The 128,711-nt window shown below is 38.6% G+C and overlaps 11 protein-coding genes and 1 pseudogene across 12 annotated transcripts; 3 read left to right on the top strand and 9 right to left on the bottom strand.

Moving 5' to 3' along the window:
- Positions 1 to 31,664: 31,664 nt before the first annotated feature.
- On the top strand, positions 31,665 to 42,682 carry LOC121799922 (CCR4-NOT transcription complex subunit 10-like). The gene is made up of 6 exons (XM_042199440.1): positions 31,665 to 32,204; positions 32,673 to 32,759; positions 33,651 to 33,815; positions 33,905 to 33,991; positions 34,072 to 34,143; positions 40,369 to 42,682. Exons 1-6 carry the CDS (start codon positions 32,010 to 32,012, stop codon positions 42,301 to 42,303), a joined length of 2,541 nt encoding a protein of 846 aa, XP_042055374.1. The 5' UTR covers positions 31,665 to 32,009; the 3' UTR covers positions 42,304 to 42,682.
- LOC121799923 lies at positions 36,098 to 37,686 on the bottom strand. Of its 2 annotated transcripts, none has more exons than XM_042199441.1 (2): positions 37,325 to 37,686; positions 36,098 to 37,224 (listed from the first exon to the last, which is right to left on the bottom strand). In XM_042199441.1, the coding sequence occupies exon 2, from the start codon at positions 36,877 to 36,879 to the stop codon at positions 36,277 to 36,279; it is 603 nt and encodes a 200-aa protein (XP_042055375.1). In that variant the 5' UTR covers positions 36,880 to 37,224; positions 37,325 to 37,686; the 3' UTR covers positions 36,098 to 36,276. The 2 variants fall into 2 exon arrangements, with proteins under 2 accessions (XP_042055375.1, XP_042055376.1); XM_042199442.1 differs by having other exon boundaries at positions 36,098 to 37,221.
- Positions 42,683 to 46,932: 4,250 nt separating the features above from the next.
- On the top strand, positions 46,933 to 50,375 carry LOC121801519 (uncharacterized protein At2g24330-like). Its single transcript, XM_042201026.1, has 6 exons — positions 46,933 to 47,112; positions 47,617 to 47,880; positions 48,083 to 48,227; positions 49,108 to 49,217; positions 49,365 to 49,782; positions 49,881 to 50,375. The coding sequence occupies exons 2-6, from the start codon at positions 47,620 to 47,622 to the stop codon at positions 50,144 to 50,146; spliced, it is 1,200 nt and encodes a 399-aa protein (XP_042056960.1). The 5' UTR covers positions 46,933 to 47,112; positions 47,617 to 47,619; the 3' UTR covers positions 50,147 to 50,375.
- Positions 50,376 to 56,328: 5,953 nt separating this feature from the next.
- Positions 56,329 to 57,257, bottom strand: LOC121799311 (36.4 kDa proline-rich protein-like). Its single transcript, XM_042198634.1, has 2 exons — positions 56,615 to 57,257; positions 56,329 to 56,524 (listed from the first exon to the last, which is right to left on the bottom strand). The coding sequence occupies exon 1, from the start codon at positions 57,199 to 57,201 to the stop codon at positions 56,626 to 56,628; it is 576 nt and encodes a 191-aa protein (XP_042054568.1). The 5' UTR covers positions 57,202 to 57,257; the 3' UTR covers positions 56,329 to 56,524; positions 56,615 to 56,625.
- Positions 57,258 to 62,523: 5,266 nt separating this feature from the next.
- Positions 62,524 to 65,701, bottom strand: LOC121801432. The gene is made up of 3 exons (XM_042200915.1): positions 65,008 to 65,701; positions 63,720 to 63,904; positions 62,524 to 63,218 (listed from the first exon to the last, which is right to left on the bottom strand). The coding sequence occupies exons 1-3, from the start codon at positions 65,462 to 65,464 to the stop codon at positions 62,667 to 62,669; spliced, it is 1,194 nt and encodes a 397-aa protein (XP_042056849.1). The 5' UTR covers positions 65,465 to 65,701; the 3' UTR covers positions 62,524 to 62,666.
- Positions 65,702 to 70,459: 4,758 nt separating this feature from the next.
- Positions 70,460 to 72,654, bottom strand: LOC121801573 (heptahelical transmembrane protein 1-like). The gene is made up of 4 exons (XM_042201093.1): positions 72,153 to 72,654; positions 71,944 to 72,036; positions 71,307 to 71,355; positions 70,460 to 71,211 (listed from the first exon to the last, which is right to left on the bottom strand). Exons 1-4 carry the CDS (start codon positions 72,440 to 72,442, stop codon positions 70,543 to 70,545), a joined length of 1,101 nt encoding a protein of 366 aa, XP_042057027.1. The 5' UTR covers positions 72,443 to 72,654; the 3' UTR covers positions 70,460 to 70,542.
- Positions 72,655 to 76,189: 3,535 nt separating this feature from the next.
- LOC121799921 (probable sucrose-phosphate synthase 1) lies at positions 76,190 to 84,281 on the bottom strand. Its single transcript, XM_042199439.1, has 13 exons — positions 83,950 to 84,281; positions 83,764 to 83,853; positions 82,693 to 82,934; positions 82,339 to 82,402; positions 81,451 to 82,146; positions 79,901 to 80,014; positions 79,632 to 79,763; positions 79,352 to 79,528; positions 78,513 to 78,566; positions 78,373 to 78,435; positions 77,343 to 78,269; positions 77,108 to 77,235; positions 76,190 to 76,763 (listed from the first exon to the last, which is right to left on the bottom strand). The coding sequence occupies exons 1-13, from the start codon at positions 84,130 to 84,132 to the stop codon at positions 76,505 to 76,507; spliced, it is 3,129 nt and encodes a 1,042-aa protein (XP_042055373.1). The 5' UTR covers positions 84,133 to 84,281; the 3' UTR covers positions 76,190 to 76,504.
- A 19,686-nt stretch (positions 84,282 to 103,967) lies between these two features.
- Positions 103,968 to 106,641, top strand: LOC121799918 (aluminum-activated malate transporter 12-like). The gene is made up of 6 exons (XM_042199436.1): positions 103,968 to 104,341; positions 104,415 to 104,555; positions 104,624 to 104,896; positions 104,988 to 105,103; positions 105,668 to 105,811; positions 105,923 to 106,641. The coding sequence occupies exons 1-6, from the start codon at positions 104,041 to 104,043 to the stop codon at positions 106,538 to 106,540; spliced, it is 1,593 nt and encodes a 530-aa protein (XP_042055370.1). The 5' UTR covers positions 103,968 to 104,040; the 3' UTR covers positions 106,541 to 106,641.
- On the bottom strand, positions 106,344 to 108,080 carry LOC121801119 (annotated as a pseudogene).
- Positions 108,081 to 109,235: 1,155 nt separating this feature from the next.
- On the bottom strand, positions 109,236 to 110,512 carry LOC121799919. Its single transcript, XM_042199437.1, has one exon. It carries the CDS (start codon positions 110,370 to 110,372, stop codon positions 109,401 to 109,403), a length of 972 nt encoding a protein of 323 aa, XP_042055371.1. The 5' UTR covers positions 110,373 to 110,512; the 3' UTR covers positions 109,236 to 109,400.
- A 1,741-nt stretch (positions 110,513 to 112,253) lies between these two features.
- On the bottom strand, positions 112,254 to 115,745 carry LOC121801613 (bifunctional purple acid phosphatase 26-like). Its single transcript, XM_042201140.1, has 10 exons — positions 115,639 to 115,745; positions 114,974 to 115,147; positions 114,626 to 114,826; positions 114,282 to 114,393; positions 113,810 to 114,036; positions 113,357 to 113,495; positions 113,046 to 113,266; positions 112,848 to 112,969; positions 112,602 to 112,763; positions 112,254 to 112,506 (listed from the first exon to the last, which is right to left on the bottom strand). Exons 2-10 carry the CDS (start codon positions 115,136 to 115,138, stop codon positions 112,452 to 112,454), a joined length of 1,404 nt encoding a protein of 467 aa, XP_042057074.1. The 5' UTR covers positions 115,139 to 115,147; positions 115,639 to 115,745; the 3' UTR covers positions 112,254 to 112,451.
- Positions 115,746 to 116,127: 382 nt separating this feature from the next.
- Positions 116,128 to 119,184, bottom strand: LOC121801630 (monogalactosyldiacylglycerol synthase 2, chloroplastic-like). Its single transcript, XM_042201164.1, has 9 exons — positions 118,942 to 119,184; positions 118,495 to 118,778; positions 117,799 to 117,971; positions 117,563 to 117,724; positions 117,340 to 117,481; positions 117,010 to 117,234; positions 116,880 to 116,942; positions 116,730 to 116,804; positions 116,128 to 116,650 (listed from the first exon to the last, which is right to left on the bottom strand). The coding sequence occupies exons 2-9, from the start codon at positions 118,750 to 118,752 to the stop codon at positions 116,387 to 116,389; spliced, it is 1,362 nt and encodes a 453-aa protein (XP_042057098.1). The 5' UTR covers positions 118,753 to 118,778; positions 118,942 to 119,184; the 3' UTR covers positions 116,128 to 116,386.
- Positions 119,185 to 128,711: the final 9,527 nt, after the last annotated feature.

The raw sequence follows: 128,711 nt of genomic DNA, 5'->3' as shown, positions 1-128,711 counted from the left end.
GGAGTCCACCGCCGCCCGCCATTCGGCCATCGTCTTGACCATCTGAGCGCGCGTTTGTTGACGCGCGAAGAATTTGAGATCCGCTGCGGATTGGGCAAGGGGGGATGCCGACCGGACCTCCTGTGAACCCCCGGCGACCCCCCTCGCCTCTTGTTGAGCCCGCCTGTGCCCAATCGGGCGAGTACGGCAAGCAAACGAACGAGGGGTCGGGACCTCCTGGGCCGTCTCAGGGAGGTCGTGGGAACCACCGCAACTGCCGCTGAAATCACCGGAATAGTTCAACCGTTGCTTCTTCGGCCAGCCAGAGTCGACACCTACTCGGAACTTCTCGGAGTCGTTCAGCACAAGATAGCAGTTCCAGTAGGTGAATTCCTTGTACACCCCCTTCAGGGGGAAGGCTTTCTCCGCTATCCTCCTGCAGTCGTCCTCCGTTTGCCCACTGCTCATCATGCGGAGGGCGTTGGTGTACAAGCCCGAAAATCGGGAGACCGCAACCCTGATTCGGTCCCACCCCTTCCGGCAATCCTCCCCATTGCGTGGCCTCCCCTCCGGGCAAAACCTCTGGTAGGCTGCTGCTATCTTGCCCCACAAGTTGACGATCCTCTGGTTGTTCGAAACGAGAGGATCGTCGCAAACACTCACCCACGCCTTGGACAGCGCGACGTTCTCCGCGTCCGTCCACCTCCTCCATACCGAGTTTTCGTCCTCACCCGGCTGCGAGGACTCGCCGACCCTTTTCCCCTTGCCTTTCTTCTTTGGGTCTCCCCGACCCCGCCCTGCGCCCCCCGTTTGAACGGGAGCATCCGGAACACCGGAAAGATCTAACCCCAAGTCATCGAAGGAGAAAGTGTCAAACTGGGCCGGAGGCGCAGCCTCCGTTGGCGTCGATGTGTGCGACGAACCAGTCGAAAAATCAAAACTGGGGCGATAGACGTCTCCCGGCGTCCCCTGCGTCGCCGGTACCCCCCCGGGCATCATCTGCATCCCGGGTGCCCACCCCGGCATCTGGACACTGGGTGCCCACCCCGACATCGCCGGAAACGCCCTCGGCGGACTCCCCCCCGCTGGTATCCCGGGCATCATCTGCTGCCACGGGTACATGTTGTAGTATGGGTGCATCTGACCCCATCCACCTCCCACGGGGATCGGGGGAATTTGAGATCCGCTACTCCCTGAAGTAGGCTCGTTGTTGAGATCCATTTACCGTTATTGATCTTGTACAGAAATTTAGATAGAGAGAGTACTCGTTAATACAAGTGGTGCGAATGAAAATGACAGGCAAGTCGCGTATATATAGTGTTTCGGGAAAAAAAAAATTAAAAATTCGCGCTAGGCGACGCGCTAGGCGATCCGGACGCTGCAATAGCGCCTAGCGGATCGCCTAGCGCCGCGGAACCGCCGAGCGCTAGGCGGTTTTTTTCGCGAAATCCGCTAGGCGGCTGCAATAGATCGCCTAGCGCACCGCCTAGCGCCGGCGCTCGGCTAGGCGGTGCGCTAGGCGCTATTGTGGATGCTCTAAATGCTGAGAACAACTTAAACATATCTGTCATGTTCATGTGTTGATTTAGGCAGTTCTTATAGTCTCTACTTTCGAACCACATGTATTTAGGATTGGCCTTTTGCCACAAGCTCAGTTAGTTTGGTTCAGGTAAGTTGGGTGCTGAAAAAGTGGCCTTCATGGTTACTTCCTCTATCCCCTTTCTTCATCCTCCCCCATATACATGCCTGTTTTGATTTTGGGCTCTTGGATGTAAAATGTTACAAACAAAATGTACATGAGTGGATGACAATATAAGTGTCCCAATTGCTAGCAGCTTTGGTTCTCTGACTTGACCTCCTTAAAAAATCAAAGAGGAACCATTCCATTTGCCAAGCCTGTTAAATTTTTTTACTTTATATACCGTTACCGAGTATTGTATACTCATACATAAAATGCAGACCACACATATTCAGCGCCATCTACTACCCAAACGTGGAGCAGTAGTACTGCCTGTCTAAACTTAAAAACAATTTTAATCGACTTATTAGAGTAAGAGCTAAGATTGAAACAACATCATACATAAGATGAACTAACTCGCTGTTTTTCAAAAACGAAGTTTGCAAGCAGAGTTGAAGATGCTGCTTTTATTCATGAATCATAACAATAGACAATTTCAACAAAAATAATTTATAATCATAAATATTTTGTCCTCCTAGGCCATCCACAACGATGTTCTTATATCGTTCCTAAACCGTTCCTTAAACTACTATTTGCGGGCCCCACTGTATTTTTTTACTCCATTCATTAACTAAGGAACGGAACCTGCAACCCTCCGATCCTTAACCGTTCCTTAAATTACTATTCATTCAATTTCATTTTTTTTATTTCCAACTCAATTCAATTAAAAAACACACTTTAATAAAAAACAAACACACTTTATTAAAAACACACAACATTAAAACAAAGTTACAACTTATACTTAAAAAAATAAAAAGCACACACTTAAAATCCTAAAAAAATAAAAGTACACAATTTTAATAATTTCATCCGCCAAAGTTTGCCCAAATGTGCTCAATTAGATCATATTGGAGTTAGGTGTGGGCGCTAGAGTCGCATGTCCTTGCACGAATAGATAACGGTTCTTGTATAGACGGATGCGCTCCAGTTCGAGGCGGACTACTTGCGCTTTGATGATGTTGAAGCGCGCTTGGAGAACCCCGAACGCCCTCTCCACATCCTTGCGAGCAGCCTCCTGCTTCTGCGCAAAAAGATCCTGCTTTGGGTTCGCAGACCCATTGCACGTCTTCACGAAGGTAGGCCACTTCGGGTAGATGCCATCGGCGAGATAGTACCCCATTTTATAAAGCCGGTTGTTGGCGACGAAGTTGATGGCCGGCGCTTTACCATCCAAAACTTCGGTCAAGAGGTCGGACTGGTGGAGCACGTTTACGTCATTGTTCGACCCGGGGACCCCAAAGGCGGTAGTCGGCAACGGCCTCGAGTATAACGGTTGGGTGGGTGCCTTTGTGGCCGCTCGTGTAGGACCCCTTCCACGCCACCGGGTAATTCTTCCATTGCCAGTGCATGCAATCGACGCTGCCGAGCATCCCGGGGAATCCGTGCACTGTTTCGTGAAGGTCGAGCAGGAACTGACAATCGGTCGTGCTAGGCCGCCGGAGAAATTCGTCGGTGAAGGCTGCCCGGACGCCTTTGCAGAATTTGAGCAAGCACATTCGCCCAGTGCTGTCTCCGATGTGGAGGTATTCGTCGAACATGTTGGCCGTTTGTCCAGTCGCAAGCTGGCGGATTGCTGCAGTACATTTCTGCAGCGTCGTGTGGCTGGGACGGCCGACCGCGTCGAACCCTTCCTGGAAGAACTCTTCCCGGGCTGCCAAAGTATTCGCGATGTGGAGAAATAACGGTTTCCCCATGCGGAAACGGCGACGGAAGTACGTATCTCCCCAAACCGGGTTATCGCAGAAGTAGTCGCGTACTAACCTTGCGGCGGATTCCTCCCGGTTACGATGGATGTACGTACGGGAGCGTCGTTGGGGCGGCGCGGCTTCTTCCGCCTCCCGTCGTCGATCTTCTTCAAGTGATTGTTCCAATATTTGACGCATTTGTTCAAAATGATCCATTAGTTTGATTAAATTTGAGAGAAGAAAAACAGAGTTGATTTGAGATGAAAATTGGGGTGGAAATAGAGAGGATTTGAGAGGAATAGATGTGTGTTTGTGAGTGAAATGAATATGAAATAGGAGTATTTATAGAGTAAATAAATTTAAAAAAAATAAAAAAAATACAAAACGGATAATAAAAAACGGTCACAATACCATTGCAAAATTTTTTATTATTATTAAATTTGAATTTTAAAAAAAATGAATTACTGTGTCACCGTGACGAAACCCACTCGCGGGGTAGCGAGTGGGCGTCACGCGTGCGCTGAGAGCCCGCGACGTCGCCTCGGCGCGTGGTGGAACGTGTCGTGCCGCGTGCCGCGACAACGACACCCGGCACGGCATAGGCACGGAATGGCGACGACACGGCAGCTGCAACGCGTGCCGCCGCGGAAACGTTCCTCCGGAACGGCATAGGCACCACAACGGCACAACGTTGCGGGTGCTCTTAAATTTGGAAGATATATATATAAGAGTGAGTGTCCGCCACCAACTTAACAGACAAAGAAACCGTAGCCCGCTTAAAACTGGGGTGGGGATCTTTCAACTTTGTGGGTCCCATCCTCACATGCCAACCCCGTCCATTTCCATCGCTCTTTTCTTCTTATTTTTTTATTTTTGTTTTCATTCCTAAAACTAAATTACAACTAATATATTTATATGAACATGTCATGAATCATGACTCTCATACTCTACTTTTATAGCTCGTGAATTTAATTATTCTAACACTAATTTCAGCACAACTGCTTTCCTGTGCTGAGTTAGGTGCATTCACATAATGGGATCAGTACTTTAAATTTATGTAAGTCTCTTTGATATACTTGATGGCACCAATCATCCATTTTCACAGTTTTTGTATTGTAGTAGCATATTTTTATGTATTTTTTGCCCTACTCGGATCTATTACCTGTAAAGTTTGCTAGGCGGTTATAAATAATTGAGTTATGTTATAAGTATCGATCTCTCTCTATCTCTCTATATATATACAAACAAGAAATTCAAAAACCTCTATATATATACAAACAAGAAATTCAAAAACCAGTGAATGTACATAATCTAGTGTGTGTACCTAGTAATAATTAATGATTAGTGAAGACACATAAAAATATGATAAGTAATTATGCTACTTACGATGGTATATATGATTTGACTCATTTGAAACTTATATGTATATTGTCAAATTTCATTTTGACTCATTTGAAACTTATATGTATATATTGTCAAGCTTCATTAAATTTGGTAATTTATCTGCATAGAAATTCTCATCTAGATAGTAATGTCAAATTACGTCAATATCCTTGAGTTATTTTCCGGATTTTAATGAGGATATTTTTGTCATATTACCATTAAACCTAAATACAAATGAATGTACCGAATAGAAAGAGAAGTTATCTGCTTTATTTGTCAACCATACCAAACACGTATTCACGTCAATTTATCCACACAATACTCAGTATCCTTGAGTCATTTTCCAGATTTTAATGAGGATACTTTAGACTTATTATAATTAAACCTAAATACAACCAAACATGTATATATCAATGTCAATCTATCCACACAAAACTCAGTATCTTTGAGCCATTTTCCGGATTTTAATAAGAGTACTTTTGCCTTATTATAATTTAATCTAAATACAAACTAATAAATAGAACAGAAAGTGAAATTAGCTATTTGATCTATTTATCTCTCATACCAAACACGTATATAGGCAATTTTATCCACACAAAACTAAATTATTTTATGTTGTTTCTTAACTAACACCTCTAATCCTAGGCTGACTACCAAGTCAGCCTTTATAGTTATGGTGATTCAAGCACTTCAAGCTATTGATTAAAGAGAAATTATCGTATCAATTAAGTTAATTTCAATTACAATTGAAAGTTAGAGTCTAGGATTCCCTACTCAATTTAAAAAATGATGTCCATGCTCCATAGTATATTTGGGCCATATATGTGTCTCTTATTTTTTTTTATTACTTTTTTTCCATATACGTGTCTCTGTCAGTACATGTGTTGTTTATAACATAAATAAATAAACAAATAAAATAGTGCTAAAATGATTAAACAGTGCATATTGCAATTGAGCAGTAACCCACAAACCTTTCCAATTAAGTTAATTAATTGCTGACTAAACATATTGATATGTTGGGATTCTTGGTCAGGGTTTTCAGTATGTGTATACCTCCCCAAAATCAAACTTTACAATTTGCACGACTAAACTTTTTAAGATCTATATATGATATGTGTTCATTATATAAAAAGACAAATATTATTATATATAGAATATAGCTGTAAAAATATCATTATATATAAGGAGCATGATTCCTACTAATATGAGGACAAAATTTCTGCGCATAGTCATCACATATATATAGCCCGAAAGAGAAGTATTATTATTATATAAAAAGCATTATTGATGTATGTATGATGAAGAACTATCATTTCTAATCATATGGGGAAAAAATTTCTACAATTTTTTTTAAAGAAATATTGGTAGAGAAACTCTAATTGAAAACAGATGCTTATATTCTTTTCATTCTATCTTATCCTTTTTTTATGCATTTAGAAAGGCTCAAAACCATAAATACTTATTTTCATTCTATTTTATTCTTTAGAGTGTTTTATATGAAGTGAAGCATGTTATTAATATCATAATTGATGGTATATTAAGAAAAAAATTATCCTAATGGTACCGAGGCGTGATAAAAACTGATTTGAATTATGTATCCCATTAATTTATTGTGTTTTCAAGCTAAATTTAACAAATGAATAAAATGGTTAAAAAATGGTCAACCTCCATCAGTAGTATTAATTCAGTAGTCTTTAAGGGCTGCAACATAATATATTTAAAGATATCTTGAATTAATTGTTGAAATAAGTTTGGTCAAACCATTGTTAAAAAATCGTATTTCAAGTATTTCATCTGAACTACCCAAGAGTCCCAGCAATACTTATTATGAAATATTGGTTGAGTAATAAATAGCCTTAAATTTCCAAATATAAAAATAAATTAAAAATAAAAATTAACTCCACGAATGGGCATTAATGTCCAATTATAGGTACCCTGTTGTACTACTACAAAATTTTCTACTACCTCACTTGACATCATAATATTAATATCATTTTCACGAATTATGATCTGTATTATCAAGTTTATAAATGAAATACTATTATACGGAGTATATATGAAGCAACGTCTCTTGATGATGCTCAATACGTTGTTCTATTAAAAAAACGAATTATCAATAAAAAAATGTTAATCCACATGGGATGATTAAAAAAATTGTTACCACTATTTATTTATTTTTTTAACAAAATGAAAATTAATGAAATTTACTTATACTATAATACTTTAATTGGAAGAAATGTTGTCAGGCTTTTTTAATGGCCCAATATTCTTCTTGGGATTGTTGGAAAAGACTTCCTCTTCTCCTATATATACTGCCCTCTCCTCTCCCTTTAAACCTACACTTTCATATCTCTCTCTCTCTCTCTCTCATGTTTATGCTTTAAATTTCTCTCTCGTTTATTTTGGAGAAACCCTATTTAGGGTTGACCACACTCTCCTCCTGAGAAATGAATGATCCTCCTCTTATTCTTCCACAGCTTTCTTGAACTGCTCAGAACCGTACGTCCTCGCACCGGAGGCTATGCGATCTTATGCGGTTCAATAAAGCTGTGGGAAGATACGGCGAGGCTCTGATTGCATGATTGATTCCTCTGCTGTTCCTTTCTCTACAATCCCTCCTTTTTCTTCCTCGATTCAATCTTTGCAATCAAAATTAAATAGATCTGCTGACACCCTTTTAGTCTCTGACGCTTCAGTTTCGTGATTGTGTCTAATTGTAGTTGATTTTTTCAATTGATGATTCTTGATTTTGTTTGAATTTAGATAAAAAAGGGTTCTTGAATTTGTTGTTTTTGGTGAACCACACAACAAGGATAAGGGAGAATAAGAAAGATCTGTGGCTGTTTTGTTTGAGATCTCTTTACCTCCAATTAATAATACCAAAAAAATGTAGTGAGGGGTTGTTTTTGGTACCTGTGATTGGTGAGGATTGACAATACTTCATTGTTAACCTTTTACTATTTTTTAATTCGATTTATAAGTTGGTGATGACGTGGAATAGCAAAAGAAAATTTCATGTATGATACTGCTACATCTATTATAATGTGTGCAAATGCAACTATGTGTGTTCAGTGACGGATCCAGAAACAATTTTGAAGGGGTGTATGACGACGGAGAATTGATGTTATTTTTACATTAATGAGTAAAATTATAATTTCACCAACCGAACTTTAAAAATGACCCCATTGTTGCGATTTAGAGCAATAGTGATGAAAATGAGAAAAAATGAATGGACCACATGAAAAAAATGATGAAATGCAGGCCAAAAAAAGAGGTATGTATGGGATGGAAATGGCAAAGCATGTTGCTGAAAATGGGGATGAATTTGTAACTGAGAGGTAGATGCAGCTTTACCAATGGTGATTTCACCTTGGTTAAGGGGTAAAAACTAGAAAGTCAAAATGTTTGCAGAAGAAAACCAAACAAGTTGGAGAAAACTAGGTTGTCACCCCAGACACACAGGGTAAAAAGACAATCTAGTACCATCAAAACATCAATCTTGTTTTGTCTGATTAGGGCCCTAATGCCTCAAGATCAGATCCTAATGTTCCTCTTTTATTTCTTGGGATAATCAAATTAATGCCCACATTAATTTTTTCTTAGTGGGATCTTATCATATTAATTCATGTGTTAACTTTATTTTCTTTACAGCTAGGAAATTATTCAATCTGTTCATTCTTTGCTTTCTTCTTTCTGCTTTAATGCTTCTCTCTCTCTCTCTCTCTCTCTCTCTCTCTCTTTGTGTTTGTTTGTGTGAGGTGAAAGATCAATGTATTTGGGGATGGATGAATAATGTATGTATTTTATTTAAAGAAATTTGTTTGTGTAGATATATAATCGGAAAGCACATCTTCTTGTTTTTGTATTCAAAGGGCAAGCATTTCTGCTTTTGATTATAAAGATAGGAGGTGAAAGGTTGATCTGCCTCAACCTCCTTGTCCATTTATGGTGGGAGAAGCCATTGAAAGTAGAAATTGAGAGACAAGAAAAAAGTTGTGATATGCCTGTCTTGTATCAATTCCAGTAACAAATCAAAACCCTTTTTTTCCATATTTAATTGCTAAATCATTCAAAATCAAATCTCATTTTGCTACCACACACTAATTAATTGGTGCTAATACAAATCTCTCTCCCTCTCTCTCTCTCTCTCATAATTGCCTTGTGAGTTGGCAAATGATTTTCCCCTTTGATCACGGATGTTGCTCCCTCCCTTCCTGATTCATGAGTTTCCTACTAAGTAAACTAGCTATACTCAATGCCCCTATTCAAACTCCATCTCCGTGCGTTCGCTCGGGATTGTTGAGTTCCGACCGATCTCATGACTTAGACGTTGCCTGTTGAGATTCCAAATATGCACTTTGGAGCGGAGCATTAATCAACTTCCTATGCAACGTATTCACAATTAAGTGTCGGTCTCGTGTTTCAATTTCTCCCGTGTCTTTTGGGATGAGTTCTCTCTGATCACACCAATTAAGACAAGTGCCTCCTTAATTCATTAAATTAAATTCACATAATATGTTGAAATTATGTATGGTTAATTAAGCATGAATTGCATATGACTTGGTGTCTTTTTTATTCAACAATGATAATTAATAGTACTTACTATAAACGCCAAATATGAGATGTAAAGATCCTTTAAGAGTTTAGACAGTTGATGCTCATATTCAAAAGCACCCATCACATTATAAGAAATACCATATGAATTTTTGTATTTTAACATTTGTATTTTTGGTGGGGAGGGCCGGAGGGATGAAAAAGAACATGCAGTGGGGAGACATGAGAGGACTTTATAGTGTCACGACATTTTATACAAATACTATGAGTTTGAGCAAAATATTTGTATAGCCCAAATATGGCAATGAGTTTTTTCACACAATAATGCTACACCTTCTCTGTATTTTCTAAAGCGGACGACATTATACACTAAAAAATTGAACAAATATATGCATATATTAACCATCATGCTACACTTTTCATTTCGAATAGGAAATAAAATCATCGATTCCATTGCTTAATTTAAAATTTCCATCTATTCTTGCACTATTTCATCTTTTAATTTTTGGAGTTGTTTCTATTTATTTTGTAGGTCTATAGGAGTACTATTTAGTTTTCCATATATATTTTTTTATTTTTTTGGGTATTTTTTAATATAGTACAATATGTATATCTTTTATTGTTTCTAATTTTTGGGATTTTTTAAACTAATAAGGTGGGTTTTATTTTTTCAATTAGAACTTAAGGGTGAATTTCAAATCATTTCCAAGTTCTATTCACATTTTATTTTTAATCTTTAATTAGGCTTTATCTCTTAATCCTTTTAGAATATTTACACATATTTTTAGTGACATAACTAGATAAATAATAAATATCGTGTCACTACTCACTAGGTCTCACATACTACTATATATCATCACATAACCAATTTTCAATATCTAACACATTTCACATCCATACATACTAGTTACTATAGATTATATTTCTTGTTTTAATTGGACAGGTTTGATTAGTATACACTTATGAACTTGTTACAGATTTTAACATAACTAATCAGTAGTTCTTGTTGTAACTGTGTAGACTTATGGTTATTCTGTGCAAATTATAGGGACAAGTGGACAACTTATGGTTACATAACATAATCTTGATTTCAGCCCAGAGAGTTATTCCCTAGATTAAATTAGGGCAAAAATACAACAAAAAATTGATTGAGTATGTACATTTGCATACCTTTTAGCAACATGGAGTATATATATATATTGGAGAAATGATATGCTACATACCTCATGTGAGCTCCTTATGTGAGCACCACTCTCGTTTAGAGCACGTTTAGCATTGTTCGTTTCGATTTATATATTTAATTTGATTCGAATATATTAAAAAAATGTTTCTGCAATTTTTAATTTTATAAAATTCAAAAAAATCAAAACTCGATTTGCTCGTTTTCTCTATAATTTCATATAAATTAATAAAATAACAAATCGAGCTTTGATTTTTATGAATTTTGTGAAATTAAAAATTGCAATAACATTTTTTAATGTATTAGAATTAAACTAAATACATAAATCGAAACGAACAACATTAAACGTGCGTTAAACGAGAATGATGCTCACGTAAGGAGCCCACATAATGTATGTAGCATATCATTCTTCTATACTACTGTATTATAACTATTAGAAATAGATAATATATCAACAGAAAATTTAAACTTACTCCATGTGATTTAATGCATATATAATTAATCAGATTTAAAAAGATGCATTTCTGAATCTGTTATCAATCAAAGAACACCTCAAATAAAAATATTCGATTAAGCTAGCTGCTTTATTTTTCTATGCATATTTGTATTGCTAGACATATTTCATTTATCAACAAATAGGTGAAATCATTGATGAAACAGGGTATGCCTCATACCAAATATTATTGGCATGATGAAGCAAACTGAGTTTAATTTATGCCTTGATTTCAAAAAATCATACTGAGTAAGCCGTGAACTATCCGTTCCACCGTGAAATGTCCGACTCCGTCACCGGCAAGAGGTGAATCTAATTACTATTAAACTGGGTCTATAAACCAATCATTTACCGAACATCCATTTATGTATGGAAACCGAGTCTATAAACCAATAATTTGGCCATAAATGTATAAAATGCCTGAATAATACTATATATAGTCAGATCTAAGTAGCTAATGTGACAGTATAATTGGATTCATCCAAATATACTTACCTACTTCACGTGCTACCATTATACTATAAAATTAATGCACCATACACACACACTACTGGTAGCTAGATATAAGATCCAATGGCGATTAATTGCTCTGAATTATGCTCAATTTTGGAGGAGAAATTGATGCATAATTTGTTAATTAGTGCCACTCATAATTGGGTAGGTGTGATGTAGTTGAGAGATGCAATATGCATTGATAGCTTTGTCACCACCATGAATGTGTGTGTGTGTGTGTGTGTTTTGCCAGCTGAGCAAGAAGTTGTTAGATGGAATCACAAAATAAGCCCAATTTTAGCAGAAGCTGACAAAGGGTTTTACCTCTTTCACCCAAATGTATGTAGTAACAATTTTGTATGTGTGTGTGTGAGAGAGAGAGAGAGAGAGAGAGAGAGTGAATAAGAGAGGAGGGAGAACAAAAAGCAAACGATGAACTGTCAATTATTGAAGATAAAGAAACGAATGGAATCTTGTCTGCAACATCTTTCAGTTTATTTTTTCACCATTCTCACTGACAAGCAGTAAAAAGTTTTTTGAAAAAGAGAGCATTTTCTTCCACCAGTGGTAACTAAATTAACCGTGATTTTCCGTTGTAAATAAATACTCCCTTCATCATTCGAAAAATAAAACCCTTAAATTACCACATTTTCTTGAAAATTCTGTCGGATGTAAGAAAGAGTACTAAGGAAGAGATGAAAATTTTACCATGGATCCGTGAAAAACCGAGCAATCTGCAGCTAGGTAGCGCAGGAGAGGGCCCTTTGTAAAAAGTCCGGAATTACCACATTTTCCCACAGTTTTCTTGAACTTATTTACCATGAATTGTTGAGGGGATCAAGATTTCAAGAGGAACCAAGTTCAAGAAAGCTGTGGAAAAGCATGGAAAGAACTTGATGATATGATTAGGTTTTGATGAACAAAGAGTGTTTCTAGTTGCTATATATATATATATATATAGAAGTAGAACCAGGGAAATTGGAGACAGTTAAAAAATGTGGAAAGAGAGAGTTACTGAGGAAGGTAATGAGTTAGGTTGTTGCCCATACATGTATACATACAAAGATGTGTGAGATGGACCACCCTAGCACATTCACTGTGTGTTGAGTGTGTGTGTGTGTTTGTGGCTTTATAGAGTTTGGAGAGGGAACAAAGTAGGGTTCAGTCAGACAAGGCCAATTTTCTCCACTAGCTTGCTTTATCATCCAAGTGATATGTGGGATTCATCATACCAAGTTAAGAAATTTTGTAAGTAGAATGTTAGTATCATTTTCCATTTTGAAAAAAGATACTCCATTAGTTTGCACTCTGATATAAATACAATTCATTTTATAGAGATATTTCATCCGTCCACAAAGAGTGTGCAATATTAAAAATGACATGAGTTTTAATGAAATGTTAGGTCGATATTTGATTGGTGGAGAAAGTTTCTTATCAAGGGCAAATAGTGAGTTAAGATAGTGGACCATGAGTAGTAATTTTCGTAAATCAAGTGCATTGTGAAGGGCATGTAGGGAGGATTTACAAAAAAGAAAATTACATACTTTTTGAAAAATAGGGTACATTTGTATAACCAATTCACTACATGATAATTTGCGCACAATATAAATGCAACTCAGTCTAATATAGATACTTCACCCGTCCACGCTGAATTGGCTAGATACATTTATATGACCAATTCACTATTTATATTTGAACTAGATATAAACACAACCACTCAAAAAACATAGTTTATCAACTGATTTTTCAGTTGGTAAACATCAAAATTCCGTCGGTAATCATGATTATCGACGGATTAATGTCAGTAATGATTCAGTGCAAATAGAAACTTCACCTATCCACAATGGGCGTGCAACATTAGAGATAGCATGAGTTTTATAAAGTGTTAGGTCGATATTTAATTAATGGAAAGAGTGTCCTGTCAAAGACAAATAATGGGTTGAGATAGTGGACCATGAGTAGTTATTTCTAGGCCTGTCGAAACGGGTAGCGGGTATCGGGTATTTCCCAACCCGACCCGATACCCGATACCCGTTACCCGTAAAAATCGGGATCAGGGTCGGGATCGGGTAGTAAAATTTTCAAAATATCGGGATATCGGGTATACCCGAATACCTGAATAAATATCCGATTAGAATTATAGAGTAGAATATATCCTATATTTATACTGCACAAGTCCTGTATCATTTATCTCACTTTCAATGTGGGACAACTTGGTTAGCCACCACCTCTAGCTACTATCTCAAATATCATTCAAATTCAAATAGTAACATATAAATTTGAATCAAATGAGCTTGATCAAACAAACATAAATTTTTATTATTAATTTCAAATATTTGAAATGAAATAACTATCAAAAGAGTTTACAAAAATAATTGGACTTAAGACTAAAAAATAATGTATCTAAAGGCGTAAACAAACATTAAAATTGTAAGATAAAGTCAAAGAACATTTATCCAAAATATTTATTAAATATAATTGTAAACTGAGTAATTAGATTAATTTTCTACATGTAACTATATAGTTTACCAACTTAGTATCTAACTTTTATTAATTACTGTATATAGAAGGTGTGTCGTTTTATTTAGTTTCTACTCCATTTCATATTTAAAATTTTGTTAAAATATTAATCATTGTTACACTTGATTCTCTTTAATTTATGTTGAGTGTCTCTTCGCATGCTGCCAATCTCAGAAAATATAAATAAAAACATGAGTTGTGTATAGATAGATATAAGATGTTAATGAGCTTATTCACAAGGTTTAAAAGCTATCCCACATCGCCTAAGTACTTAATAGTAGTCCCTTAACTAAATCTATGGCAGATGCACACTGATTAAATTAACTACGCCTGCGGGTGCGGGTACCCGCAATGCCTTGCGGGTCGGGTATCGGGTAGCATAAAATGTGTTTTTCGGGTTCGGGTACCCGCGGGTACCCGTTTCGACACCCCTAGTTATTTTGTAGATAAAGAGTAATGTGAATCAGTTAGGATTGCTCAAGAGAGGAAAATCTCTCACTCTTTGTACCTCTAACAAGACAAGTATCGAATATTGTTGATAGAAGAATGAAGTACCTATATACTTATACTATTACTCATTATTTATTGAGTTTATGAAATGCAATCTCAACATTACAAAATATGGAAGTAATAAAAGGAAGTAGATCGATGGAAAAATCATCCCATTTCCCCATCACATGGAAGCATGTGGGCATGCATAATCTTGGCACTAATTTATTTGGGCAAAAAGGGTATGGGGTGGTTTATGGCCCCCCAAATTCATGGGTGTTTTTGTGCATCATACATACTAATATATATTATCTTTGCTAAAAATAAGTGGGAGTGAGGTAGATGATGACAAAAATACTTCTTACATCTTCTTCTGAAGTTCTTTCTGTGTACAGGCATTCATCTCTTTGTTAGCTTAGTACCCAATGTTGACGTGACAACTGGTCACACTACTACGGTAAAAAAAAAATACTACTATATAAATGTAGCGTGTGTGTGTGTGTTTAATTTTATATTTTACATATGGGTTTATTTGTTTTCATGCTTTTGTAGATATGTACTAGTTGAGATTGCATCGTGAGAGAATAATTTTTGGCCCTTCCATAATGGATATGGAGGATGTATTTAGCTAGAATATTGAAATAAATTACAAGAATAACTAAATCAAAAGATCACTATGTATACCACGCAATGTAAAGTATTACTACTATTAATTAATTACTTGATTGGGACCCTAGTCTTGTTTTTGAGTTTTATTTTTTTGTTCATGTTCATCATTTTGCTTAGGTTAGATATAGCAAGATATTAACTTGAAGATAGGATTTTTGGACCCATTATCATAGATAAACATTGTACTGTCCCACAAAATTTATGGAATAGTTAAATGACTGGAATAGGGGATTTTCGGGTACAATGCAACATCTCACAAAATTTATAAAATAGTTAAATATCATTGGAATAGTGGATTTCGGGTCGGGCCTATGCGGGCTTTGTCATTTTCTCGAGCTTCTGGTTAAGACTTTCTAGAAAGCTGAACAAAAAAACATAAATAAAAAATCTTTTTCTCGAGCTTCTGGTTGAGACAAACTAAAAAGGAACGTGTGACATATATTATGGGATGGAGAGAGTAATATTTTTAATAGTTTTAGTTTACACTATATAAATGAGTTTTTACAGTAACTCATCTCTCTTCTATCAAGTGGAAATGTTGTAGACTTGTAGGTATGTGACAAATGATAATTATTTATAGTCATTTGATTTCATTTGAATATATGATCTTCTTGAATTGATATATTAGTATAAAGGATGGGCCAACGTAATTAACGCAAACGAAGTAGTATTATTTACATTCCTGTCGATGGATTGATTACTTGTTTGTTGATTAATGAGTATGTTTTCCAGCACTCGCTAGAATAATGATGATAAAAGTTGTTAGATCATTTAAGAAATTAATAAATAAGAGAGCAAATTTGTCATGAACTAATTAACAAATTGTACTTCAATTTTTCAACATCAATCCCTATAACTAAATGTATTAATTATGTGTAAAATTAAACATCCTCTTGATAGTGGCAGACCCAACATATTGACGTGTTTTGATTTTTGTTATTTCTATTCACCAACTTAGGTGCTCGTTTGATACGTTGGTTGGGTTATGCACAGATTAGATATATATGTTATTTGGCCTATTGGGCCTATTTCCCTACTCTAAAAGTTAAAGAAATAAACAAATAAACTATTACTCCTATTCCCTACTCTTCCTACACGTACACAGCCATTCCACTCCTATTTTCTCTCTCTTTGTGTCATCTTCTACAATTCACAAAACAGAAACAATCCCAACCCCCATCTCTTTTTTTTCCTAAACTTTTGTATTATCATTCTCAAACCTCTCTCTCTATGTGACAAAGACTTCCACCTCTCTCTCTCTAGTTCTCAAATTGGGAAAACAAAGCCAGGCAGCTCCATCTCTCTCATTCTGCTGTCTCCGTTCACACACCGCATTTGTCACTCTCACGCCGGGCGTCCGTTTGGAGTCCCGAGAAGAAGGTGCGGAAGAAGGAGGAGATCGGGTGGCGCGACTTGTCGGCGGCGGAGGAGGCGGAGGACGAGGAGGATGAGGTGGAGGAAGGATCGTCGTCGGAGATCACGCAGTCGACGCGGACAACGACGTTGTCGACCTGGGGAACAAGCGAGTGGAACCGCCTCGAAACGACGCAACATCGCCCCAAGTGCTTGACGTCTCCGATTATATTGAAGATCAATAGGATGAGCGAGTCCGGCAACCGATCGAAGTCGTCCACCGCTCGGGGGTGGATTTTCCGGCTCAGATCTGCTCCAATCGAACCCATGGTTATCGGAAACAATCAGAGATCCTCCGCAGCCGTAATACCCCCAAAAATTTGGCGGAAAATACACGAGAATCGGAAGGTAATGGCGATGGGGGAATTAGGGTGGGAAATTTGGCGGAAAATACATGAGGGGGGTTAGTCGGAGGAATTAGGGTGGGAGATTAAGCAGGTGGGTGGAATTTGGGGGAAGTGAGAGAAAGAGGAGGAGGAAGAAGAGAATGGCGATGGCGAGCTGTTTTGGTGTGTGTTGTGCGTGTTGGGCTTTTGAAAAAAACAAGGCCCATTATAGTTTGGGTCATTATAATAAGATTGTTCGGTTCTATGTTTTACGTTTACTATAAATAAAGACTATGTGTAATTTTATTTTTTGTTCAGTTAGTATAATTTTTTTCTAAAGTTTGGGTCATTATAATATATTTGGATCCATCTCCATAATACCAAGATTATATTATATCTCATGATCATTCATCTTAATTATCTTCATTTTTTAACTAATTTAATCTTAGGTGAATCTTATTTTAATTTAGCTTATTGTACATCTTATTATTTATCTAATGTATGCATTTGTGTTCCTATCACCATTGTAAAACTTTATCGAATGAATAAAAGTAAGTAACGGAGGCTCAACAACCAATAGTTAAGTGTATTGATGTTGTAGCACCACATATATAATTAACTATTTTGGGTATCAAAATAGAAAAATACTAACATAAGGTACAAAAATGAATTCTAAACCTATAATTGGGCCACTTATATAGTTAGGTTAGCTGACAATCTATATATTGAGAGGCTGGCCACAGTCATTAACATTGTACGTGCCCGAATTGCCGCAAAAGCATGTCTTCTCTTTTATTTTGTTGTTATTTTTTAGTTATTCTAAACTATCTATTAGATCATGAACTCAGACCTGAGAATCATTTCCATCTCTTAGGATCGAATATCCATGATTCGATTTTTAATCGCATTATAGTCACAACTTGATTTTTTAAAATTAATTGTTACATTAATAAATCACATTTTAACCATAATTATAAAAGTTTAGCCAAAATTCATTTTGTTACTATCTTATCTCCCGGACAACTTCGTGCTTCGGATGTGAGACATTCCATTGTCCTCATTCGCAGCACGATCTCACAGTAGCAGGTTCGCTTCTCACACTTCCACAAAGAGGAAACCGTACAACTGCCTTTTTTGTAGGTAGAGGGCTGTTAAGAGCCTCCTGCTCCTAACGGTGAATTCCGTCTGAATTCACAACTGTAACACCATAATTCCGGCGCCCTCGTTTAAGGGTCGGCGGACAAACGATAGAGCTGGCGCGGAGGAGTCTCTGTCGGCAGCGTTGAGAGTTTAAATCCGTTGATTAATCCGGCGCCCAAGTCTTGGGTCGGCGGTGATCTTCGGAGACAGAGCTGGGCGCAAGAATGAATCTTGTCGGCAGCGATAGATAATTTTGGATTCTTGATACTCCACAAGTGGGCAAACTATAATGATTTTATTAATTGATTGAATGAATAAAAAGGATAACAGTCTATCCTATTTATAATGCTACTGACTTAATGTACAAGAAAACAAAGATATAGAAAAAGATATGCTAAATCCCTATAATATCTAAACTAAATAATAATAATAGAGGTTCGTATCAACTCCCCCACGGTTAAAATCCATCTTGCCCTCAAGGTGGGAACCACGAATCAAGGACGAGAGTTGAAAGCAAAAGCTTTGGCTAGACTTCTCCTCCTGGATCAAACACATATCGAACAACTGGATGTCTCCCTTTATCACCTCCATAAAAAATCAACGAAGGTAGACTAATGTGGTCGTCCAAATTCAACGCTAAAATGGAAAGCTCGGCCACACATTCCTGAATGCTTAAACACGGCGTGTTATTTCGCGGAGGAATCAACCTTGCATCGGTGTCGAGCGATGTTGACCGTTGATTCATACTTGTAACATCACCAACATTCAAATCCTTATATACATAAGCAATTTCGTGGAAAACAGTGTAATCACCACCTCCTTCCTTGCCCCAACAATTTTGAACATCATGGGGTGACTCTCGAGCAACATTAAATGATACTATGACCTTCACTTCACCAATAGAACCATCCTCCTCTTTATCTTCTAGCAATGTCTCCTCCTTTTCACCAATCTTCTCATCATATACCCCAACGAGCACTTGCGGTGACTCATTGTCGTTCTTGACAATCCCTTTGTTCTTGACGAACTCTCCAGGGGACTCGTTGTTTGGAACATCAAGAGGAGCGCCATCATTGTAAACATCGGTAATGTCATTGGGAACATCATCACCGAATACTATTGTGGGAGTATTATCAGTTTTCTCTTCAGCTAAATTTTCATCTTGAATGTTCTCCTCAAACTCCTCCCCATCATCCGCATAACAGAGAATGCGTTGTTTACACACATGTCCCATCACCCATTTCTCGGGACAGTGCCAGCAGAGACCCAACCTGGACCGTTCTGACTTCTCCGCTTGGGAGACCCGTATTAGCGGCAGGCGTGGCTGCTCTGGAGTTTGACTGGTCACACGCGCGGGCTGACTGTACAGGTCACGCGTTGGCTTTTCGGTGGAGTAGCGGGGCTGGTGGGAGGTGGGCTGGACTCGCGCTCTCACCTCCTCCCGAGGGTGAGGTCGGTCCCAGCACGTCTCCGAGCATCGGGGCCGGTCAACGGTTAGGTAGCCGCGGTCCTCCTGTTGAGCCGGTGGGTCCCAGCACGTTGGGCGGTGCCGCTGCGTTGGGGTTGGCGGGTACCAATCAAACCCTAATTGGGTCTGATAATCTCCGCGATCAGATAGGTGGCCACCCCTCTCGACGTAGCCACCGCGGTGTCGGGGCCAAGCGTCTTGCGCGCGATCGCGGTACCCGATGGGCTGGTATCTCGGCCGTGGGTGACGATCAGGTGGATCCAAGTGGTGTGAGACGTAGGGTGATTCTGGATCAGGCCACGACTGCGGGCTGAGTACTTCCACCCGACTGCTCGGAGGGTCCCAACTGGTTACACGGCGAGGTTGGGCCGGATGGTAGGGACGGAATGATTGTGTGGCCTGAGGGAAGTCGTATTGACGACGACGATAGCCGGCGTAGTCGTATGACATGTTGACGGACTGAGGCGTGGCTCTGGTGGATGATGACTTCGACGCGGCATGCGGGAATCCTTCCCGTCGGGCGTTGCAGAAGTAGTGTTGTCCTGCGGCTAGAGCTCGGCGGACAGGCGGGACTCGACAACCAAAGCAGTTGCTGTGCGCGGAATGTTTTCCGTCGGGCAGCGGTGTAGCTTCGGTTCGAGATGGTGGGAGGGTCAGCTCTCAATGAAAGCACCAGTTGTTAAGAGCCTCCTGCTCCTAACGGTGAATTCCGCCCGAATTCACAACTGTAACACCATAATTCCGGCGCCCTCGTTTAAGGGTCGGCGGACAAACGATAGAGCTGGCGCGGAGGAGTCTCTGTCGGCAGCGTTGAGAGTTTAAATCCGTTGATTAATCCGGCGCCCAAGTCTTGGGTCGGCGGTGATCTTCGGAGACAGAGCTGGGCGCAAGAATGAATCTTGTCGGCATCGATAGATAATTTTGGATTCTTGATACTCCACAAGTGGGCAAACTATAATGATTTTATTAATTGATTGAATGAATAAAAAGGATAACAGTCTATTCTATTTATAATGCTACTGACTTAATGTACAAGAAAACAAAGATATAGAAAAAGATATGCTAAATCTCTATAATATCTAAACTAAATAATAATAATAGAGGTTCGTATCAAGGGCCCATACCTCTATCTTACTATTTATGATTTTTGTTCGTCGTCCCTATATTTGAAGACGCTTGTTAGGGTGGACCAGATGAGTTATCATAGTTTAGTTATCATAATTTCTGTTTTCATAATCGATTTTGTTCTATTTTTGGTTTTGATTACTTGGTTGCACCCGACTTGTGGGACTCCCTATTTCAAGTTCTTATTTTGTTGTTAGATTCACTTTTGGGATTGGCTATGTTTGGAACTATTGATTATGGTTATATTTGCAAGTTGGGGGTCAACCTAAACCCCATCCATAAAAGGTTTTGATTAAAAAAATAGTTGAAGAATTAAGTAACCACACGTCCATAAACAAAACATTTCTTGAGTGCATGTCGTCGGTCTTTCAATTTTACCTTCACTATTTGGTCCCATTAAGCGTCACCAATATCAATCTTATTATCTTTATTTATGTCTACCCCACTTCCTCAATATTTGAGAAAGCGTATAGTAGTTTTTCTTCCACGTGTAAATCTTCGATAGAATATGAGGGTTCACATTCGAATTAGTACCAATTTTTTTTTCCTCATGGACTCTTCTCCTTTAAATAAGTATTCGATGCAAAATCCTACCATTCATCCACATGCAACCAACCATTTGAGTATTAGGAGAAACCCTTCCACGTGTAAATCCATGAGTGTCATGTTCTATCCATTTTACTTTGCTTGCGGGAGTGACATGGTGCGGTTATTTCAAGAAAGCATTATGTTAGTAGTTTGCTAACGATCAAAAGATACAACATCAACATATTTTATATCAGAATATCCAAGAACGAATATCAACCGTCTCATTAGCTACTGATAGCATGTTGAGGACCGCGTATGTGCAAAGTGATGTTGTATTTTCTTAGTTGCGGAAAATGATTGGAGCACTTATAGACTTTCGATGTGACTTTGTGGTCTTAATCGGTCTAAAAAAGGCAAGTCTATATGAAGCATTAACATGACACAAACTCAAGTGACTTCGGAGGGTGACTCCATATTATAAACCCTCAAATCTTCAACCATTTTCATACAACTTGCACATATAGAAACATCACAATACAACTGTAAATCAAGACTCAATCGTTATTCAAACACACATGCATTCCAACATCAACCACAAGCCCATGTACGTAACAACAAAAAGATTACACAACAATTGATGTTCTAGTTACGTACCGATAACAAAGTCTTACCTTGGCAATGAACAATGCCCTCTTGTGGTTCACGAGACGCTTGTTGCAAGTAGATGGCAGGACAATGAGGCAAGAGCAAGTGAAATTTTGGGCAATATCTAGGTAGTGTTGATGGGAGAGGGGACACAAATAAAAAAGTTCTTATCCGAGCATTGTAGTCATACTAACCACAAAAAATGACAACTTTGTGGAGAACTTTATCACGCCTACAAATAAATGACAAAATCTTTTGTTAACAACACAAATTCGAATCTATTATATATTCCCAAATCCACTCTGCCTATTTCTCGTCCACCTTATAAAACAGACCCTTGTCAGCGACTGATTTGTTTCACTTCAAAAAATTGACTACTTGCATGTTCTTAGGCTCTGTGTTCATTTTGCTTTTGTTGATAGTGTGCGTGTAATTTCTTCTTTCTAAGAACAAAGAGAAATGGCGAGTTTTGAGATTTTTTTTAGGTTTAGTGGATCATGAACCCATTTTATTAGTCGAATGAGATGCATTGTATTGAGGACGAATGCTTAGATGACTATTTTAGCACCAGAGAAGAATATGCTGGGGTTTGGAGCCCCTTGCACAGCGGAAGACATGCATAAACAAATAAATCAGATCTACAGATATATTTGACCGATTATGGGATTAATTAACTACATGTTAAACACAGAATTGCATCCAAGAACGCACATAATTCATGTAAAAGGAATTAAACCCTAACTCATGAATTCCTACGGTTTAGAATTACCGATCTGATTCTCCAAAGAATCGTCGATTGCTTGCGCCTTCTCCACGTGATGTTCTTCGTACTCAACCACTGACATACTTGGATTTTACATGATTTTAGAGGGTGGTTTTGTATGAATGTGATCATATTTCGTCTATTATTAGGCGTGTTTATATCTACTTCTCTATTATGTTGGTATGTTGACCTTTTTGTTAAGAATGTGTAGAAAAAGGTGTAAAATAGGTGGATATGCAACAGCCTTGGTTTGAGACAATTCTTCTAGAGATTTTGAAGTCCAATCAACACCCACTGCATATCATTCTCTTCGTCTTTGAAAGAGCTTCGCGTGGGTATCTCAAACGCCCTAATCGGAGTTCGGATGAGAGAGATATGGCCGATCTACGAAAGCCGCGCACAGGTAACCCGGCCGGGTTAATTTACAGTGCAAAAATACAACCCGGCCGGGTTGAGCCAGAATCCAGCAACTGTCCTAAAATGGTGACCCGGCCGGGTTGAATTTCCAGTTCAAAAATGCAACCCGGCCGGGTCGGATTGTCTGACGCGTCTGAAAGCTGAAAACGCGATTTTTGAAGGGAAATAAGAGGAGAAGAAGCCTAGGGTTCATTCTACATTCTACCTACCGCATACCACACACACTCACACCCTCAAGAACACCTTTGAGAGAAAGATTTGAAGATTGGAGACTCTACATCGAAAGATTGAAGCTTCACTCCATAGATCGATCTTACAGGAGTACTTAGTATCTATATTTCATGTATTTGTTGAATTTCTTTGTGTTGAATATGATTTTCTTCATAAACATGAGTAGCTAAACATCTCTTGTAGAATTCTTGGTGATGATGCACTAATTTCATAGTTTTTATCCGATTGATTTTGTTCTTGCCTTGCTCTTGTAGTTATTTGATTATTCTTGGGTTTATTCCTTTCAATTGCTTGATCACCACTTGATTGTGTAGGATTAATTAGATTAATCGGGAGATGAAATAGTTAATCCGGAAAGAAGAATAATTCACACCTTAATACAATAGAACTCGGGAGAGTTGAGGTTTTGAGCGAGGTCATTAACCTAATCAAACTTTTGGGAGTTAGAGGTTTTAGGATTAGAAGGGGACTTCAATTCTAGCATCTAATCTACAGGTTTCTCTCCTCGGAAGGGGGTTTAATCTATAATCGTGGTTGACTTAGTAACTCTAGAGACACCAAAAGGTAGGGCGAGTCAATTGGATAAGAGCTTGGAATTGTGCATCGGATCCTGGAGTTCTACAATTTCTCCATATTATCTTTCATTATCACACTGTGTTTTCTTGTTCTTAATTGTTACTTGCTTATTATATGTTTTTATTAGTTATTAGAACAAACCAAACTGCACTTGATTGTCTAGATAGTAGTTGATCTTTGTTCGTGGTAGTTAAGTTGATCCAAAATTGTCTCTGTGGGATACGATACTCTTGCTTACTGATTGCTACACTAGCCCCGTACACTTGCGGGTATAACTTGTGTTAAAATAAGTTGAGTCAAGTTTTTGGCGCCGTTGTCGGGGACAATTGTGTGTCATTATAGCTTAATATCGTGATAATAATTGAGATTACTAGTCTAGATTTTACTTCCTTTATTTTTACTTTTTATTTTGAGTGCTCTAATAGATGTGTTTTCTTGTTCAGGTTGTATGCACACGCGTTCTAAAGGTCCACCTTTAGAGCCTATCGATCCCGAGATCGAAGCAACCAACAGAAGGAGGAACGCACAGAGAAGGTTAAACCAAAGGAATCGGGTTTCTTCACCCGCTCATAGGCGACTACCTTCTCCTATTCAGAGAACTCCATCACCCACTCCATCTCCACCTCCATCACCTATCCAGTACGAGCCTCATTCCCCAATTCTAATGGATAACGGGGAGGAGAACAACAATGAGGATCCTGTAATTCGTGCACTCCGTCTGCAGTTGGCTGATATGCAGAGGCAATTGGATGAGCAGAACGTGAGGCCAGTGCCCGTACAGAATCAGTTTGCCTACAGACAGGTCACTAATCCCCCTGTCAACAATGCGGGGATAGCGACCAACAGTTTCGAATTGAGGCCGGGGTTGATAGACAGGGCAGAAGCAAATGCATTTGGTGGGACAGGCTCAGAAGATGCCAACAAGCACCTCACCAAGTTTATACAGATCAGCAATACAGTGAAGGCGAACGGGGTCACAGATGAGCAAGTTCGCCTCAGATTATTCACATTCTCTTTGAAGGATGATGCAAAGGACTGGTATGACAGCATGGGTCCTAACTCTGTGCCCACATGGGATGCAATGGTGGAGCTGTTCTTGGAGAAATACTATCCACCTAGCGAGGCACTCAAACGCCAAGCTGAGGTCATTCAATACAAGATGCACCCTCAGGAGAATATCATGGAGGCGTGGAAAAGGTTCAAGCAGCTGATGAGAAGATGCCCCAATCACGGGCTAACTCCGGGACAACAGATCTTAACCTTCTACAGGGGAGGCACGCTAGAAGCAATGCGTGAACTAAACATGAGCGCCGGAGGATCTCTCTTGAAATTGGGGGAAGCAGAAGCACTTGAAGTGATTGAGAGGGTGGCTTCAAATGATGATGGATGGAGAAACGACAGAGGCAGATCTTATAGGGTGGCATCCACCTCCGATAATGATAGGATGGATGCAATATCCAAGCAGCTGGAATTCATAACTGACAAGCTTGGGTATATGGGAACGAGTCAGGTTGGGACTGAGATGCAACAAGGAGTCGAAGATGTGAACTACGTTCATCAAGGTGGCAACAACAGAAATTTCAACAATTATCGCCCCAACCAAGGAGGAGGCAATTACAACCACTATGGGAACAAGGTGCATCCCAACTTGTCCTACGGGAACCCGAATAATGCCCTGCAACCACCACCCGGATTCCAGGTATCAAATGGCCAAATCATAGAACCGAGGAAGGATGAGCTGAAAGATGTGTTAATGGCCTTTATGAAGCAAACATGAGAGTGCATGAAGGACTCCAACAAACGGCTAGTGCAGGTTGAAGCAAATGTGAATGACCTTAATATTCACATGAAGAGCATCGATAACCAGATGAGCCAGATTTCACAGGCAGTGGGTATTCAGCATCAATCGGGCCAATTTCCGTCACAAACAATTGTAAATCCTAAAGACTGTAAGGATTGCAAAGCCATTAATCTTAGGAGTGGAAAGAGCTATGATGGCCCAACTTTGCCTGCAGAGAAGGAGAAAATCTCTCAAGAAGAGGTGGTGGAAGAAGAAGAACCAGTGGAAGAGGTGCCGCCTCCCAAGGCAAGCATCGTGATACCTGCACCCCCTGCTGAGGTTAAGATCCCATTTCCACAGCGCGTGCAGAAGAAGAAACTAGATGATCATTTCTCTAGGTTTCTTGACATATTTAGAAAAGTGCACATCAACATCCCGTTGGTAGAGGCGTTACAGAAAATGCCTACATATGCAAAGTTTCTAAAAGATGTGCTCTCCAAGAAGAAGAAGTGGACTGACTATGAGACGGTGAATATATCTGAAAATTGTAGTGCCATAATTCAGAAAAAGCTACCGGCCAAGCTTAAAGATCCTGGGAGTTTCAACATCCCATGCGTTATTGGAAATGACAGACAGACAAAGGCACTTTGTGATCTGGGGGCGAGCATAAATTTGATGCCATTATCATTTTTCAGAAAGATGAAGATCGGCACTCTCAAGCCGACAACAATAACACTACAGATGGCAGATAGAACCGTCACCTATCCTAAAGGAATTGTTGAGGACGTTCTTGTGAGGGTACATGACTTCATTTTTCCCGTCGATTTTGTAGTATTGGATATGGAAGAAGACGTGAATATACCGCTTATCCTGGGACGCCCATTCCTTGCAACGGGAAAAGCATTGATAGATGTGGCAAAGGGAGAGCTCACTCTTCATATGGGTAACAAACGTCACATCCTATCTATCTACAATGCTATGAAGAGTCGTGAGGAAGAAGAACTTGTTATGAAGAAAGAGTGCAAAGCTGTGCACGTTGTAGAGGTCCAAAAGGCACAAGAAATTGAGTCCACATTTGGGGATTTTTCTTTACCGCAATGGATGTTTGGTTCATGTGGTGGATCAATTTTTAAAGAAGAGACAACATCAAATCCTAAAGTGAAGGTGAAGAAAACAAAAGCTGAAAATTCACCCAAAGTGGAAGCCAAAATTTCTGATGGAGCTCTGAAAAATACTTGGTGGAAGAAGAGATTGACTATATCATATGTTTCCAAGATTGACAGAAAATCCAACGCCACCATTTATGGCGTGACATGATGCAGCTCATGGACGACGTCGAGCCAACGACGATAACCAAAGGCACTGTAGGGGAGGTAACCCCTAGTAGGTATCTTTTAATTCTTTTGTTTCAGTTTGTTTTTGGTGTGTTTTATGTTGCTTGCATACCATGTTAGTCTCCCTTCTCCACCAACTTTTCAAACTTATTCTTTGCATAGCTTTGAATAAGTTTGGGGGGATGATATGGTGGATAGGGACACTAACGAGGTACTTATCTTTTTGCTTTAGATTGATTAGTTGTGTTTTGTTGTTTTTATTTTATTTTAGGATAGAATTGCTTTGTTTAAGAAATTCATGAAGTTTTGTGTTGTTTGGTTGTGATTGATTGCAAATTTTGGGCTTGAATTAAAAAAAAAATTGGTATAATTGGGGTGAAGACTAGTCTTCTATGATAAAAGAACCATCCATTTTGAGCTATCACTTGACCATTGACTTGAGAGTTTGAGTAATTGGGTGCATAAGTAACGAATTGCTTGTTTGCCTTGATTCATGCTATTTACCCAAGTGAGATTTTTGAGCCTTCAATTCTTTCATGTGTGTTTTATCATCAATTGTGCATGTGTTTCTAGAACTTGCTCCTGGTCTTCTTGAGTCTACAAAGTGACCTTAAATATAGGGGAAGATGTTAGGCCATCGTTGTTAGCCTCATTTTTACCTAAATACTAACCTTAGTATATAACACCCTTGTTAGCCAAGTTTGAGCCTTAAGCCTTTTCTTTTGTCAAGCTAATCAAGTGGATTGAGAATCCTAGACTCTAAATTTGTTGAGATTTGAAAAAGAAGAGTTGGGAAAGTATAATTGAAAAAGGTTGGTTGAGTTTGTACTTAGAAAAAAAGTGAATGAAAAAGAAAAAAAAGAAGAAAAAAAAAGGAAAAAGAAGAAAGAAAAAAAAAATTGTATATAGAGAATAATTTGAGGTCTTTGGAAGTTGGGAAGAAATTAGACAAAGTCTAGTTATTATCTAGAAGTGTTTTGAGAATGGTTGAAGTTAAAAGTTGATTGTTGTGATTTCTTGGGATTTTACGTTTTGGGAATTTCAGTCACTTTAGCCAAATATTTCCTCACCTTACCAAAGAGCCTACATTATAACCTAAATAAAAGACCTTTCGGACTCTTGATTTATTGTCACACGAGGTAGAGGAGAGGTCAGACATTGAGCAAGCTTATGGTAAACCCTGCATTTTTGCTTGATTTGAGTGACTACTTGATACGTTATACACTTTTTAGTGAGGTGAATATACACACATATATACATCCCGAGTGAAGTACGAATCCAAGGTGATATACGAGTTAGTAGCAAAAGTGCATTCGACAGCTTAACTTGATGGAATTTGTATTGTGATATGCTCCTTTATTCCATATTCTTTGAGACGATGATGATGTCTAAAACCCCTTTAAATCCAAGTCTTCTTTTAATTCTTTTTCTTCATTGCTCGAGGACTAGCAATTATGTAAGTTTGGGGGAGTTGACATACTTGGATTTTACATGATTTTAGAGGGTGGTTTTGTATGAATGTGATCATATTTCGTCTATTATTAGGCGTGTTTATATCTACTTCTCTATTATGTTGGTATGTTGACCTTTTTGTTAAGAATGTGTAGAAAAAGGTGTAAAATAGGTGGATATGCAGCAGCCTTGGTTTGAGACAATTCTTCTAGAGATTTTGAAGTCCAATCAACACCCACTGCATATCATTCTCTTCGTCTTCGAAAGAGCTTCGCGTGGGTATCTCAAACGCCCTAATCGGAGTTCGGATGAGAGAGATATAGCCGATCTACGAAAGCCGCGCACAGGTAACCCGACCGGGTTAATTTACAGTGCAAAAATACAACCCGGCCGGGTTGAGCCAGAATCCAGCAACTGTCCTAAAATGGTGACCCGGCCGGGTTGAATTTCCAGTTCAAAAATGCAACCCGGCCGGGTCGGATTGTCTGACGCGTCTGAAAGCTGAAAACGTGATTTTTGAAGGGAAATAAGAGGAGAAGAAGCCTAGGGTTCATTCTACATTCTACCTACCGCATACCACACACACTCACACCCTCAAGAACACCTTTGAGAGAAAGATTTGAAGATTGGAGACTCTACATCGAAAGATTGAAGCTTCACTCCATAGATCGATCTTACAGGAGTACTTAGTATCTATATTTCATGTATTTGTTGAATTTCTTTGTGTTGAATATGATTTTCTTCATAAACATGAGTAGCTAAACATCTCTTGTAGAATTCTTGGTGATGATGCACTAATTTCATAGTTTTTATCCGATTGATTTTGTTCTTGCCTTGCTCTTGTAGTTATTTGATTATTCTTGGGTTTATTCCTTTCAATTGCTTGATCACCACTTGATTGTGTAGGATTAATTAGATTAATCGGGAGATGAAATAGTTAATCCGGAAAGAAGAATAATTCACACCTTAATACAATAGAACTCGAGAGAGTTGAGGTTTTGAGCGAGGTCATTAACCTAATCAAACTTTTGGGAGTTAGAGGTTTTAGGATTAGAAGGGGACTTCAATTCTAGCATCTAATCTACAGGTTTCTCTCCTCGGGAGGGGGTTTAATCTATAATCGTGGTTGACTTAGTAACTCTAGAGACACCAAAAGGTAGGGCGAGTCAATTGGATAAGAGCTTGGAATTGTGCATCGGATCCTTGAGTTCTACAATTTCTCCATATTATCTTTCATTATCACACTGTGTTTTCTTGTTCTTAATTGTTACTTGCTTATTATATGTTTTTATTAGTTATTAGAACAAACCAAACTGCACTTGATTGTCTAGATAGTAGTTGATCTTTGTTCGTGGTAGTTAAGTTGATCCAAAATTGTCTCTGTGGGATACGATACTCTTGCTTACTGATTGCTACACTAGCCCCGTACACTTGCGGGTATAACTTGTGTTAAAATAAGTTGAGTCAACCACGAATCTTCTAATCTGTATCCCGAACTCAGAATCTAACCTTTGGGTGGGCAAAGCTTGTCAGAATCGAAAAGGGCTTGATTAGAAAGAAGACAGAATATCAGTTTTGTCAAAAACCGATTTTTCGTCCACTCCCACAGGGGAGCACGAAAATTAATGATTAAATCTCTCATTTAATCTCCTTTCTAATCTCCTTTTATAAAGAGTTATGATGGGCCAGATTAGGGATCCATGGAGGTTGGACTTGGGCCAAACCTGTTGGACTTTTACTAATTAAATTGAGCCACAATTTAATACAAGTCCAATAGAATATTATTATCATCCACTATAGTATAATAATATTGACTGCCCGTCCAATCCCAAATTACGAGTAATCCGGGCTTTACATATTTAATTTATTATTTCCCGTGTTTAAGATATAAATATCCATTAATTAATTTAAGTCTGCTATTTGACTTTAATTAATTAATATCTTTTTCCAAGAGTTGTCTAGTTCAAAATCTTTATTTATTATTCTGGAATAAATTCCAACCGGCCGGGTTTCTGAATAATAAAACCTTTTTCGAACACCTCTTGAGGATATTATCAAACTGGACTCACACAGCACACGATTCATTGCAATAACAATACTAGCACCTCTAGACATTAATCACCACTACCCAAGATATCAGGATTCTTGGATTGCGAAAAATCCGCACCATTTGATAAATCAAAGTAGTGCATAATCAATATCGTATGCTCAATGTTATATCAACAATGATTAAGAAATAACAATCACCGAGACCTCGTCTTTCAGTAAATAACAAGAAAGACTTATCTCAACTGTTAGATCCTTCAGTGCTATACCACACCAGTGTCGTTTATTTCCTAAGGTAAGGAAACATGCGGACTGACACTGCAACCTTTCACGATAGGTAGCCAAAGCCTATCTAGGTTGTGAAATTCTATTTCTCTTCTACAAAGGACCGACTGCGTCACCTTCTGTGAACGTCGTTCACGACCAGTCTACTATGCAGAAGAATTAGGCTTATTTGTTTCTTATACATTTAAATGTTTGAGATACATCTTATAAATGCACAAACAAACATCAATGCGACAAAATTACTTCTTCTCGCCTTGGGATAAAAGTGGATTGTAGAGTTTATTGTATGCAAGCAATTCTATCCGTGCAACATGCTCGAAATATGCTTTTCAGTATACCAATTCTAACAGAATAGGCTCTGGATAATGGCTGATCTATATGGCAACGTAGGCTGCTTTGACCGACACCAAGATTCACCCTCTTAAATAAAAAATTCTAGATCCCCCATTGTCTGCAAATCTGTGCCGCTTACATTTTTTTCCTTCATTGAATCACTGCCACGAGACGACCACATCGCCGCTAGATCATTATCTATTTTTCAGAAGGCTTGAATCATTTCGTTTGATTTTCTTGTCATGTCAAGTTCATAACATTATCATATTGTTGTCGTGTCGCATCAACACAAATAAGATCGTGTTGTTAACAAGTCGGGTGTAAATTTGAATGTAGAAGATTAGGGTTATCTTTGGATTGTAAATATCCTCAATTGTGAATTTAACCTTTAAGAGTTATGTCATAAATTCAATAATATTTCAATCAACATGATTTGTAAGCTATTATTTCAATAATATGACCATTAAAAGAAAATAGGATTCACTATTCTATGAGAACACAAGTAATTGTAGAATGAATTTTGCGAGTATTAATGTATTTTAATTGTAGAATGAATTTTTGCGAGTATTAATGTAGAAAATAGGATTCACTATTCTATGAGACCATTAAAGTGGCTCGATTTATCTTTTCTAGATTTTCTCACTCCATCCCCAAATTGCTCAATCCGTCCCTGCCTCCATACTCTCTCTCTCTCTCTCTCTCTCTCACACACACACTCTAAATCAACGCATCGCAAAATCGCAATCGATACATACATCCATGCGCCTCAATAAAAATACATACGACCATGTTTGTGTATGTATACCTTCCTCTCGCACCCTCCTGAAGCCCGCATTCATCGCTAGGGTTTAGTCATTTCAAGCTCAGACGCACTCCGAGTTGAATTTCGAATTCGCAACCGAATTCTGCAGTAGTGATTGAGGGTTTTTTACTCAGCTAGGGTTTGCTCATCGATCTGCGTGCCAATGGATCCCCCCTCAGCGTCAGTGGCATTGAATACTAGGGACGGATCGCCGTCCGCGGCGGTGGGTGAGGACGACGGTGCTCTGTTCGCGGAGGGTCTTGCTAAGGAGGCTGCTGTGCTTTTTCAGAGTGGAAAGTTCGCGGATTGTTTGAAAATTTTGAATCAGCTATTGCAGAAGAAGGAAAGTGATCCGAAGGTTAATTACATTCTTGTGATTTTTTTAAGTTGTCGTTTTTAGATGAAATGATTATCGCTTAACTGCTTGGGTTTGGGTTAAGCTTCTGATTGCTTAAGTTTAGTTTTAAAATTTTCTTTATTAAAGAATGGGTTCGGTGCACTTAATTGATAGGAAATTGCTGTGGCCTTTGGTTAATTTTAGTCGATTTGAGAATGGAGGAGAAACCTTTTTCTTACTGGAACTAATAATTCGTAGTGAATAGCTTGTTCTTCAAGCTGTGGGAGCTCACCAGCTATCTTATACTTTGCTGAATTTTATAAGAAATTATTGGAACACTTCTCTCTGGAGATCATATGAAAAAGAAGTCCTAAGTTTGCTTTTAACAGATTAAGAAATAAAGTCTTAACCAAAATTTCAGTTTGTTGGATGTGCATGATTTGTATTTTCTTGTGTTATTTGATTTCTAATTTTGTTATTACATTTTAGGTGTGTCATAATGTTTCCATTGTGGAGAGCTTACAAGATGGATGCTCAGATCCAAGAAGGCTTATCAAAGCACTCGAAAAGATCAAGGTTCGTGTTTAAATGGCACTTTTCACCATCGTCCTTAGTCTATCAAAGTGCATGGGATCACTTGTGCTAAGGTCTTTGTTACATGAAGCATGAGTGAAATTGACACTTAGTTAGATGAAATCGGCATTGCAAGACTATTCTCTTTGTCGATTAATTTGGTAGCCATAAGTTAAAAAAAGTAGTAAACCCACTTCGTTTTTCTGTTAAAGTGGGTTTGATTCACTCCCACCAGAATAGGTATGGTGTGGAAATTTCCCATAGTGACATGTACTGAAAATTCAGTTTGTATTGTCATACACACAAAGCACACCATGCAATATGTGGAGTATGTGGTCAGGTGCCAAGATGTGAATTATATGGCTGATTGATATGTCACTGGTCACCCTCTATATATATTTATGGATACTGGTGCATTAGTTCATGCATGCGCTATTCTGAGTGATTTTGCTGGAATAATTATGTAAACATGAAAATGCACCCAACAGGGTGTTTCACCTGTCCATGTATTATATGCTTTGCATTTGTTTATTGTCTTATTTTGCACAGAAAAGCATATCATTTCAATTTATCAGAATTTATGTATGTGTGCTAAATTTAACCAAAATCACTTGTTACAAAATTCTATATAAAGTCCTGTGCTGCAGACTTTGCATTTTGCCATACTGGAAACAGTTCTTCATCCTTTTAAACTTGTTACAGATCGTTATCTTCTTATATTGTAATAGGCGGTTTGGTCCCTCTCCCTTCTATATGGCGTTTGACTGTAGATATAGAAGTTACCTACATATTTTGAATTTTATGATTTTATCATTGTTTTTTTTACTCTTTTTTTTATCCTTGTTCAACTTACTTCTTTTATCTCCAATTGATTTTATTTTGCCCTTAATTTAGGAACAAAGTGAAGAACTTGCTTGTGCGTCTGGAGAACAAGAGGTTTCCAGCAACAATGGAAGCGAACACACTTCCAGCATTAGAGGGAATAATACTCCCCGGCATCCTATTTCGTCAGTTGTGTACAATGATGAATTAGATACCTCAGTGGCAACTTTCAACATAGTATGTCTATGTTCATATTGGCATTTTCTTGTTCCTGAAGTTCAGGTTGTCTTTAATTTCATCTATTTTATTCATGGATCTGACTGCAGGCAGTCATCTTGTACCATCTTCATGAATATGCAAGATCGTTCTCATATTTGGACGCTTTGTATCAGACCATTGAACCTATTGACGAGGTAGCACTTGTAAACTTATTGCAAATATCATATCTTGATGGCTTTTTTCTTCTGTTTAAGTTTTATGTTACCACATGCAGGGGACAGCTCTCCGTATCTGCCTTTTGCTGCTTGACGTCGCGTTACTTTCTCATAATGCATCAAGATCTTCCGTAAGTTTAATTTACATTGAATTGAACGTGAACTCTTTTTAAATGGTAAAAACGTAGTTTCAGTTTTTAAGTTAAAAGGTGAATAAGCAACAAGTTTTGTTCTATGACCGAGGGTTCTGTGATTTTGGACAAAAGGAATAAAAACAAAAGAAATAGTCAAATAAAAGTTTTTTTTTCTTAATCAATTAATGTTTCATTTTTAATTCAGAATTTTGTGCTTAATTATATACGTGAAAAATGATTAGGCATTTCATTGATCTCAATTTGAGACCTATGTTACCTAACCCTTCATGGAAAATATTTAAGGTTAAAGGAATTTAGTTCGACCCTAGATCTTGCAGTTCAACTTACTAACCGACTGTGACAAATGCTCTATATTTTATTGAACTTAATGCTTAATCATATAATGTGCTGAAATTTGTTAAATGTGGTTGAAATGCCAAATGTAGCAAGGGCTGTAAAGCTATGCTTTTAAACATTAGAATTTTCATGTTTGTATAAACTGAATGTCTCTTAAATAGGGTTGTTCCTGTTAACCGCAAAGAAACCCTAATATGTCTTGTAGCTAGCTATTAAAACAAAAGTTACTGTTGGAAGTGGTGGAGCCAGGAATTTTGCGGTGGGGGGCCCAAAAAAAGAAATTTTTTTGCTCTGCCACTGGTAATAGTTGTAGGTATCTCTCGATGATTGTGTCATCGAGATTGTAGGAAGACCATTTTATGTTTTTCCTTTTTTCATCATTTAGAATTAGAGAATCTTAAAAATAAATGCATATTAAGTAAATTTAATCTAATCGAGAATAACTGATATAAGCATTGTGTGATGACCTTAAAATGAATTTTACATACTAATAATATTAAGTTTTTCATAAGTAAAGCCAATTGTTTAATTGTACATATTAGAAAATTTTGATAAAAATATTAATTATATTACAATACTAATACAAAAAGTAGTTTAAAATACAATATTGTATGACGTACTATATTTACAAGTCATTCAACAAATAACCTCCTTTCAAACTTAGGATTGCGTAAAAATTTAAAAATAATATTTAAAAGTCATTTGGTAAATATAGATAAGAATTGATTAGTATCATTGGGCAAATATTTAAAAGTCACCGCATGGGGGGAGGGGGATTCGAACCCAGCACCTCCCCCAAAACAAAGGCTGGTAGACGAGAATGCTTGCCAACTGCACTATAATAATATTAGATTAATGTCTCTGAATATATATATATATATATATATATATATATATATATATATTCATTTCCTTTTTGTATCTTTTGTTCTTTGTTCTTTTTAATCGCAGTCCGACGATTTTGTCATCCGACGGTTAGATTGGTGCCACGTGTCATTTAATAATGCAGATTTTCAGTTGAATAATGCACACCGACTAATAATGCACCATTATAGTGTAATAATGCAGATTTATATATATATATATATATATATGTATATAGGGGAGCGTTATTCTCCTTTTCACATCTTAGATCCTTTTTCCTTCTTAATATTACGCGTTAGATCTAAGGCATCAACGGATCAGATTGATTCTATAAAACTGGTTCCGTGTTGCATTATAGAAGGTGGTTGTATGCATTACAGGGTTATTATTGACATTTGACGGAAAAGTAACTGCTACATTTTGGTATTTGCGAAAAATGCACCACATGGTCACGAGTAATGCATATAATTGACTATATAATGCACAATATGTGAACTGCAATGCATACGAATAAGATGTACCATGTTATGATGTTTGGACACACGTTTCTTGTTTCCCCTAAGGGTTTAATAAGCTTAGGGGCTAGGGTATAGTACGTAGACACGTATGTAATCTTCACATGGTAACGAGTAATGGATATCTATGCGGCACCGATACGGATACGCGTATCGGTATCCGAAGGATACGGATACGCGGATACGGCTCTTTCCCAAACAACCCGATACGCGGATACGTTTTAACTATTTTTTTTAATAAATAATAATAGTGCAAAATAAATTACAAAATAGATATTCTAATTCAACATAGAGACATTAAAGGTATATTACACTCAAAATAACATGATAGCAGCAGGTTCTAAATTAGGAAATAATTAAAAGGTAGTAGCAAACTAGCATCAAGCCATCAACATCAAGCTTCTTCCTCATTCCCCGTCTCCTCCAGCTCCACACCTTCATCCTCGGCATCACCCAATCCAAATGATACAGCCTGCAACTCAGGTTCATCAATGGAGAGGTCAGCAACTTCAAGAAGACCAACACCACTAAGGGAATCAAAAGAATCTCCCCCAACATCCCACATCCTTGTCTCTCCTTTCTTGTATGCATCAGTTCTTCTTGACAAATGTCTCAGATTTGAGTGCACAAAGACCAAATCTTCAGCCCGCTCAGGAGTTAAGGCATTTCTCTTGACACTATGGATGAAGCTATATGTGCTCCAATTTCTTTCACAGCAAGAAGAAGAGGCCGGTTGGCTGAGCAGTTTCATGGCCAAACTCATCAAAAGAGGGATAGATTGTCCATGATTTGTCCACCATGTCATTGGGGAAACAGCCCATCTATCATGTATAGAATCAGGGTCATTGAATTCTTCTGAACAACTAGAAAACCTTGCATATTCTTCCTTCACTGCAGCCAACTCTTGCGGTATGCGAAAGAATTTCTTGAAGCAAGTCATCCTCATTTGTGATATTTGCTGTTGTCTGAAGGAGCTACAGGCAAAGAAACAGTGCATGCCTTTGATCTTTCCAATAGCTCCTTACACTTTTCCACTTCCCTCCTCATGTCACTCAGCATTTCAAATGAAACATTTGGACATGTCTTAATCCCCTGTCTTAATTTTTGCAGCAAATGAGCTTCAACTCTTGTATAGCTAGTGCTTTTTGAAAATGGACAATAGTTGCATCTCCATAATATATTTCCTCCACCAGGTTTAGGCTTCTCTAGAATGGTGACATGATCCCACAATGGAGCCCTGATATCAGTTATTTGTCTGGACCCAGATCCAACACTAGAACTAGCAGCAGAACTAGCACTAGAACTAGCAGCAGTAGCACTCAGATTTGGAGATGCCATACTGCTGAAATTATAATTGAATTGAATTGGGGGAGCAAAAAACTGAATTATAACATAGAAAAGCGATGGCAAAAATAGATACATAAAACTGAATTATAACATACCGAATCTATGGAGGCGGGGAGTTTTTGACCTAGCTGCGGCTTTCTCAATTGTGTGGAATCTTATATTGTATAGAGCATCATTATTTATAGAGCTAGATTTGTTCATCCAGCTGCAATGGGCTACATCACAAATGGGCTTTTTGGTCCAGCCCGTTAATTCTATCGGGCCGGCTCCTTTAGATGGGCTTTAAACTGGGCCGTATCCACCGAGATACGTATCGAATCTGAGGTTTCCCGGCCCAATACGGCCCATCCCGCGGATACGCCCAGGATACGTATCCGTCGCGTATCCGTCGCGTATCGGTATCGGATACGTATCCGATACGCGATACGGCAACAAAGTGAAGTATCCGTGTTATATAGATGGATATAATTGACTATATAATACACAATTTGTGAATTGCAATGCATACGAACAAGATGTGCTGTGTTATGATGTTTGACACGCGATTCTTGTTTCCCCTAAGGGTTTAATAAGCTTAGGGGCTAAGGTATAGTACGTACGCATTAATAACAAATTATAAAACGATACGAATAATTCACCTAATTATCACGAGTAATGGATGTTATTAACTATATAATGCACAATATGTGAACTGCAATGCATACGAATAAGATGTACCATGTTATGATGTTTGGACACACGTTTCTTGTTTCCCCCAAGGGTTTAATAAGCTTAGGGGCTAGGGTATAGTACGTAGACACGTGTAATCTTCACATGGTAACGAGTAATGGATATAATTGACTATATAATGCACAATTTGTGAACTGCAATGCATACGAACAAGATGTGCTGTGTTATGATGTTTGACACACGTTTCTTGTTTCCCTTAAGGGTTTAATAAGCTTAGGGGCTAGGGTATAGTACGTACGCATTAATAACAAATTATAAAACGATACGAATAATTCACCAAATTGTCACGAGTAATGGATGTTATTAACTATATAATGCACAATATGTGAACTGCAATGCATACGAATAAGATGTACCATGTTATGATGTTTGACACACGTTTCTTGTTTCCCCTAAGGGTTTAATAAGCTTAGGGGATAGGGTATAGTACGTAGACATTACTAACAAATTGTTGTTATTGGAATATACGTATGTGCATTATTTGGTTTAGGTAGTGCATTATGTAGCTGTTAATTGTCATTATCTCAGTATATTATGCATTATTAGAGGTATTTTGTATATGGGTTAATCAACGGATTGAAGATTACATACGTGCATTTAGTAATGTCTACGTACTATACCTTAGCCCCTAAGCTTATTAAACCCTTAGGGGAAACAAGAAACGTGTGTCAAACATCATAACATGGTACATCTTATTCGTATGCATTGCAGTTCACATATTGTGCATTATATAGTTAATAACATCCATTACTCGTGACAATTTGGTGAATTATTCGTATCGTTTTATAATTTGTTATTAATGCGTACGTACTATACCCTAGCCCCTAAGCTTATTAAAGCCTTAGGGGAAACAAGAAACGTGTGTCAAACATCATAACACAGCACATCTTGTTCGTATGCATTGCAGTTCACAAATTGTGCATTATATAGTCAATTATATCCATTACTCGTTACCATGTGAAGATTACATACATGTCTACGTACTATACCCTAGCCCCTAAGCTTATTAAACCCTTAGGGGAAACAAGAAACGTGTGTCAAACATCATAACACAGCACATCTTGTTTGTATGCATTGCAGTTCACATATTGTGCATTATATAGGCAATTATATGCATTACTCGTGACCATGTGGTGCATTATTCGTAGCGGTTTACAACCATTATTAGATTACTATTGTACCCTCATAATGCACAAAATAGGACAAATAATGCAACACGAGATTAATTACCCAATGTTGATCTTGACCTTCCATTTCTCTAATCTAATGGCTGATATTAAGAAGGAAATATAGGAAAAGGAAATGAATACGTCCCTATATATATATATATATTAAAAAAACTCATATGGCTGGGGGCCCAAGGGCCCCCCATGCCCCACCATAGCTCCGCCCCTGACTGTTGGTATATCTGCATAGAGTGGTCTTTTCCTATAAAAGTTGGTCTATCTGTGCATGCATGTATCTTTTAGTTGTTTCTTTCAAATTTCAGTGTTAAAGTGCATCATTATGTTTTGCTTTATATCCAGTTTCTTTTCAGGATATTGTTCATGGAGAATGTATTTTGTGGTTGGAAGATCAAAGAAGTGCATATGAAAACGTTTCTACATGCATTGTTGGGAAATGATATATTTTTAGGATAATTTTTTCTGTAGATCTCGAACATTGTTTAGATGTCTCTGAAGGTGCAATATATCTGAAGTGGAAAGATGCTTGTGTTTTTCTTACATAATCTGTATATGAGCCCAGCAACTAGTATCTCCTACAACACTTAGTAATGCCTGTTTTAGTATTATGCATCTGCCTCTGATGTTTCTTGCAGTAATGCTGCAGTTGTTTTGAAACTTCTAATCATGGATCAAAGATTCACTGAATATATTTTATTGAACTTAAGAACAGCTATGCCTATGAAACAATTGATTGTTTGTAGGTAGAGATAGAGGCCAAATGTAAATGTAGCTCTCTTGTTACAAGATTCTTTCCCTTTCCTTTCCATGCTTGGAATACTGTGATTGAATGGTGCTTAATGGAGGAGGAACATCTTATGAGCTGATGGCTTTACCAGTTGGAAATTCTTTGTTTGGAATATATGGCTATATGATAATTGAATCTGCATGGTTAGATCATTTTCGTTTGGCCAATCTGCTTTTTTGTGCTGCATGGATAAGCCTCTAATTTAAGTTACTTTTTTTTGTGTAAATATCTATGATGAGAATGCAGTATTTTTTATAAGAGAGGTGTAAGACATGCAGTCTGCCTCCTGATTTGTCAGTTTTCTGCAAAGTATTTCTTTTGGTTGAACTGGGATTTACCTTTTTAAATGGCACTTTCTCCCTTGGTTGAGCTGTCTTTATTCGTTACTTATCTATGCAACTTGATTGTGAGTAAGTAGGATTTTTTGTTTTTTTTCCAGGATGTGATAAGCTACATGGAAAGGATTTTCTTTGTCAGTAGTCCAGGCAATCAAGCAGATAATGGATCCTCGGCACACCAACCTCTATTAGTTTCAAAATCTACGTCACTTCCCAACAATTTGACCCTTCATGATGGTTCTCACCCTGATTCTACTTCAGATGATTCCTTAACCAGAACATTATCAGAGGAAGCACTTGAAGATGAACCTTTGCCTGTACTATCCTCTCTTGACATAAGTGGACAGAATCTTCAAAGACCTGGCATTGCGTCTGCTAATGATCTCCAAAGAATCCAACCAGAGGGTTCAATATCAACTGCTGATTTAAGGCTTAAGTTACACCTTTACAAGGTTCGCTTTCTGCTCCTGACCAGGAACCTGAAAGCAGCCAAGCGTGAGGTGAAGATGGCTATGAATCTGGCTCGTGGCAAAGATTATCCCCTGGCTCTCTACCTAAAGTCACAGCTTGAATATGCTCGTGGAAACCACCGGAAAGCAATCAAGCTGTTGATGGCATCAAGTAACAGCATCGAGATGGGAATATCTAGCATGTACTACAATGATCTCGGCTGCATCTACTACCGGCTGGGTAAGCATCATACATCAGGAGTACTTTTTTCCAAAGCCTTAAGTAATAGCTCAGCTGTGCGGAAGGAGAAGCCTCCAAATCTTCTAACTTTGTCTCAGGATAAATCCCTCCTGATTACGTATAATTGTGGCATTCAATCATTGGCCTGTGGCAGACCCTTTCATGCAGCTCGCTGTTTTCAAATGGCAAGCCTTATCTTCTATAACAGACCTCTTCTATGGCTAAGAATTGCTGAGTGCTGTTTGATGGCCCTAGACAAGGGACTGATAAAGTCTTCCTCTGCATCTGCGATTTCTGAGATTGGAGTCAATGTCATTGGCAAGGGGAAATGGCGACAGCTTGCTCTAAGATACAGCCCATCCAATGGCAATGGAGTATATGTTGGAATGAACAGTTCAGTTAAAGGTGATGGCAAACAGCCTGATCTCTCGATATCTCTTGCCTGGCAGTCTCTTGTCAATGCTTTGTTCTTATTAGATTCTTCAGAAGTATTCAAGGCTGATAAGGCTCCTGTTTCTGAGGAAAAAGAGTCGGGAGAGGCACCTTTATCGCAGAGTTCCAATCTCAAGAATGCCACTGGTGGTGATCCCAAAGCACCTACTGCCGCTTCTGGCTCAAGTCAAGCTAATGCCAATGGTGAAGCGAAAGAGCACAAGGGTGGACAAAATCTGGCTGGCACATTGGCCAACTCCATCCTTGATTACGAACATATTTGCATGAAGGAGAATCTGATGATAAGACAAGCTGTGCTGGCTGATTTAGCATTTGTAGAGCTGGCACTAGGAGATCCTTTGAAAGCCCTGTCAACAGCAAGATCTCTACTAGAACTTCCTGACTGCTCGAAGATGTACATATTCTTAGGCACTATATACGCTGCAGAGGCTTTATGCCTGTTAAATAGGCCAAATGAAGCTGCTGAGCATTTGCTGATGTACATGCCTGATGGTAACAATGTCAAGCTTCCATATAGCCAAGAGGACTGTGAGAACTGGACAGTGGAAAAAGTGTCTGACACCGAAGAGTCAAATGGTGGCACAACAGCCGTTGTTACTCCTCTCTCAGCAGCAGATGAATCCCTAGCCCCGGTGTTTTCCAGCCCTGAGGAAGCTCGGGGGCTGTTTTGTGCAAATTTTGCTGCAAATTTTGCGCTGCTGGGAGACTTTGAGCAGGCTCAACGATTTCTAACCATGGCGTTTTCTGATATACCAAATAGTCCCCAAGCTATTCTTACTGCGATTTATGTTGATATAAAGCGGGGTAATACTCATGATGCTCTTGTCAAGTTGAGACAGCACAGAAGAGTCAGATTTGTTCCAGGGAATCTGACGTTGAATGGAAGCTGTTGATGGGGTTGTATTTGTTGTTTTCGATTAGTTGTTGAAGCAGGTAGCAGGTAAGTTTTGAGAATCCTTGGAATAGGGATTTGTACCATATATATAGTTCGAATTCAGCAAATAAGTATTTTATATTTTTTTCCGATTTCTGAGTCGTCGTCTGGTAGAGTTTAGCCATGGTGGTGGGTGGCTTAGTCGGTCCGATGCAAGATCCTGCTTGATAGAGTTGAAGGTGTAGTTTTGTTGATTCATAGTGATGTGGTTTTAGAGGTAGATTTGGGTGCCTTAGAGTAACACAGAGAGAAACGACTCGAGCTCTTAATTTGGAAATGAATATGCAGAAACATTCTTACATAGATGCATGCTGCTATTTGCAGACTTTTTTATATCATAGCTTCTCTGATATTGGGTGGATTGTTATTTATTTCATCAATATCTTTTTATACTGAAAATGTGATGATACAAGTAATTAAAAATGGATAGTTGTGGTGAAATGATTTATTTTTATGACAATAAATAATTTATAATGTAGTATATATTATTACTCCACATAATTTCATTTATATTTTCTGGCAAGTGACACGTTTAAGATGGAAAAGAGGCAGACGGCTTGAAAACAAAAGAAATCATCATCCACCTCTCTTCCATTCCATAAACATAAGCAACATTGAATGATGAAGAAAGTGAGAAGTAAAGAGAAATGTCAGGATCAACGATGGAGCCGCACGACAAGATGAGAGCAAGCCCCTCGCCCCCCTCAGCGCACCCCCAACGTCTCCCGCCGCCTTCCTCCACCACCACCCCCCCCCTGCGGAGAAGGAGGCAAAGAGCACGTCGAGCCAGAGGCAGGGCGCTGCTACGAGACATTCCACGAGTACGTACCAGAGGTGCGTGGAGGAAAAGGGCGGCGGCGCGGAAGCTTGCAAGAAACTGGCTGACCACTACAAATCAACCTGTCCTGATTGGGTATCATATACTATCTCATACTACTTTCAAAGCTTTTATGTATGTTACAACTTTCAACCACCAAATTACTGGAGTATTGAGTAGTAACAAGTATTGATGGATGAATCGAAAAGGAAATTAGTGACAAGTAATAACCAACCGATGGAGGGAGTAATTAGCGTTATGTTGGGGTGCAATCAAATGTCCCTATTAGTTCTATCTTTTCAGTTTATTAGTTTTCTGGTATATAATTATCAAGAGTGGCACTGGCAAGTAGACTTCAATTTTGAATTTCTTGCGACTCGAATTTTTTTTTTCACCGATCTCCAAATTATATATTGGAATTGTGTCCGGTCGAAGAAGTTAATTTGTCTATATGAGTGATAAAGAATTTAATTATCTGAAACTAAACTATACAAGATCGATAAATTATAATTGTAGTACATTCATTTTCTTTGAAATCGACAAATATTCGTTTAGAGTTAAGGTTTTATAAATTAAGTATTTAGTAAAATATTCAATCAAAATTCGTACTACTAATTATATGGTGCAAGTGATGAGCCTGTATACATGAGAAACTCAAAAGAAACTGAAAATTACGAATAATTGAGGAACTGAAAAAAATTTAAAATCCAAAATACATTGAATGTATATTTAGATAGTTTTCTGGAAAATCTGAAATAAATTTTGATTGTTATATGTGTAATTATTTACTCCACCGGTTCAATTTCATTCCCGAGTCATTTTTTTTTTATTTTTAGAAGTTTTAAGATAAATTGAGTCAATTATTTTTAGCAAAAAATACTACTCTTATTTATTTATTTATTACTGTATTCACTATCCACTTAACACACTCTTTTTAATCTCCGTGTCGAAAAGAAATCCATCTACGTATTTAGTTAGAAATATTTATTAGGAGTATTATTTAATAAAATATACTAATATATTAAAATAATAATATACTAACAGTATCAAATATAATTAATTTTGACTTTCGGACCTTTTGGTTTCAAAGAACTCAATTTGAGCCGAAAATTTGAATTTAAAGAGAACGAAAATCTTATCTGAACATACAAAGAATCTTAATCAATTTTTTTACAATTCAAAGAATCTATCGATTATTTTAACTATTTCGGTTAATTACTAGTTGCTTATCCTTAAAATTAAAATCGAATAAATTTTTTAGAATTTTGAAAAATCTGAAAAGTTAAGCAAATGGATTTTATGAATTTATATAAATGGACCACACGGCGGTCTTGTAATAAATTTTACTGTACTAGTTAGGAAATAACATTGAAAATGATTACTCCCTCCGTTCCATAGTAACGGAGGTGTTTCTTTATGGAACAAAGATTAAGAAAATTGTGTTAGGTGAGTTAAGAGCATCCACAGTGGGATGGATGTCCCGGCGGATATCCCGACGGAATTTCCAAAAACACCTACTGCCACTTCATAAGGACCTCCCACTACACTGCCACGTCATAAGGACATTCCACTGCACAATGACGGACATCCCAAGGACATCCCGACGGACATCTACAATAATAAAAATTCACAAATTCACCAAATTAAACAATTCACAGAATTAAACAATTTACGGAATTAAAATTTTGACACGAATACGGACAGAGAAAGTGCAATAATAATTTCATTAAATAAAAAATAAAAAGTACATTTCAACAAAAAAAAAACTCAACAAATTACATTGTATATATCAACGACGACCCATCCGCGTCCATAGCTCTTCAATTATATTGTTCTGGAGTCGAATATGGGCTTGTCGTTGGTGCATGTCGGCAAATGCACAGACTCGATCGGCCTCTTCATGGGGTATCCCCATACGTAGATTGGCGGTGGTCACACCGTGGCTTGGACCGGCATCATCAACATTATCATTGGCCCAATCAGTTAGTGCTAGACCTTCATCTTCGACAATCATGTTGTGCATGATAATACATGCGTACATGATATCAGCGATGCTGTCAATATACCACAGCCGTGATGGACCCTTCACTGCCGCCAATCTAGCCTGGAGCACACCAAATGTCCGCTCCACTTCCTTGCGCGCTGCCTCTTGACGACCCGCAAAATAAATCTTCTTTTCGTTTGTTGCGCATCTGATCGTCTTCACAAAGACGGGCCACATAGGGTATATCTCATCCGCCAAATAATAGCCCATATTGTGTTGGTTGCCGTTGGCGACGAAACTGACGGCCGGACCAACGCCCATGCACTGCTCGTTGAAAAGGGGCGACGACTGGAGGACGTTGATGTCGTTGTTCGACCCGGCTACTCCAAAATACGCATGTCAAATCCACAGCCGGTAGTCAGCTACCGCTTCAAGGATCATAGTGGGATTCTTGCCCTTGAAACCGGTAGTGTACACCCCTTTCCAGGCGGCAGGGCAGTTCTTCCACTCCCAATACATACAATCTATGCTGCCCAACATTCCCAGAAATCCGTGCTGACTCCCGTGCATATCCATCAGAGCCTGGCAATCTTCGGGGGTAGGCTTCCGAAGATACCTATCCCCGAATATCTCCCTAACGCCCTCACAAAAATACTGCAGACATTCGCGGGCAGTCGTCTCACCGATGTGGAGGTACTCATCGAACATGTCGGTCGCACCTTCGTATGTCAGCTGCCTGATTGCGGCAGTGCACTTCTGTATCGGCGTGTGGCCGGGTTTACCAATCGCATCCTCCCTCATCCTGAAATACGAATATCGACGCTCTAAAGCACCCACGATACGCAGAAATAGCGGGCGATGCATCCTAAAACGTCGCCGGAACATGTTCTCCCCAAACCGCATCTCTGGAGTGAAGTAGTCCTCATACAACCGACGGTGTGCAGCGATGTGGTCCCGGGGTACTATAGCTCGACGATGGATGGGTCGAGGTACCGCCGGCTACTGCTGCTGCTGCAAGGCCACTTGTATCAAGCGATTTATCTCCCTGGACGTAACGGCCCGCAACTCTTCTTTAATTCGCTGGCGTACGTCATCAGCGCCCCCACCACTACCACCCGTACCACTACCACTAGCCATTTTGGATATACTAAAAAAAACATAGAGAGAGAGAAACTCGTTAAAACAAGTGGTGCGAATGAAATGAAGTTCAACGAGCCGTATATATAGAGTTTTTTTTTTAAAAAAATTAAAAATCGGGACGTCCACCGGGAACCCGCAATGGCGGACGTCCCGACGGACATCGTCGGAAATCCGCAGAACTCCGGTGTTCGCAAGCGACGTCCGCGTCCGCGGGTCGCTCGATTCGACGTCCGTTAGGACGTCTGCCGCTGCGGATGCTCTAAAGTAAAGGGAGAATAAAGTGGAAAATGAAAAAGGTAGAGAGATAAAGAGAGAATAAAGTAAAAGAGAGTAAAGTATGTGTGGAGAAATGTGTTGACTTTTACTAAAAAGGGAAATGACTCTATTACTATGAAATGTAGTAAAATGACAAAATGACTCTATTACTATGGAACGGAAGTCGTATTAAAGTACGAATTCTTTTAACTCTAAGGAATAAAGGGATATCTGAACACATTTATTTACGGTATATATAAATTTAAAATGACACCTCGAAATAAAAAGTGTGGGAGAGTACTACATATTTCAGTCAAAATAATCATAATCATATTTTCCCCAAAAGTATTTTAAAAATAATATTAAATTTAATTTATATTGTTGATTACATGCTAAGCAGTTGGCACATGGTTCTCCGATTTCAAAAAAACAGGTTATTTGGTGCTTTGAATTTCTCTCCTCACCGTTTCCATTGAAAGATCTTCAACCTCAATCACGCACTTCAAATTTCACATCGATTTAGGCTTTTGTCTTCCCATCGCAATTCAGAGCCAGCTCCAATCGACACAAAGGTGAGAATTCAGATTATGCATTGATTAGGGTTTTTTGCTCGTTTTTCGCCTATCCTTGTTCGATCGGGATTTTTCATGCGCGCCACTCGCTGCGTGCGTCTGCATTTGTTTTATGATTAGTTAGGTTGACATTTGAGTGATTGTTAAATTTACATATCATGGAGTAGTTTGAATTTGGGGACTTGTTTAATTATTGTTAAAAAAAAATTATAATTTTCCTTCCATTTCTGTTTGATCCTTGTGGTAGCTCTAGTTACTTCTTCCAGGATTCCTGTGTTTATACCGTTTCTAATAAGTGATAATAGCTCAATCGTTGTTCTTACTCGGTTTTGTGTTTTGTGGATGAGTTTTTTTTCCCCTCTGGAGTGAGTGATCGTGTATCGACTTTGTTGTTGAAACTAACGGTGGCTGCAATGGAATTGTCGTTTGTTTCTTTTGGTAATTGTTGTGGAAGGACATGGAACACTGACTTGAAAGTTTAAATTCTGGTTTTCTATATAGCAGGGGATGGCTGCAGATTCGAAGAACGATGTTAAAGAGTTTACCACAGCGACAGATGCTGAGGTAAAAACAAAACCAGTGAAGAAGAAGAAAGGAATGTTATCAAGATTGTGGGGTGCGATATTTAGATTACATGGGGATGACTTTGAAAAGAGATTGCAATATATATCCAAAGAAGAAGCCAGTATTCTTTCGAGAATTGCAAGACGTTCAAATAGCTGGCGGAGAATGGCTAGGAACCTGATATTATTCTCACTTCTTCTTGAGGTAATTGGTTTTATTTGTTATGGTTATCAGTATTTTGGTACCACTGGGGGGATTGTCTGGTTTGGAATTCATCTATTGTTTGGGGTTGAGGTGGGTTCGTTGCTGGCGGCCTGTTATTAAAATTCCTATGTTCTTTCATTCTGACTGGCAGTCTTTCATTATAATTCCTATGACTTATAATGGACTCTCCAAAACTTGTCAGGCAATTGCATTAGGTTATGCTATTATGACCACTAAAGCTTCTGACTTGGACTGGAAAATAAGGGCATTGCGAGTCTTACCAGTGTTTCTGCTTCCAGCATTAGCTTCCATTACTTACTTCACTCTTAGAAGCTTCACAAGGATGTGTAAGCATTTTACTGCTCTTTGTTCTCCCGGCATCTTTCTCTGTGTGTTTGCTTGCGTGTATGTGTGTTAGTGTTTTCAGCAATTCAGCTTTTGTTCTAAGCTTGTTGGAAGTAAAATGGTAGTTTCCCATTTCAAATATCTGTAAATGTGTCCTATATGTTAATATTACAATGGCATTATCGGCATGATCTGGTCGAAACCTGTTATAATAGTCTAGCTAATTGCAATAGTTGGCTTAAAGATTTACCATTGTATAATTGTTGATGGTTCAAGATTTCATTTGATGTGGTGGTCAGTTTAAGATTGGACAATACACCTCTTGTAGTTTAGGACTGTTGACCTATGGGTATGGTTGAGAATGGAGACCTCGAATGTGCTTGCTTTTTCGGGTAAGAGGAAAATATGTATGGTTTGTATGGAGTCATTGGCTTGGATGGCCTATTCAATTCCCTTTTTGTGTAAAACATACGAAATGCTCATCAGGTTGTGAGGATTACAAACTTGAGATTTATGCGCTGATTAAACTAAAGCTCCCTGCATATCGTTATGGCTTAAGTAGCTTATGGTTTCTACTTTCCTCAATGATTAAACCTAGACACTTTAGGGGGCTATAATTCAAATTAACACCCTGATCCTTATGTTGATTTAGCTACAGTTGCTCCAGGTCTGGTACTCGGGTTTCAGCTTTTTCTAGTGCCCTGGCCACTATTACTATTTTGTAGAAACTCTTGCCTCTGTTATAAATAATCTGTTATTTAGATTTCATGCTTCACTTATCACTGATAGTGCTTCTACGTTAGTTTTCAAATTAGTATTACAAGCAAAAGTAATATCGATATGATGTGCCTTTATTTACTGTTCTACATCTACATCTTACAGTTGACCAGAAAGACAAAAAAACACTTGAAAAGCTTCGAGCTGAGAGGCAAGCAAAATTAGATGAACTGAAAGAGAAGACGAATTATTATACTACTCAACAGCTGATACAGGTAGGGTGACAGTATGCTGATTACTTAAACTTTGTTCACATAATCTGAGTGTTAATAAAAACTCAATTAAATAATGGACTGCATGTCCTACTCCAGTACTATCTCATCACATATGTGTTCCATCATCGTATAAATTCTTCAATGCAGAGGTACGACACTGATCCAGCTGCCAAGGCTGCTGCCGCCACAGTGCTGGCGTCCAAGTTGAGTGCAGACTCTGGTCTGAAACTATACATGGAAGATGAGTCTAATCAAATTGTTTCTACTGGAAAGGACAATGGCATGGAAGTTGCAAGAACTAGTGGACTACGAAATAGGAAACCATCCGCTACAAATACCAGTACGGAAAATGCATCCACAGCTCATACCGGGGAAGAGATGTCCTACCATGGTGGACTTGATGGCACTATGATGTCCCAGCAACACCAGATGGCTGTACAGCATTACAGTCAAACAGGTCCAACGAACGATGGAGGATGGATTGCTCGATTTGCTGCTTTACTCGTGGGAGAGGATCCGACACAGTCATATGCACTAATATGTGGAAACTGCCACATGCACAATGGTAAACAGTAACCACTTTTCTCGTTGCATGTAACTAGCATCTATATTAAATTAATGCTGGATTGAACAACGAGCAATCTTTTGCATTCCTACATTCAGGTCTAGCAAGGAAAGAAGATTATCCATTTGTTACTTACTACTGCCCACATTGCCAAGCCTTGAACCAACCAAAGCACTCTGAGCAGGGCTCTGGTTTGACCACACGCACGACCTCTGGTTTGACCACACGTTCGACCTCACCTATTGCAGCCTCCACGGTTGAGGAGGAGGCAGATGTTGTACCAAATGCAGGTGGTTCAACAGGGGATACAGTTGCTGCAAGCGAGGGCGCTGTAGCTGCAGCAGATGCGACTTCCGGAAGCTGAACTTAGCTTTTTGGAGGAGTGAAAGCGATCAATTAATGTGGATTTATATACATGAAGGCTGTTCAGGAATCATTTCACCAGAGCAAGAGGTTACATTGTTTTTCTCTCTTACATAACTAAGCGTGTTGTAAACGTAACTTGATACATTTTTGTCACATGAGTCTGTGAATGTCATCTTGAGACAACTATTTCTGCAAATGGGCGATCGAGATACAATTTTTTTTGCTGATTTTGCGTTTGCTTAATATATATCGATACATATAAGAGGTTTTCTATTTTTAGTTTTTCATCCGTCTCAAGTTAATTGATTCGGATTCTCTAGGAAACATTCCAAACTAAAAACGTCATTTCATCCAAAATTCAATAATTTTAAACTTTTTTATTTTATTATCTCTGACTTTATTATCTTCACTTGATTATTTTTCTCTCTTTAATTAATTTATTAAACACTATTTTCTTAAATTTTTTTGACAAAAGAATATGTCTTGATTAACTTGGGATAATATGAGTATATATTTATTATATATTCAGCTGAAGGACATCAGTAATGTGATAAATTTACCCATTTTTATTTTTAAATTGATTAATTTAATTGGATGTGTTTCGATTTGAATAAGAATTTCATTTTATTGAATTATAATAGTTGTGATGGGTTCAATATTGTCAATGATGTTACACGTGTTCTAATAAATTATACTCCCTCAGTCCCATAAAAATATGGGCGGATGAGATGACACGAGAATTAAGACAAAATTAGTAAAGTAAGAGAGAAGAGTAGAATGATATGGTAAAGTAAGAGAGAGGAAGAAAATAATAGTTAAAGTAGAGTCAGTGGATAGTGAGATCTACATTATTTAATTGATATAACTTTTCAAAAATGGAATACACATATTTTTGTAGGACGGACGAAAATGGAAAGTGCACATATTTTTATGAGACGAAGGGAGTATAAGAATGCTCATATTTCACTAATTTTTATTGTATAATTTTGAAAAAAGGTAAAATTGGTCCTGAGCATGTGTTGATTTTACGATTTTGGTCCCAGACATTATGTTTTGAACTTTTGCATCCCGAACATTTTAACTCGGATCGCAATAAGTCCTAAACTGACGAATCCATCAAATTTTAACAGTCAACGTGTTTAAACGCGATTTTGACCAAATTAAGGTGTCAAGTGATAAATTTTAATTATTTTCAAAAATAAAATTATTTTGAAAAGGAGACAAATGGCACGTCGTCGCCAAGATCCCCACCTCCCCCGCTCCTCCCCCGCAAGAGAAGACCCGCCGCCACGCCTAGAAGAAAAGGAACCTCCCCATCAGGATCCGCCTCAGCACTTCCTCCGCCGACAACGGCTGGTTCAGCAGCGAAGGCGCCGCCACCGCCACCGCCGCCGCCGACGAGGAAACCGAAACCCTAGTCTCCTCCTCCCCGGGATCCTCCACCTCGCTCGATCTGATCCGAGAAACGCAGACCTTCCCCAATTCAAACCCTAGAAACCCTCACCGGCGAAGCAGGAGATCGAGATCATCATCCACGAAGTGGGCACCGGGTGCCGGCGAGGCTGTCGGTATTCAAGAAGCTGATATCGTGCGCGGTGGAGGGGAAGGTGAAGGAGAACTTCGCGATCGTGAAGAAGTCGGAAAATCCGTTGGAGGATTTCAAGAGGTCGATGATGGATATGATCGTGGAGAAACAGATGTTCGACAAGAAGGATCTGGAGTAGCTGCTGCGGTGCTTTCTCTCCCTCAATTCCACAAACTATCACGGGATTATCGTCGAGGCCTTCTCCCAGAATCGGATGGCCTTGTTTGCGCCGCCTAGGGATGTCAATCGGGCCAGCCCATCGGGTTTCGGGCCGGCCCTACTCGGGTTGCGGGTCAATCGGGTGCGGGCTAATCGGGTTGTGAATTCTTTCGGGTTGTAAAAGTTCAACCCTAACCCTAAAAGCTCGGGTTTCGGGCTAGCCCAGCGGGTTAATCGGGTTGCTACCGATAAGATTGACATGCGATCAATCCAATAAATAATGATGAAAATTAGTTATATTCATAAAATGTAAAATATTTAATTATGATAAATTTGAGATATATGGTCAAACTCAATCATAAACATGATCAAATACTAATATTTGAGATATTTCGTGAAATTTTAATGCATGTTTTAGAAATTTAAATATATTTTAAAGTGAATTTGAAGTTTTAAATTTATTTATTAATTATTATATTAATAAAAATTCAATATATAATTTGTATATTTAATATAAAATTGAAAGTAATTTTTTTAGTTATCTATATTATAAAATTAATCAATGAAGTGTCGAATTAGGAGTAAAAAATAGAATAATAGAAATTTTATCGGGTTTTCGGGCCAGCCCATCGGGTTTTCGGGTCTAGCCCTAACGGGTCGCGGGTTAATCGGGTGCGGGCTAATCGGGTTTTAATTTTATCGGGCTATAAATTTACAGCCCTAACCCTATAAATTTGGCGGGCTATTCGGGCCAGCCCACGGGTTGCGGGCTACATTGACATCCCTAGCGCCGCCGGTGGGGCATTCCCAGCGGCGGAGAGTGTCGTGAGTAGCCTCGTTATTGGTAGATGAATCATTAGTTCATCTATCAGTAATTAAAAATTATTACTTAACAGCTTAATTTGGTCAAAATCATATTTAAACACGTTAATTGTTAAAATTTGACAATTCCGTCATTTTTTACCTGATTTTGATCTGAGTTAAAATATTTGGGATTTAAAAATTCAAAACATAATGTGTGAAATCAAAATCGTAAAATCATTTCAGGATCAATTTTGGCATTTAATCTATAATTTTTTTAAAATTTCATAAAATTTGTAACTAAGTCAAAGTGAAATACTAACCTTGAAATTAATTTGCGTGGACAGAGACAGTAATACATACGGACATAATTAAGTAACTTTGTGGGGCTAAGAGCATCTCCAATAAGCACGGACGTCAAATAGCCATCAAATAGCCTTCACACTGCCACATCATCAGCACTACAATTCTCCTGCCACATCGCTTGCCACATCAACTGGACATCAAATAGCCCTCACATAGCCTTCACACTACCTATCCACATCACTAATAACAATTATATAATTTAATTTACAATCGTATCAACATACGGAATTTAATTTACGAGACAAATACGGGAAATTCGAATAATACTATTAAAATTTAGAAAGTACATTAATTTTTTAAAAAAGTACAATAATTTTTAAAAAGTACAAAAATTAAAAAGTGCAACATAAAACATTCAAAGATATCTCTATAAAAGAGAGACAACCTAGAATGATTTTTGTCCCACATCGAATGTCAAACATAAAACATTCAAGGATGTCTCTATAAAAGAGAGATAACCTAGAATGATTTTTGTCCCACATCGAATGTGAAACATAAAACATTCAAGGATGTCTCTATTAAAGAGAGACAACCTAGAATGATTTTTGTCCCACATCGAATGTGGAACATAAAACATTCAAAGATGTCTCTATAAAAGAGAGACAGCCTAGAATGATTTTTGTCCCACATCGAATGTGAAACATAAACATTCAAGGATGCCTCTATAAAAGAGAGACTACCTAGAGTGGTTTTTGTCCCACATCGAATGTGGAACATAAAACATTCAAGGATGTCTCTATAAAAGAGAGACAACCTAGAATGGTTTCATAATTCGCAAGCCCATTAAATATATATGGGCTATTACGAATTTCTTGTATAAATTTATTTGTAAAAATTATTTTTAAATATTAAAAACAATTTTCATAAATAAATAGTATTTTTAATTTTTTTTTTAAATTTGAATTTTTAAAATTCGAATTAAAAAAAATTAAAAAATTGACGCCGATTTGACGCCGATCCGGGACGCACAATGGCGCCCGTGAGGATCGGCGTCGGAACCGGCGTCAGCGCGGGAATCGGCATGGCGAAGCCTATTTTGACGCCGATTTCGCCCACGCCGGTTCCAATGGTTCGGCGTCAAACCGGCGTGGGCGAAAAATCGGCGTCGCGGTGGTGACGCCGGTTATTGGAGATGCTCTAAAAAAAGAAGAGTTGATAGTTTATTGGACGCCTAAAAATAGCAAATTGGGTCAATAGATCACGGATGAATAGATACTAATTACATGGAGTATTAATTTTATTTAAAGTTGATTCATATTTTGAATTATTGCAATCAAGACCCAAATTTATAAATTGTTGAAACTTTTAACGTGTATTTAGGCATGCACATGGGTCGGAAACCGCCGTTTCCGGTTCATGAACCGGCGGTTCACGGTTCATCATTCCCATGAACCGGAACCGACCCGCCAAGGGTCCCGGCGGTTCCGGTTCAGGTTCAAAAAATCACTCATTCACGAGGCGGTTCAAAACCGTCGGTTTTTGGCCTGAACCGCCGGTTTTTGCACTTCTTCTCGTTTTAGTGTTTATTTCAATGAGACTACAAGTCACAAGTCACAACTTATAAGTTACAATTTACACTTAATGTTGGACTTGAGCTTTTGGGTTGAAAGAGGGTATATTGGATGATTCTCTTTTATAGCTTACATGTTCTTGGATGTGTTGTTCTTTCTTTCAATGTGGGATAAAACTCCTTATTTATAACTACATGATATATCTCCACGATCTTTATCTGTATTAGTTTATATCTTAACTATCTTCTATTATTATAACTTAACAACAAATATAATTACATAAAGTATTATTCTTTAATTCTTTATCATTATCGATTTGTTTGTGTATAAGTTTGTGTATATTAACTAATAAATACCATTATAATTTATACACATTAAGAGAATAATTATTATACAAATTGTATTAATCTAGTGATAACTATAATTTGAATAATTATTTATCTATATACAAATCATATTACTCAATAATTGTTTATTCTTATCTATCAAGAATATATTCACAAGTAATAATTTTATATATAAAAATTATACTATATCTATTAGAATAACAACTATTATACAAAATCATACTATTAGTCTACTACTAATATATAAACTATATTATACCACTAAACAAATCATTCTTTAGCTATCTATTTTTATCATTATTATATTAATTGTTATTTTTTCACATTTTAATCGATATATTGAGGAAAATTAACAACATACTTACATTTAAATCTAATTATTTGAACACGTCCACATTCCATAAATATACAAATTATTAGCAACATGCAACATTCAAATTTAATTAAACTATTCTAGTTAATGCTATTATTATCTATAAATTTGTCTTAGAAAAAGAATCTTAACAAAATAAAGATAAAGTTAGTGAATAATAAAATTTAGTAAAAAATAAAGAAAAGTAGAAAACAATAAAAGTTTTGTATCCCACATTGGAAAAAGATGAATGAATGATCTAAACATGTAGTTATAAAAGAAAATACTTCAACATATTTTGTCCCACATTGAAAGTGAAACAAAAAATATTCAAGGATGTCTTTATAAAAGAGAAACAACCAAGAATGGTTTCTTATAATCATAGGCCCAACAAATACATATGGGCTATTATGAAATTATTGTATTTATTTATTTGTGAAAATTGATTTTTATATATAAAAATTGATTTTATAAATAATATTTTTTTTAAATTTTATTGAACCGGCTGTTCAAACCGGTGAACCGACGGTTCAAACCGGTGAACCGACGGTTACGGTTCGTGATATTTTCGTGATATTTTCGAACTTGAACCGGCCCGCTTGAACTGCCGAACCGCCGCTGGTTCCGGTTCCGGTTCATGAACCGGCGGTTCCGAACCTCCGGTTAACCGGCGGTCCGGTTCGGTTTGTGCATGCCTACGTGTATTCGAACTTTCACTCAATTTTGTTGCAGGATTACTTTTTCAAGTAGAAAAAAGAAAAATAAATAAAAATAAAATGGAAAATCGAAAGCGTAATATTAGGCACCACACATGGTGAAGGGGCAACGACAAAGTATACATACCCCGTGCATGTCTGACAATACTGATTCCTATCAATATCATCACCATCAATCTTTTATGGGGCCACTCTTATGGAAAATCCAACTTCAATTATTTGGCTAATTAAACCTTTCAATTTAATTACCCCTTTTTCATATATTTTCATTAATTTTCAGTAGTCTTTTTTCATAAAAACCATGTTTTTATGCATGTTTCTTAATCACAATACACTTGTACAATTGCTCGAAAAATAATGTTCAATAATTGCTTCCTCGCACATGACTGTGGAACTAGTACTTTTACATAATGAAATCAAGATGACCAATTGCAAACTAAACAATTCAAAAAACATACATCCAAATCTAGCAATCAACGCAATGGAAATGGATTAATGTGACATCCTCTCATGTCCGATACTTCAACATTCCCACAAATCTGCATTATTAATAATATAAGCATATAGATATTATTAAAAACATAGCTAAATTAATAAAATGGAGATTTTTATGCATGTATAAATCTTACAATGGGATGAATTAGAGAGAGCAAGTGTAGCCGGGCGGCGGAGCCTTGCCGCAGGTGACCAAGAGCTCCAGAGCTAAAGGAACGAAGATTTGGAGGTTGAGTGCCTTGACCTTGAGGGTGGTGCAGAGGCAGGCGGCGGCTTCTACCTCGGCGAGGCCGGAGATGACGGGGCAGCACTCGTTCACTGCGGGGTCTCCCAACACCACGTGCACCAGCCCTCCTAGAAGGTCCACGCATGCGCCCAGCTTCAACGTGTCGATGGGGCACGTCTCTCCCTTTGAGGGCGTAGGGCACCCGCCCTTGCCCTTGCCCTTCGGCTTCCCCAAAACTGGCGGCAGAAGTGGCACTTTGGGGATGCCGACTGGCGGGAGGGGCAATTTGGGGATTCCAACGTGCGGGAGGGGCAGTTTTGGGATGCCGACGGGTGGTAGGGGCAGTTTGGGGATTCCGACTGGCGGGAGGGGGAGGTTAGGGTCGGCGGTGGGGGAGGGCTCGGAGCAGGAACTGCAGTCGGGTTTGAGGAGGGAAGCGGAGGATGTGGAGAGGATGGAGATGAGGAGGACGGATAAGATCTTCAAAGAAGCCATGGTTGAAGAGGGAGATGGAGATGATGAAGAAGAGAGGAGTGGTGTGTTATATATATATAGAGAGAAAGAGTGAGTGTTGGGAGAGTACAAACCCTAAAAGCTAGCATGTGAAGGCATATAACCAATGCCAAAACATGCTAGTTGTCAAATGTCATGCTAATTCATTATCAATCAACTATCTTTCCTAATATCATTGTTTGATTTTCTAGTTCTAGGAAATGAAACTTGTGAGGTTGAACGCATGTCGTCGTTGGCGTCAAAAGGAGGTGTGTGGGAGTGGGATTATAACCGATGATGGACGAAAAACGTAACTGAACCTCAACTTCAAAGATTTGAAGTGGACGAAAAACGTAATTGAACCTCAACTTCAAAGATTTGAAGTAGAGCTGATGACAACTTCGACAATAGAGTTTAATAGAGTTTTTCCGATTCTTATGGGTTGACGGTGGAGTTGGTTAACCCGTCGACCTCACCTGAATCCGTCATTTCTCAGCTGTTTCTATTTTTGTGTAGCATGCATGGATCTTTGAGAACCATATTTTTCTTATGGTTTTTCTCACTTCCTCTTCTCTGATAAATTCCATAGTCTTAGAGTTCGTTTGGTTATTAAGATTATATCTCATGATTAAATATGCATTACGTTTGATTAATGAGATTGAATCTCACAACTTAATTCTAAATAAATAACCATTTAATAATAAATCACAACCACTCATGCAACTAAAATAATTTCACAATTTAATCATAGATGGATAATTCTATGATAATGAGCCATAACAATTGAACCAACCAAGTCAATGTGGTACATTAGTTTATTTATATTTAGGCTCGTGTTTATACTCAATCGTGAAGCCTTGTAAAATAAATTAAACGCGCAGCTATTACCAATTTACTCTAACAAAAAATCAACTCGTGTCAACCAAGAAAACTTGTTCAATAAAAAATACGTTCATTGTATCAGTGGAAAATTGAATATTTAGGAAATGTTCATATTAATAGATTAGAGATACATGGGTAAGGCGTGAACGTGATTGCAAAAACTCAAACACAAAAAATCAATGTATATATATAGTTATTTGATTGACTTTGATGAAAAACACAAGAAACTTATGATTGTTATGTGCAATGCCAGAATAATCTTGATGGTTACATCATACATTCCATCACAAATAATTACATTGCCTCTATTTTCAAATTTCCATCATGTTCTAATTATTAATATCTCTTCGCTCATTCTATAATTGACATTTAACTTCATTTTTATCATTTTTTTTGTTAAAGTGAAGTTCAATTTTGTTAAATAAATTAAATTAACTAATTAAGTACATAGGGTGTGATCAATTGCTAATTTTCTTAAGTTGCTGACTCTGCTAACTCATCAACGCATTGTATTAAAAATGTCAACACTAGGGGTGGTTAAACGGCTCTCCGGCTCTCGGTTAACTGGAGCCGAAATCGGAACCGGCCGGTTAATTGAGGAACCGAGAATCGGAAAACCGGTTCCAGTACCGGTTCCTAACCGGGAACTGGATTATAATTCAATTTTATTTTTTTAAATTTAATATACTAATAAATCTAACTACAAGTATTTCTTTAATCCATTTTTATGAACTAACTACTATGAGTAGGATATCATAAGTTTATTTTTAATTTTCAAAAGAACTTATACAAATACAATATCATTCCATATGATAGAAATTTAACTTTATAACATATTTAGGTAACAATTCATTTAAAATACAACTCTAACATGTTTGGTGAATAATTTATTAACTGTTAAGTCATAAATAAAAAAGTCACAACAAGATCAATTAGTATTGAAAATTGCATTGAATATTTGTTTATCCAAAAAAAAAGGGAAAATGGAATTTAATTTTAAAACTCATTTAGAAAAAAATTGCTAATTCTACTCATATTTTTTATAAAAAATTGGCAACATAAACTAGTCCATCCTACTACATTTGACATCACTCTTACCTATACATGAATATTATTGTATTGTTTGTTTGTATTTTTTGTGTATTTATTTGAATTTTTAGGTATTATTTGTTATATATCTAGATGTTGGATTATTATTTTTTAGTATTAAACTATTTAAAATTATAAATAATTCGGATTAAAATTACACATCGGTTCCGGTTCGGAACCGGAATCAACCGGTTCTTAACCGGCCGGTTACAAACTGGAACTGATCGGTTTCGGTTCTAGGATTTATAAAAAATTAGTCTGGTTAGAACCGGAACCGGCTGACTAGTCAACACAATGACATTAATATGTCAACACATAATTTTGTTGACATTTCAATATATTGTATTTACATTTTTAATACATTATATTGATGAATTAGTAGAGTTAGCAACTTAAAAAATTAACAATATAATGCACCTCTAAGTACGTAAGGTATAACACCAGTTTATATATAGCATATATTATGTTAATATCTACTATAAGTCTATAACTACATATAGGAAAAATAAAAGGAAAGTATGATTGTGTGAGTGAGTTCGCCTAGCGGTAGAGTGATTGATGCCGGAGACCAAATGTCTCATGTTTATGTCCACCATGATGCGACCCCTTAAAACTTTTATTTATTTATCAATAAAAAAGGGAAGCATTTTGATTCTAACAAATACTCCATATTCGAACAAGTAAAGTAACAACAATACCAAACATCTAGTACGACTTGGGTGCTAGCAATTGATTCAATCTTTCTTGGATTTTGCTATTCTGATATTAGCCATCAACTCATAGTTTCCTTACTATGATTAATTAACTTACTAGGTCATCCACAATGGGGCGCCATAAGGCGCGCCACGTCATCAGTTTTAACCTCCTACCCCCACTTGCAGTGGGGCACCCTAAGGCGTGCCATATGCATTTTTTTTAATTAAATATTTAAATAACTACAAAAATTGAGAAAAAACTTCATTTCATTTATAAAAATTAATACAATACAATACGAATTAAAAAAATACGTAAACTCAGCGACGGCGGTTACGGGCCCACACTTCTTCAATCATGTCGTTCATGAGCTGAGCATGGTCTTGTTGGTTGCGCATTGAGGCATGTCTAGATAGAACCTCATTGAAGCCCGACGGTAATCCTCTAGAGGGGGGCTCGGTCGCCGTGCTGGACGAGCTAGATGTCGTGTGGTCACGTCGGACAGAAGTCCGACGTCGAATAGGCCTGTGGATCTGCTCCGCCGCCGCCGCCTCCTCGCGCTGAATTTCGACTAAGCATTTCGCCATGGCCTCTTCAACGGCTGCATCTAAGGCTTCTGAGGTCGAACTACCTGACTCCGAGGAACTAGAACTAGTGGTGTCGTCATCGTGGTTCATTTTGGTATGCAAGAGAGGTAGAAATGTGAGAGATGAGCGAAATGAGAGAGGCGAGATGTTCGTATGAACAAGTGAATGAGAAACGAGGTTTAAATAGACAAAATTCAGAAAAAAAAAATTAAAAACGCGTGCCATCGTCCGCCTAGCTCACAATGGGGCGCCCGATGGCGCGGACGATAGGCCATCGTCCGCGCTTCTTCCGTGGACGATGCATCGGGCGTGGGCGTAAGGCGCGGACGATAGCGGGCACCCACAATGGAGGCATCGTCCGCGCCCGAGGACGATGGCTGCCATCGGGCGCCCCATTGTGGGTGCCCTTACCCTATTGCCTATCGTCCGCGCTTCTTCCGCGGACGATAGCGGGCACCCACAATGGAGGCATCGTCCGCACCCGAGGACGATGGCTGCCATCTGGCGCTCCATTGTGGGTGCCCTTACCCTATTTATAGCTTCTAGCTTTTTGGTTGGAGGCATCAACATGCATATATTCGCATATATTGGGCCCTCATGATTGTGTATTTAATATTATCTATCCAAGATATGTCAATATAATTGTTAAGATTATCAATCATGCATGATAAATATGACATAAATACACCTATTTTATTCAATTTAAACTTTCACCCGATAACTGTAATAGTGGTATTATTTTTAAACTTTTGTAGCATATTTTATTCGCTTTTAAATAGATCTATGTTATTTTATTGATAAAAATATAAAATGCGGAATTTTTTGCAAAAGCCTTTATGCTTCCCTGAATTAACACTATCTTGGAGTTAGTTGAAATTCTTTTCTATGTATGTTCAGAAAATCGTTTAGAAAATATTCTGCATTCTAAACCCTAAATCCAAGATCTCAAAACATATAGTAAATGGAAATCAGTAATATTTATGGAGTATATCATATAAATGGAAAATAATAATGTAGCAACTTCAGTCTGTGACTATGCATGTGTTTGAGGCCCACTTACATCCTATGATAATTTAGTATTGTATATATATATATATATATATATATATATATATGTACACAATAATACATATGACGATATGAAGTGTTTGATTAATTTAGGGTGGGGGATGCTAACAACTCATACTAGTGGTAGATCATCTGTCATTTTTGTAATCTTCTCTCTGTATTTTTTTTTTTTTTGGAATTTCATTTTTATTTTGTTCCATATATGTAGTCAAATATGCTATAAACACAAGTCCCCATTTAATCATCTATATATCTTTCTTTAAGTACCGTTCAATTTGTAAGTCTCTTTTAGTTAATTTTCATATATGTCACAAGCTCAACATAAAATATTCCCGTTTTACGCAATACTATTCTCATCCCCGATTACATGCCCCGCGCTATTTTTGCGGCTCGGGTTATATAAAGTGTAAAAGAATGTGGATGGAAAAAACTAGTAGTAAAAGTGAAATAAGAGAAATAATAGCGAACAAATCCGTAAATTAAATTCCGGGCGCAACGTAAGAAACATACTCCCCCATCTCCAAAACAATATGTCTAGGGTGGGATGAATTTTAATAAAAGTTGTTGGTCTATTATAAATGAAAAAAAAAATCTCATCTTAATTATGGGTAATATTAGTACTAATAAATACTCCTATAGTGTGAGTGGAGAAAATGATAGGAATGTGAAATGATAAATAAATTGATAATAATGAAGATAAAATATATTGTCGGACAGTGTCTTAAGTATGGGGTGGATTTATTGATTTAACCAAATCTCACTTCCATAATGCACTACAATACAGTAGTACTTAAACTTTTCAAGAATCTTAGCCAGGTTGTACATTTCCCTATATAGAAAGTGAAATAATTTAATTGGTCCATCTCCCAGTCTGCAATTTTTTCTAAGAAAACGTTGTTTTGAGATTTTTATTAATTATAATTTTACATTTTATTAAATTTTATAAATCACTAATCTTATTTTTTTGTTCATTCATTTCGGATTGTAAAAGGTTGAGCCTAGATCATTGGATCCAATAAACACAATTTCTTGACATGTATTGTGATAACACCCACCCACCTTTTGATTATCAAGGTAGCTAATTTATACACAAATGTAAAAGTAAAAAAAAATAGGAATGGAGAAACAAATTTACGCATATGAGAAGTTTCACACTGCTCCCAAGCTGTCGAAATCAGTATCATCAACGGTGAGCCAGTCGTTCGAGTCTTCACCTTCTGATTCTTTATCTTTCGAGACACCTTGGCACGCGTTCTGCTTAGGACCCTGAGATCCAGAGCTCTCGTCCAGTTGAACCCACGTTTTGTCGCTCGTTGATGCCCTAGGTGCTGATGATAGCTTCTCTGATGGATCATCATCTTCGTCGTCTTCAAGATCACTAAACGATACATCCTCCCCGTTGGGAGATTGCTTTTGAGCATCAGTCAGTGGACGTGTCTCAACTGCAGAAGAATGATGGCCGGATTCAGATTCAGGTTCTTCAACAGTCTCTCTCGGTTGAGTTGGATTTAGAGTCTCGGTGGATGCATTAGGCTGATGTCTGGATTCAGATTCAGGTTCTTCAACAGTCTCTTTCAGTTGAGTTGGATTTACAGTCTCGGCAGATGCATCCTTAGCATCAGATGATGCAGGGCCTTCGGAGGTTTCCTGATCATTCTTATTTTGTAGCTGCTTGAAAAGTGTCTCCCTTGCTTCGGCAACCTGCAGAAAACCAATCACTTCGTAACCAACAAATATGAAGATAGTGCGTCAATGATGAACAATGGGAGTCTTTCTGAATCGAAGATGGAAAAAATCCATTAATTCTTTTCTAATTCTGGTAGAAGGGAGAGTAGAGAGAGGGAAGTTCGCTCTAATCACGCGTTACTTGCTACACATAACTGAGTAAGTCAATGAAATGACTAATATAGAAAACAGAAGGAAGCTGACAGACGACATATGAGAGCACATAATAAATCACTCATTCCATATGCATAACAGCCAACTCGAACATCTCAAATTTTCTTTTCCATATTAAGATATCGAAACAGCTAAATAAATAACATGGTTTTAATCTCTTAGCAAATATTATGAGTAATGACCCTAGAAACACAATCTGATGATTCTTCTAATGGCTTAAACATTGTGATCATCTGATGCAGGTTCCATAGCTTTCAACAGAAAGTAAATTACTCCATATTAATTAAAAACTCTAAGGCTTGCCTGTGGAGTCGAGAGAAGCTTCAGATCTTTGTCATTCAACCTGGGGAGAAGTAGAATAAAGTAGATAAGCCAAAACTTCTCTGTGCTCATTTGAGTGCAGATTATTTGCCTCAGCGTCTCAAAGTCGGGTACTAAATGTTCAATATTTGCCGCATGTTCTCTCTGATAATCCGACAAATGAAAATCTGTAATAGAGTATCTTAGTCAGCACAAGGATCATTTACCACCTTAGTATATAAAGTGGTAGGTTGAGCTTATAGAGTTAAATTAAGCTCGCACTTTTCAATACACACAACATGCATACGCAAACATGTTATGACATTTGTGTGAGTATCACTACTGTAGATACCATGTCTTTGGTTTCAAATCATTATTTAAGTCACACACAAATTCATCGTCATCAAAACGCCACATAGCTAACATCCGAATATGTGTGTTCTTCCTAACTACAAACTTTACATAACCACACCATCACCTTCTAAATCCCAGAGTCCAGATATGCTTACCATTTTCCAGCCCAAATAATTTGGTAAAAATTCAGTTGGAATTCGTTCGCCGTTCCTAACTATAAACCTAATATTACTAAATCATCACCTTCTAAAGGCAAAGCCAAATGGCACTAATATCCCAAGCTATGTTAACCTCTTACAACCCAAACCCAAACACTTTGGTATTAATCCATTCACCTCATAGCTGGATATAGATGAATCTACCTTTTCTTGATCATGCATCCCTAGAACTCAACAACCAAAACTCTTTAAGCTGAACATCAAGTTTCAAGAACTACACAACTGGCCAACATAGTTACTCGTCAATCAAATGACATGTTTTTTGTAACACGAACCATCATCCGTGACTTCATAACCCTAAATTCATCCGTGAGTTCACGATTCTAAAGTTTGAGAAAAGCAATTACCACACAAATATCGAAATGCACAAGCCAGTTTCCTCCACAATGTATCTATATATGCTTATACACATAAACCGTGATCTCTCACACTATTCTTAGGACTTCTTAACCTTCGAATATATCATGAAACAATTGAATAGAGAGGTATTCGAGCAAATGCATCATCCATTAACCTCAAGGTCTCCCCATGTCAAAACACACACATAAAGAAAGATTCACAAGAATAAACACATATCAATATCCCATCCCAAAATTATTCAAAATCAATCCTCAAAGATGATAGGAGTAACATCAATAACAAACAACATAGCAGTTATAACTATGAAAACAAGTAAACACCATCAAAAACGATAACTTTCCAAATAAAATTAGCATTACCATCATCAGGCAAGGAAAGAGGGAAATCAGTCCACAGCTCCCGCCGCCTCGAGATTTTCGAAACAAAATCCAGAATCTCATCACTAATTCCCAATCCATCTTCCTCATCTTCTTCCGCATCATCACTCCCATCATCTCTATCACCGAGTTGATTCTGGAGCTGCAGCAGATTTGAACTAATCTTCGACGAAATTAACGACAGCCCTGATCTGAATGTGCCCTGAATTTCAGCCAAATCACTCTTAATCCCCTCAATTGTCTCCGATGAGGAAGCCGGCTCAGACGCCGTCGCCGCAGGGGGAGGCGCAAGAAAGGCGGCGACGCCGCGGAACACGGCTGAGAGATCATCCCTAGCGGCGGCGGTGGGGCTTTTCTGGGGTGGGGGATGTTCAGGCGGATTGGGATTATCATCGCCGTCGGAGAAGGGATTGAAGAGTTGAGGGATCCAAGATGACATTTTTCTTCAATTCTTTTCTAATTTCTGATCGGTTATTGCAGTGAGTTTTGTGATTGTGTGATAACTATTGAATTTTTTAGCTGTGTGCGTGGATTGAATCGACGGATTTGAGTGTATCAGTGAGGAATCTGATTAAAGTTGAATTCTTTTTGCGTTTTGTTACGATTGTACGAAGATTTTTGGGGAGTGGATCTTTTTTAGCTTTTTTTTATCGGTATTTTTTCAAACATTCGTGACTCGTGAGGATATCACAAATGACTTTTTAGTTCAAAATGACATTATTTTATTTACTCCTTATTTTCCTTAGGCCATCCACAATAGGAATAGCCCAGCAATAGCCTAGCCACTGCCACATCATCAGCACTAAAAATCCTCCTGCCACATCATAAATAGCCTAGCCACATCATAAATAGCCCAGCCACATCAATAGCCACATCACTAATAACAATTATATAAAATGACATAATTAACAATCACACAATATACGGAATTTAATTTACGAGACATATACGGGAAAAGTTTAATAATACTATTAAAATTTAAAAAAGTACAATAATTTAAAAAAAATACATTAATTTTTTAAAAAAAATACATTAATAAAAAAGAGTGACAATTCACTCCTCGTCTCCGTCGTCGTCGCCTCCGTCGCTGTCGCCTCCGTCGCCACCATCGCCGCCGCCACCATCGCCGTCGCCTCCGCCGCCTACGCCGCTGCCGCCGCCACCGGTCTCCCTCCGTATAGCCTCCAACTCGTCCTGCAGGCTCATGAGCAAGGTTTGAAGCACGCTCTTCTCCACGGGATCCGTCGCCACCCGCCATTCGGCCATCGTCTTGATCAACTGAGCGCGCGTTTGGGCGCGAGCGAAGAATTTGAGCTCCTGGGTGGATTGGCCAAGGGGGGATGCCGACTGGACCTCCTGGGAAGCCCCGGCGTTCCCTCTCGCCGCCTGCTGAGCGCGCTTGCGCCCAATCGGGTGAGGTCGGCTACCGACCGAACGCGGCGTGGGGAACTCCTGCGTCGTCTCGGGGAGGTCGTGGGAACCTCCGCCGCTGCCGCTGTAATGGCCGGTGTAGTTCAGTCGTTGCTTCTTCGGCCAGCCAGAGTCGACACCTACTCGGAACTTCTCGGACTCGCTCAGTACAAGATAGCAGTTCCAGTAGGTGAAGTCCTTGTATAAACCCTTCAGTGGGAAGGCTTTCTCCGCTATTCTCCTGCAGTCATCCTCCGTTTGGCCACTGCTCATCATGCGGAGTGCGTTGGTGTACAAACCCGAAAATCGGGAGACCCCCGCCCTGATTCGGTTCCAGCCCTTCCGGCAATCCTCCCCGTTGCGGGGCCTCCCCTCCGGGCAAAATCTCTGGTAGGCTGCTGCTATCTTGCCCCACATGTTGACGATCCTTTGCTCGTTCGAAACGAGAGGATCGTCGCAAACACTCACCCACGCCTTGCTGAGCCCGACGTTCTCGTCGTCCGTCCACCTCCTCCGTACCTCCTCCTCACCCGGCTGCGACGACTCGCCGACCTTCTTCTTGCCCTTCTTCTTTGGGGCGCCACGCCCCGGCACTGCCCCCCCTGAACTAGAGTCTCCGGAGCTCCGAGAGTATCAAACCCCAACTCATCTAAGGAGAAACTATCAAACCCCAAGGGTGTTTGGGTCGATGTGTGCGAAGACCCAGTCGAAAAATCAAAACTGGGGCGATAGACATCCCCCGCCGTCGCCGGGGACCCCCCAGGAGTCCCCTGTGTAGCCGGTACGACCCCCGGAGTCCCCTGTGTAGCCGGTACGACCCCCGGAGTCCACTGTATCGCCGGTACGACCCCCGGAGTCCACTGTGTCGCCGGTGCTCCCCCGGGCATCATCTGCATCCCGGGTACCCACCCCGGCGGACTCCCCCCCATTGGGGCCCCGGGCATCATCTGCTGCCACAGGTACATGTTGTAGTACCCGGGCACCTGACCCCATCCACTTCCCACAGGGATCGTCGGAGTTTGTGACCCGCTACTCCCGGAACTAGGCTCGTTGTTGAGATTCATTTCCCGTTGTTGATCTTGAACAGAAATTAAGATAGAGAGAGTACTCGTTAAAACAAGTGGTGCGAATGAAAATGACGAGCAAAGCGCGTATATATAGTGTTTCGGGAAAAAAAATTAATTTTCGCGCTAAGCGGTGCGCTGGGCGATCCGGGCGCTGCAATAGCGCCGAACGGACCGCCCAGTGCCATATAACCGCCCAGCGCTGCACGGTTTCTCTCTCCACTCAGCCGCTGGGCGGCTGCAATAGACCGCCCAGCGAACCGCCCAGCGCCGGCGCTCGGCTGGGCGGTCGCTGGGCGCCTATTGTGGATGGTCTTACCATTCTTGACTTTGACTCATTGTTATACGATTATCTTATAAGATAAAGAGTATAATTTTACAAATCAAACGAATCCTTAATATATAAAATAATGTATGAAATGAGCATGTAAAACATTGCTTTTTCACAATAAAATTTTAACGGTATTAATTAGTGTGTTCACGGTTCACATGAGACAAAATCCAATATAAATCGTTGTCGCTAGAATATTTAACGACGAGAAAAAGTCCACTATTTAAAATTGGTGACATATACATATGTGGCTAATCATATGTGTTCCAACAACCTTACCTAATTGCCAACGACGATCAAATTATCATCGGTTGCACTGCTTATGGCCCGACCCGACCCAATTCTCACGCAACTCAAAGTTGGCAAATAACCACATACTAGATATTAGTATATGGCAAATAATAAATGAGTTCTTTCTTTTTTTTGTTATAACCCACTAATGGAATTCCATTTTAATGAAGGAGATTAGATTTATTTCGAAGGGAGGAGAGACGCATAAGAGTTATGCGTCGTTATTAATGAAACGCACAACCCTTATGCGTCTTTCTTTAATGACGCACAAGGGTTATGCGTCGTTCAAAGACGCATAATGCTTATGCGTCATTAACGAAAGATGCATAATAGTTGTGCGTCTTTCAGTCAGCTTTTAACGCACAGAAGGCAGAAGCAGCGCACAGAATACAATTTCATTTCCTCTCTCGGGTTTCCGGTGATTTCCGGCGATTTCCAACGTTATCTCCATAAGATCAGGTAATTTGTTCATCAATTTAGCTACATTCATCATTATTCATGTTTATTTTGCTTTCATTTGTTAGTTTTACCAAATTTATAAAATTAGGGCTTGTAGGAAAAATGTTCATAATTGTTGTTGTTTTAAATGTTTTTTATGCAGAAATCATGCAAGTATTTGTGAGTTTGTATTGGGGTGGTAGAGTAGTTCAACTACCACATATGGGTATTGGTTATGAACCACCTCGTGCGAGGAGCTCCATCATATTAAATTCATGTGTTTCCTATTCTGAATTAGTAGCAATGATATGTGATGCGATGAGAATAGATATGAACCAACACACAATTGAATTATTATGGAGACAATGTATAGTCTTTGCTTCCGGTATGAGTTATACATGTTCTGTGATTTGCAATGATGAAAGTGTGATGTATATGTTCAACAATGCTCAAAATTCAAGTGGGTGTATTGAATTATTTGTTGAGTATTCACCTGTGAGGAGTTCATAAATCCCACCAGTTGTTGATTATGGTATTGGATCATCTGCGAGGGTGGAGCATATGAGCTTTGATTGTGGTATTGGATCATCTGCGAGGGTGGAGCATATGAGCTTTGATCGTAGTATGAATGAGCAGAGAGATGTTGTAGATGTTGCTGATGTTGGTGTTGGATTGAACGATGAGGTAGATGTTGCAGGTGATCTTGGTGAGCCAAGGCCACTATCTGAGACAGAGCCAGACCCCGGTCTCAGTGATGGTGATGGTGCTGATGATGTTGATGGTATTTCTGATGATGAGATAGTACCATGTAAACCTGTTATGCAACCATGTAAACCTGTTATGCAAGGTGAACAACCACTTCAGGAGTACAATCTTAGGGGGTTTAGATTCTTTCGTGAATTACCAAGTCGTCCGTCTGGAGTATCTGATGATGTTGGTTGTAATGAACACAACCTTTTGTATTGGGATGAGAATGCGCCGCATCAGATTGTGTTGGGAACAAAATTTGATTCCAAGCTACATGTGAAGACTGCTATAACTATGTGGAGTTTGTGGAATGAAAAATAGTTTAAGGTCGTCGAGAGCAAATTAAGAAGGTGGCATGCCGTATGCAAATTTCCAGCAGGAACGACAGTAACAGGGGCATGCATCATCAGCACCATCGACGCTGAAAAGGCGAGGGAATGTAAGTGGGAAGTTTCAGTTACTCAAAGGTCGCATGACGATATGTGGGAAGTTAGGAAGTGGAAGGATCGACATACTTGTGTAGGTCATCGTGCTAACAGAGATCATGCTAACTTTTCATCGGCAATGATTGCTCTGTTGATTTGACATCATGTGCGACATTGTGTGCCGATTTCAAGGTCTTCTTAATAATAGTTGATGTTCAAGACAGATTTGGTGTGTTAATCCGTTATAAGAAGGCATGGTATGCAAAGAGAAAGGCTATAGAGTTTGTATACGGTGGATGGGAGGAATCATTTAGGGAGTTGTCAAGCTACATGTTTGAACTCCAGTCACATAATCTGGGCACAATTGTTGAGTGGAAGCACAACGAGCTGTTGAGTCAGAGGCGTACAATGGTGTTCAACTATGTTTTCTGGGCATTTGGGCCTGCAATACATGCGTTCCAGAAGGCCGCACCTATACATAATATTAATGTCAAAATAAGTTTTATGCGTCACTAGCCAAAGACGCACAAGCTTTATGCGTCACTAGCCAAAGACGCATAAGTGTTATGCGTCGCTAAGGAAAGACGCATAATCCTTATGCGTCACTAAACAACGACACATAATGGTTATGCGTCACTAAACAACAACGCATGATGGTTATGCGTCTCTCCCAGAACGACGCATAACGGTTGTGCGTCACTCCCTGAATCGGAATACAACTAAAGCTCTTCATTAAAATGGAATTCCATTAACATGCATTATCAAAAAAAGAATTTTTCCAATAATAAATAGTAGTAACACTAATAATACATCAATAACCAAGTTTGTCACACCCCATTTTACTCCTATACCTCAAGAAAATATCAGCAGCACCATAATGTGCCAAAGCCCCCATCACCACAAACACATGGAAGATCTGGTGGCTCTGCCCCGCCAAATCGAACCACCAGGGCCACCACCGCTCGGGCACCCGGCTCAAGTAAAACACGGTCCCGACCAAATACGAGAGGGCCATGACGCCCTCGTACGCGAGTATGACATTGCGGTGAGGGTCAGTCCAGTAGACCACAGCGGCATGGATGGCCGGGATGATGCCAAACAGGGCCATGGAGACGAAGAGGAGGACGCGGAAGGAGCGGCATTTGCCAGAGGAGAGGGCCGGGTGGAGGAGGGTGATGACGGTGCAGGCACCAAGGACGGTGATCCCGGTGAGGTAGACGATTTGCCAGTGAGGGGTGCACTGGAAGATGTAGTACATGGGGGGGAAGTAGGAGGCGATGATCATGACGGTGATGCCCACATAGTCGAGGTTGAGGAGCTGCGTGTTGAGGCGGCGCGAGTGGCAGCAGAAGAGGTGGCAGAGGCTGCTGCAGAGGAGGCAGAACATGGAGCCACACAGGAACACATAGAAAGGCCAGCTTGGTGGTGTTGATTTTGTTATGTCCATTTTTTGGTTCAACTCTATTACATTCTTTGTCCCCTGTTATTGCAAATGCATTGTATTGTTAGTGTATTTTGTTTTGTTTGTAACAAAATAAACAAGAGCAATTGGTGATGGTGATGGTGAAGTCTCACAGCTGAGAATTTGTTGGAGATGTTGGCTTCTGCACTTGATGGTAATTGCCTGTCATAAAATGGGATTACTAGACATGGTTAAGGCCTAGAGATATGGAGCAAGAAACATAAATATTCTTGAAATTGGATGATAAAGTACATAAGTTGAGATATAAATGTACATGAACATTAGATCAAGAATATGACTATTGACTACATGACTATAGATCAAACCAGGGACGGACGCAGAAAAAACAATGGTTGGCACTATGTTTTTTTTAATATTATTTGAAAATAGTAAGTGATTCAGATCATTGAAAGAGGATGTTAAGGGCTTAAGCCCCTTAACGACTTGACCCTCTACTTTGTGATCGAACATATCCAATTTTTACACTACGATGGTTGGCTATTCGTACCTCAATTTGGACTAATAATCAGTTTTATTTAGTTTTATCCTTTTCCCCACCTTCAGAAGAAAAAATCCATTATCTCAAATTTCTGAAAGAGGTAATTATATCGGTTTCGTCTATAAATTTATACAGAATCCCTCTTTCATCCTATCACCGACAGTTTATAATGCTACAAGGGCGAGTATAGACGAAAATAATCATAACAAATCCATCGGAAGGGCATCAAGTGGTTGTACAATGGGACTTACATAGCAAACATTGTGATGAAATCTGCAACCTCATAAACATGCATAGCATTAGCAACAGTCAATCCCACAAACAACAACAGCCCAATCAAGTGCCTGCAACACCAAAATAAATCAAATCAACATTAATTCTTACATAAAACCTAAAAAAGTATACTAATTAAGACCAAAAAAAAAGAAAAAAGAAAGAAAGAAAGAAAAAGAGTACTCACGTCCAAACATTAAGGGTCTCATTATGCCATCGAAACAAGCTGAAAAAGGCGAGTTTAAGAGGCCACTCAGACCTGTAATACCTCAATATATACTGATTATCCTTCATATAATCTGGCAATTCATGAAAAGACAAGAGAGGATATGTTTTCCCTTTGCTCTTGTTCTCATCTTTTTTGCTGTCCAAACAACATGTGATGATTCTGCCTTGATCCATAGTGGCTTTGGATTTTCTCTTCAAAACGCAGCCTTGTTGATTGCTTCGGGTGGTCATGGTGTTATTTGGTGGCATGAATTCTTGGATTCAGCCACATGAAAGAAAAACCATATTCATAGCTCTTGAGAGAGAGTGGGGGTTGGGGTGGTTAGGTTGGGGTAATAACTGCACAAGAGGCTGATGAGCAACTGTGCCAACAAGCAACATTTAAAGTATGGTTTTATTTTTTTATTAAATTTTGATAGATTTTTTACTTAGTGGTGAAGTAGATTGGAATTTTTTGAGTAAAGGGTTTTTGTATGTGTAATTTGTTTGAGGTCTCTAGAAAATCTAGAGAAACGTAATCAATCTCACATACTAGGGTTGATATATAGGAATGAGTATTGATTCGTGTAAGACAAGAAAAGTTGCACATATACTATGGAGATATAGTTGTATTCATGTTAGATCATTTCTTTTATTATAATCGAGACTGAATATCGGTCCTTGGGTGTGAATTTTAGACAGACATGATTGCGACATGTGGTGTCGATGCATATTTAGTTGGAGAGGCGGGAGCATTTATTGAGAATGTGTTGTGCTGAAGTATGATTTATTGTTGTGTTGAAATATAACTCTTTGATGCGCCTGAAGTATATTTTGAACTGTTGATGCAGTCGGTTCATTACGGAATGAAATGGAGGAACAATTAAAGACAATTAAATACACATCCACAACCCATCCAAAATATACACATTTTACATATTCCCAACATTTTCCAATTCCAAATCACACACGTTTAAAGCCAAAATTTCTCAATCAAAAGCGATAACATCCACAATCCATCCAAAATACAAAAGAATATGCCCACAAAATAGTTGGGAAATAAAATAGTAAGCCAAGCAGCCAGGTCTGAAAAGGAAAATATTTTCCATAAAGGAAAAGGAGTACATTTTTTCAGTATGAAACATCCATTAAACCAAATCTTTGTATAGTTAATTGATTAAGTGACTTAAAATTAAATTACAATTTCAGATAATTTTGTAATGCCCGATAATTCTCAAATCTCAATACCAGAATCCGTATCTACTACACAATTTTTTGGATATCCGGTATCCATTACCCAAAATTTTCAGATCGGGATTATCCGATACCCAATATCCAGCCCTAAAACTATAGATATGGTTTGCTTGACGGATGTCTCACAAGTAAGTTTTAATTTCATGTGATTAGGTCATCGATAAGATGCTATATATAATGTGTTGGTGTCATCTTATTACACGTAAAAGTCATGATTTTGTTTGCTTTTTCCCAATACTCATAGTAATATATAGTTATATACAAATAGATTGATAAGATTAATTACTTTTATATTTCTTTTAAGTACATGCGTGGAGTTATTGGGATTCTCATGGTGGTTGATCATTTATGATTGGGAGAATTATTGGATCTAAGGGTTATTTGTTTCTTGTTGATTTGGAGACTATATCAAGTTACCACTATACATAGAAAAATATATTGTTTCTTTTATCATTCGTTACAATATATGCTATTTATATTATGCTTTTGGGATCGATGATATCAATTATCAAGCAACGTATGATAAAGGGAATTTCTAAATTAAGTATTTAATTATTTTAAAGGAAGAAGTTGGATTTGGCTCTATTACTAATTAAAGAGTCTTGAAAGTGTATTAAGACCGATTTTGGTTTGGGAAAGGTATGCATTTTATTGCTCATTATTAATCTTAATTTTTTTAAGTAATAAAAAGTTAATGAACTCCATGGATTTTTTTTCTGTCTGGGCAAAATTAAGTGGTGGTTGAGAATTGTCGATCTATTTAGTTAGGAAACTTAGTTGACACTCTATTATCGCGTTTTATTTATATTAATTTAATTTAAACATTCTAGGATTCGGTAATTTAACATGAATACAACTATATCAAACCGTCACGAAACCACAATAAAGTCAGTCAACGTCTAGTTTGACTTTCACAATTTGCAAACCATGATGGTTACAACATAATTATAGAAGACAGCTTTCGAAATTTAATCAATTATGTAAGTATCTGTACTAGTCATCTTAATTATATGCATACGAAAAGAATGCAATTTTAATATAAAAGCAATATTAATAATTAGTATCATTGATTAATAAAGATACTCAAATCAATACAATACTAAAAGTAAAACGATGGGGCTATATATATATATAGAGGATAAAACATGCTAACATCAATATATGTAAAGGGAAATTCTTTAATGTAATTTATATTTTTTTAAAGAGGGCTAAAGGTTTTTAATTGTTGTGCATGTGCATTCATATGAAAAAGGATAGTCTCCAATCATTTTCATATTATACTTTATACCTTTTCGAAGAAAATAAAACACTTAATCAATATTTCAAGATAAACAAAAACCACACCAGACTAAAGAACCACATTACTTACATATTTTTTGGAAATACATCCAGTTAACATTATTCCTAGTAAAATTTATAATTTCCAATTTCGAACATGAAATTTATAATTTCCAATTTCCCTAACAATTTCTAGGAGCATCGTTTGACTCGGACCTCCAATTAATGGAGGAGAATGTATTACCAATTAATTTATGTTTCATGGTATCTGTGAAACTATAATTGCAGTGGGTGTGTTTAATTTTTAATTTTTATATTATTTTTAATTTTTGGTTGGAGGCTGTAATTGGAGTGTTATTATGAGTCTTGAATGAATAGGGCAGGAAGGCATTAGCTGTTGGGAAGATGTAAGTTACGTTGTATTCAAACAGCTATTCACATACCATTAATTGCTTTATTGCTCATTAATATCCATACCTACATTCATTATCCACTTCAATTTATCCTTTTTCTTTTCCTCACAATATATACTCTTTCATAAAGGCATGTCGTGATTGACTAGTTAACCTCTAGTTTAATTTCGGAATTTATTTTTCTAGAAAATTTAATATTTTAGTAAGAAAATTGTGTTAAAGACACGAAATTATGTAAGAATATATCAAAAAGGAATAAATTTTTAAGATGGTGGGTAAAATAATTAGGGAAAAGCTCTCTTACCACTGGTAAGATCAGTCATCAGTTATAATTACAAAAAATAATGAATTTGAGTTGGTTCAATAATTCAAATTACATATATAACATTTTGCATATTTTAATACACTATAGTAGTTGATGTGGTAGAGGCTATAATTGAGATTTAATTTCATGCTCTTTCAGAGGTCCTCTGTTAAGAGTTAAGACAATCATATTCTAACATTTGGCGGAATCGAGAATTATGTGTGTATTTTGTAGTGATAATATTGAATAGATTTATTTAAGAAATGGGAATGCATTAAAGTATCGAGAATTATGTGTGTATTTTTTAGTGATAATATTGAATAGATTTATTTAAGAAATGGGAATGCATTAAAGTAAGATTACATGGTTGAATGTCGAATCAATCTTATATTGATTAGGTTAAATTAATTAAATCTTACATTTATAGTGCCTGTTGTGAACTATATTAATTATTTAGTTTGGTTACATTACTTGATGATTTTAAAAATAACTTGAAAACTATACCAAATCATATTGCAGCGCTCCAGATCGCCGAGCGCATCGCCCAGCGGATTTTTTAATTTTTTTTATTTAATATTTTTTTTATGAAACTAATGAGATCTAATTAACACATGAATTGTTAATTGCACCACGATTCAACTAAAATAAAACAAAACAAAAGGGCATATAAAAGTTAGTAATTATATACTATGGTATGCCTTTATAAACTGTGGGCAGGACAAGGCAAATACAATACTTAATTAACTGTAACTACAAAAATAAGAAGAATAAAAGAAGCAACATCAGACATTTGTGATTTAATAAGAAAATCGCAATATCTGTACAAATATCACATTTGCTAGTACTAAGACTTGTACAACAAAGTAGCAAACGGGTAACTTTTTTTATGCTTCAATTTGACCCAACCAACCAAAGAAGAAAGGTCTAATCTCAAAGTGTTTGAGAAAATGTATTATAAGCTCCCTCGCAGACTGGCAGTAGTGTGTATCTGCCGTTTATCGTAAAGTAGCATGAACGAAAACACGTATGCTTAATTTATTTTAGATGGATGTGGTGCAACGGGGTTGGTGGTAACTGGAAATATTAGCCACCGAGGACTTTCAGCTCCTCCAGTGATGCGCGGAGATCGGAGACACTGGTTTTTGTGATATTAGAGCTGTCGTAAGCTATGACGTCCGTGAGTGGGTAGCTTCTGCTAGCATCGACTTGGCTGCTGCAAACTCCGTTCAGAACTACAGATTTGTGAACACCGCCAAGCAATTGTTCATAGTCAGTGTCTCCACTCTCCCCAACAAAAACCACCACCTTTGACAAGTCCATGCCCCAGCGAAGATACAGGTACCTTAAGAGGTTGTTTTCCGTGTTAGGTTTCGCAAAATTATGATACAACACATGCAAATCCAGCAGCCTATTTGTATTCTGTAATTCTCATGTAATTGTACAGGAACAAAAACCACATAAGGAACTACCGAAACTGGAGCAGAAACAAGTCTAATTTTCTAAATATCTTCTCATAACCTATTAGATTAATGTGTGTTGATTTAAAACAGAAGCTGCACTTTTAACATAATAAGGTGTATGAAACTATAATAAAATTCGTGTAATGACAAAGAGAGAACAATTATAATTATGATACACTAAATTGAGGAATGTGATAATGACTGAGAAAGGGAAAGGAACTACTACCTGAGTGCTTGGGAACGAGAAGCCAAAACGGGAATCACATTGATCCTACTTCCATTTTGACAATATATAACATGGCAACGTAGTGCCTGAATTCTCATCAACTTTCTCAGTTCCTTTGCAGCGGGAACCTTCAACCAAATAAATTTAAGCAAGTTTATAATCAGGATAACCGTAGTATACTTAAATTATGAAAAATGGTCAAGAGGTCTTATATGGAATAGAGAAATGTGTTTACCACTCCAGGCTTCTGAATTTTAAAAGAATAGCAGTAATCCGCAGAAGTCTCTTCATCTTCAACAACAAGTTCTTCCTTTTGTCCCTTCTTATCGGTTAAAGAAGATGCCCACCGCACTAAGGTCTTCCTTAGTCCTTCACTTCCCCAGCGGTATTCAATATGTGAATGATAATACAAGTCCACCACGAATGAGTTATCTTCTGGATTAGCAGAAGAGTAATAAAGATCACCACCACTATTGCAGATAAATGCATCAAAGTCGGTGGTGTTTAATCCTTCAGAAATCAGAAACGAGCGTATTTCAATAATGTCAAATGATGTTGCTAAGATAAATCCAATAGAGTCTTCTGTCCTCTCCTTCTTAACAGCCTCAAAAATATTTCTAACAGTTTCAGAAAGACCAGCACTTGCATCATTATCCACAGCAATGACATATATGTGCTTCCTTCTCCTCAATGCTGGGAACTTTCCAGTATTGGAGTCTACCCTTTCAGTTGACCCAGGTTTTTGTGCATTCTTTGCCATTCCCTTAGACCATGAGAGCACAGCATTTTCTAGCTTAATTTTTCGATCTCCAGAGTCTACAGAACCATCGACATTGTCCCGACTCTCATTCTTATCTCCTTCGAAAGAGAACTTCAGGTTCAATGATAAATCGTGTATGTCCCTCAAGGAGTCACTTGGTGAATCTGATTCGGAGTTATCGTCGTCATCATCATTTCTCAACCAACAAGGTTGTCTTGGTTTACAAGTTGCTATTTTGGAGAGATATGTCTTGCAATGTTCTGGCCATGAAAAAAGGTGAATATTTTTCAATCCGTTAGCTCTACATTTTGCCCAAAGATGCTTATCTGCAACCAGCTTCAAAAGAGCATTAGCAATTGACTGCTGATCATGGGGATCAACAAGGAGACCATTGTCTAAAACCTGTCATTAACATGACCAACCAATGTGGGAATCAATCTTCAGGAGGTAAACAAAAAATTCCAAATGGAAACATGAAAACAACTAGAAAAAGAAAAGGACATACCCTCTGTATATCAACAGGACCACCATTTTGGGTTGCAACCATCGGTAAGCCATATGCTGCAGCCTGATAATGGCAGAGAACTTATGTAGCTTGCATGAAAAAATATTTAAAAGTGGAGATTTTGTAAATCAAAGGCAAACCTCAATCAGAGTAAGCCCAAAAGGCTCAATGAAAGCTGGGTTTATGAAGACACCCTGTCAAGACATAATAAGTTAATATGCAGTAGGTCAATATGAATGGTCCTAAATAATTTAAAGTAAATCCAAGATGGCCAAAAGATGAAACAGTAAGGTGCAGGCACAGTGCAAATTAGACACATGAATGGACATAAGTGTGATGGACTAAACTAACTCCATTTCATCTTTATTTGTGGAACTCCAAGTGCAAAACAAAAGAGGAAGGTTCATGGTCAACTTTGGCCAAGTAGGATAAGTCATTGTTATTGCCTGGTTTCATATAACTATTGGCTCAAGCATTTTGTCAGTGAAACTTAAATGTTGGATGGGAACTAATCTCCTGACTTTTCACATGTATGCTTATAAGTAGATAAGCCATAATAGCACCACAACTCCTACTCCTGTCAAGAGCAGTAGCCACTAACCACTCACCAAGGCCAACTAGCCTAATAGGAGACCAAATTGAAGTAAAAAAAACTAGCAGAAATGTTCATTTACGGGTACAATTACTATACAGTATCTCACATCACGCATAAACAAACCTAATCATAGCACAACAGGTGCAATACACCAATTTATCTACTATCCATAACACCACAAAGAAGTTCAGATTGTTCCTGAACTGGAACTGAAAATGTGCAGTTTAAGAATTATGGGCATGTCTATTCTCAATAGCACAGTTCAGTTTTTAGTTAAGTTAAGAGCATAAAAGCAGTTGGGAAGAACCACTTTCAAACTATAATATCACTTGGTCCATTCAGATATGAAAAGGCATCCATGAGCTGCAAGATAAACATGAGTACCTTGGTCTTTGCTGCTAGACGGTATATATCAGGAACATCATTCTGCTTATGGTGCTTAGGATATGCCACTTGGCCATAAAGATCATACTTATCAACCAGCTTAAGGATTGATAGAAGAACTGAAGAATTTGTTCCCGACATTTCATCAATATTCTCCCGGTTACCCATTATTAAAGTCTGCAAAAAATAAGAAGGAAAAGACTAAAAACTCCAGCACCTCTGACCATAAAATAAAAATGAAGTTCTTAGCAAACATTTATGTTTTCATTTTGCAACTTACAAGATTAGCAAGCTCCCTTAGTGGGCGACATTCCCCAAATGCTTTGACTAAGGTCGTGAGGTTTTTCTTTGGATCTGGCCTCGCAAGTGCTAGAATCATAGGCTTCCTCGGATTTGAAAAAAAACGCATTATCTGTTTATACATCAAATATAAGATACTGGACAAAGACTATGGGTACTTAAAAATCATGGACATATTTCACAAAAGTCAAAATCTGCAATTTAAGTCTTGTAATATTGCTGACAGAGTATACAAAGGATTGGTGCAACCTCAGTCCAGATAGGCGGATCTGGAGCTTTTCCATCTTCATTTCCTTCAGTTTCAGTGTCCATATCTCCATCATGTGGTTCGATGTGATGAAATTCCATCCCAGGTGGAATTACCTTAAAAAAAGAACCATGGTCTCAATGAAACAGCTAGAATTGCTGCAATATAATCTTGTTTGAGAAATCGCAAAATAAAACTAGAGAAGTACAGCAGCTATAATGTAATGACAGAAAGATAGACATCCTGATTTGTCCAAGTCTCGAGTGGTGGTTTGTATGAAGAAATTTACCACAGTTAAAAGTAAAACAGCTCTTACTGGTCTCGGATGTTCTTACATGACTAAAAAGAGAGGGACAATTACAATAGTATTCATAGTGTCTAAACTTTATCACAGAAATAACCATGTGTTTAGAAAATTACATTTAAATTCCTAACTTTTGAGTATTTTAACAAAAATTTACCCCAGATCTCTTTTCCAGTCAATCAACAATGAGTTGATGACTAGACCAATGAAGTCATTGGTCAACGTGGATTTTGAAATATGTCATACTATTTCAAAGAAAAATATAATTCAACAAACAGGTCTAGATGTGGCAAAATGGAGAGGCTAAAATGTTGCAAGTGAGAATTTCCCCAGCAAGTATGTATGACCAAAACATAATCAGAGCTACACGTTATTAAAGTGTGCTTGAATGCCGGCTACTACAATTTGGATATCGTGGAGATTATTTCAGATTCATGGAGATGGAGGAAGAGAAAATACCAGTGGATCAAAACACTTCCAACATCATCGATTTCTCATTAAGGGTGGAGCTCTCCAAATTGGTCCGGGAAGCACAAATTGGTCGAAGGCATGGAGCACATGACAGTGCAGGATACACCAGAAAAGGTTATGTAGAAGGTGGTGGAGGGGGAAAAGGAGGCAGTAAAGAAGGTGGTGCAGGCAACGAAGGCAGAGGAGGGGCAGGTAAAGCTGAGGCAGAAGGACTGTGATGTGGAAATAGAGGAACAGAACCGTACCTTCCTAGTAGGAATGGAGGTTATTAATGATGTGGACAACGACTCGTTTTTTTCTTTTCTCAATTAATAACTCCAAGTTGGACCTGCAGGTCCAGTCAGACAAAGCTGATTGAAGGTTATTTTGGTAAAATGCTCAGATTTAAGGCATTTAAGAATCTAAAATTTATGTTATTTCCTAAAAGGGTCTATGGGTATATTCAAATATTTCCTAGAAGATGTAGTATCGAAAAACAGGATGCTCACTTACTAGGTGAGAATATCATCACCACAAAAGAGTTCAGTTTTTCATTGTACACAAATGAAGCTGGAACTAGGACTCTTTTTCATTAGCCAAATAGGAGATCTTTGATACCTCTAAGAATGCCCAAGTAAGCAGTTCTGCTAAAACTTTCAACGAAGACCTGACCTAAATAATAGCCATCTTAACTTACTATATTCAGAAATAATAAGAATACATTGTACATAAGCATAATTATGACTGATTTAGGAGCATCTGAATTTTTTGCATTTAAAACAGAAATGAATTACTTACAGCTGTGCGAGGCATGAACCTTCCATAACAGCTCACATTACGTTTAATCCTAGCACGTAGTTTGCGCTCTAAAATTGGATCAAAACCGTCGTATAAACGCCACTGCTGCTCTATCTCCTGTCTTGTGCTAGTTATGACGATTTCCGAGGCATCAATAGATAATTCTTCTGCCTCTATCCTACGCATTATTTTGTAGGTAGAGTTGATCTCATCCCTTGACAATCTGCTTTGTCTCAAAAGTTGCTCTAGCTTATCACGACCTAGTGAATGACCGGTGAAAAGCATGGGAACATTCAATGCACCAGATAATAGGGCTGCAGAGTCACCTGCATCTGCATAGTGCGCATGGATAGCAACAGGCCAGACTGGCTGTCCATTACCGATTTGCTCACCAAGAACCTTTGACATTTGCATGATATGGCTAAGAGCACCGTCAACAAATTCAGGAATATGAGGCCATAGAAGTTCTTTTGCAACATATTTGTCCTTTGGACCAAAAGGAATGCGAACTATGTAAGCACCACTACTTTCTCCAATCTCATCCATCACTTCTGAGTTTAGCGGAGGTAGCATCTCTGTGGGTTCACCGTAGCTCCAGTCAACTTCTGGTGATGAAACTTGTCTCGTAAGCAAATCAACACGATAAACACCAGGCATAGAACCCAATGCCCTGGCCAGTTCAACAACATACTTCACCTGAAGGACACAAGCAACCAAAATTGCCGATATCAAAAGGAAGTCACAGAAATTACCATATGATGGTTTTAATTACCACTCTATGAGCCAACAAATAATACTAAACAAGCTTCTATCAAGCTTCTATCAGATCAAGCTTATTACTAAGAATTAGATTCTGATAATATGAAAATATTTGGAACCAAACACTACCTGACCACCGGTATCAGAGTCACGGCCAAGCTCCATATTTTCCCCTCGTATCAAGCCGTGGAGGCTGCAAGAGTACTAGAGTCAAGAAATCATGCAATTAAGTTAAGGTACAAATATGATTGGCTTATTAAGTTTGGACATGCATCAATTACACCATGCATGTCCAAATCCAGCTGTCTCAGCTCAAACGCTTGGTAGACTTCATATGCAGAAAATTAAAGAAATCAATGGAAAATATCACTCTACAAAAATGGTTCCAGCGTCCATTTAACTTTGTGCCAAATATCATGTGAAATCACATTAACATGGAATCACTTTTTCCACAAAATAATCTATAAGAGTTTTACATCATACCTAATTAATATGATGTACAACTTTTTCCCCTTCTGTTGACTGGTCCAGGCCTCCAAAGCATCAACAGAGCTAATTCTAGGTAACCGACCTCTTGTACTTTCGCCATGAGATGAAAGATCGGCTACTACATCTCCTTTTTCCCCCTCCGATAGATCTTCAGACATATCGGCAACTGCTTCTCTGCGACCTCTTTCACGCTCAAGACGGCGTTTCGCCACTCTTTGGGCTTCCTCGCTCTCAAGCTAAAAAGGTTATTCATAGTCAGAGAATGATGCATTTCAGCTAAAGTACCAGAAGAAAGTTCAATTAAGCTTTCAGCCACTAACAGAACATGAGTAGGAGCCCAAAGTTCTGGGTGTTCAGCATGAAATGTGTTTGCTATAATGCAAAGGGTAAACAGATTGAAACCTCACCATAGTCAGAAAGTAACAAGTCAAACATCAAGGCAAAATTTCATGAAATATGACCGTTGAATTCAGGGACACAGTCAACTACACAAGGGAAAAAGACAAAGGAATGGGAAGAAGTTTTACGATGGAACCACAATCATATCATATAAGCAGCCAAATAAATAACATTCAATTCACAGTAATTTCTGCAAAAGAGGATTTGTCACTAGGGCAGGAAAACAGCTTGAAGCATAAAATGCAGTCAGCTGACAGCATAGAATCGAGGTGAGCAAAATGGAGATATTGCATATAACTTTACTGATAATACACATACAAGCATGCTACAATAACGTCACATTCCCGGTTCCTCCAACAACTATTTTATTGAACCGGACAATACATAAAACTCATATATGTTCCTGCCCCTAATATTTAGATATGCTACAATGCATGCAGACTTGCATTCAAAAGCACCGCAGAATAGAAACAGCTATCAGTAAGATTTACACCAATCATTTCACAGTGATTAATCAATCAAACACCAAAAATAATCTCAGATCAGCCATCGCATTTCATCAAACCACATCCTTAGAAATCGTAACACAAATCATGTCTTCAAATCTCCTATAAATCAACATCACTTGAATCGATCCTCTTTCCTCCGATTAGAACATTAAACTACCTGCTTTTTCTGGCGAGCTAAATTCCAAATCCGCCAGCACATGTTCTCCAGCCTCGTGTTCCTCTCCTGCGGACTCCTCGTCGCTTGCGCCTACACCAATCACACACTGAAACATCACGCACTTGGAAACACAAATAGTAAGAAGAAGAAGAAGAAGAATATAGATGCATCCGCAGTGAGACATACTCGGATCCAGGAGCGGTGGAGATCGGTCTCATCGAATCCAGTGATGACCTCCTCCACGAAGTAGCGGGTAGGGCTGAACCTCCCCCTCTCCCTGAGCAGCAGAGAAGACTTCTTCTCATCGAGCCCGGGGCCGACGTCGAGAATCGCCTCCAGGTAACTGTTAATCCAATCATTTCCCGCCATTTCTCACCACTGATCTCGGTGTGTGAAATCGAAGTGGATTTGCGTGTGTTGAGTGACACAGTGAGAACGAAAGGTAGATTTTGGAGGAAAAATTCTGGGAATATTAGCAGAAACTTTGAAAGGGAAGGCGATGGCAAAAGCGAAGCTGAGGTGCTAAATATGCTACAGAATATATAGCACTATTGTTTTTATTTATTCTTTAAAATATACGTGTCAATTCCGTTTTCCCTTTCTTCACTAAAGTCAACAGTTTTTCGTCATAGTCTAGGAGTTTGCAAAGGCAATAATTTTACGAATATAGGTTAATTTTTATCTAGGTGTCCCTTTTCCAATAAATTTTTTTTTTTACTTTTTTGATATTTTTCATAAAATATCCAATACCTTTTTCTGCATTTTTACATTTTCTGACCTTGTTGATATTATAAACGACTTATGTAAAATTATCTTATCTTATTCGAGACCCACTTACTATAAGAAACGACATTATAAGGCAAGCAAAACTTTAGCGAGATCAATAAACCTTCCGTTTCTAAATTTTACGGAGAGGACAATTGTAAAAGTATTGCAAGTATTGAAATCTCTTATACTCATTATACGAAACGATATTATACGACAAGTAAGACTTTAACGAGATCAATCAACCTTCCGCTTCTAAATTTTACGTAGAGGACAATTGTAATAAATATTGAAAATATTGAAATCTCTTCTTATCATATATCGACAAAATAATGATCCTGATTTTTTCGTAAAGGTATCGATAACGCTCCTCTTTTTAAGATTTTTAAGTGATAAATGACATATTTATGATTTAAAAGGTTGGAGATTGATGGTTTGGCGAATTTTTGATGGTGATGAATGCAGGAAAATGCAGATCACGACACAGAGATTTACGTGGTTCGATTTACTGAAGTAAATCTACGTCCACGGGAAGAAGGGAGGGCAAGATTGTATTGCTTGATCTGGGATTACAGCTTACAACACAGACTTGCTATATGATATTTTATCTCTAGAGAGCTTAACCCCCGTCTATCAGATCTAAGTTCTATTTATATATTGAACTAAGATCGTGGCTTGCATCACCACCCTAAGTCGTGGATGTCGTGTAGGTCATGGCCTAAGATCGTGGATGTAGCGTAGGTCATGGCCTACGATCGTGGCCTGAGTTGACACCACGTGGTAGTGGGTGTATTGGAAGTTGTGGAAATCCTGTATGGGTCCACTAACTCCTTGTTCGGTCGAATACTGAGACCGAACTGCTTTGGTTGCCGATCTGAGAGTAGAGCTTGATGCCGACCTGAGAGCAGAGCTTGATTGGTTGGCTTTTACCGAGCTGTAGGCTGAGGCCGAACTCTTTGGTAATGCCGAACTCATACCCTTCCTTGGGCTTTGGGCTGATGGGCCGTCATTGCTGTTGGGCTTGTTTAGTACGCACCCCATCACTACCCCCCCGAAGGGCGAAGTGAATCACTTCGGCGAAGTGAGTCACTTCGGCATTCTGGATAAAGGCAAGGGGGAGGCTGATGTCAGGGGACGTGCCTTGCACGTGACTGCATTAAATGCGACAGTAAAATCCGGCCGTTGAATCCTGAAAAGGTGGGATTCGAAACGGTGCGACGATTTTGAAATATTCGCCGAATCTGATAAATACCTCCTTTCTTCATCATTGAAGCACTTTTGCGACTGCTTCTTCTGCACTCTCTCTTTTTTGCGAAAATTCTCTCTCCGCTTTCAAGAATTTCTTCAGACTTTCTTCACCTTCAAAAAGTAAGAAAAATGTCTTCTTCTTCTTCTTCGGAGTCGGGTAGCGGTAGGAGAGGCGGTAAGGGGTCTTCTGGCCGGAAAGAGTCCGGGGAGAAGACCGTAGAGTATTTCCATAGTATTTTGAGTAAGGATACTGTGATATCCCTACCCGAAAAATACTTTTTTCCTGGGGGGAAGGCGGTGGTACCTGACGGTGATCATAGGGCTGACTCCCCGCCGGAGGGTTACGCCACCGTGTACGAGGCCTGCTTAGAATGCGGGCTTCGTTTCCCCCTCCCTTCTGCCTTTATAGATTTACTAGATTTTTTTCAGCTTCCTTTAGGCCAGGTGACTCCGAACTCTTGGAGGCACTTGTCGGCCTTTGCTGCCGAACTCCGTAAGTTAGGAAGGGATTTGTCTTTGAAGGCGATCCTTAAATTCTTTCAATTTAAGAGGAAGGGGTCTTGGTTTTACTTGATCCCTGTACAGCCCTTTAGGGCCTTTTGTAAAACGAAGTGGCCGAAGTGGCAAAACCGCTTCTTCTACTATGATAGGACCGCGGCTCCTAGTTTTCCCTGGAGAGGGCCGAAGTCCGTTATCCGTCATCCTCGGCCTGAACCGTTGGACGAGCTCGATGGCGAGCTCAACAAGATTCCCATAGTTAGGAAACAATACACGGAGTCTGAGCTCGTCAAGGGCGACGTCGTGTTCGACATCTCGTCTTCGGACGAAGAGGCCGAGGGTGAGGATTTCTCTTTATCTTTATGCTCTACTGCTTTAACGAAGAAAACTAACCTGGCTTTCTTGCTTTTTGGCAGTGTACATGTTGAATAAGGCTATCCGAAAGTCCTCCGAGCTTGTGGAGCCGGAGAGGCAGAGAGCCCCTCGCTCGGCGTCTGAAGCCGAGAAGAATCCGAAGAGGCAAAAAACCTCTTCTTCGGATCCGAAAGAGCCGGAGCCGTGTTCGGCTAAAAGGAAGGGGAAATTTCATGAGTCCCCAAGAGTGCCGGGGAAAGACCTGGTCATCTCCGAGGTGGTTGCAGACATCCCGGAACACGTCCCTGAGCCTTTTCAATGGCCGACGAATTTTGTGGAGGTAAGCTTTCTGACTTGGCTTCTTTTCCACATTTTTTGATGGCCATTCTGTTGAGTTTTTTCCTTGTTCATCTTCAGAGAGCCAAGCTCGTCTCCGTGGAGCTCTCCAAAGCATCCCACGACTACGAGGAGATGCAGAAGAAGTTGCATCTTGCTCGTAGTCTGGCCGAACAGGCTGAGGCCAAATTTGAGAGGGCCCGAGCTGCTAGGATCTCGGCTCAGGATGAAGCCCGGTCAGCCAAAAACCAGCTCATCATCCTGCAAGAGCAGACGAAGCACCGGGAGGCTCAGAAGGAGGCTGCCGCCGTGGCTGCCCAGGGGGAGGCTCTCCGTGTTTACACGGAGAAACTCTTTTTGAGCGGCCAGTTCTCGGCCTTTGTCGGTAGTCTGGTAAGGCTAATTACCGATAAGGGCGAGCAGGGGGCCGACGTCGTGCTGCCTCTGTACAGCCGAGAGATAGCAGCTCGGCTTCAGAATCTGCCGCTCCTTGAGGAGCTCGCTTCATCCTCGGTCCTGCTTTCTGCAGACCGAGTCCGGAGTTGTCGAGCTGATCGGGACGAGAACCTGGAGGCTATCTTTGCCTCCGTGGGACCCGTGTCACCCGCTTCGACTTACAACGGAGAGGGTGAGGCCGAGCCGCTGGAGCAGGAGGCCGAAGTCGAGCGGGCCGGGCATCCGGAGAAGGAAGCCGATCAGGAGGCGGAGGCGAGGCCGGCAGGATGCGAGGCCGAGGCTGAGGTAGCTCAGGAGAAAGAAGCTGAACCAGACCGAGGAGCCGGAGACGAAGCTGGCGGAGTATGATTTCGTCTCCCTTCTCTTAGTCTAGTTTCTTCCTTGTAAAATGGCCTTGAAGCCCTCCTAGTGTAAAAAATTTTCCTTGTGAATGAAAAATTCTCTACACTTGTCTTCGTATAGCTTTTCGTATTCGCCTTTATTCCTGTTGTATTTTACTATCTGCTCGGTACAGCTGCCGAACTAATATAGCTGCTTTGTACTCAAGGAGATGGAGATACTTCACTGGAAACGGCTGTACTCTTCGGCTTTAGACGAAGCTGAGAAAAGAGCTATAGCCGATCAGACGAAGAATGACGAGCTTCTGGCTCGTTTAGTGAAGCTGGAGGCCGATAATAAGGACTTAGAGTCCGATAAGAAGGATCTGGAGGCCGAGCTGAATACGACCATTGCTGAGAGGACCGCGTACGAGGATTACATCCGTGTGCGCGGGGGAGTGACCATATCAGATGTTCAGAGTCGAGTTGACGAACTGTGGGAGGAATATTATGTACTCCGGAGGAACAATGCGCTGGAGAGCTCGGCTTGCCAACAAGTTGTGAAATCATTACGGCGCTGGGCTTCTCGGTACGACATCATTCTTTCCCGGCGTCCCTCAATCGAGAGATTCCTTAGGCATTTCCCGCCAACAGATGCTCGCACTCCAGATCAAGCCTCTGGTTCCCTTGTTCAAAATCCTACTCCAAGTCAACAACGAACTCCGGAACAGCCGGAAACGTCAAGACGAGAACGGGCTCAGGAGCAACCGGAATCGTCAAGACAGGGACGGACTGAAATTCGCCGAGGAGTTGTGACTATGAGCGAGCAAGATCAGCAGATGCTTATTGCAGAGACTCTTCGCCGCCGAGGTGCTAGAGCTTCCCGGGCTCAGGGAAGAGGTGGTAGGTCGATTAGAGCATCTCGTCGACCTGCTTATTCTTCAGCTGCCGAGAACGCCCGAACTCGGCTTCCCGAGGATTTTGTGAATAGGTGGCTCAACTTTAGCAACCCCGGACAGTAGAATAGTCCTTTGTAATAGCGTAACGCCATTTTGTAGGGTAGCGGAGTTGTATGCCGAACAAGATTTGAAAAATGAAATTTTGTTTTCGCTTCTAACACTCTGTATTTACAGCTTAGCGAAAAAATTTCATCGTACTTGTCCTCGGTCTTATGAAGTAAACTTCTTTGACCGGACTTGGTCCTTGGTCTTATGAAGTAAACTTCTTTGACCGGACTTGGTCCTTGGTCTGATGAAATAAACATCTTTGACCGGATTCGTCTTTGGTCTGATGAAATAAACATCTTTGACCGGACTTGTCTTTGGTCTGATGAAATAAACATCTTTGACCGGACTCGTCTTTGGTCTGATGAAATAAACATCTTTGACCGGACTCGTCTTTGGTCTGATGAAATAAACATCTTTGACCGGACTCGTCTTTGGTCTGATGAAATAAACATCTTTGACCGGACTTGTCTTTGGTCTGATGAAATAAACATCTTTGACCGGACTCGTCTTTGGTCTGATGAAATAAACATCTTTGACCGGACTCGTCTTTGGTCTGATGAAATAAACATCTTTGACCGGACTCGTCTTTGGTCTGATGAAATAAACATCTTTGACCGGACTAAGCTTGTGTCCTAATTTGGCGAGTTTTATCGCTCGGATCGGACTTTCCGTTGTCCTAATTTGGGGATCGGACTTTCCCTTGTCCTAATTCGGCGAGTTTTATCGCGTGGATCGGACTTTCCCTTGTCCTAATTCAGGCAAGTTTTATCGCGTGAATCGGACTTTTGTTGCAGTTCGTTTCAGACGAAGAGCTTGATTCTTAAGCTGAATTGTGGTCTTGTATCCTCTTTAGAAGCTTGGACTTCACAATCGTTGGCTTATTGCAGTTCGTTTCAGACGAACTGCTTGTTTAAGCTGAATTGTGGTCTTGTATCCTCTTTAGAAGCTTTGACTCACAAACGTTGGCTTGTATATGTTCTAAGAAGGGGATCAGCCTTCGAAGAACAAGATACCTCGGTAACATTTGTAAGAGACGACACGCACAGAGACAGACAAAACACACAGACAAAACGCACAGAGACAAACAAAGACCAAGCAAACCAAAGAAAGCACATTGACCGAACAGGACTCAAGACAGACTGACCGGACTGTCTCTTACAAATGGAACTTTTTGAGGTTGGAAACGTACCATGTTCGGGGTACTTGTGCTCCTGACACGAGTCAATTTGTAAGACCCTTTGCCGAGGACTTCTGACACCCGATATGGACCTTCCCATGTGGGTTCGAGTTCGCCCAGCTTTTCTGCTCGGCTTACTTCGTTGTTTCTCAAGACGAGATCTCCCACTTGAAATTGCAGCTTTTTCACCCTTTGGTTATAATACCGGGCTACTTGCTCCTTGTACTTGGCTGCTTTTATGCAGGCCAATTCTCTTCTTTCTTCGGCAAGATCTAGTTCGGCTCTCAGTCCGTCACCATTCATTTCTGAGGAGAAATTGAGTTCGGGGACTGGGTATGCCGATCTCAACCGGAATCACGGCTTCAGTGCCGTACACCATTGAGTTCGGCTCCGGTGTGACTTCGGTCATTTCGCCTGCCTCTGACTCCGGCTGCTGTGATTGCTATGCTTGATGGTGCCGAACTGATTGCTCGGCACTTTTAAGCGCAATCTGCGAACACACTTGCTCTTTTTCGATCACCTCGGATGACCGCTATCCCTCCTTTGGTGGGGAAAGTGTTCGGCGAGGAAGCCTCTGATCGCTATGATCGGGCTTCTTTTTGTCTTCTCTAGACGAGCTGTCTAAAGACCGTTTTCGACGGTCTGCCTCATCGGCACGAGAAAACTTGTCCGCAATGTCCCACATCTCTTGAGCTGTTTGCGGACTGCATTCCACGAGCTTTCTGTAGAGAGCTCCGGGCAGGATTCCATTTTGGAACGCCGAAATGACAAGTAGATCATTGAGATAATCTACTTGTAGGCATTCCTTGTGGAACCTCGTCATAAAGTCGCTGATCTTTTCGTCGCGACCTTGACGTATAGAAAGCAGCTGAGCCGAAGTGATTCGGGCTTCCGCTTTCTGAAAGAATCTCCTGTGGAAAGCATCCATTAGATCTCGGTAAGATCTAATGCTGCCTTGGGGGAGGCTATCGAACCACCTTCTTGCGTTCCCGATGAGCAGCTCGGGAAACAGCTTGCACATGTGGACCTCGTTGAGACCCTGGTTCGCCATGTTATATTGATAGCGTCCCAAGAAATCATGAGGATCCACGAGTCCGTCATAGGTTATCGACGGAGTTCGGTAGTTCTGTGGTAGGGGAGTTCGGGTAATATCGTCCGAGAACGGAGTCCTCAATGCTCCGTACATGGCGAACCCGACATTTCTTCGGTACGGAGGAGATGGAGTTCTCCTGTGATTCCGGTACCGAGGATTCTTTCTCCTGGAAGACATGACACTACTGCGGTAGTGACTGTCTCGTATGGAGGGAGAGGGAGAATCCGCCGTTTTCGTCTCCGGCTGCTTTTGGCTTTTTTGCAGGAAGGTTAAGAATTCCTCCTGCTTTTCAGCCAAAAACAGCTTGACAGCCTCGTTCAAATCGGGCTGCTGGGAAGACTCGGTGTGACGGCTTTTGGAGCGGCTAGTTCCTTCACCGTGAGAACAGGAGGTAGTCTCCCGAGGCTGTTTCCCAGAGCTGCGGGCTGGACTAGCTTCCTCCTGGTTATCGCGAACGGTGTTACGGGTGTTACGTGATCTGGTACGCATTTTTGGGGTGGAAAAGGGTCAAAAATTCGCTTTATCACAAATTTTGTTCTCTGTTTCCCACAGACGGCGCCAGTGATGGTTTGGCGAATTTTTGATGGTGATGAATGCAGGAAAATGCAGATCACGACACAGAGATTTACGTGGTTCGATTTACTGAAGTAAATCTACGTCCACGGGAAGAAGGGAGGGCAAGATTGTATTGCTTGATCTGGGATTACAGCTTACAACACAGACTTGCTATATGATATTTTATCTCTAGAGAGCTTAACCCCCGTCTATCAGATCTAAGTTCTATTTATATATTGAACTAAGATCGTGACTTGCATCACCACCCTAAGTCGTGGATGTCGTGTAGGTCATGGCCTAAGATCGTGGATGTAGCGTAGGTCATGGCCTACGATCGTGGCCTGAGTTGACACCACGTGGTAGTGGGTGTATTGGAAGTTGTGGAAATCCTGTATGGGTCCACTAACTCCTTGTTCGGTCGAATACTGAGACCGAACTGCTTTGGTTGCCGATCTGAGAGTAGAGCTTGATGCCGACCTGAGAGCAGAGCTTGATTGGTTGGCTTTTACCGAGCTGTAGGCTGAGGCCGAACTCTTTGGTAATGCCGAACTCATACCCTTCCTTGGGCTTTGGGCTGATGGGCCGTCATTGCTGTTGGGCTTGTTTAGTACGCACCCCATCAGAGATATTTTATAAAATAAAGTACTTACACTTGGTAACCTTTTTAAGAAGCATCGAAAGTAAGAGTTTTGAATAGAAAATGTAAACATAAAATATTTTTCTAGAATCAATATGTCATCATCGAATAAAATAAATGGATAGTTTATAATAAAATTAGAGTGATTTCAAAAATTACACTGAATTGAGGGGTTAAGAATAGAAAATCAGATTGAAGTAAATAAAATTAAATACACAAGAATTTTTTGTTAAAGATAAAAAATGTTGAGCATTCATTTGCAATTATGATTATGTTGAGACATTTGCAAACATTTATATTATGATAATTTATATTACTAGTATTTACCAATATGTATAGACTATAGAGTATAGGCAATAGTGTATAGATGATAAATGCTGCACAAGGCAAGGTAGCTTGTCCTGCCAAAATTGGTTCTCTCTTTTTCAATATGCTTTTTTCGTGAAATATACGACAAGTCTAATTTTGAGTTATTACCTCATACGTTAGTTACTACTTACATAGGTGCGTGACAAAATTATTAAGTTTGGAGCATCACTACAAAATTTTAATTATTATAATACTGATGTTTAACTAAAATCAGTGCTCACATGGGACCCAGTTACATTTCAGATCCTACTATAACATAATTTATCTGTGACTAAGCTTCACACCTACATTATTATAGTGCTTTAGATCCTTTTCATCATTATTACACTTTAAAGAAATCACTAATTATTTTATAATTAAATGGAATAGGTATCGATACGGTTACACCTTTAATAATAAAACAAAATCTCAAACGGATCAATTCCCACAAGGTGCCACGTGGTTTATTGTTCTTGGTTCACATGTTTCTACGCTCAGCATTCTCCAACAAAAAGCTTTTTTAAAATATAGTACTGCTAGGTGGTGTTCGGTTTCCAAGATAAAATAATACAAACATACAATCTAAGATTGAGTTGTGAGATTATTTTAGTCATAGGGGGTTAGCCATGACTAATTATTATCCATCTAGGATTGAGTTGTGGGGTTAAATCTCATGAACCAAACACACTACAAATTTAATCTCGGATACAATCTTGCAAACCGAACACCCCCGTAGAATATACTCCTTCCATCCATGAATATTTATCACTTATTTTCATTTCTATTTGTTCTTAGAAATTTATCATCTTTTACTTTTATTATTTTTTTGTTAGTGAATCTCACATTGCACTAATTCATTCTCACTTACATTTTATAGAGATAAAACAAATATACCCCCTCTGTCCTAAAAATATACAATTTGAATTTGCCATGAGTTTTAATACAAAATTGGTAAAATAAGAGAAATATAGTAAGAAAAAAATAATTAAAGTAATGTTAGTGGAGAATGAGTCATACCTAAAAGAGTTTCTAAAATTTAAAATGGCATATTCTTGTGGACGGACTAAAAATGAAAGAGTGTATATTCTTGTGGGACGGAGGAAGTATAAGAGTAGGACTCATATGCCACAAACTTTTCAAACTTTCTATTAAATTTCTTAAAACTCGTGCCAGATTAAATGGTGATAAATTATAAGGGACAATGGAATTATTTTTCTCAATCAAATAAAACTAACTTAATTTTTTATTGGACTAAACAACTTATTGTTTCTATTTGGAATTTAGGAATAAAATAATAATATTCCATCCATGATCCTAAATTCCTAAAATATAATCATGATGGGGGTTTCAAAAATATTATGCTTAATATTCGAGAATATTCCAAGAGACAGGTGGCATTTGACCTGCCAAATACATAGTCATAAACAATAGAAGAAAATAGTTTTTGTATGCCTTTGTTAATTTGTTTTAATTTTAATTGGGTATATTATCACTTCACCAGACCATGGCATTTGCTATGTTTTCGTCGATGTCACGTCTAATTTTGGAATTGGTAAGGGTCACATATCAGTTAAACACTTATAATTCATGGAATAATAATTATAGTACATAGTAGCATTTAGAAGTTGGGAAATTATCCTTCTGAAATCATAGTTATTTTTTAGATTATTAGATCGATTTTTGGCATGTTAAGTGTGTTTATTGATATAGCATACACTACCACTGTGCCATACTGAATCCTAATATTTACCAAACTATAAATAAAATTAAGTTACCAATAATTTAGAATTTTAAGCAATTTCATAATTATCGGGATCCAAATTTCACTTTAAAACTTTCACCTAATTTTAATTACGGGTACAAAAAAAGGCTCGAAATCATAAAGCTAATATTTGAAAAAGAAAAGTTTTGTAAAATCAGGTAAATGATTTGAAAATTGTTTCAGTCCCTAAAATTTTAAAGAAATGGGCAGCATTATTTCAAACTACAGTTGACATAACTCTAGCCATAAAATAAAATATACTGTACTACTATACTTCAGAAAATGTAAGCAAGAAAAATTCTAAAAACTCTAACAATAACGCAACCGTTGCTTATAAATTATAAAAAAACCAAAAAATGTTAATTCATAAATTACATTTAGATGATATGTTGTCACTCACTATGTGTATACTATTTCCTTAGTCTACATTCATAAATTATTTTTAAAATTCACTTTGACAAAATAAAGTGCAACACAAATGGTCGGTGATGTTTACCCATTGGAACCAAAAGTAATGAATTTTACTGGAAACATTTTTACAAAATTTTATTGCCATTCTTGTTTTCCAATAATATCATGATTAATTAAACAATTTATTTGGGTAATTTTACACGCTTCGGTAGCTAATTCTTCAACTAAATTTGTTTTGTTAGTTTGTGTGTGTGATTTTTCTAATTGGTTAAATGTTACATCTTTTGTGCCTCTCCTATATTATACTCCTACATTTTTATTATTCGAATTAGATCATGTCTAGTGATCATCTTATATTTAACAAGTCATTTTTCACGTGTTAAGGTAATGTTAGGGGTTTTTTTCTAATCATAAAACTTTATGCTGGTTTATAAATCAATTAAGTTTATTGATGGAATCTATGGATCAAAACTCAACTATAGGGAGATCGCACTGATTTGGATTCTGTCGAAAAATAGTTTTTATTTGGATCAAAACCAATTATTTTGGGTCATGTAAGATCAAATAGTAGGTTTCGATATCATTGGAGCCATCAAAATAATAAATAAAATAAATATACATGTTCCCGTGTTTAATGTCATCACTCATCAGTCCTAAACTAGTAGGCTTATGAAAATGTGTTAGGACCTAAACAAAATTAGGCTTTACCAAACAGGGATTATTAATTATTTTTAGGGTTATATGCACTAAATATCACAATATTAATTTAATGTACTACTATACTTTAATTGAAATTCTCGAATAAAAGTTGTGTCTAGTTTTCAAATTAATTTCAAAAACTATAATTTCTATTTTTTTATAAATGGGTTATTTTTTTCTTATAATATTAATTTTACAAAAAATCATAGAGAAAGGATATAGGGCCACAACTATTTAAATGCATAACTAGATAACACAAATTTAGTTCACTATAAAGGCATTTTAATTGACAACACGAATTTTGAAAACATAGAGCGAACAAAATGCCATTATAGTGAACTAAATATTTTACAAAGTAAATATTTCACTATAAATTATAGTGAACTAAATCACGCTTATAGTTAACTTAAATTCGTGTTGCATTTAAGATTAGTTATACTTTGATGATCTCCCTAATTATATATACATAATTACAAAAAAAAATTGGCCGACATAGAACAAAGGATTATCAATCAATCACATCATAATTTGTGGTCCATTTTGAGTTTAATATTGTGTGAACACTGTGTACTTACTGTCTTTGGATTCTGATTTGAGTTTATCCCTACTTTGTCCAATATCAAATAAATCAGATTTGTAACTGTGGCAGTCTTGGTCACAACTAACCAGTCATGTATTTTGGATGTGGTGAAGTTATTAGAGCATCCGCACTGGTGGTGCGGATGTCCCGGCGGAATTTCCCGCAGAATTCCCAAAAACACCTCCTGTCACTACACTGCCACGTCATACGGACTTTCCACTGCACAGTGGCGGAATTCCCCTGCGAAATTCCCGACGGAATTCCGACATTAAAAAAAATCACAAATTCACAAATTAAACAATTTCCGGAAGTAAACAATTTACGTAATTAAAATTTCGACGAAAATAAGGAAAAAATTCCATTAAAATAAGAAAAATACATTTCACCAAATAAAAAAAAATACATTTCAATAATTAAAAACTCCATCAACGACGACCCCTACGCTGCCACACTTCTTCAATAATATCGTTCTGGAGTCGAACGTGGGCTTGTTTTTGGCGCATGTCGGCAAATGCACGGACTCGATCGACATCGTCATGGGGAATCCCCATGCGTACATTGCTAGTGGCAATGCCGTGGCTTGGACCCGCAGCATCAGTATCATCATTGGCCCAATCGGTCAGTGCTGGACCTTCATCTTCGACGATCATGTTGTGCATGATAATACATGCGTACATGATGTCGGCGACGCTGTCAGCGTACCACAGCCGTGATGGACCCTTCACTGCCGCCCATCGAGTCTGGAGCACACCAAATGCCCTCTCCACATCCTTGTGTGCTGCCTCCTGACATTGCGCAAAGTATACCTTCTTCGCATCCGTTGGGCATCTGATCGTCTTCACAAAGACGGGCCACATCGGGTATATCCCATCCGCCAAATAATAGTCCATATTGTGTTGGTTGCCGTTGGCGACGAAGTTGTCGGCCGGACCGACGCCCAAGCACTGGTCGTTGAAAATGGGCGACGACTGGAGGACGAAGATCAACGAGCGGTATATATAGACATTACAAAAAAATGAAATAAAGCGGAACGCCAACATAGAGATGCATGGTTAAATCGAAACGGTCGGGTCAACCTGAAACTGACATATTGTTTCGGTTTTCGAACCATAACCACCTCTCGTAAGCTGAATTAAAATTGACATACGCGATGTAACCACTTTTTGCCAGGCCAATTACTGTTCCAATTTATCTAGAACCGGGAGTTGGGACCGCTGATTATTGAACCGGCGGCATCCCTATCCCATTAAAGTGAAAAATAAATAAAATAAAATAAAGAGAGATTTATTGGATTATTTAATGCATGAAGGCAGCAGTAGCATTACAACGCAACGGTGGTTGATAATGAGAGAAAAGTAACAAGAGCACTAGCAATGCTTGTTGCAGAAGCAGCGGCGGCGGAGGCCCCTGCAGTTGCCTCCGGTAAAGCCCTCGGTCTTGCAAACGGAGCCGCAGTTGGTGTCGCTAACGCAAGCACCCTTGAACTTGTGGCTCTGTGACTCGCAAGTCCGACCCTCTCCCACAATCGGACCTATATATAATTTTATTTTTACTAATTTGGAAAAATAATGAGAAACAATTATTGAAGTAGGAGAGTAGTAATTAAATACCAGTAGTTAGCATGACGAGCATGAGCACCAACACAAGAGCAGCGAAGCGCGCCATCTAATTAATAGAGAGTGAGTTGAGTGATGAGTTATCACACAGCCTCTATTTATAATCAAATGTAGGTGGTGGTGTAGATGTTGCTACAATAAATTTTAATAAAGTACCTTTTCCTTTATTAACTCATTTGTATCTCAAGATAAGATAAGGCACTCATTCATTTTTATTTTTTTCTCTCCCTCGTATTTTGTTCTTATTTCACTTAACGAATTTGTCGTATTTTTGTAAAATGATTTTTATAGATTGATTTGTTTATATAACATTAGAAATATGTATATTTTAGGAGTCTCACTCAGTTAAGTAAGAATGAGTTTTAAGAAATATAAAGAAAATGGAGTGAAAACAAATATTAGAATATGATTATTATTATTAGTTTTATAATGAAATGAGAGTGGAATAATTAGTGCCAATATTTTATTTTTTTATCTTCAAACATTAATTAAGGACATGGAGTAATAACTAATAACGCGACTTATAAATAATATTCGAATCTGATTGTGCTAGTCTGGTCACGTCATAATTAGACTATGCTTGAGATTAAAAGTGCACATTATACAATAATATGGTTATTTTATTCCATCTTAAGTTACCTGTTTGTCATTTGTCTGGTACTACTATCCTTTTCCCATTAATTGATACCAATTTTTTTTATTCGTCCCTAATTAATTGACAATCTTATTTTTAGAAATAAATCTCACATTCCACTAACTCATTTAATTCAAATTTCATTATAAAATTGATATATAAAAGTATGACTGCAAATTAACTTTTTTTCCAACCATTTTCCATTATATTTCTTGAAACTCGTGTCAAGTCAACCGATGTCAATTAATAAGGGATGGAGGAAGCATTATTTTTCTCTTTTACATAATTTACGAATTAGATATAGTTTATCAAAAGGAAAGGTTTATTATACTACAATCCAGGCGATAGGGCAAAATAAAAAGGCAAAATGTTTATACTACATGAGTATATACTTATACGTGTTGTGAATTAAAGAGATATGCAAAATCTTTATTTTTATTTCTATGTCTTTTTGCTTTCATATTTTCAATGGATATGATGTGTGTGGGAGACCAGACGCTGCAACGCCACATGCATGTATCACCTTTCTCAGTTTCACACTGTATTTCCAATCTCAACTCTTACACAATGCATAAATTGTGATAAAATTTCTAAAGTTTTTTTACTTTTATTTACTGTTTTTTTTGCTTTTCATTGAAAATCAGATTGCTTTGTCAAATTTGCTTCACACGGTTTTTCCATTCTCATACTGCAAAAGGTGATCAAATTTGTAAACTTTTTTTTACCTTTATTTACTGTTTTTTTGCATTTCATTCAAATATATTGAGAATTGGATCACTTATATCAGATTTGATTTAGTTAAATGTAATATAATGCTGGGTATGCGATAAGGACAAGTTTTCTCAAAATTTATTTGAAGTGCGAGTTCTATTGTCACAATGTTATCATTTTTTATATTTTAAAATAATATTAATCAAAGAAATTAAGCAGAGTTGTAGTGCTATGCAAATAAGTGTAGACAATAGAATGGTGGCAACCTATGGAGATCTCATAGTGCAGCAACTCATGGTTGATAATTGATCATGCCAAAAGAAAATAAATAGTATTAAATACTTATAAGACTAACTTTGGTAAAGGGCACAGTAGGAATAAGTGATTTATGTCACAATGTAACGACAAATTATAGTGTAGGTGAAGAAATGAAGAGAGTAGTTAATGTATAGGTGTGTGAGTGGTCTCACTTTTGTAACGTTGACTCTTCTCTATCAATCATTCAATATTTTACTGCGGTTATTAATCGAAGGGGTTGATATTTTAATTTGTATTCTATTTTATTTAGTGAATATAGTCATCTATGAAATTTAGTCAAGAATTTGAGCCAGTCCCCACGAGTTTTAAAATATACTACTGTAGTTAATTTCTACAAGTGAAATTGGTAGACTTGTATATTTCGATCTCCACATGTGATAGACCATCCATCCGTACGCAATGAGAGGTGTTACAGTTACACAATTCAACTATTTATATAGATGAATTTCTTGCTCATTTTTAGGTTGTAAAAGACAATAGTATTAATTTATGAGAATTTTACTCTTAAAAAACTATTTTACAAAATTATTTGAATTTATGTAGTAATAATAAAATGAGAAATGGGATAGTCCTTATTAAAAAAATAAAAAAAATAAAACTAAAAATGGGACAGTCCTTATTGGGAGTCAACATCAAATAATTGATAATGGGAAGTGGAGTAGTGGATGCTTTTGGGTTTGGCCAGCGGGGATTTGTATGATTGAAGTACCCAAACAATAAAGATATATTTTTGGATATCAAAGAAAAGAAAAACTTTATCATAAACAAGAGTAATTTTTGCCGACATGTAACAAAAAAGAATTTTAATGGCAAACATATATTTGCAAGGCCATCGCAGGCCAAGAGATTTGGCTTCCCTGGTCACTCTGGAACCAACGTGAGACGAGTCTCCTTGTTTCGATGAAATGGGGACTCAACACGAGTGTCTCACGGCAATCATTGTACTCCCTCTGTTCCATGTTAATAGAGTCATTTTATTATTTCAGGAAGTTCCAAGTTAATTTAGTCATTTCTATTTTTGACAAAAAGTAACCGTCTCTTTTACTTTATTCCCTCTTCATATCTCTTATTTTATTCTCACTTACTTTATTCACCATCCACTTAACACTCTATTCTTAAACTCCGTGCCGAAAAGAAACGCTTCTATTAACAAGGAACGGAGGGAGTATTTATTTAAGAGGACGTTCAGTTTATTAGATATATAATAGTGAGATTCAATATAAGACTTGTGAATATCAGAAGTGGTAAGATGAATGGGGTCCTTTATATGCACAACACATCCTTAGTGTAGAACTAAAGATCAAATATTATCCATTAGATCTAATTTTTGATGGATGAGATGAGATATTGTACAAATAATTTCAGTCATTCATCTTAAGAGCAATTTACTTCATACAAGGGGCTATTTAGTCATAATACATTATTATAATTATTTTCATTTCTCGGATGAAGTTATTTGATTATAAGATGAAGCAATGTAATTATAAGATGGAGAAATTATATCACAAGATGAAGTTATTTAGTTTGGACTGTTCAAATTTTGGCTCATTTTAACCGAAATATTTCCATTTCTCGGGTGAAGTTATTTCATTATAAGATGAAGCACAATGATTATAAGATGAAGTGATTGAACGACGGTAGTGTAGCAGCGGCGGCGGTGGCACACTACATTGGGGCCGAGTTGCGGGTGAATTTCAACCCGAGACTGGCCTCGAGTCGGTGCTTGAACAACAACGTTGTACTGCGAGTAGGGAGGGCCGAGGCGCGGCGTTGGGAGCCGAGTTATGTCGCTAACCGACACCGGATGTAACGAATCAAGGGTGGGTAGCTATAAGTTGCTGAGAGGGAAGATTGATGAAGAGGACTTTTCGGATGGCTAGGGTCGAAATTGGGGGCAGGGATGAGAGTGAACGAGTTTGAGCGAGAGAGAGAGAGAGAGAGGGGCCAGACGTGAGTGAGAGGGGGAATGACGGGTGGCCTGCCACCACTCGCTGGCGAAGGCAGAGGCATGGTAGAGAGATGCAGTGAGCGAGAGGTAGGAGATGGAGGAGGGAGGTTTTAACCGAAATGTTTCCATTGTACAGTGATTGAACGACGACAGTGTAGCAGAGGTGGTGGCATACTACATTGGTTCATTTTGAGCGAGAGCAGAGAGTGAGTGAGAGTGAGAGAGAGAGAGGGGGGGATGACCGGTGGCCTACCGCCACTCGCCGGCGAAGGCAGAGGCACAGGAGAGAGAGGCAGTGAGCGAGAGGTAGAAGATGGAGGAGGGAGGTAGAACAATTTTTGGGGTGAATCACGTATAGAAATAACCAATCTTGTATGTTGATTTCCATTAATAACCTTAAGCAATTATTTTGTGAATAAAATAATAAAAGTTTGGTAAATTATATTTGACCATAAGATTATATCAGTCAAGATCATATTATAAAAATGGGTGCACATAATTTATTCTCTAGTTCAGCATTTAAAATTGGTTCGACATTGAATACAATCCAAGATGAATATAAGCGGAGGGTTATATTAAGGACGCATAAAAAGATAAAATAAATGAAACTCGACACTAAGTGACATACATCTAAAAATCATATATATTGAACCTGGGGTAGTATCTATAAATTGTAAGCTAGTGACAAATGTTTGGGTACATACTAAATTAGCATTTTTAAGAGACACAAAACATATGTGAACAAAGTATTTATGAACCAAAAATAAATTAAACCAAAATTACGTAATAAAATAATACTTACAGTAGCCATGTGCAATCACTCATTTTCTGAAAGTGATATAACATTAACTATAAGTAACTGTATCGAAAATTTGCTTCTCAATATAAGTAAAGTAACCAAACAATTATTTATTCATTTAACAAATGCCTCTCCTATTTAAACCCTTTTTTCACTACATTATCCAACAAAAAATCAGGTGGATAAGACTTCACAAAATGCAAAAAAAATCTCCAAACTGTCATTTGGAGAGAAAGATATTCCATTAAGAAATAAAATATTATTTGCTTCTGGAATCGACCATTGAGCTCTATATTTAGCGCAAATATTCACAAGAAAATATGCAATTAAACAATACTTAATATTTTGTTACGAGTCAAATAATGTTGGAGTACTATTTTGTAATGCATTAATATTTCCTTCTCTGTAAAACCCAATACTTTCTCAATTTCTTTTCTCTCTCTCGATACACATTCATTTATTTTAATTTCAACATTAATCTTGAATGGCTAGATGGCTAAACCATAGACTGAAACTTATATATTGTACCTTATTGTGACAAATTTATAACACTATTGTAATCTAAAGCGAATTTATAGAATAAAGATAATATATTTAAAGTGCCAATCACCTTGATGGAGATTTCGAATTTTAGATGGAATAGAAGAAGCAGGACAACTTTAAGAAGAAAGTTTTTAAAGACTGCATCACACACACAACAATCGCCCACATTTTGAATATTGAGGGGAAGTGAAATTTGTGCAATAGATTTTTTTCATAAACTCTCGCTCAAATAAAAAATAAAAAATTATATAGCAGGATGAAAGCTACTTGATAACCCTTCAACAAAACTTCAGCAACCATATAAAACCAACACACTCGTCCAACAATCATAAACTCAAAAACAACCCATGATTCAACAACGTTTTACAAACAAAGCCAAAAAGGCAAAGGCAAAAAGTAAAAAGCAAAGCGAGGGGAAGGAAGAGACAACAAAAACATCCACAAAACTAATTAACGGGTATATCAATTTCAAATTTATTTGAAAAATGTATACAAATTGAGTTCTCATTGGTTTATGTACTACTACTGTATTAATTAGTTTCAATTATCTTCTCTTTTTAGAAACATTAAATCACACCGCATGTACTTAATTAAGTACTTCACATAAACTCAAATTAATAGAGTTAATTGTTTGTGGACCCTATGCAATTAATATCCTATTCTACCATATATCATATGATAAATATTACTCGCTTTGTTCCACAGTAGTGGATGTGTTTCTTTTCGGCACATGAATTTAAAAAAATTGTGTTAAATGTGAAGAAAGAATAAAATAAAAAATGAAAAAGATAGAGAGATGAAGAGAGAGATAGTAAAGTAAAAGAGAAGAATGTGTTGACTTTTGCAAGAAAATGATAGAACGTACCAAAATGATAAAATGACTCCATTACTGCGAAACGGAAGGAGTAATATTGTATGAATCACTAACAATGATCAATAATTAACACACGCAACCAACCAACATATTAATTAATCGGCATATAATTAATGCTCCCCAATCAATCATAATTCAATTTTATTTTTACAAGCTCGTGTGTTAGCCTACTAGCATTGCTATAGACATGGCATTTCTTTGGTGTCTATAATTGGTTGCAAATATTGGTTGACTTCACGATCAAAAAGTGAGAAAGGGAATATCCAAAACCATTTGACAATTGCCAAAAATATTGTTGTAGCTAACCCTACTTAATTACTTCAACAAACATCATGTGATTTCTTTCAACCATAAACATGTGAAGCCTTGTCACCACATATGTCTATACCTTCACTTTTCAAATAATGCTGAATTTCACTTCTCCAATTTCTTTAACCACATCACACTAAAGATCACTACTTGTTTTTTTTCTATAAATATACCCCAACTCTTACTAAGCATAGGTTCTTCCACTTTTTTCCCATCACGTACACAAAAATACATAGGGAGTAGTATTTTTTTCTTTCGCAAGATTGATTAGTAATACACATAATGTATCATTTTGGAATGGTGATGAGGTTTTCTAGGGAAGACGAGTACGACAATGATTACGGTTGGACAGCCAAGATGGACATGATAAAGAAGCGTTCAACCGTACTAGCAAAATCGACATGGATGTCTTTGTGTCGGGTCGGGCAAGAAGATCCTTGCCGGGTCTTTCATGCCCTAAAAGTAGGGTTTTCTCTCACACTTGTTTCTTTGCTCTACTTGTTGGAGCCCTTCTTCAAAGGCATTGGCCAGAACGCCATCTGGGCCGTCATGACCGTCGTCGTCGTGCTTGAGTTCACTGCTGGTATCTAATTTTAAACCCTCTCTCTTCATACATACACACACAAAACACAAGCTTATAAAGAAGAAAACTTTAGGTGCAACATTGTGCAAAGGGTTGAATAGAGGCATCGGCACGTTGGTGGCCGGATCACTAGCCTTTTTCATCGACCTCGTTGCTCAAGAATCCGGCCAAGTGTTTCGCGCAATCTTTATTGGAGCTGCGGTTTTTTTTGTTGGTATGTTTCATCTTCAACCCTAATTATAAACCCTAATTGAACCCTAATTTGTTTAAATGTGTATGAAGGCACGTGGGCGACGTACATGAGGTTTTTCCCATACATAAAGAAGAACTATGACTATGGGGTGGTGATATTCCTCCTGACATTCAACTTGATCACGGTGTCGAGTTACCGGATTCACAACGTGCTGAAGATAGCACAAGATCGGTTTTATATGATAGCCATAGGGTGTGGGATCTGTCTTCTTATGAGCCTTATAGTTTTCCCAAATTGGTCAGGCCAACATCTTCATAATTTTACTGCTTCTAAGATTGAGGGATTGGCCACTTCCATTGAAGGTAATGAATTGCTTTGTTAATCAAGAAGATTTAGTTTGAGAATTAACTTACAGATTCAGATATGTTACTTGTGTTTATGTGTATATTGCAGCTTGCGTGGCTGAATATTTCAGCAATGAGGAATTAGTGGCAAAAGAATCATCAGAAGATCCTACTTACAAAGGCTACAAGGCTGTTCTTGACTCTAAATCCACTGATGAGACCTTGGTACATCCTCTCTCTAAATATAAATACATATTACTCTTTCGTCCTGTCATTAAATATTTCATATCATTTCATTTTCCACTTATTTATTTCACTCGCATTTTATTATGTAAAACTACAATTACTCTTTCTTTCCATCACGAAAAATAGTCTAATTTGTTGACAACATAAGTTTTGATGCGGAATTAGTAAAATATGAGAGAAAAAATTAATAAAGTTGGAAGACAAAAATGAAAAAATTGCAAGAAATTTTCTATAAATAAAAATAATTATATTGGTGAATGTAACAAAATAGTAAAAATTTAACATATTTTTATGGAACAAAGAGAATATTAAAATTGGGTACGTACACATTCTACTAATTTTTTTCTCAACTACTTTTATAGCATTTCTAAGAACTCGTTAGAATCAAAATGAGCCATTTATTATGGACAACAAAGTATAAAGTTATATACAATGGTTAAACTGCCTTCAAACACACACAACTTTGCAACAAAGTGTAAAAATGTCTTTGAATATACACAACTTCTGTCTATTTTAACTTCTCAAACACACACATCTGGTTAGGCAACGCACGCAAGTTGGGAGCCATGCCATTCAAGCAACTGCGAGAGGGTGCCATGGCTGCACTATGTGAAGCTCGGCGACGTTCTCCGCCATTTCGGCTACACCATTGTAGCTCTTCATGGATGCCTTCGTACTGAAATTCAGGTATCTACCCATCCATCCATCCATCTATCTATCTATCTATCTATCTATCTATCTATCTATCTATCTATCGCGTTAAGTAGGTAATAATAGTGGCGATGCATGGTTGATCAGACTCCGAGATCGGTTCGTGCTCTTTTCAAAGATCTATGCCTTCAGCTGGCCCGAGAAGTAGCCAAAGCACTGATGGAACTAGCTGACAGCATAAGGCAGCGCCGCCAGTGCTCGCCCGAGATCCTCTCCGACCACCTCCATCAGGCTCTCCACGACCTCGACGCCGCCCTCAAATCCCAGCCCAAACTCTTCCTAGGGCCAAGCTCGAACACCAACAACAGAAAGCTAGCCATGGCTGCCGCCAGGCAGAACTCCTCGCTGCCCAGCGCGAAGACCGACTCGTTCACGCTGGTCCAGTGGAGGACCAAGAGGGCGGCAGCGGCTGCCAGCGAGCAGGCCAAGGAGTTTGCCGACAGGAAGTCGTCGCTGCGCCCCACGCTGAGCAAGATAGCCATCACCAGCCTCGAGTTTGCGGAGGCGCTGCCGTTCGCCGCCTTCGCCTCGCTGCTGGTCGAGACGGTGGAGAGGCTCGATCTGGTGATCGATGAGGTGGAGGAGATGGGGAGGGTTGGTAACTTCAGGGAGTTCTGTGCAGGTGATGATAAAGTGTGCCGTAAACCTACAAAGGGAAAAGATGCATCATTACAGAACCATTTGCCTTCCCATGGAGTAGATTGATTATACTCTCTCCTCTCTTTCAAACACAAGTTATAATCATTATCCCTCAAGAATCAAGGGATACTCTTGCTTCTCTATGTTACTACACTTCCCTTTTGTAATATGACTTATTCTTATAGTAGTACTATTCTACCTATTCATAAATAGAAAGTCCAAGAAATGGCAACAAGCATATTCTCATTAACCAAAAAGAGAAAAAGGATACACAAGAAAAGCTAAAACAGCAGAGGAGATCATAAGCCATAAAGATTTTGCAGTCAGCAAGAACCTAAAAGGGCTTTGATCATAGCTATTTACAGTTGCATAAACATAATATCATCAATATGTAACAGTTCAAACAATCCAAATGTAATCTAGCATTATAGGGGATGAAGATGATAAGGGGACATAATGTAGCGACTTATTAAGTAGAGTTAAAATATTCACCAAGTGATTATTTCCCTAAAACCAGTTATAGTTCATTTCTCCAAAGCATGTTGAGTGCTCATCAGTACGGCAATCCAAAAAAAATTTCTCTCATTGTACATGATTAGGTAAACTAAGCATCTCGCCTTCGACTTACCAGGTGTATGTGGATTGGTGAAGATTCCTTGCAGCTTTCTACTCAGGGGGGATGGAGCTAGTTCCAACTGTTTCAGGTTCTTCAAATGAGCTTCTTTAGTTGAGGGAACTCAGGGAACCAGCGGATGCAAATTCAGGATGCGTTCTGGCCTGAAGTCGTGCTTCGTCAAAACCCGCAGCTGGATGTCTCTGCTTAAGAGTTAGGACGGACACAACATTTTCAGTTATATCAGTTAGAGTTACAACTTAAGACTAGGATATCTGATGCCACAAACTAGAACAGCAGTGTTATGAGGAAACAATATACTACTATCTATCATCATCAACAAAGTTCTCAAGGGAGAAGCTTTACCCCAGAATAATGCTAGATCTTCAATTCTATCCCTTGGCCCAAACCCCTTCTTTGTAAAGTCATGAGCTGAAAAGAGCGCAATGGCATCTCGGCTATCCGTTGGCGGAGTTCTTGGGAAAGCTTTTGATCTCAACAATGTGAGAAGATGCATCAGAGAATTAAACCATAATGTTAGCAACCTTATCAAAGCCATGAAAGATAACTAATGGATCTGTCACAAGACTCGCAACATCCCCATCTGTCAATTGCCTCATGTATGGCTCAGCATAATCGTCCGAGTAAAGTAAGCCCTTCAACATCATTATGAGATCGTATACATTTTTTATGAAGAAATCAGTCGGTCTTCGAGATGAGAAGAACTATCATTATAAGTGGAAGCTACAACAGATTATGTGTCAACTCAAGTATGATGATGCACAAAGAAATTGTAGTCCTCATCGATCCCCTAAGAGAAGCAGAACCAAGAACTTCAAGGAGTCCATGGTTTCGATTTGACTTCGAACCAAGTAACATCCCAACAAAACGTCCATAAGCAGCACCTGTCACGAGCACAAATAAGCCTGCTGGAGCCACAATGCCATAACTAAAAACGCTGAGAAAGAAGAATGCAGAAAATAAGATCAGCATTGATGAATGCAGAAACTCAGAATCGGTGCCTTTGGTGAAGAGTTTTAGATTGCATCATTTGGTGTTGAAAAAAGAGGCTAGCAAGATCATTATAGTAACCAGTAGCACCAAACAGACAAAGGTAGGGAAAGATTCAGAGGGATCAGGCGGACATGGACGACAGGAGTAGTCCAAATAGAAGACAAGAAATAAAAATTGATAGAGAACAAGCCAACATGATTATTGAAGCAACTCCTTTCCTGGCACAAGCGATAAGTACAGGGCTTCAAATTGGTTTGGTCAGGAAACTCAACTCATTTCATAAAAGTAGAAACGAAGACTAATACAAGTAAATTTTGAGAATTGTATTCAGTAGAGGGTGTATGCTTCCTAATAAGCCACATTGACAACTCAAACAGAGATCAATCAGATCCGGAAGAACTACAGCAACAACTAGCTGATGTAGTAAAGAAAGTTTGCCACAACAGAGCACCTCTCCACTTGCAGGAAAGCAATTACATAATCAGGTCATGTGAGTATTATTACAAATAATGTTTGATAAGTAACAATAACCGGTAAAGTAGTCCCAGATGACATTTCTTCAAGAGCTAACAACACACCACCAACTGGAGCACGAAAAGCAGATTTTATACCTCCTGCAGATCCACAAGATCTCTCATGTCATAATCATTTTTCGAAAAACCGCAGCCACTTCCAGGTCAATCCAAACTTCTTCGATCCACCCTGACCCACAGCAATGCAGCTATGCAAGCACCACAGTGAACCATTGGCCATGCCTTTCCAACATTTAGAGATTATGATACAGCACAATGCACCCAGTACAGGATCCCACGGTGTTATGCACCTTTCAAGTAAGGTCTCAAAATTCAAAAGCTTTAAATTCTACAATAAAATAACATAAGGAAATACAACACTACAGTTGAAGAAAACTGTAAAAATGGCTTTCACTGGTCTTCCAGTATAGTACATTATTTGAGATGAGAGAATTAAGTAGTATAACTAAAGCAAGACTTAGTTTCTTCCAGTGAAAACAGTCCATCAAAGTCTTTGGCTGGGGTTCATTGGCTGTTTTAGAAAGTTCAAAGCTTTGTGTTAAAAGAAGAAGAAAAACGGAGAATGTTGACTCATAATCAAGGCTTTCGACGGGGCCAAGAATTTGAAAATTTTCCACATATATTTCAACTCTGCACTAACCAACAATATTAGTACATGGAAAAGAAAAGCATCACAACTGAAATTAATTGCTCCTAATCCAACAAACATCACCAAATCTAACCCTTCTTCCCATTGAATTCATTCTTGAAACCTCAATCCAACAACCTACACATTCTTCCTAGGCCTCCCCCTTTTCTTCTGTTTCGTTGACGCCGCTCCAACAGGCGTCACAGGAGGGACCGCGGTCACAGGGGTCGGATTTCCAGGTGGGGTCGTGGCCCCAAACATTGGGGGCATCCATTTGGGAAAATCAGCGGCATCCCCCCCAGACGCAAACCCCATGGGGAAAAATCCCCAGCAGCAGAAATAGGCCTCTTTCCCCGGCACCGTGGGCGGCATGGATAAAATCTCCGCCGCCGTGAAAGCCCTCCTGCATTTCTCGTTATCGCAGCGGAGGCAGCAGCCCTCGTATTTCCGAGGGTACTCGTAGAGATTGTAGCAGTAGGGGCAAGTGGTCCACAAATTATTATTATTATTCCCCCAATTATTACTATTAGGGTTATTATTCTCTGTGGCAGATCTCGGCGCTTCTGAAACTTCCTCGTTCTCTCCGCCGCCGGTGCTTCTGCCGGTGCTTCTGCCGCTGCGGCGGACGGGCAACTTCTGGCCGGAATTGGGCTTTTTCTGGTTCCTTTTGACGGAAACGAGGTCGACGCGGGTGAAGCGGGAGGCGGATTCGGCGTCGTAGAGGGCTTTTTTGGAGGGATCGGAGAGGACAGCCCAGGAATCGGCGACGAGTCGGAAGGCGGAGTCGGAGAAGGGGAATTTGTTCTTGTCAGGGTGGAGGAGGAGGGCGAGGCGGCGGTACTGCTTCTTGATGAGGTCGAGGTCGGAGGTGCGAGGGGGGATTTGGAGGATGGAGTACCAGTCGGGCTGATTGGTGCGCTTGGAGTCGGAGGCGAGGAGGACCTCGGCGACGGCGAGGATCTGATCGGAGCCGTCGATGAGGGGCTCGGTCTCCTGAGCGAGGATGGCGAAATCGCGGGAGCCGGCGAAGTCCTTGGAGCGGAGGAGCTTCTCAGCGATGCCGAGGAGGCGCTCGGCTTCGGCGCGGCTGGTGGTGGTGTGGTGCTCCATTTTCAGATCTGAGAAGAGAAAACGATGGGAATCTGCTGCTTTTCTCACAGCTCCCACACCTTGCTGCTTCAGCTGCTCCTTTGCTCAAAACTATGTCGTTTTTCGCACTCGCTTTATTCTTTCACCTACTTTGTGATCTTTTCTTTTATTCTCTTTTTATGACCCAACTATTTTGGAAACAAAGATTAAGAAATTGTGTTTAAAAATATGAGAAATGAATAAAGTAAGAAAGATATATAAAGAGTATAGTAATTGATGGAAAAAAGTAAGAGTAATTAGATATTTTATTTTTAGTCAAAAAAAGGAAATGATTCAATTTAGTTAATACATCCAAAAAATACGGAGTAGTAGAGTAATTTATTTATTTTAGTAAAAAGTAGTACTCCCTCTGTGTCCTTCCAGCTGAGGCGAAACGTTTTGGCACGAAATTTAATAAATGATTTTTTGGTTTGTTCAGTACATAGATAAAAAAAAGTAAGATAGATAAAAAAAGTAGAAAGTGAATAAAGTAGAAATAATAAATTAAGAGAGAGTAAAGTAAGAGTGAGAAACGTGTTAGAGTGTCCACGGTGGGTGGACACGGCGGGCGCCGAGGGAGGTGGCGCGGCCGCGGCGTGCTATAGGGGAGGAGAGGGGCAGTCGGGGCGGGGGGTTGGACGAGTCCACGCCGGGTAGGTGGCGGGGACGGGGCGGTGGTCATTCCGAGGCGGCGGCCGCCGCGGCTGCACCGTTTATTTTTTTATTTTTTATTTTTTCCAAATTTGTTTTATAAATACCCCATATTTCACTCCCATTCACACACATCTACACCCTTTTTCCACTCTCTATATTTTTATTATTTTTATAAAATTTTTTGTTATATAATATTTGCTTAGAATTTTTTTTATGTTAAATTATGTGTTTTTCTAACTATTATCGTCTGATAATTTTTGATTGAATATAACAAAAATATACCAATAACTGATAAAATATTGTGATTTGTGGTTGTGGACAACTTTTGGTTGTTGTGCCACCAGCCATGACTACACCACTGTGGACACTCCTACTACCTACCATATACTCCCTCCGTCCCGCACTACTCGCACCTTTCCTTTTGGGCACGGAGATTAAGGAATGAGTGATAGACAAAGTCAACAATTATGGCTGTAGGTATAAATTGTTACTAAAAATGGAAAGAGTGCAAATAACTTGGGACGCCTAGAAAGGAAATAAGTGCAAGTAGTGCGGGACGGAGAGAGTACTAAAAATGACTCTCAACTATGAGGAAACGGAGGGAGTAGCACATTTTCTGACTCTTACTTTTCCCTCTCTTTTACTTTATTCTCTCTACTTTTTACTCTCTTCTACTTTATTACTACATCAATTCTATAATAGTAGAATCATTTTTCCATTTTAGACGTTTTCATAGTGGTAGAGTCATTTCTTTTTTAGTACTTAAAAAGTACACAATTTTCCACTCTTACTTTCCCCGTTTTGCTTCTCTCTTACTTTATCTTTATTTGTTCCTCTCTCCTACTTTATTACTTCTATCGTCCCACAATAAAAGTCACATTTTGACATTTCGATCCGCAATAAGAGCCACATTTCATTTTTTTACCATAAATAGTAAGTAGGTCTTACATTCCACTAACTCACTTCACTCACATTTTACTATAATAAATTATGCAGTGAATTCAATAATTTTATGTAATTGATGGATTAATAAATGTAAGCTGTACTTATACGACAATCGACGAATGTATACAACTCGCAATGTAAGGCTTATAGGAGTACGACAATTGTTACCAATTTATATACGACAATTGTTACCAATTTATATACGACAATTGTTACCAATTTATATACGACAATTGTATATAACTTGCGATAAGAAGGGACTCATTTTAATCAATTTTTATACATAAGAAGGGACTCATTTTAATCAATTTTTATACGATAGTTGTATTTGTAATTCGTACTGCTACAAGTTGCAACTTTGATCCGCCACAAATATTATCTCTACCAAACTATTATAGCTAAAATATTCGAATCAAAAGGATGTCAATTGATTATTTGGATTGATAAAATGAAAAATCCAGGCTAATTAGAACGTAGATTGATTTTCCTCTTTGTCCTTCTGCGACCATTTGATCTCCTGCAACACCTCCAGCGATAAATAATTAAGCTTTTACATATTATCAGACACAAACTTTAGTCATATGAATGATGCTCATGAAACTATGCACTCACCAGTACTGGTTGTGCAGCACCATTTGATCGGTCGGAACTTGTTTCCCATCATCATTCCGGTTCCAATGGTAAAGCGCGTGCGTTCTGTTTTTAATCTCCAACGTAGAATGTCCGTAGCTGGCTTCGCGAAATGCGCAGTAATTTGGCTGGGGATACTTGAAGCTGCAATGCATTGATGTTCCAGACTTTCAGTAAAATAAAAGTGCATATGAATGTTGAATGCACCATGATGCATTGCAAATTTACCTCGTAGCAAGACCCCCTTTGTTTCCACCATCACCAACAGTGATGTAAACAGGAGCTGATTTGTCCGGTGCAGCATACGAAGTGCCACTTGAAACGTTGTATTTTATGTTTGAGACGCGGTACTGAGACAAGAAAGAGTCTGTTATTGCGAATTCATTCTGTAGAAAGTTTTTTATAGCACTTGGATAAGAGGCAAACCGATCTCTCATAAGCGTGGACGTGGCCAGCAAAGACGACATCAACTTTGTAGCGGCAAAACCAGCTCTCGAACACAAACCTCATGCTTTCTCCCTCCATGAAATGAGAGTTATAGCTATTGTACATTGGGGCGTGCATCAGAACAATGAGCCATGGAGTCTTCACCCTGTCGACCCTTTCGAACTCTTCTTTTAGCCATGACCATTGAGGTGTGTATTTTACTGCAATCATGAAAATATAGGAAGGTTAAGCCTTGTAAACAGAGATGGAGTAGGAAAGGCCTAGTGAGAATGTAGAAAAGTAGAGATCACCGAATGGAGAATAGGTGGACAGGACGATAATATGAGCAGACGCCCGTCTCACTGCATACCAGAGGGGATTACTGCTTCCACTAGTATGATGAGGAGTAGGGTATCTGTAAACATAATTTCTGAAAGGAATAACCTCCCCCTGAACATCAGGAAAAGAAGAACGTCACAAGCCGAGATCATGAAATCATGAACGTAGTTGTGTTTGTCCATATCTCGACTGCCACAGACCATAGCTATATAACTAAGACAGGAGAGTGTAGTGATTGGAAATAAGGTGACTATAGGAATATTTAGAAGAACAAGCAGAGAGTGAAAATAATAAAAATTCTTCAGTATATTCACGCGAGAAGCCAGAACCGGAATAGATGAAATCAGTAAAGAAAATAAGCCAATCAGTTAAAATATCTATAAAAGATTAGGAACAGTTTGACAAGGCTTTGTTCCACGTTTTACCATGTAAGGGAAGTACTCTATTTCGTGGTTTCCAGCCACCCAGATCCATGGCTGATATGCTGCACTACGTTCAGCCAAACGGCCCCAAGAATCCCAGCGGACACCAACATCATGATATTTGTACCTATCAGCATAGGAAAGATCTCCAACGTATAAGATAGTCTCTGCATCAAGCTGGAGGCTATGCTCGAGGGTTGAAATAGAATTGTATGTCTGCCCAAGATCACCTGAATTGACAATAGATTGTGTAGAGTTAGGCATTGCTCTATCAACAATTTACATGACATCTATGGATAATATCTGAAACAACTCACTCTAGAATAAATAAAGCAACTGTGCAAGTGTAAATATAAGTCAATGGTTGCTACCAGGGCAAACAAACAAACATTTGTCATCACAATTTGAGATGATTAAAACTTACATGAATCCAATTATCATCCGCTAGTTAAAATGTGTCCAAATAAATACTGACCAATTATTCCAAATCTGTAAGGAGCATCTAGATCAATCGGTGGTGGTGTATGAAACCAAAATCTTCTTGAAGAATTACCAGCATCGACCTCATAGTAATACTTGGTGTCATACTGCAACAATTCAAACACATACTTCAATTTTTTTTGAAGACGGAACAAAACTTAAGTTGTGTATCTGACATCTATAATTTCAAGGCAAGCATGTGTAATTTCCTAGTCAAGCATCTCTGTGCCATTTCTTATGTAGAATAGAGAGAAATATTCTGCCAGGTATAATTTGCAAAATAATGGATACTAAATATCCAACTGCCGATCGTAATTACACAACTCAATGTATAGCTACCTGAAGATCATCAAGTAGGCAGTGATGAATATATCCAGATGTATAGTTGTAGAAGGTATACTTTTGCATAATTCCCTCGGAAGTAAAATGATATTTTCCATCTGATAAGCCATACCGAACTTTGTTGGAGCCTGGCTCATCAGCTGTAATCCATGAAACGATCACAGCCTTCCCATCATAATCGCCCTGTGTGATGTGAACCTGAAGAAGGTAAGTGCTGTCAGAATAGCATAAACATGTCATGAATTTCAGCATCAACTTTTTGTGCTTTTATGTACAAACTATGGAAGAATCAACTGTTTTAGGCACTAAACATTGCACACTACAACTACGGAAAACAGAGATTACCTGTTGCGGTGCATTGTAACCTTCTGGCACTGCAATAGCTTGATCGTCTAAAGCGATATCAACTGATGGCCACTCATTACGTACAAATGCACTAGTCACACCAGCATTGCCATTGCAAATGCAGCTCAACAGCACTGATGAGAAAAGCAGCAGTTCAACCAGCATTGCTTGTTCCTGAAAACGGTCTTAATTATTTTTGCATGTGCAACAAATCCAGAAGCAGATACTAAAACTCACTAACAAATACAGTACAATTAAACAGCAACTACTTTTATTCGATGATCTGCTGATACAATCCCAATTCCTTGTATATAACTCCAATTATAGAGTTATAGTCTTAATTAAGTAAGGATGGCCTCATATTTAGAAAGTTGAATACATAGTTTGATATATACTTCAATTCAGTGACAGCTCCTAGCTGCAATATTGCAATAAAACAAATCTCCGTAAACGAAAACGCATCATCTTATAAGATTGAAACCTAACTCTCTCACTAAATTCACATGCCTTGGGCAGAAACTCCACTGATTTAATCAAGGATCACACATATTAATTCAAAATGCAATAGTTTAGCTTCTACGCAAGTAATTGATCGGTTGAGATTTGAATCGGATAACATGTTTTGATTCAGAGATTATTTGATTAGAACGAGAATGTACACATACCTGAAATGGCTAGCTTTGCAACTTAGAAGTGCGTTGATGAAGTGTGTGTATTTGTGCGGTGAGGAACAGATTAACACTCCGAGGCGGCGCAATATAGAGGCGCACGTTAGGAAAAATGATTGAGACTGCAGAAACATCTTCCACGTGGCAAGACCATGCGGGGAAATGGGAATGTTTCATATTTTTCGGCCTTCCTATCTTTTCAAAAACATTACTATAGTATTTATTTGTTTTCTTTACTATCTCAAATATCACGATGATGCATTTATTTACTCTCAATACAATTATTTTCTCGTTGCATCTATCGACTCAATATCGCAATAATCGAACTTTTATTAAAACGATTATTTATTTTTATTTTTTTCTCTCTCTCGTAACTTTATTATATCAATTTTATTGTTAATAAAAATGTTTTTCAACATACCTATTTATAAATATATTGTCATAAAGGGCTGGTGAAAGTAGGATCAGACAAAGAATATTGTGGTGTGTGATGACAGAATATTCAAATAGATCAAAGCTGTTTGTGAATAAATGGAAGGTAGCATTGAACCCCCAAAACATCAACAAATCAGTAACTGTTCTAATAATAAATACTCCTACTTACTCTATATTCTAAAAGAATGTACACAAACACTCATATTATATGCCAAACCACACCTACACACATTACCTATCAACTACTTCTTCATGCATTTAGTCACCAAAGAATATCATCATTCTTGATGTACATTCTGCAACAATTCCTCTAACAGATCAAGCTCGACAACGACGGTGTCAGCACGTAGGGAGCGCTAGCTTGAGCGCCTCGCTGCCATGCTAGCTCGTGCACGTCTCTCACAATGTCAAACACTGCATTGGGCTGCGCGAGTTTCAGAGCATTTCCCGACATCCTATGGAGCTCCTCCTTCTTCTCCCCGAACCACTCAGCCACTATCCTTGCAGTCTCCTTCGCGTTTCTGGTGAACACGCCTGCCCCACTCTCGACCACGTATGGCACATTGCCTTTCTCCTGTCATTGCCAAATCACCACTGAAAAGGGGGAGATATTTTGAAAGAATACAAGAAACAGATGTTGGGATTTTGCTTACTTGTCCGGGGATGTAGTCGTTGAGTATAATGGGAAGGCCTCGTATCAATGCTTCCGCGATTGTACCTGGACCGGCCTATCAATATCCACACGCACGCTGTGAGAATGCAAAACTATCATGCTTGGAAGACAAGCAAGAATTTTGCAATACCTTTGTGATAATGCAGTCACAAGCGCCCATCCATTTCTGCATTTGCTTCTCAAAGCCTCTGATCTGAATTCAAGCAAGAATTTTGGTTCAAAAACAGTTACACTAGTTAGTTAGTTAGTCAGTTAGTTACCTTGACAGGGATTTTCCACTGGAGTGATTGTAACGTGGAAGCTAGCGTCTCATTGCGACCACAGATGATGATCAGCTGGCCTATCGGCCTCTCAAGTTCTGTGTCGAACAGGGCTTCTGAGAGAGCCTTTGCTGTTTCCTTAACCGGCCCCATGCCTTCTCCGCCCCCCATCAGCAGAACAGCCGGCAACTGCAGGTCCATCTCGAGTTCTATTCTCAAATCATCCTACAATCATAAACAGGAATGTTCGAATTCAAGATCAAGAATGTGGCTTGCTTTTTTTCAGTTATGGTGAATTTAGCATGAGAAGGAAGCTATATTGCTATCCACCTTGGAGAAAACTGCTTGAACGAAAGAAGGTCGAATGGGCAAGCCAAACACGCAGATTTGAGACTCTTGAAGACCATCAAGCAAAGCCCTCTTTGCCACCTCCTCCGAGGGGCAGTACAGTCTGTTCACGGATGGATGAAACCTTAACAAGATAACGGCCTCCTGTCAGGGGATTTCGAGCACAGGTACTGAATACGTCCAAAATGAAAACCCCGTTTCTTACCATGTACGATGGCAAGTGTTGAGGTCTGTGATGACTGTAGCAAAGACCACTTTCTTGTGTAGTTTTTGCCATTTGAGCACCCACAACGGGATATGCTGCATCAGGGGATGGACACTGATGATGATATCCGGCTTGTACTCCATCAGACCGGCCTCAACCTCCCTTGAAAACAGAAATCGTGCGTATATTAGAAATGTTCGTATGAATGCCTAAATATGAGAAGTAACACAGCTTACTTGGCATAGAATGCAGCAATGGCAGCAAGATAGACAGAGTGTATCCATTTTGGGGAGGTGCTGTGAAACGCTAGGCTCCAAAGCTGCACGTGTTTGACCATGAACTTGTACTGCCGTTCCATGTCATTCAAAGGCCAGCCGGTGTACTCTTTCCACACATCCTTGATGAAAACCTTACAAACACACGGAAAAGATAAGCGCAAACAATGCTGCAAATGGATTACTATCATTTTCTATCAGGCCTAACACTCAATAAGATACATCATATATATGAACCAGGAAATTGCTGTGTGATCAGAACTGCGACAGCAGCGGATCAAGAACACGAAATCATCAACGTTTCAGCTTACAAATACGAAGTAAACAAGGGAGAAGGCTTCTATGGAAGATATTGCAAATGAAGCCGCAATGAAGAGACACTACTTTACAGTGTTCTTTCATTGAACAAGGCCTAATTGATAATATCCCAATTACTACCAAAATTTGATCTTCCTATTATGATACACAACTATAATGTTCTTGTAAGATCCCAACTACTACAAAATTTGATTTTTCCAAATTATGACAAAATCCTCCTAAAAACATGTTCAAAATTCAAGAAACCACCAATTTCCAAACCGTAGCAGTAAACACCAAGGCTGCATTGTGACCGAGACAGCACATAACCATCAAATTAATCTGATCGAATCAACTCACTTTATATTGATCCCCGTATTCTAGCCGGAAAGCATCCTTGATGGCCTCAGCCGATGCTCGGTGGCCGCCACCAGTATCACTCATGAGAATCAGCACATTCTTGGTCCTCTCAGCACCAATCTGCTGCAGCTCCATTGTGCCATCTTCTTCTCCATATTCATGTCTACACCTCTTTTGGCTGCTCCTAACACCAAATCTATGCACCCCAACTCTCTCAAACACCTTGTTTATAGATTCCCTCGGCGAGGCAGCCTTCATCACCGTATATATATGCTTAATTATATCTACAAAAAGAAGTAAAAAGGGCTAATTGGATACACATTTCACATGATCACATATAAAAGAAGGAAACTTTCCAAACAGAAACAGCAAATAGCAAAATAAATGTGGCAAACCTTGGAAACAAGACAAGATTTTGAGAACCCTTTTGCAGTAATCGAACTTTACCTTAAACACAATCGAACAAAGCCAAAAACCCTAAGAAAGTCAGTGAGTTTGCTTCCCAGCAGCACTTGCTGAGAGAGAGGGAGTGCTATTTTCGGTTAAATAATGAAAATGGTGCCATTTATGATGCTGGAATTATGCCAAAAGGGAATATTTTGGTGAGGATTATGAGCCATTAGATGAGCAAGTTGGCAGTTTTGTAGAAGAATGTTCATTGGCAGATTCGGATCTTTTTCTTATGCTTAACAATGTTGTGTAATGAGGGGAAAGTGATTGGCTTTCAAGTTTCAAGACATCAATACTCTTTTTTTTGACTTTCCAATTGTTGTCACACAGATGGGACTTGTCCTTTTCCTACCATTTTATTTTCCTTTTTTTGTCCTAATTATAACAGTTTGCTTTCTTTTTCAAGAAATTAGTAGTAGTACTTCCTTCACTAACGAGTCACTACCATGCAAGGATCAAACAACATAGAAAAATAACTATTGTTGCATTTTTAATATAAAAATACATAAATAAATAGATTTTGGGTGAATACTAGTACTAATTTAGTGGATCCATGCATATAAAATAAACAATTTAATATACACATGAAGAATATCGGTCCAATTATTACTGTATTGAGACTGCATTTATTTAGGTATTATTGATCGAAGATTGAAACTTAAGAATATCCTAAAACTCTCGATAGATTCGAAGATTTTAAGTGAGTGGCTTGATCAATTAACAAAACTGAATCCCTCCATATGTATAGAAGGGCAGTGATCAATTAATATATCTTTATTCTTTATTGGAAATCATAAATATCGTGACAACAAATAACTGATTCGATGGTGAGAGTCTGCGGTTAATTTTGATGATAATCCAATCCTTGTATTACTATAAATGCACATATTGGTTCATTGACTCATTCATTGCAATGCATGGATTGGGCTACTCAGATTATGGTTTGGGCTTAATTCGGGTTTTGGTCCATATAGAGACATGAAGCACTCGATGAAGGCCCATATATATTATTGGGCCGACTCAGAATGAAATTGGATAGGGAATAATACATTATGTGAATAAAGGTTCATAAGTCCATAACTTAGGACCTAATGACCCACTTATTTTGGCACAAATTTAAGTATTTAACCAATTGTTTCTATATTTTGAGCTCAATGAAAGTTTCACAATTATTATCATTTCCGTCTGCAAAAATAGTCTTATTATTTTATATTCTCTATTCATCTTGAACAAAGTGAAGTGAGACTTATTTTCTAATAACAATATTGAGTAAAAGCCAAAATTGGTCTTGAACATATGCTCATTTTACGATTTTGGTCATAGACATTATCTTTTGAATTTCCGCATCTCAAACATTCCAACTTGGATCACAATCGGTCCAGAACTAACTTTTCCGTCAAATTTTAACGGTCAACGTTTTTTATCTTGATTTTGACCAAATTAAGTCGTTAATTATGATTACTAACTCCCTTATTCATCACCCCATTTGCATATGTTAGGAAATTTATCTTGCGTAAAAATGTGGAATCCAACCACCTCTTGATATAATTAGGGCGTTGGTAATCATACTTAACGGCTTAATTTGGTCAAAATTAGGATTTAAAACGTTGACCGTTAAAATTTGACGGAATAGTTAGTTTTGGACCGATTGTGATCCGAGTTGAAATGTTTGGGATGTGAAAATTCAAAAGATAATGTCTATGACCAAAATCGTAAAATGGACATATGTTCAAGATCAAATTTTGCTTTTACTCTAACAATATTTTAATTATTTTTTCTTCACTAATTTTATATTAAAACACTTACTAGCAATATTAATTTTGGTGGACAAAGATGGCATATTGTCAATATAAGAGTCACACATTTATTAAATTAATACTTCATTCGTTCCACTTTCAATTAGGGCATTTTTTCTGCATAGAGATTTATAAAATGAATGTTTAGAGGTTAACAAGAGAAAATTAAGTGAGATGGATAGAGATAGAGAGAATAAAGTTTAATAAAAAAAATATAACTCAACTATTTCGGATGGACTCAAAATAGAATGGGTTAATACTTAATAGTATGTTATTGGCACTGGAAAAAACACTAGCAAACAAGGTCAATAACTCATAGACGAAGGGATTACAATTTTCAAAAGTGTTGTTGTGATTAAATTAAAGTTGAAAATCTCAACAAATTTTGTTTGCATCATAGTATTTGTAAGAATGTACAACTGGAAACAGAAAGCACCACCAACCAACCCAAGATTTGAACCCATTTGGTGGAAGACTGCCAATCAACCAATTACTTAAATCGATTTGAGTAAACTTATTTTTATACAATTAAATTACAACCACGTAAAAGATACACAATTTAAAATCTTAGTTGCAAAGTGACATGCCTTATGATATATAGCTTTCACACCTTTTATATCCATGAAAATTATGGTTATAGAAATAAACAATAACATATACTATAAATAAATATTAATAGACCGATTGGGGAAACAATTTTGAGCTTTTCATAGATACACAAGTTGGATGAATAAATTAATGATAGAGATGATTCTGTTTACTTTGTACAGGTGGACTCGGCCCACTCTGATTTAATGATGTCTGGATTTTAGCAGCAATATTTCACGCATTTTAATGCGATTTTAATAATTTATATTGCCACTTGACATCCAGGAATTTGAGATTTATCAAAAATATTGTCAGTTCTTCACTCATTTGTCTGTTTATTACGCTTTTTAGTACCCCAGTACTCAGTAATTAGTAAATATTTAATGTGACATGAGAATAAATAAGTAAATAAATATATGAAAAAGTTATCAGAAAGAATTAGAGTTATATTTAGTTTATTTAAATTGGTGTCAGAGTTCTACATATATAAATTGGAACAGGCAAACCAAATTCCCCTTAAAAAAGTTAACTATATTCATTCAAGATTATATAAAAACCCAAAAGTTATACTAGTAGAAAAATACCTTAATTTATAATGTATTCTTTAGGAAAATGGGATGTATAGTTTAATTTTTTATATGTAGTCAATCAATCTTATTAGTTACTTAGTAGGAGTTATTGTTATGAAATACTGTTTGTTATATTCATATATGTTTTGTGATAAAATTAACCTATCAGATTAAATCCAAATTAAATAGGACAAACCAGTATACACTGAAACACATTACTATGTCGTTGAAGACAAAACTATCTTACATAGTATTCTAAAGATTTTTTTTTTCAAAAATAAATGCTACTCTCAATTTTTTCTAATCATATGCATATTGAAATATCTCAATATAGCCTTTAGCCACTACACGTTTGTAGAATTCATATTTTTTTTATTTAATACACATGCTAGTAAAAATGAATCGTTTATTGCGTACTAAAAGATCAAAAATAGGATAAATAAAATAATTTGACTTAATCTACACACAAGTAGTCTCTAAGTAAGAAGACCAACAAAGTTGTTGCTTCGATACTACACTTTCGAAATTAATATTGCGTACCATATATCTATCTAAATCTCATGAATACAGATCTGAGAAAATATTATTATTGTGACATATAATAATAAATCTCGAAAAATAAAAATTGGTTAATTAATTGAAGGCAACAGAATGTGTCCCGAAAATGGGCTCCACAGTGACCACTCAACAGCTAAATTCACCTTTGGCACTTCATTCTCACCATGAATGCGACTACTTGATACCACACCTAATGTTATTAATTAGTAAATTAAATTACTTATGGGATTAATTAATTTCCTTCTTCACCTTTGATTTATTTAATTTTCGTTGATAATTCACATATTCATTGGCATTTTTAATAGAATACTATTATTATCGCCATACGACGCATGTGTGGAAAATGTCATGTTGCATATTTCATGTGAACATCATTAGGGAGTGTTGTGCTAGTGCAATCCACTTTAACATTAATTTATTTTGTTTTGCACATTTTATTTTTCTTTTATTACCTTAAATGTTGTTAATATGGTTAATTTTATAATATGCATAAAATCAACGCTCAATTTTGTTATTTTATTCAGTCATTTAAAGTTATAGGGAAAACGAAATATAATTTGTGGAATTAATTATATTAATAATAATTTTGAAGATATTTTAATTAAAATATATGTATAAAATAAAGAAACAATGTTGTATATAGAATAAAGCATATGTAATGTATCTATGTTTTTGGGATAAATATCTGACACATGCCACCACCACGAAAAATATATTTTTCCTATATGCATTAGACATTTTTGAACTTGTTGTTTCATAAAGTTTTTTGTGTAAATATATAGCTACGTATTAAGTCAATCTTTTTCCTCTTTTTAGAAAGCTCTTCTTTTTATAGAAAATTAGGCTTGTAGTGTTTCACCTTGTTTTATGATGAATCGGCGAATTTTTAATGGTGATGAATGCTCGTAAAAATAAAGGAAGATCAACACACAGAAATTTACGTGGTTCGATTTACTGAGGTAAATCTACGTCCACGGGAAGAAGAAAGGGCAGAGTTGTATTGCTTGATCTGTTTTCTACAGCTAACAATACAGACTTGCTATTTGCTATTTTCTCTCCAGAGAGCTTAACAGAAGTTTTTCCGAAGGGCTTATCTATCTGACCTAGGTTCTATTTATACATTGAACCAAGATCGTGGCATGCAGCATTTATTAGGTAGTGGATGTCGTGGAGGTCGTGGCGACCTTGCATGGGTCCACTATCCTGCATGAGTTAATGACTGCTTGACACCACTAAATAGATCGTCGGTGTAGCGGAGGTGGAAATCTTGCATGAGTCCACTATTTCCTAGTTCGGTCGAATACTGAGACCGGACTGCTGAATTATTGCCGAGCAGCTTTTGCCGATCTGAGAGTAGAGCTTGATGCCGACCAGAGAGCAGAGTTTGATTGGTTGACTTTTACCGAGCTGTAGGCTGGGGCCGAACTCTGTGGTTGTGCCGAACTGAACTCTTGAGTTATGCCGGACTGATACTCTTTAGCCATGCCGAACTGATACTCTTTCTTGGGCTTTACTGCTGTTGGGCTTTGTTTAGTACGTACTCCATCACTACCCCCCCCGAAGAGTGAAGTGAATCACTTCGGCATTCTGGATAAAGGTACGGGGTAAGTTGATGTTTGTCTTCGGTCTGATGAAGTGAACTCTTCTTTGACCGGACTTGGTTTGTGTCCTAATTTGGCGAGTTTTATCGCTCGGATCGAACTTTCCGTTGTCCTAATTTGGGGATCGGACTTTCCCTTGTCCTAATTCGGCGAGTTTTATCGCGTGGATCGGACTTTCCCTAGTCGTAATTCAGGCAAGTTTTATCGCGAGAATCAGACTTTTGTTGCAGTTCGTTTCAGACGAAGTGCTTGTTTAAGCTGAATTGTGGTCTTGTATCTTCTGTAGAAGCTTTGACTCACAATCGTTAGCTTGTTGCAGCTCGTTTCAGACGAACTGCTTGTTTAAGCTGAATTGTGGTCTTGTATCTTCTGTAGAAGCTTTGACTCACAATCGTTGGCTTGTTGCAGCTCGTTTCAGACGAACTGCTTGTTTAAGCTGAATTGTGGTCTTGTATCTTCTGTAGAAGCTTTGACTCACAATCGTTGGCTTGTTGCAGCTCGTTTCAGACGAACTGCTTGTTTAAGCTGAATTGTGGTCTTGTATCTTCTGTAGAAGCTTTGACTCACAATCGTGTGCTTGTATATGTTCTAAGAAGGGGATCAGCCTTCGAAGAACAAGCTACCTCAGTAACATTTGTAAGAGACGACACGCACAGAGACAGACAAAACTCACAGACAAAACGCACAGAGACAAATAAAGACTAAGCAAACCAAATAAAGCACATTGAGCAAACAGGACTCAAGACTGACTGACCGGACTGTCTCTTACAAATGGAACTTTTTGAGGTTGGAAATGTGCCATGTTCGGGGTACCTGTTCTCCTGACATGTGAGCCAATTTGTAAGACCCTTTGCCGAGGACTTCTGACACCCGATACGGACCTTCCCATGTGGGTTCGAGCTTGCCCAGCTTTTCTGCTCGGCTTACTTCGTTGTTTCTCAGGACGAGATCTCCCACTTGAAATTGCAGCTTCTTCACCCTTTGGTTGTAATACCGGGCTACTTGTTCCTTGTACTTGGCTGCTTTTATGCATGCCAATTCTCTTCTTTCTTCGGCAAGATCTAGCTCGGCTCTCAGTCCGTCGTCATTCATTTCTGAGGAGAAATTTAGAGTTCGGGGACTGGGTACGCCGATCTCCACCGGAATCACGGCTTCAGTGCCGTATACCAGACTGTACGGAGTTTCACCGTTGGAGGTTGTGGGTGTAGTTCGGTAGGACCATAGGACTTGAGGGAGATTTTCTACCCATTGTCCTTTGGCTTGTTCTAACCGAGCTTTTAACCCTTTCACCAGGATACGATTTGTTACTTCCGTTTGTCCGTTTGCTTGTGGATGAGAGACCGAAGTGAACCGCTGTTGAATATTCAGCTCTTGGCACCAATTTTTGAACGTCTTGTCGGTGAACTGAGTCCCGTTATCCGAGATGAGGATGTGGGGTATGCCAAATCGGCACACTATGTTCTTCCAGACGAAATCCAATGCCTTCGAGCTCGTTATCGTAGCTAATGGTTCAGCTTCCACCCACTTCGTAAAGTAGTCCACGGCAACGATTAGGAATTTCATTTGCCGAGGAGCTTGAGGAAGTGGTCCCACTATGTCTATGCCCCATTGCATGAAAGGCCAAGGGCTTTGCATAGTGGATAGATCGGTCTGCGGCATCCTTGGGATATTTGCATGGATTTGGCACTTCGGGCATGTCTTGACGAGCTGCACTGCTTCTTGTACCAAGGTTGGCCAATAATATCCCCATCTTAGAACTTTTTTAGCTAAAGCTCTAGCTCCGATGTGGCTGCCGCACGATCCTTCATGAACTTCTCTGAGGATGTAGTCCGTCTCTTCTGGTCCTACGCACCGTAATAACGGCTGGAGGTAAGACTTTCTAAAGAGGACTCCTTCATGAAGTTCATACCGAAGTGCTCGGTACGTGATTTTCCGAGCTTCTCTCTTATCCTCGGGCAATTGTCCCTGATCCAGATACTGCAAGATCGGCGTCATCCAGTTCGGCGAGCTGGATATTGAATGTACCTCGGCTTTATCAATGCTTCGATGCATTAATTCTTCCGCCTTTGAGCTCGGATCTGAGGCCAACTTACTTAAGGTATCTGCTCGGCTATTTTCCGCTCTGGGAACGCGGATTATCCGAAAATAGGAGAAACTTCGGCTGATGCTTTGCGCTTTGTCCAAATACTTCTTCATTCTCTCGTCACGAGCTTCATTTGTACCCAACATGTGATTTACTATGACTTGTGAATCACAATGGACTTTGAGAGATTTGACGAGCAGACTTTGCGCTAACTGGAGTCCGGCAAGGAGGGCTTCGTACTCGGCTTCATTATTAGTAGTGGGGAATAGGAACCGAAGTGAGTAGGTTACCTCGTGTCCATCGGGAGCGACGAGTAAAATACCAGCTCCACTTCCCATCTTGTTTGAAGCTCCATCTACGAATCCGCTCCAGCAGTCTGGCGGCTCTACTTCGGATTCCAAGGGCTGTGCTAGTTCGGCATGGGCAGAATTTTTTTGTTCGGCAATAACAGGGATTGCTTGATCGAACTTGGCCTCTGTAAGAAAATCTGCCAAGGCTTGTCCCTTGATGGCTTTCCGAGGTAGGTACTCGATTGAGTGTTCTCCCAGCTCTATGGCCCATTTGGCGATTCTGCCTGATGCTTCTGGCTTGGTCAAAACTTGCCGAAGAGGCAGATCGGTTAAGACACATACCTTGTGAGCATAGAAATATGGCCGCAGTCTCCTTGCTGCATTTACTAACGCCAGAGCAATTTTTTCCAGAGGTTGATACCTTGTTTCTGGACCTCTTAATGCTCGGCTTGTAAAGTAGATGGGAAACTGCTTTAGGCCTTCTTCTCGTACAAGCACCGCGCTGATGGTTTGATCTGATGCCGCTAAGTATAAGAATATTACTTCGGCTTCGGTTGGAACAGAGAGAATAGGAAGCTCGGCTAGATAACTTTTGAGCTCGTCAAAGGCCTTTTTCTGCTCGGCTCCCCACTCGAACTTTGGTGCCTTTTTCAACACCTTGAAGAACGGCAGTTGCTTTTCGGCTGCTTGGGAAAGGAATCGATTCAGTGCGGCTAGACATCCGGTTAGCCTTTGCACGTCATGTATGGACTTCGGCATTGCCATGTTCTGAACAACTTGAACTTTTGAGGGGTTTGCCTTGAGTCCGTCCTTCGAAACCCAACAACCCAGAAACTTTCCCGAATCTACCAAAAAGGTACACTTTTGGGGATTAAGTTTGAGGTTGGCTTTCTTGAGCACGTTGAGAGTGGACTTGAGGTTGTGCTCGTACTCCGAAGTGCTTTTGCTTTTGACGACTATATCGTCAACATACACTTCGACCTCCTTTCCAATCAGGTGCCGAAAAAGCTTGTCTACCATCCTTTGATAAGTGGCTCCGGCATTCTTTAAACCGAATGGCATCTTTTTATAAGCGAAAATGCCGAAATCGGTAATGAAAGCTGTTTTCGGAGCGTCACTCTCATCCATCAACACTTGGTGATATCCTTTGTATAAATCAAGAAAACAGAAAATTTCGAAGCCGATCAAAGCTTCTACTTTTTTATCTATATTCGGAAGGGGATAGCAATCTTTTGGACAGTGCTTGTTTAGATCGGTAAAATCTATGCACATCCGCCATCCTCCTCCTTTTTCTTGATCATCACAGGATTGGCCACCCAAGAAGGATATTTCACCTCGAATAGTACATCCGCTTTTAGTAATTGGCGGACTTCGTCATGGATGACTTGGCTTCTTTCTGCCGCAAAGAGTCTTTGCTTCTGTTTTACTGGCCGGATTGAAGGATCAATATTTAACCGATGAGTGATTACCTCGGGGGGCACTCCGGTCATGTCCAACGGAGACCATGCAAAGACATCTTTGTACTCCTTGAGGAGCTGAATGGTCTTTTCCCGGAGTAGAGGCGTTCCTGCGAAGCCGACCTTGACCGTTCTGGATGGATCATCTTCGTATAACTGAACGGTCATTGAGTTCGGCTCTGAAGTGACTTCGGTCATCTCGCTTGCCTCTGACTCCGGTTGCTGTGATTGCTATGCTTGATGGTGCCGAACTGATTGCTCGGCACTTTTAAGCGCAATCTGCAGACATTCTTTTGCTCTCTTTTGATCACCTCGGATGACCGCTATCCCACCTTTAGTGGGGATCTTGATGGTGAGGTGATAAGTAGAGCAAACGGCCCGAACTGTGTTGAGCCAGTCTCTCCCCAGGATGATGTTGTACGGGGACCGAGCTTTCACCACAAAGAACTCGATCATCGTATTGGAGCTTGTAGGCGCTTTTCCCACCGTGATTGGAAGGCTGATAATACCTTCTGGGCGGGTGTCCTCCTGGGCGAAACTTTTCAGAGGAAGTGGAGCCGGATTGAGCCGAGCTGGATCCACTTCCATTTTATCGAAACATTCTTTAAAAAGAATGCTGACTGACGCTCCTGTATCCACAAATACTCTGTGGATCAGTTTGTTTGCCACTCCGGCTTGAATGACAATAGCGTCTTGGTGAGGAGAGATGGCTGGGACGGGATCGGCGTCTGAAAATGTAATCATTTCGTCTTTCTTCAGCCTTTTATGTGTTGGCTCCTCTTGATTGGAACCTCTGCGTTCTGCTTTTAGGGACGACTTGGTCTT

This window comes from Salvia splendens, chromosome 4 (assembly GCF_004379255.2).
Source record: "Salvia splendens isolate huo1 chromosome 4, SspV2, whole genome shotgun sequence".
NCBI lineage: Eukaryota > Viridiplantae > Streptophyta > Magnoliopsida > Lamiales > Lamiaceae > Salvia > Salvia splendens.
The sequence above is the reverse complement of the archived record's forward strand: the minus strand, read 5'-3'. Positions and strand labels throughout refer to the sequence as shown.

Bases quoted from the DNA above. Each gene is read 5' to 3' on its own strand.
- LOC121799923 (XM_042199441.1), bottom strand. From the start codon at position 36,879: ATGCACTGTTTCTTTGCCTGTAGCTCCTTCAGACAACAGCAAATATCA.
- LOC121799919 (XM_042199437.1), bottom strand. From the start codon at position 110,372: ATGGAGCACCACACCACCACCAGCCGCGCCGAAGCCGAGCGCCTCCTC.
- LOC121799311 (XM_042198634.1), bottom strand. From the start codon at position 57,201: ATGGCTTCTTTGAAGATCTTATCCGTCCTCCTCATCTCCATCCTCTCC.
- LOC121801573 (XM_042201093.1), bottom strand. From the start codon at position 72,442: ATGCCACCAAATAACACCATGACCACCCGAAGCAATCAACAAGGCTGC. The intron at 72,037-72,152 runs GTGAGTACTCTT...TTGGTGTTGCAG, and splicing joins GAGACCCTTAATGTTTGGAC to GCACTTGATTGGGCTGTTGT. The intron at 71,212-71,306 runs GTGAGACTTCAC...TTGCAATAACAG, and splicing joins TCTCCAACAAATTCTCAGCT to GGGACAAAGAATGTAATAGA.
- LOC121801432 (XM_042200915.1), bottom strand. From the start codon at position 65,464: ATGTCATCTTGGATCCCTCAACTCTTCAATCCCTTCTCCGACGGCGAT. The intron at 63,905-65,007 runs GTAATGCTAATT...ACTCTATTACAG, and splicing joins TCTTTCCTTGCCTGATGATG to ATTTTCATTTGTCGGATTAT. The intron at 63,219-63,719 runs GCAAGCCTTAGA...GGTTTTCTGCAG, and splicing joins AGCTTCTCTCGACTCCACAG to GTTGCCGAAGCAAGGGAGAC.
- LOC121799921 (XM_042199439.1), bottom strand. From the start codon at position 84,132: ATGGCGGGAAATGATTGGATTAACAGTTACCTGGAGGCGATTCTCGAC. The intron at 79,529-79,631 runs GTAAGTTGCAAA...TATTTTTTGCAG, and splicing joins TAAGGGAGCTTGCTAATCTT to ACTTTAATAATGGGTAACCG. The intron at 77,236-77,342 runs GTAAACACATTT...ATTTGGTTGAAG, and splicing joins AAATTCAGAAGCCTGGAGTG to GTTCCCGCTGCAAAGGAACT.
- LOC121801630 (XM_042201164.1), bottom strand. From the start codon at position 118,752: ATGAAGGCTGCCTCGCCGAGGGAATCTATAAACAAGGTGTTTGAGAGA. The intron at 117,482-117,562 runs GTAAGAAACGGG...TATCTTGTTAAG, and splicing joins AACACTTGCCATCGTACATG to GTTTCATCCATCCGTGAACA. The intron at 116,805-116,879 runs GTATTGCAAAAT...GGATATTGATAG, and splicing joins GTGACTGCATTATCACAAAG to GCCGGTCCAGGTACAATCGC.
- LOC121799918 (XM_042199436.1), top strand. From the start codon at position 104,041: ATGTATCATTTTGGAATGGTGATGAGGTTTTCTAGGGAAGACGAGTAC. The intron at 104,556-104,623 runs GTATGTTTCATC...ATGTGTATGAAG, and splicing joins AGCTGCGGTTTTTTTTGTTG to GCACGTGGGCGACGTACATG. The intron at 105,104-105,667 runs GTACATCCTCTC...ACATCTGGTTAG, and splicing joins AATCCACTGATGAGACCTTG to GCAACGCACGCAAGTTGGGA.
- LOC121799922 (XM_042199440.1), top strand. From the start codon at position 32,010: ATGGATCCCCCCTCAGCGTCAGTGGCATTGAATACTAGGGACGGATCG. The intron at 32,760-33,650 runs GTTCGTGTTTAA...CCCTTAATTTAG, and splicing joins AAGCACTCGAAAAGATCAAG to GAACAAAGTGAAGAACTTGC. The intron at 33,992-34,071 runs GTAGCACTTGTA...TACCACATGCAG, and splicing joins CCATTGAACCTATTGACGAG to GGGACAGCTCTCCGTATCTG.
- LOC121801519 (XM_042201026.1), top strand. From the start codon at position 47,620: ATGGCTGCAGATTCGAAGAACGATGTTAAAGAGTTTACCACAGCGACA. The intron at 47,881-48,082 runs GTAATTGGTTTT...AAAACTTGTCAG, and splicing joins TATTCTCACTTCTTCTTGAG to GCAATTGCATTAGGTTATGC. The intron at 48,228-49,107 runs GTAAGCATTTTA...TACATCTTACAG, and splicing joins TAGAAGCTTCACAAGGATGT to TTGACCAGAAAGACAAAAAA.
- LOC121801613 (XM_042201140.1), bottom strand. From the start codon at position 115,138: ATGCTGGTTGAACTGCTGCTTTTCTCATCAGTGCTGTTGAGCTGCATT. The intron at 114,037-114,281 runs GTCAGTATTTAT...TTGTCAATTCAG, and splicing joins TTACAGATTTGGAATAATTG to GTGATCTTGGGCAGACATAC. The intron at 113,267-113,356 runs GTGATCTCTACT...TCATGATTGCAG, and splicing joins GTCCACCTATTCTCCATTCG to TAAAATACACACCTCAATGG.